This window comes from Oncorhynchus gorbuscha, linkage group LG18 (assembly GCF_021184085.1).
Source record: "Oncorhynchus gorbuscha isolate QuinsamMale2020 ecotype Even-year linkage group LG18, OgorEven_v1.0, whole genome shotgun sequence".
Classification (NCBI taxonomy): domain Eukaryota; kingdom Metazoa; phylum Chordata; class Actinopteri; order Salmoniformes; family Salmonidae; genus Oncorhynchus; species Oncorhynchus gorbuscha.
The window spans coordinates 82,458,524-82,581,860 of record NC_060190.1 but is presented as its reverse complement, the minus strand read 5'-3'; the positions used below and the strand labels follow the sequence as shown (position 1 = coordinate 82,581,860).

At 43.4% G+C, this 123,337-nt stretch overlaps 3 protein-coding genes across 10 annotated transcripts in view; 2 read left to right on the top strand and 1 right to left on the bottom strand.

The window, feature by feature from the left end:
- The first annotated feature begins 4,329 nt into the window (after positions 1 to 4,329).
- LOC124003520 (stabilin-1-like) lies at positions 4,330 to 78,152 on the top strand. 3 transcript variants are annotated; one of them, XM_046311836.1, is made up of 26 exons: positions 4,330 to 4,443; positions 4,564 to 4,611; positions 4,741 to 4,815; positions 4,943 to 5,089; positions 5,907 to 6,038; positions 8,506 to 8,565; positions 10,709 to 10,885; positions 10,986 to 11,063; positions 11,796 to 11,942; positions 20,120 to 20,176; positions 20,406 to 20,491; positions 21,483 to 21,560; positions 23,121 to 23,239; positions 32,651 to 32,905; positions 40,432 to 40,539; positions 41,258 to 41,451; positions 47,197 to 47,341; positions 59,524 to 59,657; positions 60,141 to 60,306; positions 64,418 to 64,524; positions 64,710 to 64,829; positions 65,322 to 65,474; positions 65,726 to 65,839; positions 66,119 to 66,271; positions 77,463 to 77,561; positions 78,013 to 78,152. In XM_046311836.1, the coding sequence occupies exons 1-26, from the start codon at positions 4,363 to 4,365 to the stop codon at positions 78,082 to 78,084; spliced, it is 3,105 nt and encodes a 1,034-aa protein (XP_046167792.1). In that variant the 5' UTR covers positions 4,330 to 4,362; the 3' UTR covers positions 78,085 to 78,152. The 3 variants fall into 3 exon arrangements, with proteins under 3 accessions (XP_046167792.1, XP_046167791.1, XP_046167793.1); XM_046311835.1 differs by having other exon boundaries at positions 10,983 to 11,063; XM_046311837.1 differs by lacking the exon at positions 21,483 to 21,560 and having other exon boundaries at positions 10,983 to 11,063.
- LOC124003521 lies at positions 78,090 to 79,886 on the top strand. Of its 5 annotated transcripts, XM_046311840.1 has the most exons (3): positions 78,180 to 78,208; positions 78,257 to 78,976; positions 79,009 to 79,886. In XM_046311840.1, exons 2-3 carry the CDS (start codon positions 78,280 to 78,282, stop codon positions 79,659 to 79,661), a joined length of 1,350 nt encoding a protein of 449 aa, XP_046167796.1. In that variant the 5' UTR covers positions 78,180 to 78,208; positions 78,257 to 78,279; the 3' UTR covers positions 79,662 to 79,886. The 5 variants fall into 5 exon arrangements, with proteins under 5 accessions (XP_046167798.1, XP_046167795.1, XP_046167797.1 ...); XM_046311842.1 differs by having other exon boundaries at positions 78,090 to 78,928; positions 79,153 to 79,886; XM_046311839.1 differs by having other exon boundaries at positions 78,090 to 78,928.
- Positions 79,887 to 119,893: 40,007 nt separating this feature from the next.
- The window catches only part of LOC124003333, a 17,596-nt gene continuing 14,152 nt past the window's right edge, over positions 119,894 to 123,337 (bottom strand). For both annotated transcript variants that reach the window (XM_046311491.1, XM_046311490.1), the window contains one exon: positions 119,894 to 122,413. In XM_046311491.1, coding sequence (XP_046167447.1) covers positions 121,447 to 122,355 — 909 coding nt within the window. In that variant the 5' untranslated portion in view covers positions 122,356 to 122,413 and the 3' untranslated portion in view covers positions 119,894 to 121,446. The remainder of the gene's footprint in view (positions 122,414 to 123,337) is intronic.

Here is a 123,337-nt window from a genome sequence, read left to right as displayed (position 1 = left end):
GTGACATACTGACCTGAGCGTGTTAAATACGTGACATACCACCACAGTGTTAAAATACGATATACTGACCAGCAGGGGCAAAATACGCGATACTACCGAGCAAGATGTTGGGGAAGATGCGATACACCGAGCAGTGTTAACACGCGACATAATTGACTACAGTGTGTTAAATACGGACATACTGACCAGTGTGCTAACACGTGATACTGACCAGCGTGTTAAATACGCGATACTGACCAGTGTTAAATACGTGACATACTGACCAGTGTGTTAAATCGTGACATACCGGGCAGTGTGTTAAATACGTGACATACTGACCAGTGTGTTAAATACGTGACATACTGACCAGTGTGTTAAATACGTGACATACTGACCAGTGTGTTAAATACGTGACATACTGACCAGTGTGTTAAATACGTGACATACTGAGCAGTGTGTTAAATACGTGACATACTGAGCAGTGTGTTAAATACGTGACATACTGACCAGTGTGTTAAATACGTGACATACTGACCAGTGTGTTAAATACGTGACATACTGACCAGTGTGTTAAATACGTGACATACTGACGTGACAGTGTGTTAAATACGTGACATACTGACCAGTGTGTTAAATACGTGACATACTGACCAGTGTGTTAAATACGTGACATACTGACCAGTGTGTTAAATACTGACATACTGAGCAGTGTGTTAAATACGTGACATACTGACCAGTGTGTTAAATACGTGACATACTGACCAGTGTGTTAAATACGTGACATACTGACCAGTGTGTTAAATACGTGACATACTGACCAGTGTTAAATACGTGACATACTGAGCAGTGTGTTAAATACGTGACATACTGACCAGTGTGTTAAATACGTGACATACTGACCAGTGTGTTAAATACGTGACATACTGACCAGTACCGAGCAGTGTTAACCAGTGACATACTGACCAGTGTGTTAAATGACGTGACATACTGACCAGTGTGTTAAATACGTGACATACTGACCAGTGTGTTAAATACGTGACATACTGACCAGTGTGTTAAATACGTGACATACTGACCAGTGTGTTAAATACGTGACATACTGACCAGTGTGTTAAATACGTGACATACTGACCAGTGTGTTAAATACGTGACATACTGACCAGTGTGTTAAATACGTGACATACTGACCAGTGTGTTAAATACGTGACATACTGACCAGTGTGTTAAATACGTGACATACTGACCAGTGTGTTAAATACGTGACATACTGACCAGTGTGTTAAATACGTGACATACTGACCAGTGTGTTAAATACGTGACATACTGAGCAGTGTGTTAAATACGTGACATACTGACCAGTGTGTTAAATACGTGACATACTGACCAGTGTGTTAAAATACATACTGAGCAGTGTTAAATACATACTGACCAGTGTGTTAAATACGTGACATACTGACCAGTGTGTTAAATACGTGACATACTGAGCAGTGTGTTAAATACGTGACATACTGACCAGTGTGTTAAATACGTGACATACTGACCAGTGTGTTACGTGACATACTGACCAGTGTTAAATACGTGACATACTGACCAGTGTGTTAACTGAGCAGTGTGACATACTGACCAGTGTGTTAAATACGTTAATACTGACCAGTGTGTTAAATACGTGACATACTGAGCAGTGTGTTAAATACGTGACCAGTGACCAGTGTGTTAAATACGTGACATACTGACCAGTGTGTTAAATACGTGACATACTGACCAGTGTGTTAAATACGTGACATACTGACCAGTGTGTTAAATACGTGACATACTGACCAGTGTGTTAAATACGTGACATACTGACCAGTGTGTTAAATACGTGACATACTGACCAGTGTGTTAAATACGTGACATACTGACCAGTGTGTTAAATACGTGACATACTGACCAGTGTGTTAAATACGTGACATACTGACCAGTGTGTTAAATACGTGACATACTGACCAGTGTGTTAAATACGTGACATACTGACCAGTGTGTTAAATACGTGACATACTGACCAGTGTGTTAAATACGTGACATACTGACCAGTGTGTTAAATACGTGACATACTGACCAGTGTGTTAAATACGTGACATACGTGACATACCAGTGTGTTAAATACGTGACATACTGACCAGTGTGTTAAATACGTGACATACTGACCAGTGTGTTAAATACGTGACATACTGACCAGTGTGTTAAATACGTGACATACTGACCAGTGTGTTAAATACGTGACATACTGACCAGTGTGACGTGACATACTGACCAGTGTGTTAAATACGTGACATACTGACCAGTGTGTTAAATACGTGACATACTGACCAGTGTGTTAAATACGTGACATACTGACCAGTGTGTTAAATACGTGACATACTGACCAGTGTGTTAAATACGTGACATACTGACCAGTGTGTTAAATACGTGACATACTGACCAGTGTGTTAAATACGTGACATACTGACCAGTGTGTTAAATACGTGACATAGACCAGTGTGTTAAATACGTGACATACTGACCAGTGTGTTAAATACGTGACATACTGACCAGTGTGTTAAATACGTGACATACTGACCAGTGTGTTAAATACGTGACATACTGACCAGTGTGTTAAATACGTGACATACTGACCAGTGTGTTAAAATACGTGACATACTGACCAGTGTGTTAAATACGTGACATACTGACCAGTGTGTTAAATACGTGACATACTGACCAGTGTGTTAAATACGTGACATACTGACCAGTGTGTTAAATACGTGACATACTGACCAGTGTGTTAAATACGTGACATACTGACCAGTGTGTTAAATACGTGACATACTGACCAGTGTGTTAAATATTGACATACTGACCAGTGTGTTAAATACGTGACATACTGACCAGTGTGTTAAATACGTGACATACTGACCAGTGTGTTAAATACGTGACATACTGTGTGTTAAATACGTGACATACTGACCAGTGTGTTTAATACTGACCAGTGTGTTAAATACGTGACATACTGACCAGTGTGTTAAATACGTGACATACTGACCAGTGTGTTAAATACGTGACATACTGACCAGTGTGTTAAATACGTGACATACTGACCAGTGTGTTAAAGACATACTGTGTTACATACTGACCAGTGTGTGACATACTGACCAGTGTGTTAAATACGTGACATACTGACCAGTGTGTTAAATACGTGACATACTGACCAGTGTGTTAAATACGTGACATACTGACCAGTGTGACGTGACATACTGACCAGTGTGTTAAATACGTGACATACTGACCAGTGTGTTAAATACGTGACATACTGACCAGTGTGTTAAATACGTGACATACTGACCAGTGTGTTAAATACGTGACATACTGACCAGTGTGTTAAATACGTGACATACTGACCAGTGTGTTAAATACGTGACATACTGACCAGTGTGTTAAATACGTGACATACTGACCAGTGTGACATTGACCAAATACGTGACATACTGACCAGTGTGTTAAATACGTGACATACTGAGCAGTGTGTTAAATACGTGACATACTGACCAGTGTGTTAAATACGTGACATACTGACCAGTGTGTTAAATACGTGAAATACGTGACATACAGTGTGTTAAATACGTGACATACTGACCAGTGTGTTAAATACGTGACATACTGACCAGTGTGTTAAATACGTGACATACTGACCAGTGTGTTAAATACGTGACATACTGACCAGTGTGTTAAACACGTGACATACTGACCAGTGTGTTAAATACGTGACATACTGAGCAGTGTGTTAAATACGTGACATACTGACCAGTGTGTTAAATACGTGACATACTGAGCAGTGTGTTAAATACGTGACATACTGACCCAGGTTTGACCCAGATCTGACCCAGGTCTGACCCAGGTTTGACCCAGATCTGACCCAGGTCTGAACCAGGTTTGACCCAGATCTGACCCAGGTTTGACCCAGATCTGACCAAGGTCTGACCCAGGTTTGACCCAGGTCTGACCCAGGTTTGACCCAGATCTGACCCAGGTCTGACCCAGGTTTGACCCAGATCTGACCCAGGTCTGACCCAGGTTTAACCCAGATGTGACACAGGTCTGACTCAGATTTGACTCAGATCTGACCCAGGTCTGACCCAGGCACATCCACAGGATCCGATAGTTAGGTACTACAGTATTACTGAGGCTGGTCTCAAATGGCACCCTATTCCCTATAGAACCTATAGGCCCTGGTCTAAAGTAGTGCACTATAAAGGGAATAGGGTGCCATTTGGGACACACTCCTGGTGTCATATACTCCAGAGGTGTAGACTCCGGTTATGTTTCCAGAACAACGGGGGCTGTGGAAAGTACGCCAGGTGTCGTTATATGGGCAACGGAGAGAGGAACTGCTCCTGCACTGGAGGACACATAGGAGATGGCTTTGACTGCCGGGGCAAGACCCGCACGGTGAGTCACTGGTGTGCGTGTGTGTGTGTGTGTGAGAGGTGTGTGTGTGTGTGCATGCGTGCGTGCGTGCGTGCGTGCGTGCGTGTGTCTATGAATTTATTTTCCCGTGGATATTTGCAGGAGATATTTCGCCAGTCAGAAGCTGCGTTGTACCGTCGGATAATAATGGTGAGTCTGTTGTTGTAGGGTGGTAATGACATTTCACCTCTCTATGTTATAAAATAAATGTTACCAAGACAAATAGGATTATTCACATTCCGCATATTTTTGATGAGGCTAATGCCTGTGGTTCTCCAGGTGTCTGATGTGAGGAGTCTGTACAGTGATGGGCCCTACACTACATTCATACCTCCTGCAAACAGCAACTTCTCAGTATGTCAAAAAAATATATATATTCTTGTTTCAATGTTCCTGTGTGTAGGACGGGTCTGCGTATAATGTGTGTGTGTGTGTGTGTGGGGGGGTCTCTGACCCACCCCTGTGTAAACTCTCTCTCCAGATAGAGGCATGGGAGTCACAGGGACGCAGCCCAGACTTGGCTAACTACCACATGGTGTCCTGTGAGACTCTGATGCTCTCTGACCTGAAGACCACCTCAAAGGCTGTGGCCGTCTCCGGACACCAGCTCACCTTCAGCCTCAAGGATGTGAGTCTCTAATGGCACCCTATTCCCTTCATAGTGAGCTACTTTTGCCCATTTCTGGCTCGTACAAGGCTTGCTTCTCGAAATACTGCTACTACAAGGCGTGCTTCTCCAAATAATGCTACTACAAGGCTTGCTTCTCCAAATAATGCTACTACAAGGCTTGCTTCTCCAAATAATGCTACTACAAGGCTTGCTTCTCCAAATACTACTACTACAAGACTTGCTTCTCCAAATACTGCTACTCGAAGGTTTACTTCTCCTTGGTTTACTACACAAGGGCCTACTTCTCCTTGGTTTACTTCGCCTTGGTTTAATTCTTCTAGGTTTACTTCTCCTAGGTTTACTACACAAGGGCCTACTTCTCCTAATCTTTCCATAGAAGGGTCATATTAGTTTATAGGCCAAACCGTTTTCGTGAGAAGACCGATTTTTGGGATATCGTCTGGTCTGACAAACAGGGCTTTCGTTCTGCCACTTTCCACCACAGATACAGAAGGCCGACAGGTCTCTAGCTTAAAAACTGACTGTTTTTTATGGCCATTTTTTATTACGTAAATGTTTTATTCTCTTTCGTGTTGGTCTATTAACTAACTTGATGTCACCAGGTCCAAAACTCCATCCCACCAAAATGGGATGATAATTCAGGTGGTCTTTTCAAACAGCTCTTACACTAAAAGGACATTAAAAATAATTTTCACAATTTCACAGTATTATTCCAACCTCATAGTGTGGAAATGTATATAAAACACAGGAAATCACTTTTTTTTTACTGTACTGGTCCTTTAACGAAGCTTCTCTCTATCTCCCCTTCTTTCAGGGCTCTGTGTACATTAATGATGACGCTAGGATAGTCTCCAGTGATTATGTGACAGCTGACGGTGTGATCCACTACATTGACAAGGTCCTCACCCCATATGACCTGAAGGATCAAAAGGCCATACCATCTAAGGTAGGCTACGGCTGCATGCCACTCAGCAGACACTTTGATCCAAAGCTACTTACAGACACATGGTGTGCATATATTTTCCATATGGGTGGCCTCAGCGGGAATCAAACCTATGATCCTGGCGTTGCAAGCTCCGTGCTCTACCAACTGATCAACAGAGAGATGGGCACCCTATTCCTATACTATATAGGGCTTAGGGTGTTGCCATTTGTGGACACAAGTCACAATTTACTCCCCAAATAGGTTTTATTCATTTTAAAATCACTCGTGAATAGGGGTTCAAATTTTCCTGAAAATCTACCAAGTTTAAATTCTGGGAATAATTCATATTTATCCCGAGAGTCCATGAAAATACAGCAAAAAGTCCTAGCGTTTAAAACCAAGATGGTCACTATGCCAGGGTCCTCCCAAAATGAGAGGCGCGTTGCGTCACCTTGTCTGCTTGGACTCGCCACTATGTAAATGTTTCAGAGCAAATTAAACTCATATTTAGTAATGAGTAACTATCTGTGAAACAGGACGTTCATAAATTCCCAATGTTCCTCAATTCATTCAGCGGGTTTTCTGGTCAGGCTTTTGTCAAATCATACAAAACTTTGGAACGGCAGCTACGGCAGTCAAAAGTCAAATGACAAAAGTTGCTAAACTTCCTCCTTCGACAAATGACAGAATATCACCTGTATTTGTCCAAATAGAGTCGATGGTTATACAGAAAGCTGATTAGCCCAAGACTACCGGGGAGATGAAGAGTGGAATTCTTTTAGTATCAAAGTATATATTTTTAAATTTGATTTTATTTCTACCTTTATTTAACTAGGCAAGTCAATTAAGAACAAATTCTTATTTTCAAAGACGGCCTAGGAACAGTGGGTTAACTGCCTGTTCAGGGGCAGAACGACAGATTTGTACCTTGGGGGTACAACTTGCAACCTTCCGGTTACTAGTCCAACACTCTAACCACTAGGCTACCCTAAAAAACATCCATATCTCCTGTCATAGCGTTTGTAGATCACACGTTCTCTACCTGAACTCTATATGGGCAGCAATACGAGACAGCACACAGAAGCGAGGTAAATGTTATAGAGGTATTCTGATGTCACATGTGCTCTGATAATGCAACCTATAGAACAGAGAATAAAGTTAGGACTTTTTCAGGACTCAGGATTTGGGGTTTCAGGGGGGTTGATACTGGATAGGATATTATCCTAGGCTTTAGGACAGAAGGAGACTGGATAGGATATTATCCTAGGCTTTAGGACAGAAGGAGACTGGATAGGATATTATCCTAGGCTTTAGGACAGAAGGAGACTGGATAGGATATTATCCTAGGCTTTAGGACAGAAGGAGACTGGATAGGATATTATCCTAGGCTTTAGGACAGAAGGAGACTGGATAGGATATTATCCTAGGCTTTAGGACAGAAGGAGACTGGATAGGATATTATCCTAGGCTTTAGGACAGAAGGAGACTGGATAGGATATTATCCTAGGCTTTAGGACAGAAGGAGACTGGATAGGATATTATCCTAGGCTTTAGGACAGAAGGAGACTGGATAGGATATTATCCTAGGCTTTAGGACAGAAGGAGACTGGATAGGATATTATCCTAGGCTTTAGGACAGAAGGAGACTGGATAGGATATTATCCTAGGCTTTAGGACAGAAGGAGACTGGATAGGATATTATCCTAGGCATTAGGACAGAAGGAGACTGGATAGGATATTATCCTAGGCTTTAGGACAGAAGGAGACTGGATAGGATATTATCCTAGGCTTTAGGACAGAAGGAGACTGGATAGGATATTATCCTAGGCTTTAGGACAGAAGGAGACTGGATAGGATATTATCCTAGGCTTTAGGACAGAAGGAGACTGGATAGGATATTATCCTAGGCTCTAGGACAGAAGGAGACTGGATAGGATATTATCCTAGGCTCTAAGACAGAAGGAGACTGGATAGGATATTATCCTAGGCTCTAGGACAGAAGGTGACTGGATAGGATAACAGCCTAGGCTCTAGGACAGGAGAAGATATACTTTTCCCTAATGACTCGGAATTGTCTGTGACATAGATGCCTACAATATGTAATGAATTGTGCATAGACCTATCACGGTTATCCATGTTAATCTATAGACCTATCATAGTTATCCATGTTAATCTATAGACCGATCACGGTTATCCATGTTAATCTATAGACCTATCACGGTTATCCATGTTAATCTATAGACCTATCACGGTTATCCATGTTAATCTATAGACCTATCACGGTTATCCATGTTAATCTATAGACCTATCACGGTTATCCATGTTAATCTATAGACCGATCACGGTTATCCATGTTAATCTATAGACCTATCACGGTTATCCATGTTAATCTATAGACCTATCACGGTTATCCATGTTAATCTATAGACCTATCACGGTTATCCATGTTATTGCCTACTTGTGACATATTTGTTTTCTTATATTTCAGCTTAATTTCACTGAAGCAGGTGAACTATATGGATACATGAAGTTCACCAAACTGGTGCAGGTAAACAATCTAATTTTATTGGTCACATGCACATGGTTAGCAGATGTTATTGGTCACATGCACATGGTTAGCAGATGTTATTGGTCACATGCACATGGTTAGCAGATGTTATTGGTCACATGCACATGGTTAGCAGATGTTATTGGTCACATGCACATGGTTAGCAGATGTTATTGGTCACATGCACATGGTTAGCAGATGTTAATGGTCACATGGTTAGCAGATGTTAATGGTCACATGCACATGGTTAGCAGATGTTATTGGTCACATGCACATGGTTAGCAGATGTTATTGGTCACATGCACATGGTTAGCAGATGTTATTGGTCACATGCACATGGTTAGCAGATGTTAATGGTCACATACACATGGTTAGCAGATGTTAATGGTCACATGGTTAGCAGATGTTATTGGTCACATGCACATGGTCAGCAGATGTTAATGGTCACATACACATGGTTAGCAGATGTTAATGGTCACATGGTTAGCAGATGTTAATGGTCACATGCACAAGGTTAGCAGATGTTAATGGTCACATGCACATGGTTAGCAGATGTTAATGGTCACATACACATGGTTAGCAGATGTTAATGGTCACATGCACATGGTTAGCAGATGTTAATGGTCACATACACATGGTTAGCAGATGTTAATGGTCACATACACATGGTTAGCAGATGTTAATGGTCACATACACATGGTTAGCAGATGTTAATGGTCACATACACATGGTTAGCAGATGTTAATGCGAGTGTAGCTAAATGCTTCATAAAAATATATGGATAGTTCCGACCGTGCAGTAATATCTAACAAGTAATTTAACAATTTCACAACAACTACCTTATACACACACAAGTGTAAAGGAATGAATAAGAATATGTACATAAAAATATATGGATGAGTGATGGCCGAACGGCAAGATGCAGTAGATGGTATAGAGTACAGTATATACATATGAGATGAGTAATGTAGGGTATGTAAACAAGATGCAGTAGATGGTATAGAGGACAGTATATACATATGAGATGAGTAATGTAGGGTATGTAAACAAGATGCAGTAGATGGTACAGAGTACAGTATATGCATATGAGATTAGTAATGTAGGGTATGTAAACATTATATAAAGTGACATTGTTTAAAGTGACTAGTGATACATTTATTGCATCCAATTATTAATTATTAAAGTGGCTAGAGATGTCAGTATGTTGGCAGCAGCCACTCAATGTTAGTGGTGACTGTTTAACAGTCTGATGGCCTTGAGATAGAAGCTGTTTTTCAGTCTGATTGCCTGGAGATAGAAGCTGTTTTTCAGTCTGATGGCCTGGAGATAGAAGCTGTTTAACAGTCTGATGGCCTTGAGATAGAAGCTGTTTTTCAGTCTCTCGGTCCCAGTTTTGATGCACCTGTACTGACCTCGCCTTCTGGATGATAGCGGGGTGAACAGGCAGTGGCTCGGGTGGTTGTTGTCCTTGATGATCTTTTTGGCCTTCCTGTAACATCGGGTGCTGTATGTGTTCTGGAGGGCAGGTAGTCTGCCCCCGGTGATGCATTGTGCAGACCTCACTACCCTCTGGAGAGCCTTACGGTTGTGGGCGAAGTAGTTGCCGTACCAGGCGGTGATACAGCCCGACCGGATGCTCTTGATTGTGCATCTGTAGAAGTTTGTGAGTGTTTTCAGTGACAAGATAAATTTCTTCAGCCTCCTGAGGTTGAAGAGGCGCTGTTGCGTCTTCTTCACCACGCTGTCTGTGTGGGTGGACCAGTTCAGTTTGTCCGTGCTTGGCAGTTGGTTTACTAATTCATGTATAAAGCTAATACACATTTACTACCGTATAAATAGCTTCAATCTCAAATACTTTTGTGGGGCAAATCCCAATTTGCACAAAGTCAAAATTTCACTTTGTCTCCCATTGAAGTAGCATATGGCATTCAGCCAATCATTGCACATTGTACAAATGGACCAGGGCTTTACACTCTTTGTTAGGGTCCACCTGATTGGCTGAACACAGTAAACTACACCTAGCATTGTGGTGGAAAATGGTCCTATTGGTCATTTTCACGCCTGCACTAATACATCTGAGACCAGATTGAGAGAGAGGAACAGGGCTTCATGCCCCTGACCATGTTGTTGTTATTATTTTTAGGATGCCAACATGCTGAACCTGGTCGAGAACTCCATCCACCAGCCCCTGACCATGTTGTGGCCATCTGACGCTGCTCTCAGCTCTCTGTCTGAAGAGAGACAACACTGGCTCTACAGTCTTGCCCACAGGGACAAACTCACAGCCATCATCAAAGCTCACATCATACGCAATATCAAGGTGAAGCTATGGGTGCATCACAAATGTTTTGATGACTTCTTGATGTTGTTTTGATTGTGATCTTGTATTGATTATAATGACGTTGATCTCTCTACAGAAGATGACCTTGACTTCGTTCACTACCTACCGGACGATGCACGGATCAACCTTCACCTTTAGCTGTAACAAGAAAGTCGTTGTGAGTAGCTACTTCATTTACATGACACCCCGCTCCCGATATAGGGCACTGCTTTTGACCAGAGCCCAAAGGGAATAGGGTCTAAAGTAGTGCACTATATAGGGAATAGGGTCTAAAGTAGTGCACTATAAAGGGAATAGGGTCTAAAGTAGTGCACTATAAAGGGAATAGGGGGCCATTTGGGAAATACCCCTTATTTATCCCCAAGGCACAATTATAGCTGAGAATGAAAGAAAAACAGTGAAGATACATGGTACACCATCTGCTCAGAATTACTGGGCCTACTGGGCCTTCTGGGTCTACTGGGCCTTCTGGGCCTACTGGGCCTACTGGGCCTTCTGGGCCTTCTGGGCCTACTGGGCCTTCTGGGCCTACTGGGCCTACTGGGCCTACTGAGCCTTCTGGGCCTACTGGGCCTACTGGGCCTTCTGGGCCTTCTGGGCCTACTGGGCCTACTGGGCCTACTGGGCCTTCTGGGCCTACTGGGCCTTCTGGGCCTACTGGGCCTACTGAGCCTTCTGGGCCTACTGGGCCTTCTGGGCCTACTGGGCCTTCTATATTCCTCTCTCCCCAATCTCCCATTTTCATCTAGCCTCAGCCTGGTTCTAGCTCTGTTTGTGCTTTCTTGCCACAGGTGTAACTGACTTTAGGAGTCTGGGACCAGGTTAGTTCTCATCTTGTCCTGTGATTATCTTATTACCTTTGTCATGTTTGTTTGTTTGTGTCTGTCAGGGGGACATGATGGTGAATGACAACATGGCGAGGGTCCTGGATCGTTTCATGATGTTTAACGGGGGCGTTGCGTACGGCATCGACCAGCTACTGGAACCTCCCGGTCTGGGTGCACACTGCGATGGACTGGAGGACAGGACTATATACGTAAGAGACTTTAATATCACCTTCATATATAGAGATGAGTCTTCAGTAAAGACTTAGTAAAGTAAAGTAACCCCCAATGGGGACAGTTCTTATAGCCTTTAGCAGTACCCTTATCCTACCCCTCCTCTGTTCCTCTGGTGATGTAGAGGTTAACCCAGACCCTGTAGCCCCCAGTTCCACTCCTATTCCCCAGGTGCTCTCATTTGTTGACTTCTGTAACCGTAAAAGCCTTGGTTTCATGCATGTTAACATCAGAAGCCTCCTCCCTAAGTTTGTCTTAGTCATTGCTTTCGCACACTCCGTCAACCCACATGTCCTAGCCATGTCTGAATCCTGGTTTAGGAAGGCCACCAAAAATTCTGAAATTTACATCCCTAACTATAATATTTTCCATCAAGATAGAAGGGGCGCAGTTGCAATCTACTGCAGAGACAGCCTGCAGAGTTCTGTCATGCTATCCAGGTCTGTGCCCAAACAGTTAGAAATTCTACTTTTAAAAATCCACCTTTCCAGAAATAAGTCTCTCACTGTTACTGCTTGCTATAGACGCCCCTCAGCCCCAGCTGTGCCCTGGACACCATATGTGAGTTGATTGCCCCCGTCTATTTTTAGAGTTCGTACTGTTAGGTGACCTAAACTGAGATATGCTTAACGCCGTCCTAAAATCTAAGCTAGATGCACTCAATCTCACACAAATTATCAAGGAGCCTACCAGGTACAGCCCTAAATCCGTAAACATGGGCACATTCATAGATATCATTCTGACCAACTTTGCCCTCTAAATACACATCTGCTGTCTTCAACCAGGATCTCAGCGATCACTGCCTCATTGCCTGCTTACGTAATAGGTCCGCGGTCAAAAGACCACCCCTCATCACTGTCAATCGCTCCCTAAAACACTTTTGCAAGCAGGCCTTTCTAATCGACCTGGCCCAGGTATCCTGGAAGGATATTGACCCCATCCCGTCAGTAGAGGATGCCTGGTTGTTCTTTAAAAGTGCTTTCCTCGCCATCTTAAATAAGCATGCCCCATTCAAAAAATGTAGAACTAAGAACAGATTTGACTGCCCTTGACCAGCACAAAAACATCCAGTGGTATACTGCATTAGCATTGAATAGCCCCCACGAAATGCAACTTTTCAGGGAAGTCAGGAACCAATATATGCAGTCAGTTAGGGAAACAAAGGCTAGCTTAGCTTTGAAACAGAAATATACATCCTGTAGCACAAACTCCAAAAAGTTTTGGGACACTGTAAAGTCCCGTCCTCCCAGCTGCCCACTGCACTGAGGCTAGGGAAACACTGTCACCACCGATGAATCTATGATATTTGAGAATTTCAAGAATAATTTTTCTACTGCTGGCCATGCTTTCCACCTGGCTACCCTACCCGGCCAACAGCTCTGCAGCGCCCCCCCCTGCTTCACCTTCACCCAAATCCAGATAGCTGATGTTCTGAAAGACCTACATTATTCTGGACCCCTACAAGTCAGCTGGGCTAGACAATCTGGACCCTTTCTTTCTAAAATGATCCACCGTAATTGTTGCTAGCCTGTTATACCTCTCTTTCGTATCATCTGAGATCCCTAAAGACTTGCCGTGGTCATCCCCCCCTTCAAATGGGGAGACACTCTAGACCCACATTGTTACAGACCAATATCCCATCCTGCCCTGCCTTTCTAAAGTCTTCAATAGCCAAGTTAACAGACAGATCACCGACCATTTCGAATCCCACCGTACCTTCTCCACTATGCAATCTGGTTTCAGAGTTGGTCATGGGTGCACGTGAGCCACGCTCAAGATCCTAAACTGAATACTTCCGGCGCCGACTGAGATGGCCGCCTCGCTTCGCGTTCCTAGGAAACTATGCAGTTTTTTGTTTTTTTACGTGTTATTTCTTACATTAGTACCCCAGGTCATCTTAGGTTTCATTACATACAGTCGAGAAGAACTACTGAATATAAGATCAGCGTCAACTCACCATCAGTACGACCAAGAATATGTTTTCCGCGACGCGGATCCTGTGTTCTGCCTTACAAACAGGACAACGGAATGGATCGCATGCAGCGACCCAAGGAAACGACTCCGAAAAAGAGGGAAACGCGGCGGTGTTCTGGTCAGACTCCGAAAAAGGGCACATCGCGCACCACTTCCCAGTATTCTTCTTGCCAATGTCCAGTCTCTCGACAACAAGGTTGATGAAATCCGAGCAAGGGTGGCATTCCAGAGGGACATCAGAGACTGCAACGTTCTCTGCTTTACGGAAACATGGCTTACTGGGAAGACGCTATCCAGGGCGGTGCAGCCAACGGGTTTCTCCACGCATCGCGCCGACAGAAACAAACATCTCTCTGGTAAGAAGAGTGGCGGGGGCGTATGCCTCATGACTAACGGGACATGGTGTGATGAAGGAAACATACAGGAACTCAAATCCTTCTGTTCACCTGATTTAGAATTCCTCACAATCAAATGTAGACCGCATTATCTTCCAAGAGAATTCTCTTCGATTATAATCACAGCCGTATATATCCCCCCCAAGCAGACACATCGATGGCTCTGAACGAACTTTATTTAACTCTTTGCAAACTGGAAAACATTTATCCGGAGGCTGCATTCATTGTAGCTGGGGATTTTAACAAAGCCAATCTGAAAACAAGACTCCCTAAATTTTATCAGCATATCGATTGCGCAACCAGGGGTGGTAAAACCTTGGATCATTGTTACTCTAACTTCCGCGACGCATATAAGGCCCTGCCCCGCCCCCCTTTCGGAAAAGCTGACCACGACTCCATTTTGCTGATCCCTGCCTACAGGCAGAAATTAAAACAAGAGGCTCCCACGCTGAGGTCTGTCCAACGCTGGTCAGACCAAGCTGACTACACTCCAAGACTGCTTCCATCACGTGGACTGGGACATGTTTTGTATTGCGTCAGATGGGAATATTGACGAATACGCTGATTCGGTGTGCGAGTTCATTAGAACGTGCGTCGAAGATGTCGTTCCCATAGCAACGATAAAAACATTCCCTAACCAGAAACCGTGGATTGATGGCAGCATTCGCGTGAAACTGAAAGCGCGAACCACTGCTTTTAATCAGGGCAAGGTGTCTGGCAACATGACTGAATACAAACAGTGCAGCTATTCCCTCCGCAAGGCTATTAAACAAGCTAAGCGTCAGTACAGAGACAAAGTGGAATCTCAATTCAATGGCTCAGACACAAGAGGCATGTGGCAGGGTCTACAGTCAATCACGGACTACAAGATGAAATCCAGCCCAGTCACGGACCAGGATGTCTTGCTCCCAGGCAGACTAAATAACTTTTTGCCCGCTTTGAGGACAATACAGTGCCACTGACATGGCCTGCAACGGAAACATGCGGTCTCTCCTTCACTGCAGCCGAGGTGAGTCAGACATTTAAACGTGTTAACCCTCGCAAGGCTGCAGGCCCAGACGGCATCCCCAGCCGCGCCCTCAGAGCATGCGCAGACCAGCTGGCCGGTGTGTTTACGGACATATTCAATCAATCCCTATACAAGTCTGCTGTTCCCACATGCTTCAAGAGGGCCACCATTGTTCCTGTTCCCAAGAAAGCTAAGGTAACTGAGCTAAACGACTACCGCCCCGTAGCACTCACTTCCGTCATCATGAAGTGCTTTGAGAGACTAGTCAAGGACCATATCACCTCCACCCTACCTGACACCCTAGACCCACTCCAATTTGCTTACCGCCCAAATAGGTCCACAGACGATGCAATCTCAACCACACTGCACACTGCCCTAACCCACCTGGACAAGAGGAATACCTATGTGAGAATGCTGTTCATCGACTACAGCTCGGCATTCAACACCATAGTACCCTCCAAGCTCGTCATCAAGCTCGAGACCCTGGGTCTCGACCCCGCCCTGTGCAACTGGGTACTGGACTTCCTGACGGGCCGCCCCCAGGTGGTGATGGTAGGCAACAACATCTCCTCCCCGCTGATCCTCAACACGGGGGCCCCACAAGGGTGCGTTCTGAGCCCTCTCCTGTACTCCCTGTTCACCCACGACTGCGTGGCCATGCACGCCTCCAACTCAATCATCAAGTTTGCGGACGACACAACAGTGGTAGGCTTGATTACCAACAACGACGAGACGGCCTACAGGGAGGAGGTGAGGGCCCTCGGAGTGTGGTGTCAGGAAAATAACCTCACACTCAACGTCAACAAAACTAAGGAGATGATTGTGGACTTCAGGAAACAGCAGAGGGAACACCCCCTATCCACATCGATGGAACAGTAGTGGAGAGGGTAGCTAGTTTTACGTTCCTCGGCATACACATCACAGACAAACTGAATTGGTCCACTCACACTGACAGCGTCGTGAAGAAGGCGCAGCAGCGCCTATTCAACCTCAGGAGGCTGAAGAAATTCGGCTTCTCACCAAAAGCACTCACAAACTTCTACAGATGCACAATCGAGAGCATCCTGGCGGGCTGTATCACCGCCTGGTACGGCAACTGCTCCGCCCTCAACCGTAAGGCTCTCCAGAGGGTAGTGAGGACTGCACAACGCATCACCGGGGGCAAACTACCTGCCCTCCAGGACACCTACACCACCCGTTGTTACAGGAAGGCCATAAAGATCATCAAGGACATCAACCACCCGAACCACTGCCTGTTCACCCCGCTATCATCCAGAAGGCGAGGTCAGTACAGGTGCATCAATGCTGGGACCGAGAGACTGAAAAACAGCTTCTATCTCAAGGCCATCAGACTGTTAAAAAGCCACCACTAACATTGAGTGGCTGCTGCCAACACACTGTCATTGACACTGATCCAACTCCAGCCATTTTAATAATGGGAATTGATGGGAAATGATGTAAATATATCACTAGCCACTTTAAACAATGCTACCTTATATAATGTTACTTACCCTACATTATTCATCTCATATGCATATGTATATACTGTACTCTACATCATCGACTGCATCCTTATGTAACACATGTATCACTAGCCACTTTAACTATGCCACTTTGTTTACTTTGTCTACACACTCATCTCATATGTATATACTGTACTCGATACCATCTACTGTATGCTGCTCTGTACCATCACTCATTCATATATCCTTATGTACATGTTCCTTATCCCCTTACACTGTGTATAAGACAGTAGTTTTGGAATTGTTAGTTAGATTACTTGTTGGTTATCACTGCATTGTCGGAACTAGAAGCACAAGCATTTCGCTACACTCGCATTAACATCTGCTAACCATGTGTATGTGACAAATAAAATTTGATTTGATTTTTGATTTGAAACGATATCATAACCGCCATTGAATAAAGATAGTACTGTGCAGCCGTCTTCATCTGGCCAAGGCTTTCACTGCAATCTTACTGGCAGACTCAACAGCCTTGGATTCTCAAATGACTGCTTCCCCTGGTTCACCAACTACTTCTCAGAAAGAGTTCAGTGTGTCAAATCGGAGGGCCTGTTGTCTGTTGCCTGTTGTCCGGACCTCTGGCAGTCTCTATGGGGATACCACATGGTTCAATTCTCGGGCTGACTCTTTTGTCTGTATCTAGCAATGATGTCGCTCTTGCTGCTGGTGATTCTCTGATCCACCTCTATGCAGACGACACAATTCTTTATACTTCTGGCCCTTCTTTGGACACTGTGTTAACAAACTTCCAAACGGGCTTCAATGTCATACAACACTCCTTTCGTGGTCTCCAACTGCTCTTAAATGCTAGTAAAACTAAATGCATGCTCTACACCCGCCCACCCAACTAGCATCCCTACTCTGGACGGTTCTGACTTAGAACATGTGGACAACCACAAATATCTAGGTATCTGGTTAGACTGTAAACTCTCCTTCCAGACTCACATTAAGCATCTCCAATCCAAAATTAAATCTAGAATTGGCTTCCTATTTCACAGGAAAGCCTCTTTCACTCATGCTGCGAAAAATACCCTCGTAAAGCTGACTATCCTACTGATCCTTGACTTTGGCGATGTCATTTAAAAAATAGTCTCCAACACTCAACTCAGCAAATTGGATGTAGTCTATCGCAGTATCATTGTTTTGTCACCAAAGCCCCATATACTACCCACCACTGCGACCTGTACGCTCTCGTTGGCTGGCCCTCGCTACATATTCGTCGACAAACCAACTGGCTCCAGGTCATCTACAAGTCTTTGATAGGTAAAGCCCCGCCTTATCTCAGCCCACTGGTCACCATAGCAACACCCATCCGTAGCACACTCTAATGCAAGTATATTTCACTGGTCATCCCCAAAGCCAACACCTGCTTTGGCTGCCTTTCCTTCCAATTCTCTGCTGCCAAAGACTGGAACGAATTGCAAGAATCACTGAAGCTGGAGACTTATATCTCCCTCACTAACGTTAAGCAACAGCTGTCAGAGCAGATTACCGATCACTGCACCTGTACATAGCCCATCTGTAAATAGCCCACCCAACTACCTCATCCCCATATTGTTTATTTTATTTTTTGCTCTTTTGCACCCCAGTATCTCTAACTGCACATCATCATCTGCACTTCTATCGCTCCAGTGTTAATGCTAAATTGTAATTATCTTCGCCTCTAGGTCCTATTTATTGCCTTACCTCCCTACTCTTCTACATTTGCACACACTATACATAGATCTTCCTATTGTGTTATTGACTGTACGTTTGTTTATCCCATGTGTAACTCTGTGTTGTTGTTTTTGTCGCACTGCTTTGCTTTATCTTGGCCAGGTCGCAGTTGTAAATGAGAACTTGTTCTCAACTGGCCTACCTGGTTAAATAAAGGTTAAAACAATATTATAATGATAATACATTACAATACATTTCCAAAAGATTTCACAACATATTAAGTGTGTTCCATCAGGCCCATACTCCACTACCACATATCTACTACACAAAATCCATGTGTACGTGTGTGTATAGTGCGTATGTTATCATGCGGAATAGCGGAATGACTTTAGCTTCCCTCCAGGCCTGAGGGCACACACTCTGGTAGGCTAATTTTCAATCAATTTTGTTAGACCTCAGTGGTTTGCTGATAGACAACAATAATATTTCACCTCTTCTCTTCCACACGGACTTCAAAATTACAATACTTGTCTTTCATAATTTGGTCAGATATACCTGGATGTGTAGTAACAGCGTTAGTTGCTGGCATGTCATGCCTAAATTAGCTAATCTTGCCAATGAAACTATCAGTGGGTTTTGTGATGAATGAGCCATTTGATTCAATGAACGATGGAGATGAGTTTACCTTGTTGCCCAAAATTTTATTAAAGGTGCTTGAAAGATTTTTACTTTCATTCTTTATGTAATTTATCTTTGTTTCATTGTGTCGTTTTTCTTCTTTTTATTCAGCTTAGTCACGTGATTTTTCATTTTGCAATATGTTTGCCAATCGGTTGTGCAGCAAGCTTATTTGCCATTCCTTTTGCCTCATCCCTCTCAACCATACCATTTTTCAATTCCTCATCAGTCCACAGGGATTTAACAGTTTCTCCAGCCATTTTCTTAATGGGAGCATGCTTATTATTAAATAGAATAAGCAATTTCATAAATGTGTCAAGTGCAGCGTCTGTTTTTAAAACTTTTATTTCACCTTTATTTAACCAGGTAGGCTAGTTGAGAACAAGTTCTCATTTACAAATGCGACCTGGCCAAGATAAAGCAAAGCAGTGTGACACAGACAACAACACATAGTTACAGATGGAATAAACAAACATACAGTCAAAAATGCAGTAGAAAAAAAGTATATATACAGTGTGTGCAAATGAGGTAAGATTAAGGGAGTTAAGGCAATAAATAGGCCATAGTGGTGAAGTATTTACAATATAGTAATTAAACACTGGAATGGTAGATGTGCAGAATAGGAATGTGCAAGTAGAGATACTGGGGTGCAAAGGAGCAAAATAAATAAATAAATACAGTATGGGGTTGAGGTAGTTGGAAGGGCTATTTACAGATGGGCTATGTTCAGGTGCAGTGATCTGTGAGCTGCTCTGACAGCTGGTGCTTAAAGCTAATGAGGGAGATATGAGTCTCCAGCTTCAGTGATTTTTGCAGTTCGTTCCAGTCGAGTCGCCATGGACCAACAAATATTCTTTACATCAACAACATGGGAATCACTACAAAACGTATTGTATGACGTACTGTATGTGTGTTGTTAGAGTCGATGTGGTAGCTGCTTGGGTCCCCGACCCTGTCCCCACGGAACTGAAGATACGGTGAGCTCACACACACACACACACGCACACGCACACGCACACGCACACGCACACGCACACGCACACACACACGCACACGCACACGCACACGCACACGCACACGCACACGCACACGCACACGCACACGCACACGCACACACACACACACACACACACACACACACACACACACACACACACACACACACACACACACACAAACCATAAGACCATTTCCTGCCTTTCACAGGGCAAGACTGAGATCTGCAGCTTCATCAACCCCTACTCTATGCTCTACCCTCGACAACACAGTGTGATGTATAACCACGACTTCAGGTAGGGAGACTCCACAGTGATGCACAACCATGACTTCAGGTAGGGAGACACCACAGTGATGTTTAACCATGACTTCAGGTAGGGAGACTCCACAGTGATGTTTAACCATGACTTCAGGTATGGAGACTCCACAGTGATGTTTAACCATGACTTCAGGGAGGGAGACTCCACAGGGATGTTTGACTACAAAGTCAGGTAGGGAGACTCCACAGTGATGTTTAACCACTACTTCAGGGAGGGAGACTCCACAGGGATGTTTGACCACCACTTCAGGTCGGGAGACTCCACAGTGATGCATACATCAAATCAAATCAAATGTATTTATATAGCCCTTCGTACATCAGCTGATATCTCAAAGTGCTGTACAGAAACCCAGCCTAAAACCCCAAACAGCAAGGAAAGCAGGTGTAGAAGCACGGTGGCTAGGAAAAACTCCCTAGAAAGGCCAAAACCTAGGAAGAAACCTAGAGAGGAACCAGGCTATGTGGGGTAGCCAGTCCTCTTCTGGCTGTGCCGGGTGGAGATTATAACAGAACATGGCCAAGATGTTCAAATGTTCATAAATGACCAGCATGGTCGTATAATAATAAGGCAGAACAGTTGAAACTGGAGCAGCAGCACGGTCAGGTGGACTGGGGACAGCAAGGAGTCATCATGTCAGGTAGTCCTGGGGCATGGTCCTAGGGCTCAGGTCCTCCGAGAGAGAGAAAGAAAGAAAGAGAGAATTAGAGAGAGCATATGTGGGGTGGCCAGTCCTCTTCTGGCTGTGCCGGGTGGAGATTATAACAGAACATGGCCAAGATGTTCAAATGTTCATAAATAACCATGACTTCAGGTAGGGAGACTGCACAGTGATGTTTGACCACCACTTCAGTTAGGGAGACTCCACAGTGATGTATGACCACGACTTCAGGTAGGGAGACTCCAAAGTGAAGTTTGAAAACCACTTCAGGTGGGGATACTCCACAGTAATCGATAACCATGACTTCAGGTGGGGAGTATCCACAGTGATGTCTGACCACGACTTCAGGTCCGGAGACTCCACAGCGATGTTTGACCACGACGTCAGGTAGGGAGACTCCACAGTGATTTTTGACCACCGCCTCAGATAGGGAGACTCCATAGTGATGTTTGAACACCGCCTCAGATAGGGAGACTCCATAGTGATGTTTGACCACCGCCTCAGATAGGGAGACTCCATAGTGATGTTTGACCACCGCCTCAGATAGGGAGACTCCATAGTGATGTTTGACCACCGCCTCAGATAGGGAGACTCCATAGTGATGTTTGACCACCGCCTCAGATAGGGAGACTCCATAGTGATGTTTGACCACCGCCTCAGATAGGTAGACTCCATAGTGATGTTTGACCACCGCCTCAGATAGGGAAACTCCATAGTGATGTTTGACCACCGCCTCAGATAGGGAAACTCCATAGTGATGTTTGACCACCGCCTCAGATAGGGAAACTCCATAGTGATGTTTGACCACCGCCTCAGATAGGGAGACTCCATAGTGATGTTTGACCACCGCCTCAGATAGGTAGACTCCATAGTGATGTTTGACCACCGCCTCAGATAGGGAGACTCCATAGTGATGTTTGACCACCGCCTCAGATAGGTAGACTCCATAGTGATGTTTGACCACCGCCTCAGATAGGGAGACTCCACAGTGATGTTTGACCACCGCCTCAGATAGGGAGACTCCATAGTGATGTTTGACCACCGCCTCAGATAGGGAGACTCCATAGTGATGTTTGACCACCGCCTCAGATAGGGAGACTCCACAGTGATGTTTGACCACCGCCTCAGATAGGGAGACTCCATAGTGATGTTTGACCAACGCCTCAGATAGGGAGACTCCATAGTGATGTTTGACCACCGCCTCAGATAGGGAGACTCCATAGTGATGTTTGACCACCACCTCAGATAGGGAGACTCCATAGTGATGTTTGACCACCGCCTCAGATAGGTAGACTCCATAGTGATGTTTGACCACCGCCTCAGATAGGGAGACTCCATAGTGATGTTTGACCACCACCTCAGATAGGGAGACTCCATAGTGATGTTTGACCACCACCTCAGATAGGGAGACTCCACAGTGATGTTTGACCACCGCCTCAGATAGGGAGACTCCACAGTGATGTTTGACCACCGCCTCAGATAGGGAGACTCCATAGTGATGTTTGACCACCGCCTCAGATAGGGAGACTCCATAGTGATGTTTGACCACCGCCTCAGATAGGGAGACTCCATAGTGATGTTTGACCACCGCCTCAGATAGGGAGACTCCATAGTGATGTTTGACCACCACCTCAGATAGGGAGACTCCATAGTGATGTTTGACCACCACCTCAGATAGGGAGACTCCACAGTGATGTTTGACCACCGCCTCAGATAGGGAGACTCCACAGTGATGTTTGACCACCGCCTCAGATAGGGAGACTCCATAGTGATGTTTGACCACCGCCTCAGATAGGGAGACTCCATAGTGATGTTTGACCACCGCCTCAGATAGGGAGACTCCATAGTGATGTTTGACCACCGCCTCAGATAGGGAGACTCTGCAGTGATGCATAACCATGACTTCAGGTAGGGAGTATTATTGTTCTTCATCCTCTTCTTCTACAGCCTCCATCCCTCTATGACGAGGCACCACATGGGCCAAAGGATGGGCTGTAAGAGGATGTGTAAGAGTCAAGCCTGGGTCATGAGCTGCTGTAAGAACCACTATGGAAGAGATTGCCAAGGTGAGCCTTCCCACTGCCTCAGATAGTGATATACATAACATGATATACAGTGTCCTCAGATAGTAGACATGATATACAGTGTCCTCAGATAATAGACATGATATACAGTGTCCTCAGATAGTAGACATGATATACAGTGTCCTCAGATAATAGACATGATATACAGTGTCCTCAGATAGTGATATACATAACATGATATACAGTGTCCTCAGATAGTGATATACATAACATGATATACAGTGTCCTCAGATAGTAGACATGATATACAGTGTCCTCAGATAGTGATATACATAACATGATATACAGTGTCCTCAGATAGTAGACATGATATACAGTGTCCTCAGATAGTAGACATGATATACAGTGTCCTCAGATAGTAGACATGATATACAGTGTCCTCAGATAGTAGACATGATATACAGTGTCCTCAGATAGTAGACATGATATACAGTGTCCTCAGATAGTAGACATGATATACAGTGTCCTCAGATAGTGATATACATAACATGATATACAGTGTCCTCAGATAGTAGACATGATATACAGTGTCCTCAGATAATAGACATGATATACAGTGTCCTCAGATAGTGATATACATAACATGATATACAGTGTCCTCAGATAGTGATATACATAACATGATATACAGTGTCCTCAGATAGTGATATACATAACATGATATACAGTGTCCTCAGATAATAGACATGATATACAGTGTCCTCAGATAGTGATATACATAACATGATATACAGTGTCCTCAGATAGTAGACATGATATACAGTGTCCTCAGATAATAGACATGATATACAGTGTCCTCAGATAGTGATATACATAACATGATATACAGTGTCCTCAGATAGTAGACATGATATACAGTGTCCTCAGATAGTAGACATGATATACAGTGTCCTCAGATAGTGATATACATAACATGATATACAGTGTCCTCAGATAGTGATATACATAACATGATATACAGTGTCCTCAGATAATAGACATGATATACAGTGTCCTCAGATAGTGATATACATAACATGATATACAGTGTCCTCAGATAGTAGACATGATATACAGTGTCCTCAGATAGTGATATACATAACATGATATACAGTGTCCTCAGATAGTAGACATGATATACAGTGTCCTCAGATAATAGACATGATATACAGTGTCCTCAGATAGTGATATACATAACATGATATACAGTGTCCTCAGATAGTAGACATGATATACAGTGTCCTCAGATAGTAGACGTGATATACAGTGTCCTCAGATAGTAGACATGATATACAGTGTCCTCAGATAGTAGACATGATATACAGTGTCCTCAGATAGTAGACATGATATTCTGTAGCTCAGTTGGTAGAGCATGGCGCTTGTAACGCCAGGGTAGTGGGTTCGATCCCCGGGACCACCCATACGTAGAATGTATGCACACATGACTGTAAGTCGCTTTGGATAAAAGCGTCTGCTAAATGGCATATTTATTTTATTTTATTTACAGTGTCCTCAGATAGTAGACATGATATACAGTGTCCTCGGATAGTAGACATGATATACAGTGTCCTCAGATAGTAGACATGATATACAGTGTCCTCAGATAGTGATATACATAACATGATATACAGTGTCCTCAGATAGTAGACATGATATACAGTGTCCTCAGATAGTAGACATGATATACAGTGTCCTCAGATAGTGATATACATAACATGATATACAGTGTCCTCAGATAGTGATATACATAACATGATATACAGTGTCCTCAGATAGTAGACATGATATACAGTGTCCTCAGATAGTGATATACATAACATGATATACAGTGTCCTCAGATAGTGATATACATAACATGATATACAGTGTCCTCAGATAGTGATATACATAACATGATATACAGTGTCCTCAGATAGTAGACATGATATACAGTGTCCTCGGATAGTGATATACATAACATGATATACAGTGTCCTCAGATAATAGACATGATATACAGTGTCCTCAGATAGTGATATACATAACATGATATACAGTGTCCTCAGATAGTGATATACATAACATGATATACAGTGTCCTCAGATAGTGATATACATAACATGATATACAGTGTCCTCAGATAGTAGACATGATATACAGTGTCCTCGGATAGTGATATACATAACATGATATACAGTGTCCTCAGATAGTAGACATGATATACAGTGTCCTCAGATAGTGATATACATAACATGATATACAGTGTCCTCAGATAGTAGACATGATATACAGTGTCCTCAGATAGTGATATACATAACATGATATACAGTGTCCTCAGATAGTGATATACATAACATGATATACAGTGTCCTCAGATAGTAGACATGATATACAGTGTCCTCGGATAATAGACATGATATACAGTGTCCTCAGATAGTGATATACATAACATGATATACAGTGTCCTCAGATAGTGATATACAGTGTCCTCAGATAGTAGACATGATATACAGTGTCCTCAGATAGTGATATACATAACATGATATACAGTGTCCTCAGATAGTAGACATGATATACAGTGTCCTCAGATAGTGATATACATAACATGATATACAGTGTCCTCAGATAATAGACATGATATACAGTGTCCTCGGATAGTAGACATGATATACAGTGTCCTCAGATAGTAGACATGATATACAGTGTCCTCAGATAGTAGACATGATATACAGTGTCCTCAGATAGTGATATACATAACATGATATACAGTGTCCTCAGATAGTGATATACATAACATGATATACAGTGTCCTCAGATAGTAGACATGATATACAGTGTCCTCAGATAGTGATATACATAACATGATATACAGTGTCCTCAGATAGTGATATACATAACATGATATACAGTGTCCTCAGATAGTAGACATGATATACAGTGTCCTCAGATAGTAGACATGATATACAGTGTCCTCAGATAGTAGACATGATATACAGTGTCCTCAGATAGTAGACATGATATACAGTGTCCTCAGATAGTGATATACATAACATGATATACAGTGTCCTCGGATAGTAGACATGATATACAGTGTCCTCAGATAGTAGACATGATATACAGTGTCCTCGGATAGTAGACATGATATACAGTGTCCTCAGATAGTGATATACATAACATGATATACAGTGTCCTCAGATAGTAGACATGATATACAGTGTCCTCAGATAGTGATATACATAACATGATATACAGTGTCCTCAGATAGTGATATACATAACATGATATACAGTGTCCTCAGATAGTAGACATGATATACAGTGTCCTCGGATAGTGATATACATAACATGATATACAGTGTCCTCAGATAGTGATATACATAACATGATATACAGTGTCCTCAGATAGTAGACATGATATACAGTGTCCTCAGATAGTAGACATGATATACAGTGTCCTCAGATAGTAGACATGATATACAGTGTCCTCAGATAGTAGACATGATATACAGTGTCCTCAGATAGTAGACATGATATACAGTGTCCTCAGATAGTGATATACATAACATGATATACAGTGTCCTCAGATAGTAGACATGATATACAGTGTCCTCGGATAGTAGACATGATATACAGTGTCCTCGGATAGTAGACATGATATACAGTGTCCTCAGATAGTGATATACATAACATGATATACAGTGTCCTCAGATAGTAGACGTGATATACAGTGTCCTCAGATACATTAAGGTGTTTAGAAACATATTCTATTCTTATCCACAATAAAAGTGACTCCAAAATGACATAAAACATTATTACAAATAAACAGTTCACCCGATATGGATGAAAATCCCTTCATATCTAAACTTTGAGTACAGAGCCAAAGGAAGAACAACTCATTTGACTGTCCCAGTCATTCTTATATCGTATGGATCCCAAATGGCATAGGGCCCTAGTCAAAAGCACTTTATAGGGAATAGGGTGCCATTTGGGATGCAGACATCTACAGTATATGTGTACTTCAGGGGTGTCAAACTCATTCCTCAGAGGGCCAAGTGTTTGCGGCTTTTTCCTTTCAATTAAGACCTAGACAACCAGGCGAGGGGAGTTCCTTACTAATTAGTGACCTAGACAACCAGGTGTGGGGAGTTCCTTACTAATTAGTGACCTAGACAACCAGGTGTGGGGAGTTCCTTACTGAGACCCAGACAACCAGGTGAGGAGAGTTCATTACTAATTAGTGACCTAGACAACCAGGTGTGGGGAGTTCCTTACTGAGACCCAGACAACCAGGTGAGGGGAGTTCCTTACTGAGACAACCAGGTGAGGGGAGTTCCTTACTAAGACCCAGACAACCAGGTGAGGGGAGTTCCTTACTGAGACAACCAGGTGAGGGGAGTTCCTTACTAAGACCCAGACAACCAGGTGAGGGAGTTCCTTACTAAGACCCAGACAACCAGGTGAGGGGAGTTCCTTACTGAGACCTAGACAACCAGGTGAGGGGAGTTCCTTACTGAGACCTAGACAACCAGGTGAGGGGAGTTCCTTACTTAATTAGTGACCTAGACAACCAGGTGTGGGGAGTTCCTTACTGAGACCTAGACAACCAGGTGAAGGGAGTTCATTACTAATTACTGACCTATACAACCAAGTGAGGTGGAGTTACTTACTGCGACCTAGACAACCAGGTGAGGGGAGTTACTTACTGAAACCTAGACAACCAGGTGAGGGGAGTTCCTTACTGAGACCTAGACAACCAGGTGAGGGGAGTTCCTTACTTAATTAGTGACCTAGACAACCAGGTGTGGGGAGTTCCTTACTGAGACCCAGACAACCAGGTGAGGGGAGTTCCTTACTGAGACAACCAGGTGAGGGGATTTCCTTACTGAGACAACCAGGTGAGAGGAGTTCCTTACTAAGACCAAGACAACCAGGTGAGGGGAGTTCCTTACTAAGAACCAGACAACCAGGTGAGGGGAGTTCCTCACTGAGACCTAGACAACCAGGTGAGGGGAGTTCCTTACTGAGACAACCAGGTGAGGGGAGTTCCTTACTGAGACAACCAGGTGAGAGGAGTTCCTTACTAAGACCCAGACAACCAGGTGAGGGGAGTTCCTTACTAAGAACCAGACAACCAGGTGAGGGGAGTTCCTCTCTGAGAACTAGACAACCAGGTGAGGGGAGTTCATTACTAATTAGTGACCTAGACAACCAGGTGTGGGCAGTTACTTACTGAGACCTAGACAACCAGGTGAGGGGAGTTACTTACTGAGACCTAGACAACCAGGTGAGGGGAGTTCCTTACTGAGACCTAGACAACCAGGTGAGGAGAATTCCTTACTGAGACCTAGACAACCAGGTGAGGGGAGTTCCTTACTGAGACCTAGACAACCAGGTGAGGGGAGTTACTTACTGAGACCTAGACAACCAGGTGAGGGGAGTTCCTTACTGAGACCTAGACAACCAAGTGAGGGGAGTTCCTTACTAATTAGTTACCTAGACAACCAGGTGAGGGGAGTTACTTACTGAGACCCAGACAACCAGGTGAGGGGAGTTCATTACTAATTAGAGACCTAGACAACCAGGTGAGGGGAGTTCCTTACTGAGACCTAGACAACCAAGTGAGGGGAGTTACTTACTGAGACCTAGACAACCAGGTGAGGGGAGTTCCTTACTAATTAGTGACCTAGACAACCAGGTGAGGGGAGTTCCTTACTGAGACAACCAGGTGAGGGGAGTTCCATACTGAGACAACCAGGTGAGGGGAGTTCCTTACTAATTAGTGACCTAGACAACCAGGTGAGGGGAGTTCCTTACTGAGACCTAGACAACCAGGTGTGGGGAGTTCCTTCCTAATTAGTGACCTCGACAACCAGATGACGGGAGTTACTTACTAATTAGTGACCTAGACAACCAGGTGAGGGGAGTTACTTACTGAGACCTAGACAACCAGGTGAGGGGAGTTACTTACTGAGACCTAGACAACCAGGTGAGGGGAGTTACTTACTGAGACCTAGACAACCAGGTGAGGGGAGTTCCTTACTGAGACCCAGACAACCAGGTGAGTGGAGTTCATTACTAATTAGTTACCTTGACAACCAGGTGAGGGGAGTTCCTTACTAAGACCCAGACAACCAGGTGAGGGGAGTTCCTTACTAAGACCCAGACAACCAGGCGAGGGGAGTTCCTTACTGAGACCTAGACAACCAGGTGAGGGGAGTTACTTACTGAGACCTAGACAACCAGGTGAGGGGAGTTCCTTACTGAGACCTAGTCAACCAGGTGAGGGGAATTCCTTACTATGACCCAGACAACCAGGTGAGTGGAGTGCCTTACTAAGACCCAGACAACCAGGTGAGGGGAGTTCCTTACTGAGACCTAGACAACCAGGTGAGGGGAGTTCCTTACTGAGACCTAGACAACCAGGTGAGGGGAGTTCCTTACTGAGACCTAGTCAACCAGGTGAGGGGAATTCCTTACTACGACCCAGACAACCAGGTGAGTGGAGTGCCTTACTAAGACCCAGACAAACAGGTGAGGGGAGTTACTTACTGAGACCTAGACAATCAGGTGAGGGGAGTTACTTACTGAGACCTAGACAACCAGGTGAGGGGAGTTACTTACTGAGACCTAGACAACCAGGTGAGGGGAGTTCCTTACTGAGACCCAGACAACCAGGTGAGGGGAGTTCATTACTAATTGGTGACCTTCATGAATTATTAAGGGAGAAGCGAAAACCCGCATCAACTCTGCCCTACATGGAATTACTTTGATATGTGCTGTATATTCATGCTAACAGTAAATACGTTTTTCTTTAAAATATAATTTTTTTGAAGAATGTTTGATGATTTGGAAAGTATTCACACTTGACTTTTTCCACATTTTGTGACATTACAGCCTTATTCTAAAATGAATTAAATAATTTTCCCCCCACATCAATCTACACAGAACACCCCATAATGACAAAGCAAAAACAGGCTTTTGGAAATTTTTGCAAATGTATAAAACAAAAATTACTGAAATGTTACAGTTATGTAAGTATTCAGACCTTTTACTCAGTACTTTGTTGAAACATCTTTGGCAGTCGATTACAGCCTCTAGTCTTCTTCGGTATAACGCCAGCACACCTGTATTTGGGGAGATTCTCTCATTCTTCTCTGCGAGCCTCTCAAGCTCTGTCAGGTTGGAGGGGAAAGTCACTGTATAGCTATTTTCAGGTCTCCATTTTCAGGTCTCTCCAGAGATGTTTGATCGGGTTCAAGTCCGCCTGGACAACTCAAGGACATTGAGACTTGTCCCGAAGCCACTCCTGCGTTGTCTTGGCTGTGTGCTTAGGGTCGTTGTCCTGTTTGAAGCTGAACCTTCGCCCCAGTCTGAGGTCCCAGTCTGGAGCAGGTTTTCATCAAGGATCTCTCTGTACTTTGCTCTAATCATCTTTCCCTCGATCCAGACTAGTCTCCCAGTCTCTGCCGCTGAATAACATCCCCACAGCATGATGCTTCCACCACCATGCTTCACCGTAGGGATGGTGACAGGTTTCCTCCCGATCTGACGCTTGCCATTCAGGCCAAAGAGTTAAATCTTGGTTTCATCACACCAGAGAATCTTGTTTTTCATGGTCTGAGAGGCTTTAGGTGCCTTTTGGCAAATTCCAAGCGTGCTGTCATGTGCCTTTTACTGAGGAGTGGCTTCCAATCTGGCCACTGCAGAGATGGTTGTCCTTCTGGAAGGTTCTCCCATCTCGACAGAGGAACTCTGGGGCTCTGTCAGTAACCATTAGGTTCTTGGTCACCTCCCTGACCAAGGCCCTTCTCCACCGATTGCTCAGTTTGGTCTGATGGCCAACTCTAGGAAGAGTCTTGGTGGTTCCAAACTTCTTCCATTTAAGAATGATGGAGGCCACTATGTTCTTGGGGACCTTCAATGCTGCAGAATGATGGAGGCCACTATGTTCTAGGGGAACTTCGATGCTGCACAAAGGTTTTGCTTCTTGGCACGATCCTGTCTCATAGTTGGACAGACAATTCCTTCGACCTCATGGCTTGTTTTTTTTGCTCTGACATGCACTGTCAACTGTGGGACCTTATATAGACAGATGTGTGCCTTTCCAAATCACGTCCAATCAACTAAAGTTACCACAGGTGCACTCAAATTAAGTTGTCGAAAGAGCTCAAGGATGATCAATGGAAACAGGATCTACTTGAGCTCATTTCGAGTCTCATAGCAAAGGTGCTGAATACTTATGTAAATAAGGTATTTCCGGTTTTAATTTGTAATACATTTGCATTTGCAATTTTAGAATAAGGCTAAACAAAATGTGAAAAAAATGTCAAGGTGTATGAATGCACTGTCCATGTCTGTTGGTTTACAGTTGTGTACAACCTTGTTGTCATAGTAATTATAACAACACTCAGAGCTTTACTTTGAAAAGGGGGAACTTCAAAGTGATATGTTCCAATGTGTTTCAGTGTAAACTCACTTCATCTACTACCAATGTGTTTCAGTGTAAACTCACTTCATCCACTACCAATGTGTTTCAGTGTAAACTCACTTCATCCACTACTAATGTGTTTCAGTGTAAACTCACTTCATCCACTACCAATGTGTTTCAGTGTAAACTCACTTCATCCACTACCAATGTGTTTCAGTGTAAACTCACTTCATCCACTACCAATGTGTTTCAGTGTAAACTCACTTCATCTACTACCAATGTGTTTCAGTGTAAACTCACTTCATCCACTACCAATGTGTTTCAGTGTAAACTCACTTCATCCACTACCAATGTGTTTCAGTGTAAACTCACTTCATCCATTAGCAATGTGTTTCAGTGTAAACTCACTTCATCCACTACCAATGTGTTTCAGTGTAAACTCACTTCATCCACTACCAATGTGTTTCAGTGTAAACTCACTTCATCCACTACCAATGTGTTTCAGTGTAAACTCACTTCATCCATTAGCAATGTGTTTCAGTGTAAACTCACTTCATCCACTACCAATGTGTTTCAGTGTAAACTCACTTCATCCACTACCAATGTGTTTCAGTGTAAACTCACTTCATCCACTACCAATGTGTTTCAGTGTAAACTCACTTCATCCACTACCAATGTGTTTCAGTGTAAACTCACTTCATCCACTACCAATGTGTTTCAGTGTAAACTCACTTCATCCACTACCAATGTGTTTCAGTGTAAACTCACTTCATCCATTAGCAATGTGTTTAAGTGTAAACTCACTTCATCCACTACCAATGTGTTTCAGTGTAAACTCACTTCATCCATTAGCAATGTGTTTCAGTGTAAACTCACTTCATCCACTACCAATGTGTTTCAGTGTAAACTCACTTCATCCACTACCAATGTGTTTCAGTGTAAACTCACTTCATCCACTACCAATGTGTTTCAGTGTAAACTCACTTCATCCACTACTAATGTGTTTCAGTATGTTCTGGTGGGTTGGAGTCTCCCTGTGGAGATCACGGGGACTGTGATGATGGCCGTCTGGGGTCTGGACGCTGCCGGTGCCACAATGGCTTCAAAGGAATAGCCTGTGAGCTGTGTGAACTTAAACACTACGGAGCCAATTGTACAGCGTGTAACTGCACAAACCAGGGCCAGTGTGAGGAGGGGATGGAAGGAGATGGGAGCTGCTCCTGTACTGAGGGCTGGACTGGAGACCGCTGCCACCTTAAAATAGGTGAACATTGATTCAGCTATTATGGAACTACACTATTACATTCAAAAGCATTCCTTATCCATGATACTTCAATGGGTGACTATCCAGACCTGTACTGGGTGTAAGGAATGTTTTGGGGGATGTTCAAGTCCCTCCGTCAAGTACCTGATAATAATAACAATCATTACAATAATAACTACAAAAATAATAACTATAAACATGCATAAAAACAACTATAATACTAATAATAACCATAATAATATGTCATCACAACAAATATAATACCAACAATAACTATAATAATACATAGAATATTAATAACAATAAATAATAACAATAAGTAATAACAATAATAATAACTATAACACATATAATAACTACGAAGGGCTATGTAAATACATTTGATTTGATTTGAACTATGATAGTTCATAATAATACACATATTATAATAATAATATTACCTAGACTAATATATATATATAATAACTATAACAGTAATAATAACTATTATAATACATATTATAACTATAACAGTAATAATAACTATAATAATACATATAACGACTATAATAATACATAATAATAACTATAGCAGTAATAATAACTATAATAATGCATATTATAACTATAATAATACATTATAATAACTATAATAGTAATAATAACTATAATAGTAATAATAGCTATAATAATACATATAACGACTATAATAATACATAATAATAACTATAATAGTTATAATAGCTATAATAATACATAGTATAACTATAATAGTAATAATAGCTATAATAATACATAATAATAACTATAATAGTAATAATAACTATAATAATACATAATAATAACTATAATAGTAATAATAACTATAATAGTAATAATAACTATAATAGTAATAATAGCTATAATAATACATAATAATAACTATGATAGCAATAATAGCTATAATAATACATATAACGACTATAATAACACATAGTATAACTATAATAGTAATAATAACTATAATAATACATAATAATAACTATAATAGTAATAATAACTATAATAGTAATAATAACTATAATAGTAATAATAACTATAATAATACATAATAATAACTATAATAGTAATAATAACTATAATAATACATATTATAACTATAATAATACATAGTATAACTATAATAGTAATATATATTTTTTTTATTTTTTTTATTTTTTCACCTTTATTTAACCAGGTAGGCTAGTTGAGAACATGTTCTCATTTGCAACTGCGACCTGGCCAAGATAAAGCATAGCAGTGTGAACAGACAACATAATAATAACTATAATAGTAATAATAACTATAATAATACATAATAACTATAATAATACATAATAACTATAATAATACAAAATAATAACTATAATAGTAATAATAACTATAATAATACATAATAATAACTATAATAATACATAATAACTATAATAATACATAATAATAACTATAATAATACATAATAATAACTATAATAATACATAATAATAACTATAATAGTAATAATAACTATAATAATACATAATAATAACTATAATAGTAATAATAACTATAATAATACATAATAATAACTATAATAATACATAATAACTATAATAATACATAATAATAACTATAATAGTAATAATAACTATAATAATACACAATAATAACTATAACAGTCATAATAACTATAATAGTAATAATAACTATAATAGCAATAATAACTATAATAGTAATAATAACTATAATAGTAATAATAACTATGATAATACACAATAATAACTATAATAGTAATAATAACTATAATAATAATAATAACTATAATAATACACAATAATAACTATAATAGTAATAATAACTATAATAGTAATAATAACTATAACAGTAATAATAACTATAATAGTAATAATAACTATAATAATACACAACAATAACTATAATAGTAATAATAACTATAATAGTAATAATAACTATAATAATACTTAATAATAACTATAATAGTAATAATAACTATAATAGTAATAATAACTATAATAGTAATAATAACTATAATAATACACAATAATAACTATAATAGTAATAATAACTATAATAGTAATAATAACTATAATAATACATAATAATAACTATAATAGTAATAATAACTATAATAATACATATTATAACTATAATAATACATAGTATAACTATAATAGTAATATTTTTTATTTTTTTATTTTTATCTTTATTTCACCTTTATTTAACCAGGTAGGCTAGTTGAGAACATGTTCTCATTTGCAACTGCGACCTGGCCAAGATAAAGCATAGCAGTGTGAACAGACAACATAATAATAACTATAATAGTAATAATAACTATAATAATACATAATAACTCTAATAATACATAATAACTATAATAATACATAATAATAACTATAATAGTAATAATAACTATAATAATACATAATAATAACTATAATAATACATAATAATAACTATAATAATACATAATAATAACTATAATAGTAATAATAACTATAATAATACATAATAATAACTGTAATAGTCATAATAACTATAATAATACATAATAATAACTATAATAGTAATAATAACTATAATAATACACAATAATAACTATAATAGTAATAATAACTATAATAGTAATAATAACTATAATAGTAATAATAACTATAATAATACACAATAATAACTATAATAGTAATAATAACTATAATAATAATAATAACTATAATAGTAATAATAACTATAATAGTAATAATAACTATAATAGTAATAATACCTATAATAGTAATAATAACTATAATAATACACAATAATAACTATAATAGTAATAATAACTATAATAGTAATAATAACTATAATAATACACAATAATAACTATAATAGTAATAATAACTATAATAGTAATAATAACTATAATAATACATAATAATAACTATAATAGTAATAATAACTATAATAATACATATTATAACTATAATAATACTTAGTATAACTATAATAGTAATATTTATTTATTTATTTTTTTTTATCTTTATTTCACCTTTATTTAACCAGGTAGGCTAGTTGAGAACATGTTCTCATTTGCAACTGCGACCTGGCCAAGATAAAGCATAGCAGTGTGAACAGACAACCTAATAATAACTATAATAGTAATAATAACTATAATAATACATAATGACTATAATAATACATAATAACTATAATAATACATAATAATAACTATAATAGTAATAATAACTATAATAATACATAATAATAACTATAATAATACATAATAACTATAATAATACATAATAATAACTATAATAATACATAATAATAACTATAATAATACATAATAATAACTATAATAGTAATAATAACTATAATAATACATAATAATAACTGTAATAGTAATAATAACTATAATAATACATAATAATAACTATAATAATACATAATAACTATAATAATACATAATAATAACTATAATAGTAATAATAACTATAATAATACATATTATAACTATAATAGTAATAATAACTATAATAGTAATAATAACTATAATAATACACAATAATAACTATAATAGTAATAATAACTATAATAATAATAACAACTATAATAATACACAATAATAACTATAATAGTAATAATAACTATAATAATAATAATAACTATAATAATACACAATAATAACTATAATAGTAATAATAACTATAATAATAATAATAACTATAATCATAATAATAACTATAATAATACACAATAATAACTATAATAGTAATAATAACTATAATAGCAATAATAACTATAATAGTAATAATAACTATAATAGTAATAATAACTATAATAATAATAATAACTATAATAGTAATAATAACTATAATAGTAATAATAACTATAATAGTAATAATAACTATAATAATAATAATAACTATAATAATACACAATAATAACTATAATAGTAATAATAACTATAATAGTAATAATAACTATAATAGTAATAATAACTATAATAGTAATAATAACTATAATAGTAATAATAACTATAATAATACACAACAATAACTATAATAGTAATAATAACTATAATAGTAATAATAACTATAATAATACACAATAATACCTATAATAGTAATAATAACTATAATAGTAATAATAACTATAATAGTAATAATACACAATAATAACTATAATAGTAATAATAACTATAATAGTAATAATAACTATAATAATACATAATAATAACTATAATAGTAATAATAACTATAATAATACATATTATAACTATAATAATACATAGTATAACTATAATAGTAATATTTTTTTATTTTTTTATTTTTATCTTTATTTCACCTTTATTTAACCAGGTAGGCTAGTTGAGAACATGTTCTCATTTGCAACTGCGACCTGGCCAAGATAAAGCATAGCAGTGTGAACAGACAACATAATAATAACTATAATAGTAATAATAACTATAATAATACATAATAACTATAATAATACATAATAACTATAATAATACATAATAATAACTATAATAGTAATAATAACTATAATAATACATAATAATAACTATAATAATACATAATAACTATAATAATACATAATAATAACTATAATCGTAATAATAACTATAATAATGCATAATAATAACTATAATAGTAATAATAACTATAATAATACATAATAATAACTATAATAATACATAATAACTATAATAATACATAATAACTATAATAATACATAATAATAACTATAATAGTAATAATAACTATAATAATACACAATAATAACTATAATAGTAATAATAACTATAATAGTAATAATAACTATAATAGTAATAATAACTATAATAGTAATAATAACTATAATAATACACAATAATAACTATAATAGTAATAATAACTATAATAATACACAATAATAACTATAATAGTAATAATAACTATAACAGTAATAATAACTATAATAGTAATAATAACTATAATAATACACAATAATAACTATAATAGTAATAATAACTATAATAACCCATATAACGACTATAATAATACATAATAATAACTATAATAGTAATAATAACTATAATAGTAATAATAACTATAATAGTAATAATAGCTATAATAATACATAATAATAACTATAAAAGTAATAATAACTATAATAATACATATTATAACTATAATAGTAATAATAGCTATAATAATACATAATAACTATAATAGTAATAATAACTATAATAATACATAATAACTATAATAATACATAATAACTATAATAGTAATAATAGCTATAATAATACATATAACGACTATAATAATACATAATAATAACTATAATAGTAATAATAACTATAATAATACATATTATAACTATAATAGTAATAATAGCTATAATAACACATAATAATAACTATAATAGTAATAATAACTATAATAGTAATAATAACTATAATAATACACAATAATAACTATAATAGTAATAATAACTATAATAATACATAATAATAACTATAATAGTAATAATAACTATAATAATACATATTATAACTATAATAGTAATAATAACTATAATAGTAATAATAACTATAAAAACACATAATAATAACTATAATAATACATATTATAACTATAATAGTAATAATAGCTATAATAATACATAATAACTATAATAGTAATAATAACTATAATAATACATAATAACTATAATAATACATAATAACTATAATAGTAATAATAGCTATAATAATACATATAACGACTATAATAATACATAATAATAACTATAATAGTAATAATAACTATAATAATACATATTATAACTATAATAGTAATAATAGCTATAATAACACATAATAATAACTATAATAGTAATAATAACTATAATAGTAATAATAACTATAATAATACACAATAATAACTATAATAGTAATAATAACTATAATAATACATAATAATAACTATAATAGTAATAATAACTATAATAATACATATTATAACTATAATAGTAATAATAACTATAATAGTAATAATAACTATAAAAACACATAATAATAACTATAATAATACATATAACGACTATAATAATACATAATAACAACTATAACAGTAATAGTAACTATAATAATACATATAACGACTATAATAATACATAATAATAACTATAATAGTAATAATAACTATAATAGTAATAATAACTATAATAGTAATAATAGCTATAATGGTAATAATAACTATAATAATACATAATAATAACTATAATAGTAATAATAACTATAATAATACATATAATGACTATAATAGTAATAATAACTATAATAATACATAATAATGACTATAATAATACATATTATAATATAATAGTAATAATAACTATAATAATACATAATAATAACTATAATAATACATATAACGACTATAATAATACATTTTATAACTATAATAGTAATAATAGCTATAATAGTAATAATAACTATAATAATACATAATAATAACTATAATAGTAATAATAACTATAATAGTAATAATAACTATAATAGTAATAATAACTATAATAATACATAATAATAACTATAATAGTAATAATAACTATAATAATACATATAACGACTATAATAATACATAATAATAACTATGATAGTAATAATAACTATAATAACACATATAACGACTATAATAATAACAAACTATAATAATAGTAACAACTATAATAATAACATCTATAATAATAATAACAACTATAATAATAACAACTATAATAATAACAACTATAATAACAATAACAAACTATAATAACAACAACTATAATAACAATAACAACTATCATAACAATAACAAACTATAATAATAACAATAACAACTATAATAACAATAACTAACTATAATAATAGTAACTATAATAATAATAACAACTATAATAATAACAACTATAATAATAATAACAAACTATAATAATAACAACTATAATAACAATAATAACAACTATAATAACAATCACAACTATAATAACAATAACAAACTATAACAATAACAATAACAAACTATAATAACAATAACAAACTATAATAACAATAATAACAACTATAACAGCTATAATAACAATAACAACAACTATAACAACTATAATAACAATAACAACAATAACAAACTATAATAACAATAATAACAATTATAATAACAATAACAAACTATAATAATAATAATAACAACTATAACAGCTATAATAACAATAATAACAATAACAAACTATAATAACAATAATAACAACTATAATAACAATAACACACTATAATAACAATAATAACTATAACAACCATAATAACTATAATAACAATAACAACTATAATAACAATAATAACAACTGTAATAACAATAACAAACTATAATAACAATAATAACTATAACAACTATAATAACTATAATAACAATAACAAACTATAATAACAATAATAACAACTATAATAACAATAACAAACTATAATAATAATAAAGTGGACATAAAGTTGTATTGTATGTGTGGGCCCGTGTGTGATAACTTTGTCTACTGTTGTGTCCAATCAGAGAAGAAGCTGGTGTGTTCTCCAGAGTGCCATAGCAACGCTGTGTGTCAGGCCGGCAACATCTGTCTCTGTCAGTCACAGTATGTGGGGGACGGCTTGAACTGCACCGGTGGGTTGGAATCATTATTTAACTCATTTATTACCCACAATCCAGTTAGCTAATAGATTAACCCAAAGTATTCATTCTAAATCCACACTCTTGGGGTAGTGCGTCATGAGTAGGGGCCCAGAGTTTTTCCAGATCATGTGACCTGACCAGGGAAAACTCTTTGGCCCTAAACATTTAGCGAGTCTTGGGATGCGTCCCAAATGGTACCCTATTTCCGATATTGTGCACTTATTTTGAGTAGTGCACAATATAGGGAACAGGGTGATATTTTACATGAAGACCCAATGTAGTTTGTTAGTCACTACGGAAACTGTGTGCACTAATTAGGTAATAGGGTGCCATTTGAGAAATCTCCTCCAGCACCTGGTCTGTTATATTATTAATGATCTCTGTCTCCTCCAGCTCCTGGTCTGTTATATTATTAATGATCTCTGTCTCCTCCAGCACCTGGTCTGTTATATTATTCTCTGTGTCTCCTCCAGCTCCTGGTCTGTTATATTATTCTCTGTGTCTCCTCCAGCTCCTGGTCTGTTATATTATTAATGATCTCTGTCTCCTCCAGCTCCTGGTCTGTTATATGATTCTCTCTGTCTCCTCCAGCTCCTGGTCTGTTATATTATTAATGATCTCAGTCTCCTCCAGCTCCTGGTCTGTTATATTATTCCCTGTGTCTCCTCCAGCTCCTGGTCTGTTATATGATTCTCTCTGTCTCCTCCAGCTCCTGATCTGTGTGCGGAGTACAACGGGGGCTGCCACCAGCATGCAGCCTGTCTCCAGACAGACCTGCAGGTCAACTGTACATGCCTGTCTGGCTACGAGGGTGACGGCTCTGTCTGCTCACCTATCAACAGGTGTGTCACAGAGACCAATGGAGGATGCAGTGACTTCGCTACTTGCCTGTTCACAGGGCCTGTGAGTTGTGGCTTCATATTCATGTTTTTCTGGCGCTTTCTCAATTGTCTTTCCTTCCTGTTGAATGCAGAACGAGGGAGCGCTCGGTTTGTTGTTTTGTAAAGTTATGAAAGTCTCTGAAAAAGTGTTCAGGTGAAAAAGTTTGGTTAGTAGCTAGCTACCGTTTGAGTTTGGATCCTGTGACGTGGTTGGCATCAGTTGCTGGGACTGCTACTATCGGTCCAGTGATCCTGACGGCCAAGGCCAGGTCTGTGGGGCTGTTTGGTGTAGAAGCGAGCCTAGCTGCTAGCTAGTTGCCTATCAAGCTAGAAGGGTTTCATTGAGGGCTTGAACGCAGCCCGTGACACGGTTAGCCATGCTGTTTGCTGCTTCTTCCATCTTCCCTCTGACATGATCTGTCTGGAACTGAGAGGAGTAACAGTATAACCTGTCCTGTCTGGAACTGAGAGGAGTAACAGTATAACCTGTCTGGAACTGAGAGGAGTAACAGTATAACCTGTCCTGTCTGGAACTGAGAGGAGTAACAGTATAACCTGTCTGGAACTGAGAGGAATAACAGTATAACCTGTCCTGTCTGGAACTGAGAGGAGTAACAGTATAACCTGTCCTGTCTGGAACTGAGAGGAGTAACAGTATAACCAGTCTGGAACTGAGAGGAGTAACAGTATAACCTGTCTGGAACTGAGAGGAGTAACAGTATAACCTGTCCTGTCTGGAACTGAGAGGAGTAACAGTATAACCTGTCCTGTCTGGAACTGAGAGGAGTAACAGTATAACCTGTCTAGAACTGAGAGGAGGAACAGTATAACCTGTCCTGTCTGGAACTGAGAGGAGGAACAGTATAACCTGTCCTGTCTGGAACTGAGAGGAGTAACAGTATAACCTGTCCTGTCTGGAACTGAGAGGAGTAACAGTATAACCTGTCTGGAACTGAGAGGAGTAACAGTATAACCTGTCCGGAACTGAGAGGAGTAACAGTATAACCTGTCTGGAACTGAGAGGAGTAACAGTATAACCTGTCCTGTCTGGAACTGAGAGGAGTAACAGTATAACCTGTCTGGAACTGAGAGGAGTAACAGTATAACCTGTCTGGAACTGAGAGGAGTAACAGTATAACCTGTCCGGAACTGAGAGGAGTAACAGTATAACCTGTCTGGAACTGAGAGGAGTAACAGTATAACCTGTCCTGTCTGGAACTGAGAGGAGTAACAGTATAACATGTCCTGTCTGAAACTGAGAGGAGGAACAGTATAACCTGTCCTGTCTGGAACTGAGAGGAGTAACAGTATAACCTGTCTGGAACTGAGAGGAGTAACAGTATAACCTGTCCTGTCTGGAACTGAGAGGAGTAACAGTATAACCTGTCCTGTCTGGAACTGAGAGGAGTAACAGTATAACCTGTCTGGAACTGAGAGGAGTAACAGTATAACCTGTCCTGTCTGGAACTGAGAGGAGTAACAGTATAACCTGTCCTGTCTGGAACTGAGAGGCGTAACAGTATAACCTGTCCTGTCTGGAACTGAGAGGAGTAACAGTATAACCTGTCCTGTCTGGAACTGAGAGGAGTAACAGTATAACCTGTCTGGAACTGAGAGGAGTAACAGTACAACCTGTCTGGAACTGAGAGGAGTAACAGTATAACCTGTCCTGTCTGGAACTGAGAGGAGTAACAGTTTAACCTGTCCTGTCTGGAACTGAGAGGAGTAACAGTATAACCTGTCCTGTCTGGAACTGAGAGGAGTAACAGTATAACCTGTCTGGACCTGAGAGGAGTAACAGTATAACCTGTCTGGAACTGAGAGGAGTAACAGTATAACCTGTCCTGTCTGGAACTGAGAGGAGTAACAGTATAACCTGTCTGGAACTGAGATGAGGAACAGTATAACCTGTCTGGAACTGAGAGGAGTAACAGTATAACCTGTCCTGTCTGGAACTGAGAGGAGTAACAGTATAACCTGTCTGGAACTGAGATGAGGAACAGTATAACCTGTCCTGTCTGGAACTGAGAGGAGTAACAGTATAACCTGTCTGGAACTGAGAGGAGGAACAGTATAACCTGTCCTGTCTGGAACTGAGAGGAGTAACAGTATAACCTGTCCTGTCTGGAACTGAGTGGAGTAACAGTATAACCTGTCCTGTCTGGAACTGAGAGGAGTAACAGTATAACCTGTCTGGAACTGAGAGGAGTAACAGTATAACCTGTCCTGTCTGGAACTGAGAGGAGTAACAGTATAACCTGTCCTGTCTGGAACTGAGAGCAGTAACAGTATAACCTGTCCTGTCTGGAACTGGGAGGAGTAATAGTATATCCTGTCTGGAATTGAGAGGAGTAACAGTATAACCTGTCTGGAACTGAGAGGAGTAACAGTATAACCTGTCCTGTCTGGAACTGAGAGGAGTAACAGTATAACCTGTCTGGAACTGAGAGGAGTAACAGTACAACCTGTCTGGAACTGAGAGGAGTAACAGTATAACCTGTCCTGTCTGGAACTGAGAGGAGTAACAGTATAACCTGTCCTGTCTGGAACTGAGAGGAGTAACAGTATAACCTGTCCTGTCTGGAACTGAGAGGAGGAACAGTATAACCTGTCCTGTCTGGAACTGAGAGGAGGAACAGTATAACCTGTCCTGTCTGGAACTGAGAGGAGTAACAGTATAACCTGTCTGGAACTGAGAGGAGGAACAGTATAACCTGTAAAACCCAGGAGTACCGTTGATGACAGTGGTGTCTTTCTATCACAGTTCTTCTAAACAAATAAAATAGTTCTAAAAGTTGTTACAACAAGAAAATAAATACAAATGTTTTGTCCAATTACTGGTGGAGTCAACTAATAAAATAATGGACGACCTGACCAGAGAGGTCCAGGAAGAACAGTTTGCAGTTCAGCTCGGTGAGGTGAACCTGGTGAAACAGGAGAACGGCAAGTCATTGAGAGAGGTCATCAGTTCTGTGTGTGAATCCATTATAACAATGACTGAGGAATCAGATTATCTCCAGGGATAATCAAGACGGAACAATATGGTTATGGATGAAATTTTAGAATCTCCACGAGACCTTGACGGAGTCTGAGGACAAAGTGAGGAAAATGAACTGAGAAATTGAAGATGGACCACAGGAAGATTGAGGTAGAGCGCACCTACAGGATTGGAAAACCCACCACCGGCCCGGGTGACAGGCCCAGGCCGACAGTGATCAGATGCCTGAGGTTCAAGGACAAGGTAGTTGGTCTGGAAAGAGCCAAGATCTTGAGAGGAACATTTATCTTCCTCAACGAGGACTATCCTGAAGCTGTGTGCCAGAAGAGGAAAGAACTGATCCCAGCCATGAAAGCTGCCAGAGCGCGTGGGGAAATTGCATACATCCCCTACGACAGACTCATTGTCCATCCTCCCTCCGAAAAGGGATGAGAGAGCCAAGTCTATGGGTTTGTAGCTTCAACCCCACAGCACACACACACACACACACACACACACACACACACACACACACACACACACACACACACACACACACACACACACACACACACACACACACACACACACACACACACACACACACACACACTGATCAATGGACTGCTGAATGTGTGTTTTTCCTCTTGCTTTGTTTTCACTTTTCCTTGTGTCTATCTCTAATCAGAGATTATGACTGAAAATAGCCCATATTAATATATGTAGTCTTAGAAATAATGTTCATGAAATCAATAACTAGAAAGACCAATTCAACTCCATCTTTCATCCAATCAGATTCATCACAAAACCATTTAATGTTTCCAATTATTTGATTGATTACTTCATTGGCAAAGCGGGAAAATGTAGGCAGGAAATGCCACACACGAACAGTGAGCCATCGTGCATAAAAAAAAACGAAAGTTAGAATTTTGTAAAGTTAGTGGGAGAGGTGGAGAAATTATTGTTATCGAGCAATAATGACAAACCTGGCTTTGACAAATTAGATGGAAAGCTACTGAGGATGGTAGCTGACTCTATAGCCACTAATATCTGTCATATCTTTAATCTGAGCCTAGAGGAAGGTGTTTGTCCTCAGACCTGGAGGGAAGCCAAAGCCATTCCGATACCCAAAAGTGATAAAGCAGCCTTTACTGGTTCTAACAGCAGACCTATCAGCTTGCTGCCAGCTCTTAGGAAACTGTTGGAAAGAAATGTGTTTGACCAAATACAATGCTATTTCTCTGTAAACAAATGAATAACAGACTTTCAGCATGCTTATAGAGAAGGGCACACAACATGTACTGCACTGACACAAATGACTGATGGTTGATTGAGAAATTGATAATAAGAAGATTGTGGGAGATGTACTGTTACATTTCAGTGCAGCCTTTGATATTATTGACCATAACCTGTTGAGAAAAAACTAAGAGCATTGTATGTGATACAAATCATTCCCTAAGCTCTAGCCCTCCGCTGAATCTGGTAATGAATGGTGTGGCTGTTGAACAAGTTGAGGAAACTAAATTACTTAGATTGTAAACTGTCATGGTCAAAACATTTTTTTTTCTTTAACCTTTATTTAACCAGGAAGGGCTCATTGAGATTTGAAATCTCTTTTTCAAGAGCGTCCTGGCCAAGATAGGCAGCCCCAAGTCATTACACAATTACAGACAGACAACATGAAAAACCATGAAAAAGTAATCTAGTAAAAACCATAGAATTCACAAGAGTTTAACAAAATCAAAAACAGCAAATTAAAAACATTGACAGATCAGGGAATCAGCCTCAAAATCCTTCATCGGTGATTTAAAAACACCAATCGGGACAAGTTCTTCCAGTTTAAAAGTATTTTGTAAGGTGTTCCAAGACGATGGAGCAGAGGACATAAAAGCCCTTTTACCAAATTCAGTTTGGACATTTGGAACAGTTAGCAGGATGAAGTCATAGATTCAATGGTTGTAAAGATTATCTTATCTTGATTATTGTCCAGTCATATGGTCAAGTCCTGCTCTAGTTTTATCTTATCTTGATTATTGTCCAGTCATATGGTCAAGTTCTGCTAAGAAAGACTGCAGCTGGCCCAGAACAGAGCGACACGTCTTGCACTTCATTGTAATCAGAGGACTAATATAAATATTATGCATACCATTATGCATACCAGTCTCTCATTGGCTAAGAGTTGAAGACTGACTGTGACACTTCTTGTCTTTATAAGAACATTTAATGTGTTGGAAATTCCAAATTATTTGCATAGTCAATTTACTCACAACTCTGACAGACACACTTACCCCACCAGACATGCCACCAGGGGTCTTTTCACAGTCCCCAAATCCAGAATAAATTCAAGAAAGCGTACAGTATTACAAAGAGCTATTTTTACATGAAAATCCCATCATATTGCTCAAATAAACAGCAAACCTGGTTTCAAAAAACAGATAAAGCAACACCTCACGGCACAACGCCTCTCCCCTATTGGACCTAGATAGTGTGTGTGTATGTATTGATAACGTAATGTAGGCTATGTGAGATGCTTTTAAATGTATATGTAGTTCTGTCCTTGAGCTGTTCTTGTCTATTAATGTTCTGTGTTATGTCATGTTGTGTGTTGGATCCCAGGAAGATTCGCTGCAGTTCATAAAACCCCTAAAACCTGATTCCTTGCGTCCTATCCCCTCACTTCTTTCTCAAAATGCGTTGGAGGAGAAAGTCCAAGGTTGGTCTCCTCCGGTACATTTTGAGATGTAGTTATCCTTGTTTTTAGTAATACCCTGATGTGTTTTATCCTATCAGAATGAGCGTCAGTGCGAGTGTCTTGATGGGTACGTGGGGAACGGGCTCCAGTGTCTGGAGAAGGTGGTTCCACCCGTCGACCGCTGTCTGGAAGAGAACGGAGGATGTCACCCCCAGGCCACGTGCAAGGACCTGCACTACCACAGTAAGAACTGACCTAAGACCTGCACTACCACAGTAAGAACTGACCTAAGACCTGCACTACCACACTAAGAACTGACCTAAGACCTGCACTACCACAGTAAGAACTGACCTAAGACCTGCACTACCACAGTAAGAACTGACCTAAGACCTGCACTACCACACTAAGAACTGACCTAAGACCTGCACTACCACACTAAGAACTGACCTAAGACCTGTTTTTCATGGTTCGGGCCCCTTAGTTCCAGTGAAGGGAAATCTTAACACAACAGCATACAATGACATTCAAGAGGATTCTGTGCTTCCAACTTTGTGGCAACAGTTTGGGGACGGCCCTTTCCTGTTTCAGCAGGACAATGCCATTGTGCACAAAGCAAGGTCCATACAGAAATGGTTTGTTGAGACCCGAGAGGAAAAACTTGACTGACCTGCACAGAGACCTGACCTCAAGCTGAATGCGAGCCAGGCCTAATCGCCCAACATCAGTGCCCGACCTCACTAATGCTCGTGGCTAAATGGAAGCAAGTCCCCGCAGCAATGTTCCAACATCTAGTGGAAAGCCTTCCCAGAAGAGTGGAGGCTGTTATAGCAGCAATGTTCCAACATCTAGTGGAAATCCTTCCCAGAAGAGTGGAGTACGTGACCATCTCCATGATTTTTGGAATGAGATGTTGGACAAGCAGGTGTCCACATACTTTTGGCCATGTAGTGTATATACAGTTGAAGTCGGAAGTTTACATACACTTAGGTTGGAGTCACTAAAACTTGTTTTTCAACCACTCCACAAATGTCTTGGTAACAAACTATAGTTTTGGCAAGTCGGTTAGGACATCTACTTTGTGCAGGACACAAGTCATTTTTCCATCAATTGTTTACAGACAGATTATTTCACTTACAATTCACTGTATCACAATTCCAGTGGGTCAGAAGTGTACATACACTAAGTTGACTGTACCTTTAAACAGCTTGGAAAATTCCAGAAAATTATGTCATGGCTTTAGAAGCTTCTGATTAGCTAATTGACCTCATTTGAGTCAATTGGAGGTGTACCTGTGGATGTATTTCAAGGACTACCTTCAAACTTAGTGCCTCTTCGCTTGACATCATGGGAAAATCAAAAGAAATCAGCCAAGACCTCAGAAGACAATTGTAGACCTCCACAAGTCTGGTTCATCCTTGGGAACAATTTCCAAATACCTGAAGGTACCACGTTCATCTGTACAAACAACAGTACGCAAGTATAAACACCATGGAACCAGGCAGCCGTCATACCGCTCAAGAAGGAGACTCGTTCTGTCTCCTAGAGATGAACGTACTTTGGTGCAAAAAGTGTAAATCAATCCCAGAACAACAGCAAATGACATTGTGAAGATGCTGGAGGAAACAGGTACAAAAGTATCTATATACACAGTAAAATGAGTCCTATATCGACATAACCTGAAAGGCCGCTCAGCAAGAAAGAAGCCACTGCTCCAAAGCCGCCATAAAAAAGCCAGACTACGGTTTGAAACTGCACATGGGGACAAAGATTGTACTTGGTCTGATGAAACAATAATAGAACTGTTTGGCCATATTGACCATCGTTATGTTAGGAGGAAAAAGAGGGAGGCTTGCAAGCCGAAGAACACCATCCCAACCGTGAAGCACGGGGGTGGCAGCATCATGTTGTGGGGGTGCTTATCTGCAGGAGGGACTGGTGCACTTCACAAAATAGATGGTATCATGAGGGAAGAAAAATGGTGTGGATATATTGAAGAAACATCTCAAGACATCAATCAGAAAGTTAAAGCTTGGTCGCAAATAGACAATGACCCCAAGCATACTTCCAAAGTTGTGGCAAAATGGCTTAAGGACAACAGAGTCAAGGTATTGGAGTGGCCATCACAAAGCCCTGACCTCAATCCCATAGAAAATTTGTGGGCAGAACTGAAAAAGCGTATGAGAGCAAGGAGGCCTACAAAGATCACTCAGTTACAACAGCTCTGTCAGGAGGAATGGGCCAAAATTCGCCCAAAATATTGTGGGAAGCTTGTGGAAGGCTCCTCGAGACGTTTGACCCAAGTTAAACAATTTAAAGGCAATGCTACCAAATACTAATTGGGGTATGTAAACTTCTGACCCACTGGGAATGTGACATTTCACATTCTTAAAATAAAGTGGTTATCATTACTGACCTAAAACAGGAGTTTTTACTAGGATTAAATGTCAGGAATTGTGAAAAACTGAGTTTAAATGTATGTAGTTTAAATGTGTTTGTAAACTTCCGACTTCAACTGTATACACACACACACAGTACAAGTTTGGACGCACCTACTCATTCAAGCATTTTTCTTTATTTTTTACAATGTTATACATTGTACAATAATAGTGAATACATCACATCTATGAAATAACACATATGGAATCATGTAGTAACCAAAAGTGTTAAATATAAATATTTTTTATTTTAAATTTGAGATTCTTCAAAGTAGCCACCCTTTGCCTTGATGACAGCTTTGCACACTCTCAACCAGCTTGGTAATCTCTCAACCAGCTTCATGGGGTAGTCACCGGGAATACATTTCAATTAACAGGTGTGCCTTGTTAAAAGTTCATTTGTGGAATTTCTTTCCTTCTTAATGCATTTGAGCCAATCAGTTGTGTTGTGACAAAGTAGGGGTGGCATACAGAAGATGGTCTTTTAGCAATTAGGGCTAAGTCCATATCATGGAAAGAACAGCTCAAATAAGCACAGAAAAACGACAGTACATCATTACTTTAAGACATGAAGGTCAGTCAATCCGGAAAACGTAAAGAACTTTGAAAGTTTCTTCAAGTGCAGTCGCAAAAACCATCAAGCGTTATGATGAAACTGGCTCCCATGAGGACCACCACAGGAAAGGAAGACCCAGAGTTACCTCTGCTGCAGAGGATAAGTTCATTAGAGTTACCAGCCTCAGACTGCAGCCCAAATAAATGCTTCAGAATTCAAGTAACAGACACATCTCAACATCAACTGTTCAGAAGAGACTGTGTGAATCAGGCCTTCATGGTCGAATTGCTGCAAAGAAACCACTACTAAAGGACATCAATAAAAATAAGAGACTGTGTGAATCAGGCCTTCATGGTCGAATTGCTGCAAAGAAACCACTACTAAAAGGATACCAATAAAAATAAGAGACTGTGTGAATCAGGCCTTCATGGTCGAATTGCTGCAAATAAACCACTACTAAAAGGATACCAATAAAAATAAGAGACTGTGTGAATCAGGCCTTCATGGTCAAATTGCTGCAAATAAACCACTACTAAAAGGATACCAATAAAAATAAGAGACTGTGTGAATCAGGCCTTCATGGTCGAATTGCTGCAAAGAAACCACTACTAAAAGGATACCAATAAAAATAAGAGACTGTGTGAATCAGGCCTTCATGGTCGAATTGCTGCAAATAAACCACTACTAAAAGGATACCAATAAAAATAAGAGACTGTGTGAATCAGGCCTTCATGGTCGAATTGCTGCAAAGAAACCACTACTAAAAGGATACCAATAAAAATAAGAGACTGTGTGAATCAGGCCTTCATGGTCGAATTGCTGCAAAGAAACCACTACTAAAAGGATACCAATAAAAATAAGAGACTGTGTGAATCAGGCCTTCATGGTCAAATTGCTGCAAAGAAACCACTACTAAAAGGACACCAATAAAAATAAGAGACTGTGTGAATCAGGCCTTCATGGTCGAATTGCTGCAAATAAACCACTACTAAAAGGATACCAATAAAAATAAGAGACTGTGTGAATCAGGCCTTCATGGTCGAATTGCTGCAAATAAACCACTACTAAAAGGATACCAATAAAAATAAGAGACTGTGTGAATCAGGCCTTCATGGTCGAATTGCTGCAAAGAAACCACTACTAAAAGGATACCAATAAAAATAAGAGACTGTGTGAATCAGGCCTTCATGGTCAAATTGCTGCAAAGAAACCACTACTAAAAGGACACCAATAAAAATAAGAGACTGTGTGAATCAGGCCTTCATGGTCGAATTGCTGCAAATAAACCACTACTAAAAGGATACCAATAAAAATAAGAGACTGTGTGAATCAGGCCTTCATGGTCGAATTGCTGCAAATAAACCACTACTAAAAGGATACCAATAAAAATAAGAGACTGTGTGAATCAGGCCTTCATGGTCGAATTGCTGCAAAGAAACCACTACTAAAAGGATACCAATAAAAATAAGAGACTGTGTGAATCAGGCCTTCATGGTCAAATTGCTGCAAAGAAACCACTACTAAAAGGACACCAATAAAAATAAGAGACTGTGTGAATCAGGCCTTCATGGTCGAATTGCTGCAAATAAACCACTACTAAAAGGATACCAATAAAAATAAGAGACTGTGTGAATCAGGCCTTCATGGTCGAATTGCTGCAAATAAACCACTACTAAAAGGATACCAATAAAAATAAGAGACTGTGTGAATCAGGCCTTCATGGTCGAATTGCTGCAAATAAACCACTACTAAAAGGATACCAATAAAAATAAGAGACTGTGTGAATCAGGCCTTCATGGTCGAATTGCTGCAAATAAACCACTACTAAAAGGATACCAATAAAAATAAGAGACTGTGTGAATCAGGCCTTCATGGTCGAATTGCTGCAAATAAACCACTACTAAAAGGATACCAATAAAAATAAGAGACTGTGTGAATCAGGCCTTCATGGTCGAATTGCTGCAAAGAAACCACTACTAAAAGGATACCAATAAGAAGAAGAGACTGTGTGAATCAGGCCTTCATGGTCGAATTGCTGCAAAGAAACCACTACTAAAAGGATACCAATAAGAAGAAGAGACTGTGTGAATCAGGCCTTCATGGTCGAATTGCTGCAAAGAAACCACTACTAAAAGGATACCAATAAGAAGAAGAGACTGTGTGAATCAGGCCTTCATGGTCGAATTGCTGCAAAGAAACCACTACTAAAAGGATACCAATAAGAAGAAGAGACTGTGTGAATCAGGCCTTCATGGTCGAATTGCTGCAAAGAAACCACTACTAAAAGGATACCAATAAGAAGAAGAGACTGTGTGAATCAGGCCTTCATGGTCGAATTGCTGCAAATAAACCACTACTAAAAGGATACCAATAAAAATAAGAGACTGTGTGAATCAGGCCTTCATGGTCGAATTGCTGCAAATAAACCACTACTAAAAGGATACCAATAAAAATAAGAGACTGTGTGAATCAGGCCTTCATGGTCGAATTGCTGCAAATAAACCACTACTAAAAGGATACCAATAAAAATAAGAGACTGTGTGAATCAGGCCTTCATGGTCGAATTGCTGCAAAGAAACCACTACTAAAAGGATACCAATAAGAAGAAGAGACTGTGTGAATCAGGCCTTCATGGTCGAATTGCTGCAAAGAAACCACTACTAAAAGGATACCAATAAGAAGAAGAGACTGTGTGAATCAGGCCTTCATGGTCGAATTGCTGCAAAGAAACCACTACTAAAAGGATACCAATAAAAATAAGAGACTGTGTGAATCAGGCCTTCATGGTCGAATTGCTGCAAAGAAACCACTACTAAAAGGATACCAATAAAAATAAGAGACTGTGTGAATCAGGCCTTCATGGTCGAATTGCTGCAAATAAACCACTACTAAAAGGATACCAATAAAAATAAGAGACTGTGTGAATCAGGCCTTCATGGTCGAATTGCTGCAAAGAAACCACTACTAAAAGGATACCAATAAAAATAAGAGACTGTGTGAATCAGGCCTTCATGGTCAAATTGCTGCAAATAAACCACTACTAAAAGGATACCAATAAAAATAAGAGACTGTGTGAATCAGGCCTTCATGGTCGAATTGCTGCAAAGAAACCACTACTAAAAGGATACCAATAAGAAGAAGAGACTGTGTGAATCAGGCCTTCATGGTCGAATTGCTGCAAAGAAACCACTACTAAAAGGATACCAATAAGAAGAAGAGACTGTGTGAATCAGGCCTTCATGGTCGAATTGCTGCAAAGAAACCACTACTAAAAGGATACCAATAAAAATAAGAGACTGTGTGAATCAGGCCTTCATGGTCGAATTGCTGCAAAGAAACCACTACTAAAAGGATACCAATAAAAATAAGAGACTGTGTGAATCAGGCCTTCATGGTCGAATTGCTGCAAATAAACCACTACTAAAAGGATACCAATAAAAATAAGAGACTGTGTGAATCAGGCCTTCATGGTCGAATTGCTGCAAAGAAACCACTACTGAAAGGATACCAATAAAAATAAGAGACTGTGTGAATCAGGCCTTCATGGTCGAATTGCTGCAAAGAAACCACTACTAAAAGGATACCAATAAAAATAAGAGACTGTGTGAATCAGGCCTTCATGGTCGAATTGCTGCAAAGAAACCACTACTAAAAGGATACCAATAAAAATAAGAGACTGTGTGAATCAGGCCTTCATGGTCGAATTGCTGCAAAGAAACCACTACTAAAAGGATACCAATAAAAATAAGAGACTGTGTGAATCAGGCCTTCATGGTCGAATTGCTGCAAAGAAACCACTACTAAAAGGATACCAATAAAAATAAGAGACTGTGTGAATCAGGCCTTCATGGTCAAATTGCTGCAAAGAAACCACTACTAAAAGGACACCAATAAAAATAAGAGACTGTGTGAATCAGGCCTTCATGGTCGAATTGCTGCAAATAAACCACTACTAAAAGGATACCAATAAAAATAAGAGACTGTGTGAATCAGGCCTTCATGGTCGAATTGCTGCAAATAAACCACTACTAAAAGGATACCAATAAAAATAAGAGACTGTGTGAATCAGGCCTTCATGGTCGAATTGCTGCAAAGAAACCACTACTAAAAGGATACCAATAAAAATAAGAGACTGTGTGAATCAGGCCTTCATGGTCGAATTGCTGCAAAGAAACCACTACTAAAAGGATACCAATAAGAAGAAGAGACTGTGTGAATCAGGCCTTCATGGTCGAATTGCTGCAAAGAAACCACTACTAAAAGGATACCAATAAAAATAAGAGACTGTGTGAATCAGGCCTTCATGGTCGAATTGCTGCAAATAAACCACTACTAAAAGGATACCAATAAAAATAAGAGACTGTGTGAATCAGGCCTTCATGGTCGAATTGCTGCAAATAAACCACTACTAAAAGGATACCAATAAAAATAAGAGACTGTGTGAATCAGGCCTTCATGGTCGAATTGCTGCAAATAAACCACTACTAAAAGGATACCAATAAAAATAAGAGACTGTGTGAATCAGGCCTTCATGGTCGAATTGCTGCAAAGAAACCACTACTAAAAGGATACCAATAAGAAGAAGAGACTGTGTGAATCAGGCCTTCATGGTCGAATTGCTGCAAAGAAACCACTACTAAAAGGATACCAATAAGAAGAAGAGACTGTGTGAATCAGGCCTTCATGGTCGAATTGCTGCAAAGAAACCACTACTAAAAGGATACCAATAAAAATAAGAGACTGTGTGAATCAGGCCTTCATGGTCGAATTGCTGCAAAGAAACCACTACTAAAAGGATACCAATAAAAATAAGAGACTGTGTGAATCAGGCCTTCATGGTCGAATTGCTGCAAATAAACCACTACTAAAAGGATACCAATAAAAATAAGAGACTGTGTGAATCAGGCCTTCATGGTCGAATTGCTGCAAAGAAACCACTACTAAAAGGATACCAATAAAAATAAGAGACTGTGTGAATCAGGCCTTCATGGTCAAATTGCTGCAAATAAACCACTACTAAAAGGATACCAATAAAAATAAGAGACTGTGTGAATCAGGCCTTCATGGTCGAATTGCTGCAAAGAAACCACTACTAAAAGGATACCAATAAGAAGAAGAGACTGTGTGAATCAGGCCTTCATGGTCGAATTGCTGCAAAGAAACCACTACTAAAAGGATACCAATAAGAAGAAGAGACTGTGTGAATCAGGCCTTCATGGTCGAATTGCTGCAAAGAAACCACTACTAAAAGGATACCAATAAAAATAAGAGACTGTGTGAATCAGGCCTTCATGGTCGAATTGCTGCAAAGAAACCACTACTAAAAGGATACCAATAAAAATAAGAGACTGTGTGAATCAGGCCTTCATGGTCGAATTGCTGCAAATAAACCACTACTAAAAGGATACCAATAAAAATAAGAGACTGTGTGAATCAGGCCTTCATGGTCGAATTGCTGCAAAGAAACCACTACTGAAAGGATACCAATAAAAATAAGAGACTGTGTGAATCAGGCCTTCATGGTCGAATTGCTGCAAAGAAACCACTACTAAAAGGATACCAATAAAAATAAGAGACTGTGTGAATCAGGCCTTCATGGTCGAATTGCTGCAAAGAAACCACTACTAAAAGGATACCAATAAAAATAAGAGACTGTGTGAATCAGGCCTTCATGGTCGAATTGCTGCAAAGAAACCACTACTAAAAGGATACCAATAAAAATAAGAGACTGTGTGAATCAGGCCTTCATGGTCAAATTGCTGCAAAGAAACCACTACTAAAAGGACACCAATAAAAATAAGAGACTGTGTGAATCAGGCCTTCATGGTCGAATTGCTGCAAAGAAACCACTACTAAAAGGATACCAATAACAAGAAGAGACTGTGTGAATCAGGCCTTCATGGTCGAATTGCTGCAAAGAAACCACTACTAAAAGGATACCAATAAAAATAAGAGACTGTGTGAATCAGGCCTTCATGGTCGAATTGCTGCAAAGAAACCACTACTAAAAGGATACCAATAAAAATAAGAGACTGTGTGAATCAGGCCTTCATGGTCGAATTGCTGCAAAGAAACCACTACTAAAAGGATACCAATAAAAATAAGAGACTGTGTGAATCAGGCCTTCATGGTCGAATTGCTGCAAAGAAACCACTACTAAAAGGATACCAATAAGAAGAAGAGACTGTGTGAATCAGGCCTTCATGGTCGAATTGCTGCAAAGAAACCACTACTAAAAGGATACCAATAAAAATAAGAGACTGTGTGAATCAGGCCTTCATGGTCGAATTGCTGCAAAGAAACCACTACTAAAAGGATACCAATAAGAAGAAGAGACTGTGTGAATCAGGCCTTCATGGTCGAATTGCTGCAAAGAAACCACTACTAAAAGGATACCAATAAAAATAAGAGACTTGGTTGAACAAGAAACACGAGCAGTGGACATTAGACCGGTGGAAATCTGTCCTTTGGTCTGATGAGTCCAAATGTGAGATTTTTGATTCCAACAGCCATGCCTTTGTGAGACGCAGAGTAGGTCAATTGATGATCTCTGCATGTGTGGTTCCCACTGTGAAGCATGGAAGAGGTGGTGTGATGGTGTGGAGGTGATGGTGTGGAGGTGCTTAACCAACAGTGTAGACCTTACAGTGAAATGCTTACTGACCAGCCCTTAACCAACAGTGTAGACCTTACTGTGAAATGCTGACTGACCAGCCCTTAACCAACAGTGTAGACCTTACAGTGAAATGCTTACTGACCAGCCCTTAACCAACAGTGTAGACCTTACTGTGAAATGCTTACTGACCAGCCCTTAACCAACAGTGTAGACCTTACTGTGAAATGCTGACTGACAAGCCCTTAACCAACAGTGTAGACCTTACCGTGAAATGCTGACTGACAAGCCCTTAACCAACAGTGTAGACCTTACTGTGAAATGCTGACTGACAAGCCCTTAACCAACAGTGTAGACCTTACCGTGAAATGCTGACTTACAAGCCCTTAACCAACAGTGTAGACCTTACTGTGAAATGCTGACTGACAAGCCCTTAACCAACAGTGTAGACCTTACTGTGAAATGCTTACTGACCAGCCCTTAACCAACAGTGTAGACCTTACTGTGAAATGCTTACTGACCAGCCCTTAACCAACAGTGTAGACCTTACTGTGAAATGCTTACTGACAAGCCCTTAACCAACAGTGTAGACCTTACAGTGAAATGCTTACTGACCAGCCCTTAACCAACAGTGTAGACCTTACCGTGAAATGCTTACTGACCAGCCCTTAACCAACAGTGTAGACCTTACTGTGAAATGCTGACTGACAAGCCCTTAACCAACAGTGTAGACCTTACCGTGAAATGCTGACTGACAAGCCCTTAACCAACAGTGTAGACCTTACTGTGAAATGCTGACTGACAAGCCCTTAACCAACAGTGTAGACCTTACCGTGAAATGCTGACTTACAAGCCCTTAACCAACAGTGTAGACCTTACTGTGAAATGCTGACTGACAAGCCCTTAACCAACAGTGTAGACCTTACTGTGAAATGCTTACTGACAAGCCCTTAACCAACAGTGTAGACCTTACTGTGAAATGCTTACTGACCAGCCCTTAACCAACAGTGTAGACCTTACTGTGAAATGCTGACTTTCAGCTGTAGAACTTTTTGAGGATCTGGGGACCCATGCCAAATCTTTTCAGTCTCCTGAGGGGGAAAAGGTTTTGTCGTGCCATCTTCACGCTTGTCAAGGTGTGTGATAGATCGTTGCTGATGTGGACACCAAGGAACTTGCTCCACTACAGCCCCGTTGATGTTAATGGGGGCTAGTTCGGCCGCCCTTTTCCTGTAGTCCACAATCAGCCTTTTTGTCTTGCTCACGTTGAGGGAGAAGTTGTCCTGGCACCACACTGCCAGTTCTCTGACCTCCTCCCTATAGGATGTCTCATTGTTGTCAGTGATCAGGCCTACCACCGTTGTGTCGTCAGCGAACTTAATGATGGTGCTGGAGTCGTGTTTGGCCACGCAGTCGTGGGTGAACAGGGAGTACAGGAGGGGACTGAGTACGCATCCCAGAGGGGCACCAGTGTTGAGGATAAGTGTGGCAGACGTGTTGTTGCCTATCCTTAGCATCTGGGGGCGGCCCGTCAGGAAGTCCAGGACAACACATTCCTGTAGTGTAGCATCTGCGTCATCTGACCACTTCCATATTGAGCGAGTCACTGGTACTTCCTGCTTTAGTTTTTGCTTGTAAGCAGGAATCAGGAGGATCGAGTTAAGGTCAGATGACCAGGTTATTTATACATATTAAAGGAGAAGAGGACCAGAGGAGGAGAAGAGGACTCAGCAAGATGACGTAGATGCAATACAGCAGTAGTAGTTCAATGTCAACAACAACTAAGAGCATTGAAGCGTGAGGCCAAACTTCTCTGAAGTTTTGGTCCAGTAGTTACTGCGTCGTATCAACGTGACGCTAACACCTGCACACGCGCAGATACTCTGTGTGACTGCGTGTTTAATCATCATAACACCAACCCCTCTTTTAAGCTACTGCTACTCTCTGTTTATCATATATGCATAAGTGACTGTAACTATACATTCATGTACATACTACCTCAATTGGCCCGACCAACCAGTGCTCCTGCACAATGCTATCCGGGCTATCTGCATTGTGTCCCACCCGCCAACCCCTCTTTTTACGCTTCTGCTACTCTCTGTTCATCATTTATGCATAGTCACTTTAACCATATCTACATACTACCTCAATCAGCCTGACTAACCGGTGTCTGTATGTAGCCTCGCTACTTTTATAGCCTCGCTACTGTCATAGCCTCGCTACTGTTATAGCCTCGATACTGTCATAGCCTCGCTACTGTCATAGCCTCGCTACTGTACATAGCCTCGCTACTGTACATAGCCTCGCTACTGTCATAGCCTCGCTACTGTCATAGCCTCGCTACTGTACATAGCCTCGATACTGTCATAGCCTCGCTACTGTCATAGCCTCGCTACTGTACATAGCCTCGCTACTGTCATAGCCTCGCTACTGTACATAGCCTCGCTACTGTACATAGCCCCGCTACTGTCATAGCCTCGCTACTGTCATAGCCTCGCTACTGTACATAGCCTCACTACTGTATAAAGCCTCTTTACTGTATAAAGCCTCTCTACTGTATAAAGCCTGTCTTTTTACTGTTGATTTATTTCTTTACCTACCTATTGTTCACCTAATACCCTTTTTGTACTATTGGTTAGAGCCTGTAAGTAAGCATTTCACTGTAAGGTCTACTACACCTGTTGTATTCAGCGCATGTGACAAATCAACTTTGGTTTGATTTGATCTGCGGTGCTGCTCATGGCAACATCATTTAGCAGATTCTACCTTTAAAGTGATTTCCATCTTTATTAAGAGACCGTTTGTTCCTTTGTGTCGTCAGGTAACACTGCCGGAGTGTTCCACCTGCGTTCCAGTGCAGGGAAGTACCAGCTGAACTACACAGATGCTGAGCTAGCCTGTCAAGCTGAGGGGGCTACGCTCGCCACCTTCTCTCAGATGGCTGATGCACAACAGGTCAGAGGTCATCCTTTAAAAGGAAAATCTGGGATTTGAAACAACAAAGCAGTCATCCTGACACTTTTCATCAAAAGCTATATATCATTACTTTAAAAAGTCCACACATTGATGTGCCTCATTTTAACTCAGCAAAATGATACTCTTGATTTAAAGTGTTACCAACTATTTGGTCAGTGGCAGTAGTTTGAAGTTGAACCAGGACATCATTAACTCTCAGCTACATGATACCGGTGATTGAAAGTGATAGTTCACTATTTAGAAGTTTTACAGTGGCAGTGTCCCAATTCTCCCTCCGTGCACTTGCACACTCCTGGTCAGTGGAAACACCCAGGCTCCAGCCAATGCTTTTAAAATCGGTGACGACCAGGAAGTGTACAAGTGCAGTTTTTAAGAGAAGGGCAGAGAATCGGGATGCAACCAGTAACTGTCTGATTGACACTCCACCACTGATGTTGCAGTTCATGTTGTGTCTTTCTCTAGCTGGGAATGCACCGATGTGTTGCTGGATGGATACAGGGGAAGAAAGTGGGCTATCCAACCAGGTTTCCCTCTGTCAATTGTGGTGACAACCATGTTGGTATAGTGCTATACAAAGACCCCGTGGACCCCAGCAGCAAATACGACACCTACTGTTACAGACTGTCAGGTAATACCATCAGCCAGGGTTGGGCTCCACTTACTGTTACAGACTGTCAGGTAATATCATCAGCCAGGGTTGGGCTCCACTTACAGACTGTCAGGTAATACCATCAGCCAGGGTTGGGCTCCACTTACAGACTGTCAGGTAACACCATCAGCCAGGGTTGGGCTCCACTTATAGACTGTCAGGTAACACCATCAGCCAGGGTTGGGCTCCACTTACAGACTGTCAGGTAATACCATCAGCCAGGGTTGGCACCATCAGCCAGGGTTGGGCTCCACTTACAGACTGTCAGGTAATACCATCAGCCAGGGTTGGGCTCCACTTACAGACTGTCAGGTAATACCATCAGCCAGGGTTGGGCTCCACTTACAGACTGTCAGGTAATACCATCAGCCAGGGTTGGGCTCCACTTACAGACTGTCAGGTAACACCATCAGCCAGGGTTGGGCTCCACTTACAGACTGTCAGGTAATACCATCAGCCAGGGTTGGGCTCCACTTACAGACTGTCAGGTAACACCATCAGCCAGGGTTGGGCTCCACTTACTGTTACAGACTGTCAGGTAACACCATCAGCCAGGGTTGGGCTCCACTTACAGACTGTCAGGTAATACCATCAGCCAGGGTTGGACTCCACTTACAGACTGTCAAGTAATACCATCAGCCAGGGTTGGGCTCCACTTACAGACTGTCAGGTAATACCATCAGCCAGGGTTGGGCTCCACTTACAGACTGTCAGGTAATACCATCAGCCAGGGTTGGGCTCCACTTACAGACTGTCAGGTAACACCATCAGCCAGGGTTGGGCTCCACTTACAGACTGTCAGGTAATACCATCAGCCAGGGTTGGGCTCCACTTACAGACTGTCAGGTAACACCATCAGCCAGGGTTGGGCTCCACTTACTGTTACAGACTTCATTTAAATTCCAGAAATTTCAGGAAGTACTGTACACTGAAATTCCAATTCTCCTCAATTCCAATCAATGTGTCATAAAGCATCTCAGAGTAGGATTGCTGATCTATGATCAGGTCTCCCTATATCCATATAATGAAATTATGATTAGAAAAGAAATACAGATCCTAGATCAGGTTTATGAATATAGGCCTACCAGCCATACTGTCTCCATTCTATCTTCATTTCATATCAGTCTTTCAACAACATTTAGATGTGTCCTGTAGTACTGTATATTACAACCCGTCTGTCTCTCTGTAGATGTGTCCTGTAGTACTGTATATTACAACCCGTCTGTCTCTCTGTAGATGTGTTCTGTAGTACTGTATATTACAACCCGTCTGTCTCTCTGTAGATGTGTCCTGTAGTACTGTATATTACAACCCGTCTGTCTCTCTGTAGATGTGTCCTGTAGTACTGTATATTACAACCCGTCTGTCTCTCTGTAGATGTGTCCTGTAGTACTGTATATTACAACCCGTCTGTCTCTCTGTAGATGTGTTCTGTAGTACTGTATATTACAACCCGTCTGTCTCTCTGTAGATGTGTTCTGTAGTACTGTATATTACAACCCGTCTGTCTCTCTGTAGATGTGTACTGTATATTACAACCCGTCTGTCTCTCTGTAGATGTGTCCTGTAGTACTGTATATTACAACCCGTCTGTCTCTCTGTAGATGTGTTCTGTAGTACTGTATATTACAACCCGTCTGTCTCTCTGTAGATGTGTCCTGTATATTACAACCCGTCTGTCTCTCTGTAGATGTGTTCTGTAGTACTGTATATTACAACCCGTCTGTCTCTCTGTAGATGTGTTCTGTAGTACTGTATATTACAACCCGTCTGTCTCTCTGTAGATGTGTCCTGTAGTACTGTATATTACAACCCGTCTGTCTCTCTGTAGATGTGTCCTGTAGTACTGTATATTACAACCCGTCTGTCTCTCTGTAGATGTGTCCTGTAGTACTGTATATTACAACCCGTCTGTCTCTCTGTAGATGTGTTCTGTAGTACTGTATATTACAACCCGTCTGTCTCTCTGTAGATGTGTACTGTATATTACAACCCGTCTGTCTCTCTGTAGATGTGTCCTGTAGTACTGTATATTACAACCCGTCTGTCTCTCTGTAGATGTGTTCTGTAGTACTGTATATTACAACCCGTCTGTCTCTCTGTAGATGTGTCCTGTATATTACAACCCGTCTGTCTCCCTGTAGATGTGTCCTGTAGTACTGTATATTACAACCCGTCTGTCTCTCTGTAGATGTGTCCTGTATATTACAACCTGTCTGTCTCCCTGTAGATGTGTCCTGTAGTACTGTATATTACAACCCGTCTGTCTCTCTGTAGATGTGTCCTGTATATTACAACCTGTCTGTCTCCCTGTAGATGTGTCCTGTATATTACAACCTGTCTGTCTCCCTGTAGATGTGTCCTGTAGTACTGTATATTACAACCCGTCTGTCTCCCTGTAGATGTGTCCTGTAGTACTGTATATTACAACCCGTCTGTCTCCCTGTAGATGTGTCCTGTAGTACTGTATATTACAACCCGTCTGTCTCTCTGTAGATGTGTACTGTATATTACAACCCGTCTGTCTCCCTGTAGATGTGTCCTGTAGTACTGTATATTACAACCCGTCTGTCTCCCTGTAGATGTGTCCTGTAGTACTGTATATTACAACCCGTCTGTCTCCCTGTAGATGTGTCCTGTAGTACTGTATATTACAACCCGTCTGTCTCCCTGTAGATGTGTCCTGTATATTACAACCCGTCTGTCTCCCTGTAGATGTGTACTGTGTATTACAACCCGTCTGTCTCTCTGTAGATGTGTCCTGTATATTACAACCCGTCTGTCTCCCTGTAGATGTGTCCTGTATATTACAACCCGTCTGCCTCCCTGTAGATGTGTACTGTATATTACAACCCGTCTGTCTCTCTGTAGATGTGTCCTGTAGTACTGTATATTACAACCCGTCTGTCTCTCTGTAGATGTGTACTGTGTATTACAACCCGTCTGTCTCCCTGTAGATATGTCCTGTAGTACTGTATATTACAACCCGTCTGTCTCCCTGTAGATGTGTCCTGTAGTACTGTATATTACAACCCGTCTGTCTCCCTGTAGATGTGTCCTGTAGTACTGTATATTACAACCCGTCTGTCTCTCTGTAGATGTGTACTGTATATTACATCCCGTCTGTCTCTCTGTAGATGTGTCCTGTAGTACTGTATATTACAACCCGTCTGTCTCCCTGTAGATGTGTACTGTATATTACAACCCGTCTGTCTCTCTGTAGATGTGTACTGTATATTACAACCCGTCTGTCTCTCTGTAGATGTGTCCTGTGTATTACAACCCGTCTGTCTCTCTGTAGATGTGTACTGTGTATTACAACCCGTCTGTCTCCCTGTAGATGTGTCCTGTAGTACTGTATATTACAACCCGTCTGTCTCCCTGTAGATGTGTCCTGTATATTACAACCCGTCTGTCTCTCTGTAGATGTGTACTGTATATTACAACCCGTCTGTCTCTCTGTAGATGTGTACTGTGTATTACAACCCGTCTGTCTCTCTGTAGATGTGTCCTGTAGTACTGTATATTACAACCCGTCTGTCTCTCTGTAGATGTGTACTGTATATTACAACCCGTCTGTCTGTCTGTAGATGTGTCCTGTAGTACTGTATATTACAACCCGTCTGTCTCCCTGTAGATGTGTACTGTATATTACAACCTGTCTGTCTCTCTGTAGATGTGTACTGTATATTACAACCCGTCTGTCTCTCTGTAGATGTGTACTGTATATTACAACCCGTCTGTCTCTCTGTAGATGTGTACTGTATATTACAAGCCGTCTGTCTCTCTGTAGATGTGTCCTGTAGTACTGTATATTTCAACCCGTCTGTCTCCCTGTAGATGTGTCCTGTAGTACTGTATATTACAACCCGTCTGTCTCTCTGTAGATGTGTACTGTGTATTACAACCAGTCTGTCTCCCTGTAGATGTGTCCTGTAGTACTGTATATTACAACCCGTCTGTCTCTCTGTAGATGTGTACTGTGTATTACAACCAGTCTGTCTCTCTGTAGATGTGTACTGTGTATTACAACCAGTCTGTCTCTCTGTAGATGTGTACTGTGTATTACAACCAGTCTGTCTCTCTGTAGATGTGTCCTGTGTGTGTGGAAGTGGGTACGTGGGTAACGGCGACTTCTGTAACGGAGACCTGGCCAGTGTTGTGGCTACCAACTTAAACTACTCTGTATTCTACAATGTAAGTTTGTTGTTGTTTCATTCAGGACTAATCCTAAATTAACATCCTCACATGCAACTCAGTCTTAATTGTATTAATTCAAATTAAAGTACATTTGCAAACATTTACGAGCGATATGGATCTCAAGTTTTTTTTTTTTTGAGTGCAAATATTGAACAACATTACATTTTCTCTCCTGGTTGTAGATATTGTTGAAGTATGCAGGCTCGTCTACAGAGGGAGAAGTTCTGTTGGACTTTCTGTCCAGCAGTTCATCCTATGCCACTCTGTTTGTGCCCCTCAACGCTGGGTTCTCTGAGAACGAGGTGATTTTATGTCTGAAATCATGAAACCCCCCCCCAAAAAAATACATTTTTACTTTCTTTTTCCTGTGAATTCATATATTTTTTGTCATTTAAAAAGGGATACCTAAATTACAAAATGCCATATTGGTTTCTTTACCCAGTGAGAAGTCTGTGTACAAACTATGACAGTAATCCATGCTTTGGTTGAGGTTCCCTGGCACGGTTTTCAAATGCTAACGTTTTAGCATTTGTGGCACAAATCCCATTCAAGTCATTTTTTGCACATCATGTCCAAATCACCTATGTGACTTGTGAGCTTCAAAATCACTGATATATTGATGATTTGGACATTATATCGGTCCCATGACTTGAATGGGATTTGTTCTCATTGGGTAAAGAAACCAATATGTCATTTTGTAATTTAGCTGAACTATCCCTTTTTCTAAATGTTTATATGATGATGTATAATTTTGTCTTAGTCATTTGATGTATAGTTTTCTTGACTGTATGTAGACGTTATCAGACCGGGATGTGGAGTACCATATCTCCACTAACAACAGCATTACGTTCTATGAGGACCTGAAACACGATGGAGTCATCCCTTCCAGACTGGGATATAACCTCTCAGTGGTCATTTCCCCCAGCAACATCACACAGCAGAACCAGGTGAGTGGACCGGTCTGTTACAAATGTCCAGGAGCTGGTTGTGCAATTGTGGACCGGTCTAAACAAGTCTTTACTCCTTAACATGTTACTAATAACTTGCAAATTAAAAATAAAATAAAATAGTAATAATAAACAAAACAATTAAGTGTATAATATCATACATTTCTTAAAGCAACAATTAATTTCATGGATGTTTTGTTTTGGATGAAGTGATTCTTGATTTTGTGTTTGTGCCGGTTGTTTCTCCACAGGAGCCCCAGACGTTCAAGCTAGTGAACCGGAGGCTAGTGTTGACCTGGGACATCCCAGCCTACAATGGAATTATCCATGTCATAGAGGGCCCACTCAGAGCCCCGCCACTACCAGTGAGTTAGTTTAAGCAGTTGAGTGAAGTTGTACCCTAGATGCTGATCTTGGATCAGTTTGACATTTTCCCCCACTAATGGTTAAGGTTGGGGAAGGTGATCCTAGATCTGTAACTAGGGAAAACTTCAGACCATTATAACAATACTAATTCATTGCAAATTCCACCCTATTTCAGAGCCACACAAGGAGTCTCTGGTCAACAGTAGCACACTGCATTATGGGAGAATAGAGTGGCTTTGTCCCTTCTTGTAATTCTATTTCTATGATTATCATTCCAGGTGCACCATGCCCAGTCATCAGGCCACGCCCATGGGGGCGGGACTGTGGCCACCTCCATCCTGGTCACCTGTCTGATAGTCTGCGTCATCGCTGGCCTCACCTATTACGTCTTCAAACACAAGAATGACGCCTTCCGCTTCCACTACTTCAAGGTAACAAGTCCTTCCAACACCACTATAGACCAGGCCCATTGGGCCCACAGGGCTCTGATCAACTCTACTATAGACCAGGCCATTGGGCCCACAGGGCTCTTATCAACTCTACTATAGACCAGGCCCATTGGGCCCACAGGGCTTTGATCAATACTACTATAGACCAGGCCCATTGGGCCCACAGGGCTCTGATCAACACTACTATAGACCAGCCCCATTGGGCCCACAGGGCTTTGATCAACACTACTATAGACCAGGCCCATTGGGCCCACAGGGCTCTGATCAACACTACTATAGACCAGCCCCATTGGGCCCACAGGGCTTTGATCAACACTACTATAGACCAGGCCCATTGGGCCCACAGGGCTCTGATCAACACTACTATAGACCAGGCCCATTGGGCCCACAGGGCTCTGATCAACTCTACTATAGACCAGCCCCATTGGGCCCACAGGGCTCTGATCAACACTACTATAGACCAGCCCCATTGGGCCCACAGGGCTTTGATCAACACTACTATAGACCAGGCCCATTGGGCCCACAGGGCTCTGATCAACTCTACTATAGACCAGCCCCATTGGGCCCACAGGGCTCTGATCAACACTACTATAGACCAGGCCCATTGGGCCCACAGGGCTCTGATCAACTCTACTATAGACCAGGCCCATTGGGCCCACAGGGCTCTGATCAACACTACTATAGACCAGGCCCATTGGGCCCACAGGGCTCTGATCAACTCTACTATAGACCAGGCCCATTGGGCCCACAGGGCTCTGATCAACACTACTATAGACCAGCCCCATTGGGCCCACAGGGCTCTGATCAACACTACTATAGACCAGGCCCATTGGGCCCACAGGGCTCTGATCAACACTACTATAGACCAGCCCCATTGGGCCCACAGGGCTCTGATCAACACTACTATAGACCAGCCCCATTGGGCCCACAGGGCTCTGATCAACTCTACTATAGACCAGGCCCATTGGGCCCACAGGGCTCTGATCAACACTACTATAGACCAGGCCCATTGGGCCCACAGGGCTCTGATCAACTCTACTATAGACCAGGCCCATTGGGCCCACAGGGCTCTGATCAACACTACTATAGACCAGCCCCATTGGGCCCACAGGGCTCTGATCAACACTACTATAGACCAGGCCCATTGGGCCCACAGGGCTTTGATCAACACTACTATAGACCAGGCCCACAGGGCTCTGATCAACACTACTATAGACCAGGCCCATTGGGCCCACAGGGCTCTGATCAACACTACTATAGACCAGGCCCATTGGGCCCACAGGGCTCTGATCAACACTACTATAGACCAGGCCCATTGGGCCCACAGGGCTCTGATCAACACTACTATAGACCAGGCCCATTGGGCCCACAGGGCTCTGCTCAACTCTACTATAGACCAGGCCCATTGGGCCCACAGGGCTCTGATCAACACTACTATAGACCAGGCCCATTGGGCCCACAGGGCTCTGATCAACACTACTATAGACCAGGCCCATTGGGCCCACAGGGCTCTGATCAACACTACTATAGACCAGGCCCATTGGGCCCACAGGGCTCTGATCAACACTACTATAGACCAGGCCCATTGGGCTCACAGGGCTCTGATCAACACTACTATAGACCAGGCCCATTGGGCCCACAGGGCTCTGATCAACTCTACTATAGACCAGGCCCATTGGGCCCACAGGGCTCTGATCAACTCTACTATAGACCAGGCCCATTGGGCCCACAGGGCTCTGATCAACTCTACTATAGACCAGGCCCATTGGGCCCACAGGGCTCTGATCAACACTACTATAGACAAGGCCCATTGGGCCCACAGGGCTCTGATCAACTCTACTATAGACCAGGCCCACAGGGCTCTGATCAACACTACTATAGACCAGGCCCATTGGGCCCACAGGGCTCTGATCAACTCTACTATAGACCAGGCCATTGGGCCCACAGGGCTCTGATCAACTCTACTATAGACCAGGCCCATTGGGCCCACAGGGCTCTGATCAACTCTACTATAGACCAGGCCCATTGGGCCCACAGGGCTCTGATCAACTCTACTATAGACCAGGCCCATTGGGCCCACAGGGCTCTGATCAACTCTACTATAGACCAGGCCCATTGGGCCCACAGGGCTCTGATCAACTCTACTATAGACCAGCCCCATTGGGCCCACAGGGCTTTGATCAACACTACTATAGACCAGGCCCACAGGGCTCTGATCAACACTACTATAGACCAGGCCCATTGGGCCCACAGGGCTCTGATCAACACTACTATAGACCAGGCCCATTGGGCCCACAGGGCTCTGATCAACACTACTATAGACCAGGCCCACAGGGCTCTGATCAACTCTACTATACACCAGCCCCATTGGGCCCACAGGGCTCTGATCAACACTACTATAGACCAGGCCCATTGGGCCCACAGGGCTCTGATCAACTCTACTATAGACCAGGCCCATTGGGCCCACAGGGCTCTGATCAACTCTACTATAGACCAGGCCCATTGGGCCCACAGGGCTCTGATCAACTCTACTATAGACCAGGCCCATTGGGCCCACAGGGCTCTGATCAACACTACTATAGACAAGGCCCATTGGGCCCACAGGGCTCTGATCAACTCTACTATAGACCAGGCCCACAGGGCTCTGATCAACACTACTATAGACCAGGCCCATTGGGCCCACAGGGCTCTGATCAACTCTACTATAGACCAGGCCCATTGGGCCCACAGGGCTCTGATCAACTCTACTATAGACCAGGCCCATTGGGCCCACAGGGCTCTGATCAACTCTACTATAGACCAGGCCCATTGGGCCCACAGGGCTCTGATCAACTCTACTATAGACCAGGCCCATTGGGCCCACAGGGCTCTGATCAACTCTACTATAGACCAGGCCCATTGGGCCCACAGGGCTCTGATCAACTCTACTATAGACCAGCCCCATTGGGCCCACAGGGCTCTGATCAACACTACTATAGACCAGGCCCATTGGGCCCACAGGGCTCTGATCAACACTACTATAGACCAGGCCCATTGGGCCCACAGGGCTCTGATCAACTCTACTATAGACCAGGCCCACAGGGCTCTGATCAACACTACTATAGACCAGGCCCATTGGGCCCACAGGGCTCTGATCAACACTACTATAGACCAGGCCCATTGGGCCCACAGGGCTCTGATCAACACTACTATAGACCAGGCCCATTGGGCCCACAGGGCTCTGATCAACACTACTATAGACCAGGCCCATTGGGCCCACAGGGCTCTGATCAACACTACTATAGACCAGGCCCATTGGGCCCACAGGGCTTTGATCAACACTACTATAGACCAGGCCCACAGGGCTCTGATCAACACTACTATAGACCAGGCCCATTGGGCCCACAGGGCTCTGATCAACACTACTATAGACCAGGCCCATTGGGCCCACAGGGCTCTGATCAACACTACTATAGACCAGGCCCACAGGGCTCTGATCAACACTACTATAGACCAGGCCCACAGGGCTCTGATCAACTCTACTATAGACCAGGCCCATTGGGCCCACAGGGCTCTGATCAACACTACTATAGACCAGCCCCATTGGGCCCACAGGGCTCTGATCAACACTACTATAGACCAGGCCCATTGGGCCCACAGGGCTTTGATCAACACTACTATAGACCAGGCCCACAGGGCTCTGATCAACACTACTATAGACCAGGCCCATTGGGCCCACAGGGCTCTGATCAACACTACTATAGACCAGGCCCATTGGGCCCACAGGGCTCTGATCAACACTACTATAGACCAGGCCCATTGGGCCCACAGGGCTCTGATCAACACTACTATAGACCAGGCCCATTGGGCCCACAGGGCTCTGCTCAACTCTACTATAGACCAGGCCCATTGGGCCCACAGGGCTCTGATCAACACTACTATAGACCAGGCCCATTGGGCCCACAGGGCTCTGATCAACACTACTATAGACCAGGCCCATTGGGCCCACAGGGCTCTGATCAACACTACTATAGACCAGGCCCATTGGGCCCACAGGGCTCTGATCAACACTACTATAGACCAGGCCCATTGGGCTCACAGGGCTCTGATCAACACTACTATAGACCAGGCCCATTGGGCCCACAGGGCTCTGATCAACACTACTATAGACCAGGCCCATTGGGCCCACAGGGCTCTGATCAACACTACTATAGACCAGGCCCATTGGGCCTACAGGGCTCTGATCAACACTACTATAGACCAGGCCCATTGGGCCCACAGGGCTCTGATCAACACTACTATAGACCAGGCCCATTGGGCCCACAGGGCTCTGATCAACACTACTATAGACCAGGCCCATTGGGCCCACAGGGCTCTGATCAACACTACTATAGACCAGGCCCACAGGGCTCTGATCAACACTACTATAGACCAGGCCCACAGGGCTCTGATCAACACTACTATAGACCAGGCCCACAGGGCTCTGATCAACACTACTATAGACCAGGCCCACAGGGCTCTGATCAACACTACTATAGACCAGGCCCACAGGGCTCTGATCAACACTACTATAGACCAGGCCCACATGGCTCTGATCAACACTACTATAGACCAGGCCCACAGGGCTCTGATCAACACTACTATAGACCAGGCCCATTGGGCCCACAGGGCTCTGATCAACACTACTATAGACCAGGCCCATTGGGCCCACAGGGCTCTGATCAACACTACTATAGACCAGGCCCACAGGGCTCTGATCAACACTACTATAGACCAGGCCCACAGGGCTCTGATCAACACTACTATAGACCAGGCCCACAGGGCTCTGATCAACTCTACTATAGACCAGGCCCACAGGGCTCTGATCAACACTACTATAGACCAGGCCCACAGGGCTCTGATCAACACTACTATAGACCAGGCCCACAGGGCTCTGATCAACACTACTATAGACCAGGCCCACAGGGCTCTGATCAACACTACTATAGACCAGGCCCACAGGGCTCTGATCAACTCTACTATAGACCAGGCCCATTGGGCCCACAGGGCTCTGATCAACACTACTATAGACCAGGCCCACAGGGCTCTGATCAACACTACTATAGACCAGGCCCATTGGGCCCACAGGGCTCTGATCAACACTACTATAGACCAGGCCCATTGGGCCCACAGGGCTCTGATCAACACTACTATAGACCAGGCCCATTGGGCCCACAGGGCTCTGATCAACACTACTATAGACCAGGCCCACAGGGCTCTGATCAACTCTACTATAGACCAGCCCCACAGGGCTCTGATCAACACTACTATAGACCAGCCCCACAGGGCTCTGATCAACACTACTATAGACCAGGCCCACAGGGCTCTGATCAACACTACTATAGACCAGGCCCATTGGGCCCACAGGGCTCTGATCAACACTACTATAGACCAGGCCCATTGGGCCCACAGGGCTCTGATCAACTCTACTATAGACCAGGCCCATTGGGCCCACAGGGCTCTGATCAACACTACTATAGACCAGGCCCATTGGGCCCACAGGGCTCTGATCAACACCACTATAGACCAGGCCCTTTGGGCCCACAGGGCTCTGATCAACACTACTATAGACCAGGCCCATTGGGCCCACAGGGCTCTGATCAACACCACTATAGACCAGGCCCTTTGGGCCCACAGGGCTCTGATCAACACCACTATAGACCAGTACTACTACTGTTATTCAATAGCACAGCTTTCAAGTTTGCATTCTCCATTAGTCCACATAATACTTTATTCATTTAGTTTTCCTCAATTTGAAAAAAAACGAACTAACTTTTTTCAGCGGTTGAAAACGTATAAATGTAAAATAATGGGCTGAAGTTGGTTTACGTTTTGACCAGTCACTCAGAGGACTTTCACTGTATTCTCCGCATTGTGTTTTAGTTGTATTGTATTTTACATTTGTGCGACTTGTCCACCAGCGTGTCACGTTTTGTGTTGTTTTTTTTGTGGACACCAGGAAAGGGTCAGGAAAGGGTCAGCTGCTGCTGTTGCAAAAAAAAAAGCTCATGGGGTTTTTAACAAACACATTTTACACATTTGACATTCACCGAATAACAATAGCCAGAAATCCAGTCTGTCTATGCCAACACTCTTTGTCAAGCTAAACCATTTTTGTTGCCCTGACAAGGAGTAGCAAGGAGGTATGGAGGGGGAAACTGAAAACTAGCTGTCATTGGCAGAGATGTTTGTAACTCTTTCTAATTGGTCTATTAACTCATATATACAGTAAATGATGTCACCATGGAAGGCCAAAATTCCATCCCACCAAAACAGGCTGACATTTCCGTTTTCAAATAGCTTACAATTAAACAGGCATTATCATCATTTTCACAATTTCGAAGTATTTTTCCAACCTCACCGTTGTTTATTAGGTACACCAGCCCATTCACGAAAATGTATTGCTCCTACAGACAGTGAGTCTCGTGGCCGTGGCTTGTTATATAAAGCAGGCAGACAGGCATCAAGACATTCAGTTACTGTTCGGTTGAATGTTAGGTCACTCGTTTAGTCCATTCTAAGTGAATTTGAGAGTGGTATGATTGTCGGTGCCAGGCGCGTCGGATCCAGTATCTCCGAACAGCCAGCCTCCTGGGTTTTTCACGTAGGACAGGTTTACAGAGAATGGTGAGACAAACCAAACATCCAGTCAGCGGCAGTCCTGTTGGGTGAAAACAGCTCGTTGAGAGGGGTCTACGAAGAATGCCAAGAATCATGCAAGCTAACAGAAGGGCCACAAACAGACAAATAATGGAACAGTGCAACAGTGGTGAGCAGAACAGCCTCTCAGAACACACAGCTCATCGGTCCTTGTCATGGATGGGCTACTGCAGCAGACGACCACACTGGGTTCCTATCAGATAAAGACAAGAAGAACCAGCTCCAGTGGGCACACGATCACCAACACTGGACAAATGAGGAGTGGAAAAACATTGCCTGTAACATGACAGCGAGTTCAGTTTACTTGAGCGGTCTGCGCAGTCCACAAACCTCAACCTTACAGAGCATCTTTGGGATGAGATGGAAAGGGCTGGTCACAGCATGAATATACCGCCGACCAATCTGCAGCAACTGCAAAATGCCATTGCGTCAGCATGGACCAGCATCCCTTTGGAACGCTTATGACACCTTGTAGAATACCCCAAATAATTCAGGCTGTTCTGGAGGCAAATGAGGGTCCAACCCAAAACTAGATGGGTGTACCTAATAAACAGTCTGGTGTGTATACGAAACACAGGGGAATCACATTTTTAACTGTACTGTGCCTTTAAGTGTGACTGGGGACTCCTCTGAGCCGGGTTTCTCTAGATTTCTTCCTGGCCACTGTGCTCTCACTTCTGCTTGCTCTTTGGGATCGAGGCCAGGTTACTGTAGAGCACTTTGTGACAAATGCTGATGTAAAAACCCACTGGACACAAACTGGAAGTCATCAACTGTTGTGACACTATTTAGGCCCATATAACATTAGGGAAGTCAACTGTTATGACACTATTTAGGCCCATATAACATTAGGGAAGTCATCAAATGTTATGACACTATTTAGGCCCATATAACATTAGGGAAGTCAACTGTTATGACACTATTTAGGCCCATATAACATTAGGGAAGTCAACTGTTATGGCACTATTTAGGCCCATATAACATTAGGGAAGTCATCAACTGTTGTGACACTATTTAGGCCCATATAACATTAGGGAAGTGATCAACTGTTGTGACACTATTTAGGCCCATATAACAGTCCTATTCGTCAAGTTGAATTTTTGGTTAAGTTGGAGACGTGAATCCAACATATCAATTATTCATTTGGATTTTGGATTGTGTTTGGTTGCGTGAGTTTGTTTTTACAGGGACAGTGCACATTAACGTTTCAGTAAAAGTGCCGGTTTAGCCAGCTGGCTAATTTTCAACCGCAGTCCCTGGGCAGGTTATTAAAAACTATTCCAATAACAATACACACCAATATATTTTTTTGATATTTGGATGTGTTGACAACTAAACACAATTCAATATCACTTTTGAAATACAGTAAATAGCCTGTTAACTTGTGGAAGTTAAGAAATTATGTTGGATTCACGTCCAATAGGATTCAGCCAGTGGCTCAGATGAAACTGTCCAAGCGTTAGATGCATCTCCTTTAAATAGTTGATATTTGGTTGCGTTGACAACCAAACGCAAATCAATATTGATTTTGTAATACAGTAAAATATTCTAACATTAGACTCTCTTACAAACTAATGTAACACTATTTATTTATTCCAACTTAAAATTAATATTCATGGCCATTTTGTGGTTACTGTAACTATAAATGTCTTATGTAATTATATATTTTTTAAAAATATATTTTTTAACATAATTGAACCCTTTATTTAACTAGGCGAGTCAGTAGAAAGCGTGCATGTTCAAGATGGCGTGTAAAGGTTTGCAGGTCTGTGGAGAGCTTCACTATTGCTGTAATAAATCTGTGCAGAATCTGGAACAGCGCTGATCACTTTTAATGGAATCTCAACTCCAATCCGGGTCATGTGGTTCTGCTATTAGATGGAGCACAGTGATAATAGATTGAGGCATGGATTGAATCAGATCGAGCGGTAACTAGCATCCGCATAGCAGATGTTTTGGCGGTGTTGGAGGTTTAACTGCGATATGAGCCGACATATCGGCTGGCGGCTGCTCGTCCCCAACCATTCCCTTTCCTTGTCCCTGAGCCATTAGAAAGGCTACCACATTAGAAATAAAGGCTACCACGTTAGAAATAAAGGCTACCACGTTAGAAATAAAGGCTACCACGTTAGAAATAAAGGCTACCACGTTAGAAATAAAGGCTACCACATTAGAAATAAAGGCTACCACATTAGAAATAAAGGCTACCACATTAGAAATAAAGGCTACCACATTAGAAATAAAGGCTACCACGTTAGAAATAAAGGCTACCACGTTAGAAATAAAGGCTACCACGTTAGAAATAACAGCTACCACATTAGAAACAAAGGCTACCACGTTAGAAATAAAGGTCACCACGTTGGAAATAAAGGCTACCATGTTAGAAATAAAGGCTACCACGTTAGAAATAACAGCTACCATGTTAGAAATAAAGGCTACCACGTTAGAAATAACGGCTAGGCTACCACGTTAGAAATAAAGACTACCACGTTGGAAATAAAGGCTACCTCGTTGGAAATAAAGGCTACCACGTTACAAATAAAGGCAACCACGTTAGAAATAAAGGCTACCACGTTGGAAATAAAGGCTACCACGTTGGAAATAAAGGCTACCATGTTAGAAATAAAGGCTACCTCGTTAGAAATAATGGCTATGCTACCACGTTGGAAATAAAGGCTAGGCTACCACGTTGGAAATAAAGGCTTCCACATTAGAAATAAAGGCTACCACGTTAGAAATAAAGACTACCACGTTGGAAATAAAGGCTACCTCGTTGGAAATAAAGGCTACCACGTTACAAATAAAGGCAACCACGTTAGAAATAAAGGCTACCACATTGGAAATAAAGGCTACCACGTTGGAAATAAAGGCTACCATGTTAGAAATAAAGGCTACCTCGTTATTTCTGCCTGTGCAGACAAAATGGAGTCGTGGTCAAGAAGAAAGGGGGCGGGGCAGGAAGTGGTCGCGAAGTTAGAGTGTGATCCAAGGTTTTACCACCCCTGGTTGTGCAATCAGATAATAATGGCTATGCTACCACGTTGGAAATAAAGGCTTCCACATTAGAAATAAAGGCTACCACATTAGAAATAAAGGCTACCACATTAGAAATAAAGGCTACCACGTTAGAAATAAAGGCTACCACGTTAGAAATAAAGGCTACCACGTTAGAAATAAAGGCTACCACATTAGAAATAAAGGCTACCACGTTGGAAATAAAGGCTACCACATTAGAAATAAAGGCTACCACATTAGAAATAAAGGCTACCACGTTACAAATAAAGGCTACCACGTTGGAAATAAAGACTCATGCAAAACCAGTGATGTTAAGCTAATGCATGTTTTCATGTTCATTTAGATTTGTGCCTATCAGTCTAATTCGAGTGTTGGAACTTTGACCTTGGCTGGATTATAGTGGGCGTGGTTTCGTTGCATCCAATGGCAGTGGTAAGGCAACGAGCCGCTCGTGGATTTGACAGTGCTAACGTAGTTCCGCCTCCAACAATGCTAAGTGGATGTCAATCTGATTGAATCTAGTTGTTGTATAAATACAAAATATCTGATATTATATCCCTATTTGAACTTTGTTGTGATTTTAAATGGTTGAAAACGCAATGAGACCACATTTACGTATGTGGTCCTTCTGTAGCTCAGTTGGTAGAGCATGGCGCTTGTAACGCCAGGGTAGTGGGTTCGATCCCCGGGACCACCCATACGTAGAATGTATGCACACATGACTGTAAGTCGCTTTGGATAAAAGCGTCTGCTAAATGGCATATATTATTATTATTATTATTATATATTAGATGACAACTAAACCAAATATCTGACATTGTTTTTTCCATTGGAATATGGTTGTGCTTTTAGATGGTTGAAAGCAGTGGTAGCATCCCGAATGGTACAGAGGTCTAAAGCATAGCAACTGGCCGTGATCGGGAGTCCCATAGGGGGGGGTATTTGGCTCATCGTGCTCTAGCAACTCCTTGTGGCGGGCCGGGGGCCTCGGTCGTCAGTTGAACAGTGTTTCCTCTGACACATTGGTGCGGCTGGCTTCTGGGGTAAGTGGGCGGGTGTTAAGAAGTGCGGTTTGGCGGGTCATGTTCCGGAGAACACATGACTTGACCTTCGCCTCCCGAGCCAGTTGGGGACTTGCCTTTTTCTCCCCCATAATGGGGGAGAAAAAGGGGGTAAAAAATAAAGAATTAAAAAATAAATGAAAGCACAATGATAAATCAAATGTATTTATATAGCCCTTCTTACATCAGCTGATATCTCAAAGTGCTGTACAGAAACCCAGTCTAAATCTCCAAACAGCAAGCAATGCAGGTGTAGAAGCACCTGTAAAAGCACACATTGAGAATTTGCCTGTCTCTGAGTGGGTGAATCAAGGTCACCCACATTTCCACGTTGAAATGACACGGTATGCCCAGATAAAGTTTTTTTTTTCTAAAAACAGATTTGATTGACTGACATGTCTTGTCTCCCATGGTGACAGAATGAAGAGGGGGATAAGCCTGCTCTGGTGTCTATTCCCAACCCGCTCTACAGCGGTTACAGGGCCTTCAACCAACCCTTTGGTATCAATGAACAATGTGTAAGTCTCAATAATGATGGTTTATATCTCAATAATGTTACTGATCAATGTACAAGTGTCAATGTTATATGGCAATAACACAACTGATCAATATGTAAGGCCAGGATCCAATCTGATCCCGCCTGTCAACAACACTATATTTAAAGGTAATTACTGATTGAGGCACGTAGTGTGGATGCAGTCTGTGAAATGTGGGAACATTGCCTTTAAAAGCCGCGTTGTCAACAACCCAAAATCAGATTGAATGTTGACCTAAGTCAATTTTATATCTCAGTTTTTATCTCAAACACGCTTTATTTTAACCTCATTGGATTTACTCTTAAATCCAAACTTCTGCCTTCTGTGCTCTTGAGCCAAAAGGGGTCCCCTGAGTGGACAGAAATACTGTTCAGAAATAACCTCAGGAGTAATCATCTAGCCTAATGGTTTAACCTTTTCTTTCCCTGTCTAGGAAGAGGCAGAACCAGCAGCAGCAGAACCAGCAGAACCAGAAGAACCAGTTCCTCGACTACTGGATTTATGAGAACTCTAACAACATTATGTGGGCTCTAAGAAAGGGCTGGAGTGAATTGACTTTCTGCATTTGAACAGACTATGCTGGGAATGTGTAAATAAAATATGACCTAGGCCTATATTTTCCAAAGACAATGGCTGGGATTCAATCTGTAGAATGCTATCTGTGCTGTTTAAAGGAGATGGCTGGGATTCAATCTGTAGAATGCTATCTGTGCTGTTTAAAGGAGATGGCTGGGATTCAATCTGCAGAATGCTATCTGTGCTGTTTAAAGGAGATGGCTGGGATTCAATCTGTAGAATGCTATCTGTGCTGTTTAAAGGAGATGGCTGGGATTCAATCTGTAGAATGTTATCTGTGCTGTTTAAAGGAGATGGCTGGGATTCAATCTGTAGAATGCTATCTGTGCTGTTTAAAGGAGATGGCTGGGATTCAATCTGTAGAATGTTATCTGTGCTGTTTAAAGGAGATGGCTGGGATTCAATCTGTAGAATGCTATCTGTGCTGTTTAAAGGAGATGGCTGGGATTCAATCTGTAGAATGTTATCTGTGCTGTTTAAAGGAGATGGCTGGGATTCAATCTGTAGAATGCTATCTGTGCTGTTTAAAGGAGATGGCTGGGATTCAATCTGTAGAATGTTATCTGTGCTGTTTAAAGGAGATGGCTGGGATTCAATCTGTAGAATGCTATCTGTGCTGTTTAAAGGAGATGGCTGGGATTCAATCTGTAGAATGTTATCTGTGCTGTTTAAAGGAGATGGCTGGGATTCAATCTGTAGAATGCTATCTGTGCTGTTTAAAGGAGATGGCTGGGATTCAATCTGTAGAATGCTATCTGTGCTGTTTAAAGGAGATGGCTGGGATTCAATCTGTAGAATGCTATCTGTGCTGTTTAAAGGAGATGGCTGGGATTCAATCTGCTGTTTAAAGGAGATGGCTGGGATTCAATCTGTAGAATGCTATCTGTGCTGTTTAAAGGAGATGGCTGGGATTCAATCTGTAGAATGCTATCTGTGCTGTTTAAAGGAGATGGCTGGGATTCAATCTGCAGAATGCTATCTGTGCTGTTTAAAGGAGATGGCTGGGATTCAATCTGTAGAATGTTATCTGTGCTGTTTAAAGGAGATGGCTGGGATTCAATCTGTAGAATGTTATCTGTGCTGTTTAAAGGAGATGGCTGGGATTCAATCTGTAGAATGTTATCTGTGCTGTTTAAAGGAGATGGCTGGGATTCAATCTGTAGAATGTTATCTGTGCTGTTTAAAGGAGATGGCTGGGATTCAATCTGTAGAATGTTATCTGTGCTGTTTAAAGGAGATGGCTGGGATTCAATCTGTAGAATGTTATCTGTGCTGTTTAAAGGAGATTGCTGGGATTCAATCTGTAGAATGTTATCTGTGCTGTTTAAAGGAGATGGCTGGGATTCAATCTGTAGAATGTTATCTGTGCTGTTTAAAGGAGATGGCTGGGATTCAATCTGTAGAATGTTATCTGTGCTTTCTTTTTGTAGCGGCGATGGCATTACTGGCAACACTATTAGAATTGACCTTAAAATATCAAACTTGTTAAAACGAGGCCTCCTTTAAAAAGGCGCATTGCCAGCAGTCCTATGCGTTATTCTAACTACATGCTTTGAATTGAATCTCGGCCTAAACTCGGCAGTCGGTCTGTTTCCCCAAAACAATGTTAAGGGTCTAGGATTAGGCTGTTCAGAACTGGGTTGAAGACTCGACCCTCCACACAGAAACAACACTGATGCAAAACGCCAGGCATGTTTATATGACACTGTATTAAAATATTCCTTCTATGCATCCCTTGTATAGATTATTGGTCATTATTTGATGGTATAAATTATGTTACTACAACAATAACCATTTATACATATGAACTTTTTTTAGATTTAAGATGTATTATACAACACATACCAGATTATTTTTTTCCAAATATGTTAATCTAGTTCCACCCCCCCCACCCCCAGCGCTCTGCTCCTCAGAGGGAGCTCCACCCCCCCAACCCCAGCGCTCTGCTCCTTGGGAGCTCCATGCCCCACCCCCGGGACTCTGCTCTCACAAAGCAGTGCACCCATCCCCCCCAGAATAGAGGGAAGAGAAGGAGAGAGGGAGATGAGCCGAGCTGCAGTGTTGGCTGGTGCAGCATGAACAGAGAGAAGGGAATGAGAGGGGGAGCCAAGCTGCAGTGTTGGCTGGTGCAGCATGGACAGAGAGAAGGGAATGAGAGGGGGAGCCGAGCTGCAGTGTTGGCTGGTGCAGCATGGACAGAGAGAAGGGAATGAGAGGGGGAGCCGAGCTGCAGTGTTGGCTGGTGCAGCATGGACAGAGAGAAGGGAATGAGAGGGGGAGCCGAGCTGCAGTGTTGGCTGGTGCAGCATGGACAGAGAGAAGGGAATGAGAGGGGGAGCCGAGCTGCAGTGTTGGCTGGAGCAGCATGGACAGAGAGAAGGGAATGAGAGGGGGAGCCGAGCTGCAGTGTTGGCTGGTGCAGCATGGACAGAGAGAAGGGAATGAGAGGGGGAGCCGAGCTGCAGTGTTGGCTGGTGCAGCATGGACAGAGAGAAGGGAATGAGAGGGGGAGCCGAGCTGCAGTGTTGGCTGGTGCAGCATGGAAATGGTTCAATATGAATGGACAAAGCATCACCTTAGTCATCCCAGCAGATTGACCTTTGTCAGATGGCTGCTGGGATGACGAACAAGATTGACAGTGGAAACTGATCTTTAAAAAAAAAACTGTAACCCAAACAGATTTGTCAAAATCAATATATTTATTCAATCTAACACTGAAGCGATCGAAATGTAAAGATATTTTCCATTGAGCTGACACACTACATGACCAAAAGTGTGTGGAAACCTGCTCGTCAAACATCTCATTGCAAAAATCATGGGTATTAATATGGAGTTTGTCCCCCTTTGCAAAAATCATGGGCATTAATATGGAGTTTGTCCCCCTTTGCTGCTATAACAGCCTCCACTCTTCTGGGAAGGCTTTCCACTAGATGTTGGAACATTGCTGCTATAACAGCCTCCACTCTTCTGGGAAGGCTTTCCACTAGATGTTGGAACATTGCTGCTATAACAGCCTCCACTCTTCAGGGAAGGCTTTCCACTAGATGTTGGAACATTGCTGCTATAACAGCCTCCACTCTTCAGGGAAGGCTTTCCACTAGATGTTGGAACATTGCTGCGATAACAGCCTCCACTCTTCAGGGAAGGCTTTCTACTAGATGTTGGAACATTGCTGAAGGGACTTGGTTCCATTCGGCCACAAGAGTATTAGTAAGGTCGGGGACTGATGTTGGGTGATGAGCCCCGGCTCGCAGTAAGCCTTCCAATTCATCGCAAAGGTTTTCGATGGGGTTGAGGTCAGTCAAGTTCTTCCACACTGATCTTGACAAACCATTTCTGTATGCACCTCGCTTTGTGCACGGGGGCATTGTCAGGCTGAAACAGGAAAGGGCCTTCCCTAAACTTCCGCCACAAAGTTGGAAGCACAGAATCATCTAGAATGTCATTGTATGCTGTAGTGTTAAGATTTCCCTTCACTGGAATTAAGGGGTCTAGCCCGAACCATGAAAAACAACCCCAGACCATTATTCCTCCTCCACCAAACTTTACAGTTGACACTACACATTGGGGCAAGTAGCATTCTCATGGCATCTGCCAATCCCAGATCCATCCATTGGACTGTCAGATGGTGAAGCATGATTAATCACTCCAAAGACTGCGTTTCCACTGCTCCAGAGACCAATGGCGGTGAGCTTTACACCACTCCAGCAGACGCTTGGCATGGCGCATGGTGACCTTAGACTCGTGTGCGTCTACTCGGCCATGGAAACCCATTTCATGAAGCCCCCGACGAACAGTTCTTGTGCTGAAGTTGCATCCAGAGGCAGTTGGGAACTCGGTAGTGAGTGTTGCAAACTAGCACAGACAACTTTTACGCGCCATGCGCTTCAGCACTCGTGTTCTGTGAGCTTGTGGCCTACCACTTCGCGGCTGAGCCGTTGTTGCTCCTAGACGTTTTCACTTCAAAAACAGCACTTAAATTTGACCTACCTATGATGGTGGTACGTTGAAAATCTATGAGCTCTTTAAGGCCATTCTACTGTTAATGTTTGTCTATGGAGATTGTGTGGCTGCGTGCTCGATTTTATACACCTGTCAGCAATAGGTGTGGCTGTAATAGCCAAATCCACGAATTTGAAGATGTGTCCACATACTATGTATATATAGTGTATTTTCTACAGATGGTCATACTACCAACAAACGATCTATTGTTAAGAAACTGCTTGCTAGGGATAGAAAAAGGGTTTAGTTTAGGTTTAGAATAATGCTTTAGTTTAGGTTTAGAATAAGGCTTTAGTTTAGGTTTAGAATAAGGCTTTAGTTTAGGTTTAGAATAAGGCTTTAGTTTAGGTTTAGAGTAATGCTTTAGTTTAGATTTAGAATAAGGCTTTAGTTTAGGTTTAGAATAAGGCTTTAGTTTAGATTTAGAAAAAGGGTTTAGTTTAGGTTTAGAATAAGGCTTTAGTTTAGGTTTAGAATAAGGCTTTAGTTTAGGTTTAGAATAAGGCTTTAGTTTAGGTTTAGAATAAGGCTTTAGTTTAGGTTTAGAATAAGGCTTTAGTTTAGGTTTAGAATAAGGCTTTAGTTTAGGTTTAGAGTAATGCTTTAGTTTAGATTTAGAATAAGGCTTTAGTTTAGGTTTAGAGTAAGGCTTTAGTTTAGGTTTAGAGTAAGGCTTTAGTTTAGGTTTAGAATAAGGCTTTAGTTTAGGTTTAGAATAAGGCTTTAGTTTAGGTTTAGAATAAGGCTTTAGTTTAGGTTTAGAATAAGGCTTTAGTTTAGGTTTAGAATAAGGCTTTAGTTTAGGTTTAGAATAAGGCTTTAGTTTAGGTTTAGAATAAGGCTTTAGTTTAGGTTTAGAATAAGGCTTTAGTTTAGGTTTAGAATAAGGCTTTAGTTTAGGTTTAGAATAAGGCTTTAGTTTAGGTTTAGAATAAGGCTTTAGTTTAGGTTTAGAATAAGGCTTTAGTTTAGGTTTAGAATAAGGCTTTAGGTTTTAGGTTTAGGAATAAGGCTTTAGTTTAGGTTTAGAATAAGGCTTTAGTTTAGGTTTAGAGTAATGCTTTAGTTTAGGTTTAGAATAAGGCTTTAGTTTAGGTTTAGAATAAGGCTTTAGTTTAGGTTTAGAATAAGGCTTTAGTTTAGGTTTAGAATAAGGCTTTAGTTTAGGTTTAGAATAAGGCTTTAGTTTAGGTTTAGAATAAGGCTTTAGTTTAGGTTTAGAATAAGGCTTTAGTTTAGGTTTAGAATAAGGCTTTAGTTTAGGTTTAGAATAAGGCTTTAGTTTAGGTTTAGAATAAGGCTTTAGTTTAGGTTTAGAATAAGGCTTTAGTTTAGGTTTAGAATAAGGCTTTAGTTTAGGTTTAAAATAAGGCTTTAGTTTAGGTTTAGAATAAGGCTTTAGTTTAGGTTTAGAATAAGGCTTTAGTTTAGGTTTAAAATAAGGCTTTAGTTTAGGTTTAGAATAAGGGTTTAGTTTAGGTTTAGAATAAGGCTTTAGTTTAGGTTTAGAGTAATGCTTTAGTTTAGGTTTAGAATAAGGCTTTAGTTTAGGTTTAGAGTAAGGCTTTAGTTTAGGTTTAGAATAAGGCTTTAGTTTAGGTTTAGAGTAATGCTTTAGTTTAGATTTAGAATAAGGCTTTAGTTTAGGTTTAGAGTAAGGCTTTAGTTTAGATTTAGAATAAGGCTTTAGTTTAGGTTTAGAGTAATGCTTTAGTTTAGGTTTAGAGTAAGGCTTTAGTTTAGATTTAGAATAAGGCTTTAGTTTAGGTTTAGAGTAATGCTTTAGTTTAGGTTTAGAGTAAGGCTTTAGTTTAGATTTAGAATAAGGCTTTAGTTTAGGTTTAGAGTAATGCTTTAGTTTAGGTTTAGAATAAGGCTTTAGTTTAGGTTTAGAGTAATGCTTTAGTTTAGATTTAGAATAAGGCTTTAGTTTAGGTTTAGAGTGATGACATTTATTCACTTCTCAGCTGTTTTATTTGATGTTTGTATTGAATGTTTCATTACAATATTTAAAGCTTATACTAGCATTTACATTTACATTTACATTTAAGTCATTTAGCAGACGCTCTTATCCAGAGCGACTTACAAATTGGTGCATTCACCTTATGACATCCAGTGGGACAGTCACTTAACAATAGTGCATCTAAAACTTAGGGGGGTGGGGTGAGAGGGATTACTTAACCTATCCTAGGTATTCCTTAAAGAGGTGGGGTTTCAGGTGTCTCCGGAAGGTGGTGATTGACTCCGCTGTCCTGGCGTCGTGAGGGAGTTTGTTCCACCATTGGGGGGCCAGGGCAGCGAACAGTTTTGACTGGGCTGAGCGGGAGCTGTACTTCCTCAGTGGTAGGGAGGCGAGCAGGCCAGAGGTGGATGAACGCAGTGCCCTTGTTTGGGTGTAGGGCCTGATCAGAGCCTGGAGGTACTGAGGTGCCGTTCCCCTCACAGCTCCGTAGGCAAGCACCATGGTCTTGTAGCGGATGCGAGCTTCAACTGGAAGCCAGTGGAGAGAACGGAGGAGCGGGGTGACGTGAGAGAACTTGGGAAGGTTGAACACCAGACGGGCTGCGGCGTTCTGGATGAGTTGAAGGGGTTTAATGGCACAGGCAGGGAGCCCAGCCAACAGCGAGTTGCAGTAATCCAGACGGGAGATGACAAGTGCCTGGATTAGGACCTGCGCCGCTTCCTGTGTGAGGCAGGGTCGTACTCTGCGGATGTTGTAGAGCATGAACCTACAGGAACGGGCCACCGCCTTGATGTTAGTTGAGAACGACAGGGTGTTGTCCAGGATCACGCCAAGGTTCTTGGCGCTCTGGGAGGAGGACACAATGGAGTTGTCAACCGTGATGGCGAGATCATGGAACGGGCAGTCCTTCCCCGGGAGGAAGAGCAGCTCCGTCTTGCCGAGGTTCAGCTTGAGGTGGTGATCCGTCATCCACACTGATATGTCTGCCAGACATGCAGAGATGCGATTCGCCACCTGGTCATCAGAAGGGGGAAAGGAGAAGATTAATTGTGTGTCGTCTGCATAGCAATGATAAGAGAGACCATGTGAGGTTATGACAGAGCCAAGTGACTTGGTGTATAGCGAGAATAGGAGAGGGCCAAGAACAGAGCCCTGGGGGACACCAGTGGTGAGAGCGCGTGGTGAGGAGACAGATTCTCGCCACGCCACCTGGTAGGAGCGACCTGTCAGGTAGGACGCAATCCAAGCGTGGGCCGCGCCGGAGATGCCCAACTCGGAGAGGGTGGAGAGGAGGATCTGATGGTTCACAGTATCGAAGGCAGCCGATAGATCTAGAAGGATGAGAGCAGAGGAGAGAGAGTTAGCTTTAGCAGTGCGGAGCACCTCCGTGATACAGAGGAGAGCAGTCTCAGTTGAATGACTAGTCTTGAAACCTGACTGATTTGGATCAAGAAGGTCATTCAGAGAGAGATAGCGGGAGAGCTGGCCAAGGACGGCACGTTCAAGAGTTTTGGAGAGAAAAGAAAGAAGGGATACTGGTCTGTAATTGTTGACATCGGAGGGATCGAGTGTAGGTTTTTTCAGAAGGGGTGCAACTCTCGCTCTCTTGAAGACGGAAGGGACGTAGCCAACGGTCAGGGATGAGTTGATAAGCGAGGTGAGGTAAGGGAGAAGGTCTCCGGAAATGGTCTGGAGAAGAGAGGAGGGGATAGGGTCAAGCAGGCAGGTTGTTGGGCGGCCGGCCGTCACAAGACGCGAGATTTCATCTGGAGAGAGAGGGGAGAAAGAGGTCAGAGCACAGGGTAGGGCAGTGTGAGCAGAACCAGCGGTGTCGTTTGACTTAGCAAACGAGGATCGGATGTCGTCGACCTTCTTTTCAAAATGGTTGACGAAGTCATCTGCAGAGAGGAGGAGGGGGGGGAGGGGCGGAGGATTCAGGAGGGAGGAGAAGGTGGCAAAGAGCTTCCTAGGGTTAGAGGCAGATGCTTGGAATTTTAGCGTGGTAGAAAGTGGCTTTAGCAGCAGAGACAGAGGAGGAAAATGTAGAGAGGAGGGAGTGAAAGGATGCCAGGTCCGCAGGGAGGCGAGTTTTCCTCCATTTCCGCTCGGCTGCCCGGAGCCCTGTTCTGTGAGCTCGCAATGAGTCATCGAGCCACGGAGCGGGAGGGGAGGACCGAGCCGGCCTGGAGGATAGGGGACATAGAGAGTCAAGGGATGCAGAGAGGGAGGAGAGGAGGGTTGAGGAGGCAGAATCAGGAGATAGGTGGGAGAAGGTTTGAGCGGAGGGAAGAGATGATAGGATGGAAGAGGAGAGAGTAGCGGGGGAGAGAGAGCGAAGGTTGGGACGGCGCGATACCATCCGAGTAGGGGCAGTGTGGGAGGTGTTGGATGAGAGCGAGAGGGAAAAGGATACAAGGCAGTGGTCGGAGACTTGGAGGGGAGTTGCAATGAGGTTAGTGGAAGAACAGCATCTAGTAAAGATGAGGTCGAGCGTATTGCCTGCCTTGTGAGTAGGGGGGAAGGTGAGAGGGTGAGGTCAAAAGAGGAGAGGAGTGGAAAGAAGGAGGCAGAGAGGAAAGAGTCAAAGGTAGACGTGGGGAGGTTAAAGTCGCCCAGAACTGTGAGAGGTGAGCCGTCCTCAGGAAAGGAGCTTATCAAGGCATCAAGCTCATTGATGAACTCTCCGAGGGAACCTGGAGGGCGATAAATGATAAGGATGTTAAGCTTGAAAGGGCTAGTAACTGTGACAGCATGGAATTCAAAGGAGGCGATAGACAGATGGGTAAGGGGAGAAAGAGAGAATGACCACTTGGGAGAGATGAGGATCCCGGTGCCACCACCCCGCTGACCAGACGCTCTCGGGGTGTGCGAGAACACGTGGGCGGACGAAGAGAGAGCAGTAGGAGTAGCAGTGTTGTCTGTGGTGATCCATGTTTCCGTCAGTGCCAAGAAGTCGAGGGACTGGAGGGAGGCATAGGCTGAGATGAACTCTGCCTTGTTGACCGCAGATTGGCAGTTCCAGAGGCTACCGGAGACCTGGAACTCCACGTGGGTCGTGCGCGCTGGGACCACCAGAGTAGGGTGGCCGCGGCCACGCGGTGAGGAGCGTTTGTATGGTCTGTGCAGAGAGGAGAGAACAGGGATAAACAGACACATAGTTGACAGGCTACAGAAGAGGCTACGCTAATGCAAAGGAGATTGGAATGACAAGTGGACTACACGTCTCGAATGTTCAGAAAGTTAAGCTACGTAGCAAGAATCTTATTGACTAAAATGATTAAAATGATACAGTACTGCTGAAGTAGGCCAGCTGGCAGTGGGTGCGTTGTTGACACTACACTAATCAAGTCGTTCCGTTGAGTGTAATAGTTTCTGCAGTGTTGCTATTCGGGGGCTAGCAGGCTAGCTAGCAGTGTTGTTTACGTTACGTTGCGTTAAAAGAACGACAATAGATGGCTAGCGAACCTAGAAAATCGCTCTAGACTACACAATTATCTTTGATACAAAGACGGCTATGTAGCTAGCTAAGTAGCTAGCTACGATCAAACAAATCAAACCGTTGTACTGTAATGAAATGAAGTGAAAATGTGATACTACCTGTGAGTGCGACCGGGTAGTTGAGTTCTATACAGAAGACGTTGGCTAGCGTTGGCTAGCTGTTGGCTAGCTAGCAGAGTCACCTCTACAGTTGTTTAAGTATGCCTAGCTCTCTGTGTGTGTGTGTGAGAGAGAGAGAGAGAGAGAGAGAGAGAGAGAGAGAGAGAGAGAGAGAGAGAGAGAGAGAGAGAGAGAGAGAGAGAGAGAGAGAGAGAGAGAGAGAGAGAGAGAGAGAGAGAGAGAGAGAGAGAGAGAGAGAGAGAGAGAGAGAGAGAGAGAGAGAGAGAGAGAGAGAGAGAGAGAGAGAGAGAGAGAGAGAGAGAGAGAGAGAGAGAGAGAGAGAGAGAGAGAGAGAGAGAGAGAGAGAGAGAGAGAGAGAGAGAGAGAGAGAGAGAGAGAGAGAGAAAACAGGCATGAGAATATTTTAGGTGGTAATTGGCCATACCCCTCATTAAGTCCTGACCCAGGAACGGTGCTTACTAAAACCCATAATTAAAGTATAGTCAAAAGAACTGAATAGCATACTCTGAGTTGTCCTTATGTTAGGCCCTGACATGGCAATGCCATATGGCTGTGGGCTACACTCGTTCATTTAACAGAAAAGATATGCTTAGAATTCTGTGGCATTTCTTATTATTTGATAGTATGAAGAATACAGTTTAACATAGCTTAATAACATAGAAAGTTTTCTCCAAACGATTTCAAAAGGAGGCACTTTCGGCTGTTCTGTGTTGAGGGGTTAACAAAGAAACTGGGCCTCCAATATGCTTAATTTATAGTTATTTATGTAACTTTAGTTGTGATACAAAACGTTGGCCTATATGTTTTGATTTTTAATACTGCATGATGGGACTCAAATTATGATTTTTTTAAAGTCGCACTACACTACACTGGATGTGGTGCAAACTGGTAAACACGAGGCCCGAGGCCATTTATTGTAGCCGAGGACTAAATCAAATTTGAGGAAAACGCTACTGAAGTTCTATCAACACATTGACTGTCGTACTCACTTAGGAAAAACAGATCACTGCTACTCACCTTCTCGACAAGGCTCTCCCTCGCCCTCCTTTCGGCAAATCAGATCACGACTCTATTTTGCTCCTCCCTTCCTATAGGCAGAAACTCGAACAGGAAGCACCCTTGCTAAGATCTATTCAATGCTGGTTTGACCAATCAGAATCCATGCTTTAAGATTGTCTTGATCACGTTGACTGTGATATATTCCGGGTTGCCTCTGAGAATTACATTGACGTAAACACTGACACGGTGACTGAGTTCATCAGGAAGTGTATAGGGGATGTTGTTCCCACTGTGACTATTAAAACCTAACCAAACCAAAAACCGTGGATAGATGGCATTATTCACGCAAAACTGAAAGCAGGAACCAAAGCATTTAACCATGGCACGGTGACTGAGAATATGATTGATTACAGACAGTGTTATTCCCTCCGTAAGAAAATCAAACAGGAAAAATGTCAGTACAGAGACAAAGTGGAGTCGCAATTCAACGGCTCAGACATGAGACGTGTGTCAGGAACTCCAGACAAACACGGATTACAAAGGAGAAAACACCCACGTTGCGGACACCCACGTCTTGCTCCTGGACAAGCTAAACACCTTCTTCACCCGCTTTGAGGATAACACAGTGCCACCGACGCGGTCCACTCCCGAGGACGGTGGGATCTCGTTCTCCGTGGCCGAAGTGAGTAAGACATTTAAGAGTGTTAACCCTCGCAGGGCTGCAGGCAGAGACAGCATCCCTAGCAGCGTCCTCAGAGCATGCGCAGACGAGCTGGCTGGTGTGTTTATGGACATATTCAATCGTTCCCTATCCCAGTCTGCTGTCCCCACTTACTTCAAGATGGCCACCATTGCTCCTGTACCCAAGAAAGCTAAGGCAACTGAACTAAATAACTAATCGCCCCATAGCACTCACTTCTGTCATCATGAAGTGCTTGAGAGGCTAGTTAAGGATCATATCACCTCCACCTTACCTGACACCCTAGACCCACTTCAAATGTGCATACTGCCCCAATAGCTCCACAGATGACGCTATCGCCATTGCACTGCACACTGCCATCTGGACTAGAGGAATACCTATGTAAGAATGTTGTTCATCGACTACTTAAAACATATATATGTATTTAACCTTTATTCAACTAGGCAAGTCAGCTAAGAACAAATGATTTTACAATTACGGTCTACCCCGGCCACAACCTCCCCTACCCCGGCCACAACCTCCCCTACCCCGGCCACAACCTCCCTTAACCCGGCCACAACCTCCCCTACCCCGGCCACAACCTCCCCTAACCCGGCCACAACCTCCCCTAACCTGGCCACAACCTCCCCTAACCCGGCCACAACCTCCCCTACCCCGGCCACAACCTCCCCTTGGGTCTGGGTCTGCAAAGAGTCTGAATACTTATGTAAATGTGATTTCATTTATTTTTAATACAATTGCAAATATGTCTAAAAATCTGTTTTTGTTTTGTCATTATGGGGTATTGTGATGTCATTATGGGGTATTGTGATGTCATTATGGGGTATTGTGATGTCATTATGGGGTATTGTGATGTCATTATGGGGTATTGTGATGTCATTATGGGGTATTGTGATGTCATTATGGGGTATTGTAGATAAGGGGGAAAAACCGTTTAATCCATTTTAGAATAAGGCTGTAACAAAAAACATGGACACAGTCAAGGGGTCTTAATACTTCTTGAATGCACTGCACACACACACTCTCTCTCTCAGGACTGACATTGCTCGTCCTAATATTCATACATATTTCTTAATTCCATTCTTTTAGATGTGTGTATTGTTGTGAATTGTTAGATATTACTGTGGGAGCTAGGAACACTTGAGTTTCACTACACCTGCAATCACATCTGCTAAAAACGTGCGTGTGACCAATCACATCTGCTAAGTGTGTGTGTGTGTGTGTGTGTGTGTGTGTGTGTGTGTGTGTGTGTGTGTGTGTGTGTGTGTGTGTGTGTGTGTGTGTGTGTGTGTGTGTGTGTGTGTGTGTGTGTGTGTGTGTGTGTGTGTGTGTGTGTGTGTGTGTGTGTGTGTGTGTGTGACCAATCACATATGCTAATTGTATGTGTGTGACCAATAACACTTCATTTGGATTTGAAAGGCTCTGATTCGTTTCTTATTCAAGCTGCACAGACTTCATCAGGCTCCCATTCACAATTTGACGAGCACTTGATAAAATCCTCACCAGGCCTCGAATTTCCCAGCGGTGTCCCCCTTGTGTGGCCGTAGTGTCCTCTAAAAAAATATATGACTTTTGCGGCCAAAGTTGCCGTTGTGCCCTTGGGCTGAATATAATAATTATAATTCCCTTCTCCCGGCTGCTCCGAAGCACCTCAGCACTCAGATGGCTCTCTCAGATACTTCAACTCTTATTAGCCAACACCAGTCATTGTTTCAGCATGACAATGCCCCCGTGCACAAAGCGAGGTCCATACAGAAATGGTTTGTCGAGATCGGTATGGAAGAACTTGACTGGCCTGTACAGAGCACTCACCTCAACTCCATGAAACACCTTTGGAATGAATTGGAACGCCGACTGCGTGCAAGGCCTAATCGCCCAACATCAGTGCCCGATCTCACTAATGCTCTTGTGGCTGAATGGAAGCAAGTCCCTGCAGCAATGTTCCAACATCTAGTGGAAAGCCTTCCCAGAAGAGTGGAGGCTGTTATAGCAGCAATGTTCCAACATCTAGTGGAAAGCCTTCCCAGAAGACTCCCAGAAGAGTGGAGGCTGTTATAGCAGCAATGTTCCAACATCTAGTGGAAAGCCTTCCCAGAAGAGACTGTTATAGCAGCAATGTTCCAACATCTGTTATAGCAGCAATGTTCCAACATCTAGTGGAAAGCCTGGAGGCCCAGAAGAAAGCCTTGGAGGCTGTTATAGCAGCAATGTTCCAACATCTAGTGGAAAGTCTTCCCAGAAGAGTGGAGGCTGTTCCAACATCTAGTGGAAAGCCTTCCCAGAAGACTGGAGGCTGTTATCAGCAATGTTCCATCTAGTGGAAAGCCTTCCCAGAAGACTGGAGGCTGTTATAGCAGCAATGTTCCAACATCTAGTGGAAAGCCTTCCCAGAAGACTGGAGGCTGTTATAGCAGCAATGTTCCAACATCTAGTGGAAAGCCTTCCCAGAAGAGTGGAGGCTGTTATAGCAGCAATGTTCCAACATCTAGTGGAAAGCCTTCCAGAAGAGTGGAGGCTGTTATAGCAGCAAGAGTGGAAAGCCTTCCCAGAAGAGTGGAGGCTGTTATAGCAGCAATGTTCCAAACAAAGAGTATCTAGTGGAACTTTGTCTCCCCTCTGCAGCCTTCAAGAACCAGAAGACTGGAGGCTGTTATAGCAGCAATGTTCCAACACAGTGGAAATAAGCACCCCAGAAACTAGTGGAAAGTCTTCCCAGAAGAGTGGAGGCTGTTATAGCATCAGCCTTCCCAAGAGTGGGGGACCAATTCCATATTAGGCTGGGGTTATACCTGGGGTTTATTAATACCCATGATTTTGGAATGAGATGTTCGACGAGCAGGTGTCCACATGCTATTGATCGTGTGTGACAAACTGTCATTTTGTGAGCCAAATCTCCAACTTGGGACCATTTTAACAGTAGATTACAACACCAACGGACAAAGAGTATGTCGCCACAGCAACAAGAATAACAGCTGCCAACATCTCAGACATGTTGACACATTTACAACACCGCGGTATTCCGAGCACCAGAGCAAGACAGAAACGCAAATAAATAACTTTGTCTCCCCTCTGCATTTAAGCAGCCCTTTCACAGCTCATTCTGACCGGGCCAAAGAAATTACAAGAACGATAGGCATGTTTATAGCCGCAGATATGCGTCCACCATTCTCGCTGGTTGAGAAGATGTCAGAAAGTGCCAGAACTTCATGAAACCGAGTCACATCATGAACTCTACCCATTTCAGCAAACAGGAAGTACCCCGCTCTATATAAGCACCCATTTCAGCAAACAGGAAGTACCCGCTCTATATAAGCAAGCTAAAGCCAAACTTGGCAATGATTTTGCCAATGCACCCTGCGTTGCATTTCAGACAGATGGACCTTCAGGGAGAACTCTCTCTCTACAGAGAGATACTTAAGCTAGACTACTTAACAGTGAAAGGCCATCACCCCAGAGGGAAATGTGACTTATCGCGCTACAGACGCAAAAGGGCACGGATTATTATGGATAGCCATTAGCACTCTCCCTGGGGTTTATTATGGATAGCCGTTAGCACTCTCCCTGGGGTTTATTATGGATAGCCATTAGCACTCTCCCTGGGGTTTATTATGGATAGCCATTAGCACTCTCCCTGGGGTTTATTATGGATCCATATTAGCACTCTCCCTGGGGTTTATTATGGATACCCATATTAGCACTCTCCCTGGGGTTTATTATGGATAGCCATTAGCACTCTCCCTGGGGTTTATTATGGATAGCCATTAGCACTCTCCCTGGGGTTTATTATGGATAGCCATTAGCACTCTCCCTGGGGTTTATTATGGGGTTTATTATGGCCATTAGCACTCTCCCCCTGGGGTTTATTATGGATAGCCTGGGGTTTATTATGGATCCATATTAGCACTCTCCCTGGGGTTTATTATGGATACATATTAGCACATATTAGCACTCTCCCTGGGGTTTATTATGGATAGCCATTAGCACTCTCCCTGGGGTTTATTATGGATAGCCATTAGCACTCTTCCTGGTTTTTTTTATGGATACCCATTAGCACTCGCTCTGGGGTTTATTATGGATCCATATTAGCACTCTCCCTGGGGTTTATTATGGATCCATATTAGCACTCTCCCTGGGGTTTATTATGGATACCCATTAGCACTCTCCCTGGGGTTTATTATGGATACCCATTAGCACTCTCCCTGGGGTTTATTATGGATCCATATTAGCACTCTCCCTGGGGTTTATTATGGATACCCATTAGCACTCTCCCTGGGGTTTATTATGGACCCATATTAGCACTCTCCCTGGGGTTTATTATGGATACCCATTAGCACTCTCCCTGGGGTTTATTATGGATAGCACTCTCCCCCATTAGCACTCTCCCTGGGGTTTATTATGGATACCCATTAGCACTCTCCCTGGGGTTTATTATGGATCCATATTAGCACTCTCCCTGGGGTTTATTATGGATACCCATTAGCACTCTCCCTGGGGTTTATTATGGGATACCCATTAGCACTCTCCCCATATTAGCACTCTCCCTGGGGTTTATTATGGATCCATATTAGCACTCTCCCTGGGGTTTATTATGGATAGCACTCTCCCTGGGGTTTATTATGGCACACTCTCCCTGGGGTTTATTATGGATCCCATATTAGCACTCTCCCTGGGGTTTATTATGGATCCATATTAGCACTCTCCCTGGGGTTTATTATGGGACTCTCCTGGGGTTTATTATGGATATTAGCACTCTCCCTGGGGTTTATTATGGATCCATACCCATTAGCACTCTCCCTGGGGTTTATTATGGATATTAGCACTCTCCTGGGGTTTATTATGGATCCATATTAGCACTCTCCCTGGGGTTTATTATGGACCCATATTAGCACTCTCCTGGGGTTTATTATGGATAACCATTAGCACTCTCCCTGGGGTTTATTATGGATCCATATTAGCACTCTCCCTGGGGTTTATTATGGATCCCCATATTAGCACTCTCCCTGGGGTTTATTATGGATACCCATTAGCATCCATATTAGCACTCTCCCTGGGGTTTATTATTATTATGGATGGAACCATTAGCACTCTCCCTGGGGTTTATTATGGATAGCACTCTCCCTGGGGTTTATTATGGATACCCATTAGCACTCTCCCTGGGGTTTATTATGGATAACCATTAGATCCTGGGGTTTATTATGGCATTAGCTCTCCCTGGGGTTTATTATGGACCCATATTAGCACTCTCCCTGGGGTTTATTATGGATACCCATTAGCACTCTCCCTGGGGTTTATTATGGATCCATATTAGCACTCTCCCTGGGGTTTATTATGGATCCATATTAGCATCCTGGGGTTTATTATGGATACCCATTAGCACTCTCCCTGGGGTTTATTATGGATAACCATTAGCACTCTCCCTGGGGTTTATTATGGATCCATATTAGCACTCTCCCTGGGGTTTATTATGGATCCATATTAGCACTCTCCCTGGGGTTTATTATGGATACCCATTAGCACTCTCCCTGGGGTTTATTATGGATCCATATTAGCACTCTCCCCTGGGGTTTATTATGGATAGCACCCTGGGGTTTATTATGGCACACTCCCTGGGGTTTATTATGGATCCATATTAGCACTCTCCCTGGGGTTTATTATGGATACCCATTAGCACTCTCCCTGGGGTTTATTATGGATCCATATTAGCACTCTCCCTGGGGTTTATTATGGATACCCATTAGCACTCTCCCTGGGGTTTATTATGGATCCATATTAGCACTCTCCCTGGGGTTTATTATGGATAGCACTCCCATTAGCACTCTCCCTGGGGTTTATTATGGATCCATATTAGCACTCTCTGGGGTTTATTATGGATCCCATTAGGGGTTTATTATGGATCCCATATTAGCACTCTCCCTGGGGTTTATTATGGATCCATACACTCTCCTGGGGTTTATTAGCAGCACTCCCTGGGGTTTATTATGGATCCATATTAGCACTCTCCCTGGGGTTTATTATGGATCCATATTAGCACTCTCCCTGGGGTTTATCCATATTAGCATGGATCCACTCTCCCTGGGGTTTATTAGCACTCTCCCTGGGGTTTATTATGGATAACCATTAGCACTCTCCCTGGGGTTTATTATGGATACATATTAGCACTCTCCCTGGGTTTATTATGGATCCATTAGCACTCTCCCTGGGGTTTATTATGGACCCTCCCTGGGGTTTATTATGGATACCCATTAGCACATTAGCACTCTCCTGGGGTTTATTATGGATAGCACTCTCCCATTAGCACACTCCCTGGGGTTTATTATGGATCCATATTAGCACTCTCCCTGGGGTTTATTATGGATACTCTCCCTGGGTTTATTATGGATACCCATTAGCACTCCCTGGGGTTTATTATGGATATTAGCACTCTCCCTGGGGTTTATTATGGATACCCATTAGCACTCTCCCTGGGGTTTATTATGGATCCACTCTCTCCCTGGGGTTTATTATGGCACTCTCCCTGGGGTTTATTATGGATCCATATTAGCACTCTCCCTGGGGTTTATTATGGATCCATATTAGCACTCTCCCTGGGGTTTATTATGGATAGCACTCTCCCTGGGGTTTATTATGGCACTCTCCCTGGGGTTTATTATGGACCCATATTAGCACTCTCCCTGGGGTTTATTATGGATCCATATTAGCACTCTCCCTGGGGTTTATTATGGATCCATTAGCACTCTCCCTGGGGTTTATTATGGATCCATATTAGCACCCATTCTCCCTGGGGTTTATTATGGACCCATATTAGCACTCTCCCTGGGGTTTATTATGGGTTTATTATGGTTTATTATGGATCCATTAGCACTCTCCCTGGGGGGTTTACTTATGGATAACCATTAGCACTCTCCCTGGGGTTTATTATGGATCCATATTAGCACTCTCCCTGGGGTTTATTATGGATCCATATTAGCACTCTCCCTGGGGTTTATTATGGATAACCATTAGCACTCTCCCTGGGGTTTATTATGGATAACCATTAGCACTCTCCCTGGGGTTTATTATGGATCCATATTAGCACTCTCCCTGGGGTTTATTATGGATAACCATTAGCACTCTCCCTGGGGTTTATTATGGATACCCATTAGCACTCTCCCTGGGGTTTATTATGGATACCCATTAGCACTCTCCCTGGGGTTTATTATGGATAACCATTAGCACTCTCCCTGGGGTTTATTATGGATCCATATTAGCACTCTCATACTCCCTGGATACCCATTAGGGGTTTATTATGGATCCATATTAGCACTCTCCCTGGGGTTTATTATGGATAACCATTAGCACTCTCCCTGGGGTTTATTATGGATACCCATTAGCACTCTCCCTGGGGTTTATTATGGATAGCCATTAGCACTCTCCCTGGGGTTTATTATGGATAGCCATTAGCACTCTCCCTGGGGTTTATTATGGATCCATATTAGCACTCTCCCTGGGGTTTATTATGGATGCATATCCTCTCACAAATACATGTCGTGAGGAAGTCAATCTCTCCTCCACTTTGAGCCAGGATAGATTAACATGCACACTAGTCATGTCAGCCCTCTGTGTACCTCGAAGGGCCAGCCATACAGCCCTGTTCTGAACCAGCCGTGCAGCCCTGTTCTGAACCAGCCGTGCTGCCCTGTTCTGAACCAGCCGTGCTGCCCTGTTCTGAACCAGCCGTGCTGCCCTGTTCTGAACCAGCCGTGCTGCCCTGTTCTGAACCAGCCGTGCTGCCCTGTTCTGAACCAGCCGACACACGACTGAACAGTAATCCAGGTGTGACAGAACTAGAGCCTGTAGGACCTGCCTTATTGATAGTGTTGTTATGAAGGTAGAAACTAGGGCCTGTAGGACCTGCCTTGTTGATAGTGTTGTTATGAAGGTAGAAACTAGAGCCTGTAGGACCTGCCTTGTTGATAGTGCTGTTAAGAAGGTAGAGCAGCGCTTTATTATGGACAGACTTCTCCCCATCTTAGCCACTGTTCTATCAATATGTTTTGACCGTTTACAATCCAGGGTTCCTCTAAGCAGTTTAGTCACCACAAGGGTTTAGTGAATCATTTGGCTAATACAATGCTTTTAGTTTTTGAAATATTTAGGCCTAACTTATTCCTTGTAACCCATGGCAGGGGGTGTAAAGCCACAACACATGCATTTTTCCAGCACCAGACTATGACCAATAATGTCAAAAGCCGAACTGAAGTCTAACAAAACAGCCCCTTCAATATTTATATCATCAATTTGTCTCATACTGTCAGATCCCGGTGGCTTGTCATTGTTGCCAGACCAAAAAATAAAATAACATATTCCGCACTCACTTTACAGAATTCAAGATTGGAATACTTGTCTTTCATTTTGGTCAGATATACTTGGATGTGTAGTGGCAGTGTTTGTTGCTGGCATGTCATGCTTAAATTTGCTAATCTTGCCAATGTAATGTAGTTGGCAATATCAGTCACTTTTGTGATGAGCCATCTGATTCAATGCATGATGGAGCCGAGTTTGCCTTTGATGTGACTATGCTTAATCTGGTGATTTACTTATTTTAATCAACTATCAACTAGAACCCTAGCCCTTTTGAATATTCAGTACTACACAATTTATTTAATCATTTATTTATTAACGAACTAAATTACAACACACTTACATGACATAAGTCCCTAGTGGACTGACACGATATGACATCTTGGAAAGTGGGTGGGGAATGGAAAGTGGGTGGGGAAGATAAAGAGAGCGAGGGACAAAGTGTCAACTTTTTGTTCATACATTTGGAAGCTACACTCAGAAATATGAATACTTAGCACCCTAACCACCACTCATTCAGATTAGAAATGCAATACATATTTACTCGTAGATGTCTTTCTCTGTTGTCTATCTGTTGAATTCAATGGCTCCTATGGTGAAGTTGTTGTAAGACCCTGGTTTGTCCACCAGAGGTTGCAATGTCCTTTGTAGTTGTAGAACTTCTCTGGTCTTTTCCATTAAAATAGATACTGCAGACGTTTGTATCAGAGTCTATAGACAAAGTTCCAGGACAACTTTTTACATGCACAGCTGTAGACTGGGAATGTTTCTGGTCTCCTAGGTGAGGTTTTCTTCCGTAGAGAGTTTTTGAAATCTGACACAGCGGTTGCATTAAGGAGAAGTGTATCTATATTTCCATGCATAACACTTGTATCTTTTATCAATCTTTATTATGAGTATTCCTGTAATTTGACGTGGCTCTCTGCACTTTCACGGGATGTTTGTTTGAGACCATGCATTTCTGATCATATCACACCAATTTCAAATGAGGTTTTTGGACATAAAGATTAACTTTATCGAACAAAACACAACATGAAACTAACATGAAGTCCTGTGAGTGCCATCTGATGAAGAGGTTAGTGATTAAGGTTAGTGATTAATTTAATCGCCATTTCTGATTTTTGTGAGCCCTCTCCTTGGCTGGAAAATGGCTGTATGGTTTTCTTTGACTAGGTGTTGACGTAACATAATCGTTTGGTGTGCTTTCGCCGTGAAGCCCATTTGAAATCGGACACTGTGGCTGGATTTACTAATCTTTTATTAATCTTTAAAATGGTGTAAAATACTTGTATGTTTGACAAATTTTAATTATGGGATTTCTGTTGTTTTGAATTTCACTGGCTGATGGCGAGGTGGGACGCCACCGTCCCACATATCCCTGCGAACTGCCTAGTTAAATAAAGGTTAAATATTTTTTAAAGTCCCCCCCTGGACCATTCTTAACATTTGGACGTCAGAAATTAATGTTCCAATCTTTGACATTGGTGTTACCATCATTGGCGTTACCATGGTCGTCATTTCCGGTCACAACATGCAGACTTGTTTACGTGTTGCTGTGCGTTTCGTTGCCAACCTATTTTGCTACCTGACAACTTCACGTTTTTTCTTTTTAATTACCGCTAATATTTTTTTCGTTTCTCAACTTTTTTTCATTCAACTTTTTCACTCCGGATGTCTGGACGTGGTTCGTCAGGACCACCAACAGCCGTAGTAACATTAACATGATGCCTTCTAATTGCAGTCGCTGTACTCATAATATACAGGAGAACGATCGCCTTACGGCGGGGATAGCTGTGCTGCAAGCCCAGCTTCAGACGCAATCGTTAGGCACGGGTAATTTAACTCTAGGAAAGGATGAAACAGCGTCTGCCATCAATGAGTACAGATAGTAGGATAAATCCCCTCGCACGGTCCCCGCAGCCGGACAACTTTCTCATGGCTTCTGGATGGAAATGCTGTAGGAATGCTCAACCGGTGTCGCTCATTCAGCTGACAGAAACTTTCAACCGGTTTTCCCCATTAAGCAGCGAGTCGGAGTGGCTTAAGCCTGATGAATTTACTGTGTTAAATGAGGCTTCTCCTCCTGGCTACACTAGTGACCATATCCCCCGTGCATCCCGCAAAATGCGGAGGTGTTGCTAACATTTATGATAGCAAATTTCAATTTACAAAAAAAAGACGTTTTCGTCTTTTGAGCTTCTAGTCATGAAATCTATGCAGACTACTCAATCACTTTTTATAGCTACTGTTTACAGGCCTCCTGGGCCATATACAGCGTTCCTCATTGAGTTCCCTGAATTCCTATCGGACCTTGTAGTCATAGCAGATAATATTCTAATCTTTGGTGATTTTAATATTCACATGGAAAAATCCACAGACCCACTCCAAAAGGATTTTGGAGCCATCCAACATGTCTCTGGACCTACTCACTGTCACACTCTGGACCTAGTTTTGTCCCATGAAATAAATGTTGTGGATCTTAATGTTTTTCCTCATAATCCTGGACTATCGGACCACCATTTTATTATGTTTGCAATCGCAACAAATAATCTGCTCAGACCCCAACCAAGGAGCATCAAAAGTCGTGCTATAAATTCTCAGACAACACAAAGATTCCTTGATGCCCTTCCAGACTCCCTCTGCCTGCCCAAGGAAGTTAGAGTACAAAAATCAGTTACCCACCTAACTGAGGAGGAACTCAATTTCACCTGCAATACCCTAGATGCAGTTGCACCCCTAAAAACATTTGTCATAAGAAACTAGCTCCCTGGTATACAGAAGATATCCGAGCTCTGGAGCAAGCTTCCAGAAAATTGGAACGGAAATGGCGCCACACAAAACTGGAAGTCTTCCGACTAGCTTGGAGAGACAGTACCGTGCAGTACCGAAGAGCCCTCACTGCTGCCCCACCAAACAGGACGTCTTCTGACTAGCTTGGAGAGACAGTACCGTGCAGTACCGAAGAGCCCGCACTGCTGCTACACCAAACAGGAAGTCTTCCGACTAGCTTGGAGAGACAGTACCGTGCAGTACCGAAGAGCCCTCACTGCTGCTCCACCAAACAGGAAGTCTTCTGACTAGCTTGGAGAGACAGTACCGTATCGAAGAGCCCTCACTGCTGCTACACCAAACAGGAAGTCTTCCGACTAGCTTGGAGAGACAGTACCGTGCAGTACCGAAGAGCCCTCACTGCTGCTCCACCAAACAGGAAGTCTTCTGACTAGCTTGGAGAGACCCTCACTGCTGCTCCACCAAACAGGAAGTCTTCTGACTAGCTTGGTGAGACAGTACCGTGCAGTACCGAAGAGCCCTCACTGCTGCTACACCAAACAGGAAGTCTTCTGACTAGCTTGGAGAGACAGTACCGTATTGAAGAGCCCTCACTGCAGCTACACCAAACAGGAAGTCTTCTGACTAGCTTGGAGAGACAGTACCGTATTGAAGAGCCCTCACTGCTGCTCCACCAAACAGGAAGTCTTCTGACTAGCTTGGAGAGACAGTACCGTGCAGTACCGAAGAGCCCTTACTGCTGCTCCACCAAACAGGAAGTCTTCCTACTAGCTTGGAAAGGCAGTACCGTGCAGTACCGAAGAGCACTTACTGCTGCTCGATCATCCTATTTCTCCAACTTAATTGAGGAAAATGAGAACAATCTGAAATGTATTTTTGATACTGTCGCAAAGCTAACTAAAAAGCAGCATTCCCCAAGAGAGGATGGCTTTCACTTCAGCAGTAATAAATTCATGAACGTCTTTGAGGAAAAGATCATGATCATTGGAAAGCAAATTACGGACTCCTCTTTAAATCTGCGTATTCCTCCAAAGCTCAGTTGTCCTGAGTCTGCACAACTCTGCCAGGACCTAGGATCAAGAGAGACACAAGTGTTTTAGTACTATATCTCTTGACAAAATGATGAAAATAATCATGGCCTCTAAACCTTCAAGCTGCATACTGGACCCTATTCCAACTAAACTACTGAAAAAGCTGCTTCCTGAGCTTGGCCCTCCTATGTTGAACATAATAAACGGCTCTCTATCCACCGGATGTGTACCAAACTCACTAAAAGTGGCAGTAATAAAGCCTCTCTTGAAAAAGCCAAACCTTGACCCAGAAAATATTTGTAAAAACGTTTTTTTTTTTTTTTTTAATCTAACCTTCCATTCCTCTCAGTGTTTTAGAAAAAGCTGTTGCGCAGCAACTAACTGCCCTCCTGAAGACAAACAATGTATATGAAATGCTTCAGTCTGGTTTTAGACCCCATCATAGCACTGAGACTGCACTTGAGAAGGTGGTAAATGACCTTTTAATGGCGTCAGACCGAGGCTCTGCACCTGTCCTCGTGCTCCTAGACCTTAGTGCTGCTTTTGATACCATCGATCACCACATTCTTTTGGAGGGACTGGAAACCAAAATTAGATTGGAAACCCAAATTGGTCTACAAGGACAAGTTTTGGCCTGGTTTAGATCTTATCTATTGGAAAGATATCAGTTTGTCTCTGTGAATGGTTTGTCCTCTGACAAATCAACGGAGTTCCTCAACGTTCCGTTTTAGGACCACTATTGTTTTCACTATAGTGAAACTATTTTTCACTATACCTCTTGGGGATGTCAGTCGAAAACAATGTTAACTTTCACTGCTATGCGGATGACGCACAGCTGTACATTTCAATGCAACATGGTGAAGCCCGAAAATTGCCCTCGCTAGAAGCCTGTGTTTCAGACATAAGGAAGTTGATGGCTGCAAACTTTCTACTTTTCAACTTGGACAAAACAGAGATGCTTGTTTTAGGTCCCAAGAAACAAAGAGATCTTCTGTTGAATCTGACAATTAATCTTGATGGTTGTACATTCATCTCAAATAAAACTGAAGGACCTCGGCGTTACTCTGGACCCTAATCTCTCTTTTGATGAACATATCAAGACTGTTTCAAGGACAGCTTTTTTTCCATCTACGTAAACATTGCAAAAATCAGAAACTTTCTGTCCAAAAATGATGCAGAAAAATGAATCCATGCTTTGTCACTTCTAGGTTAGACTACTGCAATGCTTTACTTTCCGGCTGCCCGGATAAAGCACTAAATAAACTTCAGTTAGTGCTAAATACGGCTGCTAGAATCCTGACTAGAACCTAAAAATTTGATCATATTACTCCAGTGCTAGCCTCCCTACACTGGCTTCCTTGTCAAGGCAAGGGCTGATTTCAAGGTTTTACTGCTAACCTACAAAGCATTACATGGGCTTGCTCCTACCTATCTTTCTGATTTGGTCCTGCCATACATACCTCCATGTACGCTAAGGTCACAAGACGCAGGCCTCCTAATTGTCCCTAGAATTTCTAAGCAAACAGCTGGAGGCAGGGCTTTCTCCTATAGAGCTCCATTTTTATGGAATGGTCTGCCTACCTACCTTGTGAGAGACGCAGACTCTGTCTCAACCTATAAGTCTTTACTGAAGACACATCTCTTCAGTGGGTCATATGATTGAGTGTTGTCTGGCCCAGGAGTGTGAAGGTGAACGGAAAGGCTCTGGAGCAACGAACCGCCCTTGCTGTCTCTGCCTGGCCGGTTCCCCTCTCTCCACTGGGATTCTCTGCCTCTAACCCTATTACAGGGGCTGAGTCACTGGCTTACTGGTGCTCTTTCATGCCGTCCCTAGGAGGGGTGCGTCGGGTTGAGTCACTGACGTGATCCTCCTCTCTGGGTTGCCCCCCCCCCCCCCCTTGGGTTGTGCCGTGGCGGAGATCTTTGTGGGCTATACTCGGCCTTGTCTCAGGATGGTAAGTTGGTGGTTGAAGATATCCCTCTAGTGGTGTGGGGGCTGTGCTTTGGCAAAGTGGGTGGGGTTATACCCTTCCTGTTTGGCCCTGTCCGGGTGTATCATCGGATGGGGCCCCAGTGTCTCCTGACCCCTCCTGTCTCAGCCTCCAGTATTTATGCTGCAGTGGTTTGTGTGTCGGGGGGCTAGGGTCAGTTTGTTATATTGAATTTAGGTATGCTCTCTAATTCTCTTGCTTGCTGCTTGGGGTTTTAGGCTGGGTTTCTGTACAGCACTTTGAGATATCAGCTGATGTAAGAAGGGCTATATAAATACACTTGATTTGATTTTGACTTTTGACGTTAGAGTATTTTTTAGGCAGGCCAAACTCTCTAGACAAAGCATTCCTTTGGTGGATACTGAAAGGCAGAGAGGGAAAGATCCCTCTCAATTTACGACCAGCTGTTAAGTCATAAAACCAGCCCAACTGCCCCCTCTCGTCTCCTGTGGGCTGTTATCTGTCCACCATGTTCCAAGCTGATCTGGCACCTTTGATCCTCACCAAGGAGAGTCCAATTTCATTTAGGAACAGCGCTCTCCACCATTTAGGAACAGCGCTCTCCACCATGTAGGAACAGCGCTCTCCACCATGTAGGAACAGCGCTGAAGGAACAGCGCTCCACCATGTAGGAACAGCGCTCTCCACCATGTAGGAACAGCGCTCTCCACCATGTAGGAACAGCGCTTTCCACCATGTAGGAACAGCGCACTCCACCATGTAGGAACAGCGCTCTCCACCATGTAGGAACAGCGCTCTCCACCATGTGAACAGAACAGCTCTCCACCATGTAGGAACAGCGCTCTCCACCATGTAGGAACAGCGCTCTCCACCATGTAGGAACAGCGCTCTCCACATGAAGGAACAGCTCTCCACCTAGGAACAGCTTCCACCATGTAGGAACAGCGCTCTCCAACATGTAGGAACAGTGCTCTCCACCTAGGAACAGCGCTCTCCACCATGTCCACCATTTAGGAACAAACAGCACTCTCCACCAGCGCTCTCCACCATGTAGGAACAGAACAGCGCTCTCCACCATTTGAACAGGAACAGCGCTCTCCACCATTTAGGAACAGCGCTCCACCATTTGAACAGGAATTTAGAACAGCGCTCTCCACCATGTAGGAACAGCGCTCTCCACCATTTAGGAACAACAGAACGCTCTCCACCATGTAGGAACAGCGCTCTCCACCATGTAGGAACAGCTCTCCACCTAGGAACAGCGCTCTCCACAGCGCTCTCCACCATGTAGGAACAGCGCTCTCCACCATGTTAGGAACAGGAACAGCGCTCTCCACCATGTAGGAACAGCGCTCTCCAACATGAAGGAACAGCGCTCTCCACCATTTAGGAACAGCGCTCTCCACCATTTAGGAACAGCGCTCTCCACCATTTAGGAACACCGCTCTCCAACATGAAGGAACAGTGCTCTCCACCAGCGCTCTCCACCATGTAGGAACAGCGCTCCACCATGTAGGAACAGCGCTTTCCACCATGTAGGAACAGCGCTCTCCGCCATGTAGGAACAGCGCTCTCCAACATGACAGGAACAGCGCTCTCCAACATGTCGAAACAGCGCTCTCCACCAGCGCTCTCCACCATGTAGGAACAGCGCTCTGCTCTCCACCATGTAGGAACAGCGCTCTCCACCACCATGTAGGAACAGCGCTCTCCACCTCTCCACCATGTAGGAACAGCGCTCTCCACCTCCACCATGTAGGAACAGCGCTCTCCACCATGTAGGAACAGCTCTCTCCACCATGTAGGAACAGCGCTCTCCACCATGTAGGAACAGCGCTCTCCACCATGTAGGAACAGCGCTCTCCAACATGAAGGAACAGCGCTCTCCAACATGAAGGAACAACAGCGCTCTCCAACATGAAGGAACAGCGCTCTCCAACATGAAGGAACAGCGCTCTCCAACATGAAGGAACAGCGCTCTCCAACATGAAGGAACAGTGCTCTCCACCATTTAGGAACAGCGCTCTCCAACATGAAGTAAAAGCGCTCTCCACCAGAACAGCGCTCTCCACCATGTAGGAACAGCGCTCTCCACCATGTAGGAACAGCGCTCTAGGAACCACCATGTCGGAACAGCGCTCTCCACCATGTCGGAACAGCGCTCTCCACCATGTCGGAACAGCGCTCTCCACCATGTCGGAACAGCGCTCTCCACCATGTAGGAACAGGAACAGCGCTCTCCACCATGTCGGAACAGCGCTCTCCACCATGTAGGAACAGCGCTCTCCACCATGTCTGAACAGCGCTCTCCACCATGTAGGAACAGCGCTCTCCACCATGTAGGAACAGCGCTCTCCACCATTTAGGAACAGCGCTCTCCACCATTTAGGAACACCGCTCTCCACCATTTAGGAACAGCGCTCTCCACCATGAAGGAACAGCGCTCTCCAACATGAAGGAACAGCGCTCTCCAACATGAACAGCTCTCCAACATGAAGGAACAGCATTTAGGAACAGCGCTAGGAACAGCGCTCCAACATGAAGGAAAAGCGCTCTCCACCAGCGCTCTCCACCATGTAGGAACAGCGCTCTCCACCATGTAGGAACAGCGCACTCCAACATGTAGGAACAGTGCTCTCCACCATTGAGGAACAGCGCACTCCACCTCCACCATGTCGAAACAGCGCTCTCCACCATGAGGAACAGCGCTCTCCACCATGTCATTGAGGAACAGCGCTCTCCACCATGTGAGGAACAGCGCTCTCCACCATGTAGGAACAGCGCTCTCATGAAGGAACAGCGCTCTCCACCAGGAACGCTCTCCACCATGTAGGAACAGCGCTCTCCACCATGTAGGAACAGCGCTCTCCACCATGTAGGAACAGCGCTAGGAACAGCGCTCCACCATGTAGGAACAGCGCTCTCCACCATGTAGGAACAACAGCGCTCTCCACCATGTAGGAACAGCTCTCCACCATGTAGGAACAGCGCTCTCCACCATGTAGGAACAGCGCTCTCCACCTAGGAACACCATGTAGGAACAGCGCTCTCCACCTCTCCACCATGTAGGAACAGCGCTCTCCACCAGGAACAGCGCTCTCCACCATGTCTCCACCATGTAGGAACAACAGCGCTCTCCACCATGTAGGAACAGCGCTCTCCACCATGTAGGAACAGCGCTCTCCACCATGTAGGAACAGGAACAGCGCTCTCCACCATGTAGGAACAGCGCTCTCCACCATGTAGGAACAGAACAGCGCTCTCCACCATGTAGGAACAGCGCTCTCCACATTTAGGAACAACAGGAACAGCGCTCTCCACCATGTAGGAACAGCGCTCTCCACCAGCGCTCTCCACCATGTAGGAACAGCGCTCTCCACCATGTAGGAACAGCGCTCTCCAACATAGGAACAGCGCTCTCCAACATGTAGGAACAGCGCTCTCCACCATGAAGGAACAGCGCTCTCCACCATTTAGGAACAGCGCTCTCCACCATTGAGGAACAGCGCTCTCCACCATTTAGGAACAGCGCTCTCCACCATGAAGGAACAGCGCTCTCCACCGCTCTCCACATGAAGGAACAGCGCTCTCCACCATGTAGGAACAGCGCTCTCCACCATGTAGGAACAGCGCTCTCCACCATGTAGGAACAGTGCTCTCCACCATGCTCTACACCATTTAGGAACTCTCCACCATTTAGGAACAGCGCTCCACCATGTAGGAACAGCTCTCCACCATTTAGGAACAGCTCCACCATGTAGGAACAGCGCTCTCCACCATGTAGGAACAGCGCTCTCCAACATGAAGGAACAGCGCTCCACCTAGGAACAGCGCTTTCCACCATTTAGGAACGCTCTCCACCATGAAGGAACAGCCACCATGCGCTTCCAACAGCTCTCCACCACTCTCCACCAGCGCTCTCCACCATGTAGGAACAGCGCTCTGCACCATGTAGGAACAGCGCATCTGCACCATGTAGGAACAGCGCTCTCCACCATGTAGGAACAGCGCTCTCCACCATGTAGGAACAGCGCTCTCCAACATGTCTCCAACAGGAACAGCGCTCTCCAACATGAAGGAACAGCGCTCTCCAGCACACATGAAGGAACAGCGCTCTCCAGCATTAGGAACAGCGCACTCCACCATTGTAGGAACAGCGCTCTCCACCATGAACAGGAACAGCGCACTCCACCATTGAGGAACAGCGCACTCCACCATTGAGGAACAGCTCTCCACCATTGAGGAACAGCGCACTCCACCATGTAGGAACAGCGCTCTCCACCATTGAGGAACAGCGCTCTCCACCATGAGGAACAGCGCACTCCACCATGAAGGAACAGCGCTCTCCACCATTTAGGAACAGCGCTCTCCACCATTTAGGAACAGCGCTCTCCACCATGAGGAACAGGAACAGGCGCTCCACCATTCCACTCCACCATTAGGAACAGCGCTCTCCACCATGTAGGAACAGCGCTCTCCAACATGAAGGAAAAGCGCTCTCCACCAGCGCTCTCCACCATTGAGGAACAGCGCACTCCACCATGTAGGAACAGCGCTCTCCACCATGTAGGAACAGCGCTCTCCAACATGAAGGAACAGCGCTCTCCACCATTTAGGAACAGCGCTCTCCACCATTTAGGAACAGCGCTCTCCACCATTTAGGAACACCGCTCTCCAACATGAAGGAACACCGCTCTCCAACATGAAGGAACAGCGCTCTCCACATGTAGGAACAGCGGAACAGCGCTCTCCACCATGTAGGAACAGCGCTCTCCACCATGTAGGAACAGCGCTCTCCACCATGTAGGAACAGCGCTCTCCACCAACATGAAGGAACAGCGCTCTCCACCATGTCGAGGAACAGCACTCTCCACCATGCGAACAGCGCACTCCACCATTTAGGAACAGCGCTCTCCACCATGCTCTCCACCAGGAACAGCGCTCTCCACCATTGAGGAACAGCGTAGGAACAGCGCTCTCCACCATGTAGGAACAGCGCTCTCCACCATGTAGGAACAGCGCTCTCCACCATGTAGGAACAGCTCTCCGCCTCCACCATGTAGGAACAGCGCTCTCCACCATGCTCTCCACCAGGAACAGCGCTCTCCACCATGTAGGAACAGCGCTCTCCACCATAGGAACAGCGCTCTCCACCAGGAACAGCGCTCTCCACCATGTAGGAACAGCGCTCTCCACCATGTCCACCATGGAACAGCGCTCTCCACCATGTAGGAACAGCGCTCTCCACCATGTAGGAACAGCGCTCTCCAACATGAAGGAACAGCGCTCTCCAACATGAAGTAGGAAAGCGCTCTCCACCACCATGTAGGAACAGCGCTCTCCACCATGTAGGAACAACGCTCTCCACCATTTAGGAACAGCGCTCCACCATGTCCACCATGTAGGAACAGCGCTCCACCATGAGGAACAGCGCTCCACCATGAAGGAACAGCGCTCTCCACCATGTCATGGAGGAACAGCGCTCTCCACCATGGAGGAACAGCGCTCTCCACCATGGAGGAACAGCGCACTCCACCATCCACCATGGAGGAACAGCGCTCTCCACCATGAGGAACAGCGCTCTCCACCATGTCCACCATTTGAGGAACAGCGCTCTCCACCATGTAGGAACAGCGCTCTCCACCATGTAGGAACAGCGCTCTCCACCATTTAGGAACAGCGCTCTCCACCATTTAGGAACAGTGCTCTCCACCATTTAGGAACACCGCAGCGCTCCACCATTTAGGAACAGCGCTCTCCAACATGAAGGAACAGCTCTCCACCAGCGGAACAGCGCTCTCCACCATGTAGGAACAGCGCTCTCCACCATGTAGGAACAGCGCTCTCCACCATGTAGGAACAGCGCTCTCCACCATGTAGGAACAGCGCTTTCCACCATGTAGGAACAGCGCTCTCCACCATGTAGGAACATCCACCATTAGGAACAGCGCTCTCCAACATGAAGGAACAGCGCTCTCCACCTGCGCTCTCCACCATGTTCGAAACAGCACTCTCCACCAGCGCTCTGCACCATGTAGGAACAGCGCTCTGCACCATGTAGGAACAGCGCTCTGCACCATGTAGGAACAGCGCTCTCCACAGGAACAGCGCTCTCCACCATGTAGGAACAGCGCTCTCCAACATGTAGGAACAGCGCTCTCCAACATGTAGGAACAGCGCTCTCCACCATGTAGGAACAGCGCTCTCCCATGTAGGAACAGCGCATGCATTTAGGAACAGCGCTCCAACATGAAGGAAAAGCGCTCTCCACCAGCGCTCTCCACCATGAGGAACAGCGCACTCCACCATTGAGGAACAGCGCACTCCACCATTGAGGAACAGCGCACTCCACCATTGAGGAACAGCGCACTCCACCATTGAGGAACAGCGCACTCCACCATTGAGGAACAGCGCACTCCACCATTGAGGAACAGCGCACTCCACCATTGAGGAACAGCGCACTCCACCATTGAGGAACAGCGCACTCCACCATTGAGGAACAGCGCACTCCACCATTGAGGAACAGCGCACTCCACCATTGAGGAACAGCGCACTCCACCATTGAGGAACAGCGCACTCCACCATGAGGAACAGCGCTCTCCACCTGAGGAACAGCGCTCTCCACTGAGGAACCGCTCTCCACCATGAAGGAACAGCGCTCTCCACCGCTCCACCATGTAGGAACAGCGCTCTCCACCAGAACGCTCTCCACCATGTAGGAACAGGCTCTCCAACAGAACGCTCTCCATCATGTAGGAACAGCGCTCTCCACCAGCGCTCTCCACCATGTAGGAACAGCGCTCTCCATCATGTAGGAACAGCGCACTCATGTAGGAACACCATGTAGGAACAGCGCTCTCCAACATGAAGGAACAGCGCTCTCCAACATGAAGGAACAGCGCTCTCCAACATGAAGGAACAGCGCTCTCCACCAGCGCTCTCCACCATTGAGGAACAGCGCACTCCACCATGTAGGAACAGCGCTCTCCAACATGAAGGAACAGCGCTCTCCAACATGAAGGAACAGCGCTCTCCAACATGAAGGAACAGCGCTCTCCACCAGCGCTCTCCACCATGTAGCAATAGAACGCTCTCCACCATGTAGGAACAGCAATAGAACGCTCTCCACCATGTAGGAACAGCGCTCTCCACCATGTCCACCAGGAACAGCGCTCTCCACCATGTAGACCAGGAACAGCGCTCTCCACCATAGGAACCAGTAGGAACAGAACAGCGCTCCACCATGTAGGAACAGAACGCTCTCCACCATGAAGGAACAGCGCTCTCCACCATGTAGGAACAGCGCTCTCCACCATGTAGGAACAGCGCTCTCCACCATGTAGGAACAGCGCTCCACCTCCACCATGTAGGAACAGCGCTCTCCACCATGTAGGAACAGCGCTCCACCATGTAGGAACAGCGCTCTCCACCTCCACCATGTAGGAACAGCGCAGTGCTCCACCATGTAGGAACAGCGCTCTCCACCATTTAGGAACAGCTCTCCACCATTTAGGCTCTCCACCATTTAGGAACAGCGCTCTCCACCATTTAGGAACACCGCTCTCCAACATGAAGGAACAGTGCTCTCCACCAGCATGTAGGAACTCTCCACCATGTAGGAACAGCGCTCCACCTCCACCATGTAGGAACAGCGCATTTAGGAACAGCGCTCTCCAACATGAAGGAACAGCGCGCTCTCCACCATGTCGAAACAGCACTCTTCACCAGCGCTGCACCATGTAGGAACACCATGTAGGAACAGCGCTCTCCACCATGTAGGAACAGCGCTCTCCACCATGTAGGAACAGCGCTCTCCACCATGTAGGAACAGCGCTCTCCCACCAGCGCTCTCCACCATGTAGGAACAGCGCTCTCCACCATGTAGGAACAGCGCTCTCCACCATTTAGGAACAGCGCATTTAGGAAAAGCGCTCTCCACCATTTAGGAACAGCGCTCCACCTCCACCATTTAGGAACACCGCTCTCCAACATGAAGGAACAGTGCTCTCCACCAGCGCTCTCCACCATGTAGGAACAGCGCTCTCCACCATGTCGGAACAGCGCTCTCCAACATGAAGGAACAGCGCTCTCCAACATGTCGAAACAGCACTCTTGAGGAACAGCGCTCTCAGCGCTCTCCACCATGTAGGAACAGCGCTCTGCACCATGTAGGAACAGCGCTCTGCACCATGTAGGAACAGCGCTCTCCACCATGCACTCCAGGAACAGCGCTCTCCACCATGTAGGAACAGCGCTCTCCACCATGAGGAACAGCGCTCTCCACCATGAGGAACAGCGCTCTCCACCATGAGGAACAGCGCTCTCCACCATGAGGAACAGCGCTCTCCACCATTGAGGAACAGCGCTCTCCACCATGAGGAACAGCGCACTCCACCATGAGGAACAGCGCACTCCACCATTGAGCAGCGCACTCCACCATGAGGAACAGCGCACTCCACCATTGAGGAACAGCGCATTGAGGAACAGCGCACTCCACCATGTAGGAACAGCGCACTCCACCTCCACCATGTAGGAACAGGAACAGCGCTCTCCAACATGAAGGAACAGCGCTCTCCAACATGAAGGAACAGCGCTCCACTCCAACATCCATCAGGAACAGCGCTCTCCAGCACTCCACCATTTCATGTAGGAACAGCGCACTCCACCATGTAGGAACAGCGCACTCCAACATGAAGGAACAGCGCTCTCCACCATCCACCATTAGGAACAGCGCACTCCACCATGTATGTAGGAACAGCGCACTCCTCCACAACATGAAGGAACAGCGCTCTCCAACATGAAGGAACAGCTCTCCACCAGCTCTCCAACATGAAGGAACAGCGCTCCTCCAACATGAAGGAACAGCGCTCTCCACCATGTCCAACATCCACCAAGGAACAGCGCTCCACCTAGGAACCAGCATTTAGGAACAGCGCTCTCCAACATGAAGGAACAGCGCTCTCCAACATGAACAGTCCACCAAAGCGCTCTCCACCAGCGCTCCACCTCCACCATGCTCTCCACCGGAACAGCGCTCTCCACCATGTCGGAACAGCGCTCTCCACCATGTCGGAACAGCGCTCTCCACCATGTCGAACAGCGCTCTCCACCATGTAGGAACAGCGCTCTCCACCATGTAGGAACAGCGCTCTCCACCATGTCGGAACAGCGCTCCACCATTTCTCCACCATGTCGGAACAGCGCTCTCCACCATGTCGGAACAGCGCTCTCCACCATGTCGGAACAGCGCTCCACCTCCAACCATGTCGGAACAGCGCTCCACCTCCAGCGCTCTCCACCATGTCGGAACAGCGCTCTCCAACATGTAGGAACAGCGCTCTCCACCATGTAGGAACAGTGCTCTCCACCATGTAGGAACAGTGCTCTCCACCATTTAGGAACAGCGCTCTCCACCATTTAGGAACAGTGCTCTCCACCATTTAGGAACACCGCTCTCCAACATGTAGGAACAGCGCTCTCCACCATTTAGGAACACCGCGCTCTCCAACATGAAGGAACAGCGCTCTCCACCATGTTCTCTCCACCAGCGCTCTCCACCATGTAGGAACAGCGCTGCACCTCCACCATGTAGGAACAGCGCTCTCCACCATGTAGGAACAGCGCTCTCCACCATGTAGGAACAGCGCTCTCCACCATGTAGGAACAGCGCTTTCCACCATGTAGGAACAGCGCTCTCCACCATTTAGGAACAGCGCTCTCCACCATTTAGGAACAGCGCTCTCCAACATGAAGGAACAGCGCTCTCCACCTGCGCTCTCCACCATGTTCGAGGAACAGCACTCTCCACCAGAGGAACAGCGCACCATGTAGGAACAGCGCTCTCCAACATGTAGGAACAGCGCTCTCCAACATGTAGGAACAGCGCTCTCCAACATGTAGGAACAGCGCTCCACCTCCAACATGTAGGAACAGCGCTCCACCTCCAACATGAAGGAACAGCGCTCTCCAGCATGAGGAACAGCGCTCTCCACCATGAGGAACAGCGCACTCCAACATGAAGGAACAGCGCACTCCACCATTGAGGAACAGCGCACTCCACCATTGAGGAACAGCGCTCCACCTCCACCATTGAGGAACAGCGCACTCCACCATTGAGGAACAGCGCACTCCACCATTGAGGAACAGCGCACTCCACCATTGAGGAACAGCGCACTCCACCATTGAGGAACAGCGCACTCCACCATTGAGGAACAGCGCACTCCACCATTGAGGAACAGCGCACTCCACCATTGAGGAACAGCGCACTCCACCATTGAGGAACAGCGCACTCCACCATTGAGGAACAGCGCACTCCACCATTGAGGAACAGCGCACTCCACCATTGAGGAACAGCGCACTCCACCATTGAGGAACAGCGCACTCCACCATTGAGGAACAGCGCACTCCACCATTGAGGAACAGAACAGCGCACTCCACCATTGAGGAACAGCGCACTCCACCATTGAGGAACAGCGCACTCCACCATTGAGGAACAGCGCACTCCACCCATTGAGGAACAGCGCACTCCACCATTGAGGAACAGCGCACTCCACCATTGAGGAACAGCGCACTCCACCATGGAGGAACAGCGCACTCCACCATGGAGGAACAGCGCAGCGCTCCACCATGGAGGAACAGCGCACTCCACCATGGAGGAACAGCGCTCCATCCACCATGGAGGAACAGCGCACTCCACCATGGAGGAACAGCGCACTCCACCATGGAGGAACAGCGCACTCCACCATGTAGGAACAGCGAACAGCGAACTCTCCAACATGAAGGAACAGCGCTCTCCAACATTTAGGAACAGCGCTCTCCACCAGCGCTCTCCACCATGTAGGAACAGCGCTCTCCACCATGTAGGAACAGCGCTCTCCACCATGTAGAACAGCGCTCTCCCAGCGCTCTCCACCATGTAGACCAGCGCTCTCCACCATGTAGGACCAGCGCTCTCCACCATGTAGCGCTCTCCACCATGTAGGACCAGCGCTCTCCACCATGTAGACCAGCGCTCTCCACCATGTAGGAACAGCGCTCTCCACCATTTAGGAACAGCGCTCTCCACCATGTAGGAACAGCGCTCTCCACCGAACAGCGCTCTCCACCAGGAACAGCGCTCTCCACCATGTAGGAACAGCGCTCTCCACCATGTAGGAACAGCGCTCTCCACCAGCGCTCTCCACCAGCGCTCTCCACCATGTAGGAACAGCGCTCTCCACCATGTAGGAACAGCGCTCTCCACCATGTAGGAACAGCGCTCTCCACCATTAGGAACAGCGCTCTCCACCATGTAGGAACAGGAACAGCGCTCTCCACCATGTCCACCAGGAACAACAGCAGCGCTCTCCACCATGTAGGAACAGGAACAGCGCTCTCCACCATGTAGGAACAGCTCTCCACCAGTGCTCTCCACCATTTAGGAACAGCGCTCTCCACCATTTAGGACCAGCGCTCTCCCACCGTGTAGGAACACCAGCGCTCTCCACCGTGTAGGAACACCAGCGCTCTCCACCGTGAACAGCGACCAGCGCTCTCCACCGTGTAGGAACAGCTCTCCAGCGCTCTCCACCGTGTAGACCAGCGCTCTCCACCGTGTAGGAACAGCGCTCTGTAGGAACAGCGCTCTCCACCGTGTAGGAACAGCGCTCTCCACCGTGTAGGAACAGCGCTCTCCACCGTGTGTCCAGGAACAGCGCTCTCCACCGTGTAGAACAGCGCTCTCCACCGGAACAGCGCTCTCCACCTAGGAACAGCGCTCTCCACCGTGCTCTCCACCGTGAACAGCGCTCTCCACCGTGTAGGAACAGCGCTCTCCACCGTGTAGGAACAGCGCTCTCCACCGTGTAGGAACAGCGCTCTCCACCGTGTAGGAACAGCGCTCTCCACCGTGTAGGAACAGCGCTCTCCACCGTGTAGGAACAGCGCTAGGAACAGCGCTCCACCGTGTAGGAACAGCGCTCTCACACCGCTCTCCACCGTGTAGGAACAGCGCTCTCCACGTGTAGGAACAGCGTGTAGGAACAGCGCTCTCCACCGTGTAGGAACAGCGCTCTCCACCGTGTAGGAACAGCGCTCTCCACCAGCACTCTCCAACATGTAGGAACAGCGCCCCCCACAATGTAGGAACAGCGTTCTCCACCATGGAGATTTATTTATCTGCTAGGCCACACCGCCTCATACTGTTAGCACCAACTCTGGTTCATAGGCATAGGATTTCCGCATACAATAGCTGTAGGATCAGCTGAGGCATTCAGGGCAGTAAGAGGGACATAAATTAGGTTACTTACATTGTCTTCCAACGCCCCCTTCCAACAGCTCGAGCATCTACTTTTAAAGATACATTTTATCAGAAATAAGTCCCTCACTGTTGCTGCTTGTTATAGACCCCCAGCTGTGCCCAGGACACCATATGTGAATTGATTGCTGCCCCCCACCCCATCTATCTTCAGAGCTCGTGCTGTTAGGTGACCTAAACTGGGATATGCTTAACACCCCGGTCGTCCTTCAATCTAAGCTATATGCCCTCAATCTGCCACAAATTATCAAGGAACCTACCAGGTACAACACAAATCCGTACACCCGTGGCACACTCATAGATATTATCCTAACCAACTTGTCCTCCAAATACACCTCTCGTCTTCAACCAGGATCTCAGAGATAAATGACTCATTGCCTGAGTCCGTTATGGGTCCGCGGTTAAACGCTCAACCCTCTTCACTGTCAAACGCTCCCTAAAACACTTTTGCGAGCAGGTCTTTCTATAATCGACCTGTCCCGGGTATCCTGGAAGGATCAAATCAAATTGTCTGTCACATACACATGGTTAGCAGATGTTAATGCGAGTGTAGCGAAATGCTTGTGCTTCTAGTTCCGACCATGCAGTAATATCTAACAAGTAACCTAACAATTTCACAACTACCTTATACACACAAGTGTAAAGGAATGAATAAGAATATGTACATATAAATATATGAATGAGCAATGACCGAATGGCATTGGCAAGATGCAGTAGATGGTATAGAGTACAGTATATACATATGAGATGGGTAATGTAGGGTATATAAACATTATATAAAGTGGCACTGTTTAAAGTGGCTAGTGACATTTATTACATCAATTTTTCATTATTAAAGTGGTTAGAGATGAGTCAGTATGTTGGCAGCAGCCACTCAATGTTAGTGATGGCTGTTTAACAGTCTGATGGCCTTGAGATGGAGACTGGAAAACATCTTGGTCCCCGCTTTGATGGATCTGTACTGACCTCGTCTTCTGGATGATAGCGGGGTGAACAGGCAGCAGCTCGGGTGGTTGTTGTCCTTGATGATCCTTTTGGCCTTCCTGTGACATCAGGTGGTGTAGCTATTAACCTCATCCCATCCGTGAAGGATGCCTGGTTGTTCTATAAAAAAAGTGCTTTCCTCACCATCGTAAGCATGCCCCTTTCAAAAAATGTAGAGCTAAGAACAGATGATATAGCCCTTGATTCACTAGACTTGACTGCTCCCTGACCAGTGGAAAAACACCCTGTGGCATACAGCACTAGCATCGAATAGTCCTCGCGATATGAAACTTTTCAAGGAAGTCAGGAACCAGTACACACAGTCAGTTAGGAAAGCAAAGGCTAGCTTTTTCAAAACAGAAATGTGCATCCTGCAGCACTAATTCCAAAAGGTTTTGGGACACTGTAAAGTCCATGGAGAATAAGAGTACCTCACAGATACCCACTGCTCTGAGAATAAGAAACACTGTCACCACTGAAAAATCCACGATAATCGAGAATTTCAATAAGCATTTTTCTATGGCTGGCCATGCTTTCCACCAGGCTACCCCAACAGCTCTGTACCCCCCCACAGCAACTGGGCCAAGCCCCCCCCCCCCCCCCCCCCAGCTTCTGCTTCACCCAAATCCAGACAGCTGATGTTCAGAAAGAGCTGCAAAACCTGGACCCGTACAAATCAGCCGGGCTAGACAATCTGCACCCTCTCTTCCTAAAATTATACGCCGCCACTGTTGCAACCCCTATTGCTAGCCTGTTCAACCTCTCTTTTGTATCGTCCGAGATTCCTAAAGTTTGGAAAGCTGCTGCGGTAATCCCCCTCTTCAAAAGTGGGAGGCACGCTAGACCCAAACTGTTATAGATCTATATCCATTCTTCCCTGCCTTTCTAAACTCTTCGAAAGCCAAGTTAACAAAACAGATCACCAACCATTTCGAATCCCACCGTACCTTCTCCGCTATGCAATCTGCTTTTCGAGCTGGTCATGGGTGCACCTCAGACCCGCTCAAGGTCCTACACGATATCATAACCGCCATCGATAAAAGACATTATTGTGCAGCTGAGTTCATCGACCTGGCCAAGGCTTTCGACTCTGTCAATCACCATATTCTTATCGGCAGACTCAGTAGCCTCGGTTTTTCTAATGACTGCCTCGCCTGGTTCACCAACTACTTCTCAGATAGAGTTCAGTGTGAAATCAGAGGGCTTGTTGTCCAGACCTCTGGCAGTCTCTATGGGGGTGCCACAGGGTTCAATTCTCAGGCCGACTCTTTTCTCTGTATAAATCAATGACGTCACTCTTGCTGCTGGTGATTCTTTGATCCACCTCTACGCAGATGACATCATTTTGTAATACATCTGGCCCTTCTTTGGACAGTGTTAACAAACAACACTCCTTCCGTGGCCTCCAACTGCTAGACTGTAAACTCTCCTTCCAGACTCACATTAAGCATCTCCACGCTCCAGCAGATGTATTTCACTGGTCATCCCCAAAGCAAACACCTGCTTTGGCCACCTCTCCTTCCAGTTCTCTGCTGCCAATGACTGGAACGAATTGCAAAAATCACTGAAGCTGGAGACTCATATCTCCCTCACTAATGTTAAGCATCAGCTGTCAGAGCGGTTTACCAATTGCTGCAGCTGTACACAGCACATCTGTAAATAGCCCATCCAACCAACCACCTACCTACCTCATCCCCATATTTGTTTTTCTACTCTTTTTCAAACCAGTATTTCTACTTGCACATCCATCGCTCCAAGTGTAAATTGCTAAATTGTAATTACTTCGCCACTATTAGCCTATTTATTGCCTTAACTCATTTGCACACACACTGTATACAGACTTTTCTGTTGTGTTATTGACTGTATGTGTGTTTAACCCATGTGTAACTCTGTGTCGCACTGCTTTATCTTGGCCAGGTCGCAGTTGTAAATGAGAACTTATCTCAACTGGCCTACCTGGTTAAATAAAATAGAAAGGAATATAGTTAAAGTTAATATAAATGGTACAGGAGTTGACACCACTGTTGGTTCCATTGGACAGGGCAAACTAAATCAAGTGCAGCTCCGGTATTTGACATATGATATACTTGACCAAGGAAGTCTGAAAGGAAGTCAAGTATTGATGGTACGTCCACACCCTCGGAGAAGTAGACTCCACACCTCGGAGAAGTAGACTCCACACCCTCGGAGAAGTAGACTCCACACCCTCGGAGAAGTAGACTCCACACCCTCGGAGAAGTAGACTCCACACCCTCGGAGAAGTAGACTCCACACCCTCGGAGAAGTAGACTCCACACCCTCGGAGAAGTAGACTCCACACCCTCGGAAAATTTAGACTCCACACCCTCAGTTTTGAGAAGTAGACCAACTGCACAATCGGAGAATCTGGGAGACACACCTCGGAGAAGTAGACTCCACACCCTCGGAGAAGTAGACTCCACACCCTCGGAGAAGTAGACTCCACACCCTCGGAGAAGTAGACTCCACACGAGTGCAAAGCAAATAACCTCGAAGCAAAATGGCCATTCTGGAGAGGGCTGCAGACTCCACACCCTCGGAGAAGTAGACTCCACACCCTCGGGTATCTCATTCAAATGCCTTTTTAGATTCATTTTATTGAGCAATTTCTGTATAAAATTTAATCCACACACACACTGTACAGTTTTGTTCAGCAAATTTCAACCAACTGCAACAAATCGGACACATCTGGGAGACACACGGTTGGTACAGAAACTGCAGCACTGTGTCATGACAAGAGTACTTATCTATACAAGACACATAGTAACGCAAATAACACAACATATCATACATACATACAAATGGCCATTCTGCGTACATACAAATTGCAGGGCTGCAAACTATGCAGGATCGCCATTTTGAGTAGATAATTACGTTCTTGCGTTGCATACTTGCATGAGGTATAAATTAGGCTTTAAAGATCCCGTGAAAAAATGTATTTGCTGCAAATAAGTGTTGTATAAAACCCATGACCTATTGTACATACATACATACATACATACATACATACATACATACATACCCTGGTTCAAAATAACATGGCAACTTCATTTAGTCATTTTATATCAGTACACTGAAATTAAGATTGGATGGAAACACAAAAAACACATTTTACAGCCATAGTAATCTGCTGTCCTTTTCTCGAAGAACGCCTTTGGCAATCGCAATGACTGGTTGTTTCCTGGCCTGAACGCAACCACTCAGTAACATTTACAATATTTTCAACATATGGCAACAAAGGATCAACTTACGGCCCTGATTTTTGGGCCACAACATGATTCAAAACATTTGAACACTTCACTTTCCCTAACATTAAACCCGACCTAACAAAAACCTTAAACTTAACCCATTCCTTAATTTGACTGTACTTTTGTTCTGCAAATTCTGGGATGGTGAAAATGTTAAATTAAATCCAGATGAAGACGCAGCAAGCCAATACAAATAAAACACTAAAGAGTTGCTAAAACAGAATTATGGATGTTTCACAAATAGCACCCTATTCAGTCCATTACATTTGATCAGAACCTGGGACCCGGGTCAAAAGTAGTGCATTATAAAGGGAAAAAGGTGCCATTTGGGACAGGACCCCTGAAGTAGGCTACCCTTGATGGACTGTGCCACTACAATACAACATGTTCAAACCAAACTTAAAATAAGTAATGAAAACAACATGTCTGAAACCATTCAACTAAACTAATGATGAAAGATGGATCACAAAACACTTTGTGGCAACTTCTTCACAAATGGCCAGATTTAGCTGGTTCCCAGTTAGCACCGATGCAAAGTTAGCATCCGATCTAAAACGAATATCTGTTCCATGTTTCCAATTTTCAAAAGTCTGGAATAATTCTGCAATCCAGGTTCAATAAAATACTTCAAAGATGAAGAGGATGGTTGATGATGCTATTAAATGCTTTGCCCAGAGAAAATACAATTAAATATATATTTTAAAAAAGCCACTACAAAAATACTATTTATTTTAGTTAAAAAGAATAAGGCCATTTTAAACTTAGTCCTGCAATGGAATTGCTACGATTCAAGTGCTTACATTCAGAAAACACAGAATAAATCTGAGGCCGTCAAAGTTTAAACTCAATGAAACAGTCTAGACTACACAAAAGCAGATAAGAATGGCAATCAAATGAGACAACAGGAAGAGCTAAACCAAGAGAAGTCTTGCACATTCATTTCAGGTGACCAAAAATCAGCAAACTGTCGTGTAGGCTAGACCAAATAGGGTAAACATTTTATTTGATTTTTGTTCTTGCAAGAAAAGTGGTCCGACAGTGACACCGTTTACCAAATCTCAAGGTTTACCTCAAGGTACAAAACAGAAGCTCGTAAAAAAATCAACTAAAAATGTGCCCCATTCTGCACTGTAAGGTCTATGGAGTGTCTTTCAAGCACCACCTTGTGTAACTTCTGCGTCAGTCCTGTTGACACGTTAGATCCATGGCATCATCCCGTCGTTGCACAATACAAGAAACATACTTTACTGTAGTCAGACGATGCCGACGTAATGTTCCCCTTCTGGCTCCAACAGTAAAAGTCAAACCTCAGCGTGCTCAGTCAAGCCGTGTTGCAAAATGAACGCTAGGCCTAAACCAAGAAGTCACTGGAGATCTCACGCTGGTATTCTGCTACAGTTTCATATAGCGGTCGTATCTCTATCACAGGGGACAGATTCACCTGCAGGATCCTCTGGGCCTTCCTCCTCAGTTCCTCCACTGTGATGCAGTCGTCCACTTTGACCACCTTCCACCGCAGGCTGTTCTCATCCAGACGACACTGCTCCTGATTGTTCATCACCCACAGAGACTGGTCGTCCCTCCAGGACCGTCTGTGGTTTGACACGTCAATCTTGTAGTTGTAAACTCCTCGGCCGTTTTGATACATCACTGGGGCGGAGTCTCCGATAAGGGCCCCGTTCCATTCCGGACAGGAGGGATGATACCTTTGACCGACCAATGCCATTGCCTTTGGTGTTCTACCCATGTTCTGCAACGGTATCCCTGAAAGTTGAGAGTGAATCTGTAGTCTTGCGGTGTGGCCTCTCGTCAAACCTGTAATGTTTGTTAGTTTCAGACATTGGTGTATCAGTGGAGGTTCAATAGTCATAACCGGAGGTCGGGAAAAGACAGATCCTTTGTGAGATTCTGATGCACTAGTAGTCCACGATGCGTACTTGTTAGACTCCTTCTTCTTCCTTCCCCTCTTCTTGCCTGTCCTTGAGCCCTTGCTAGTCGTGTCTGTACAGCACATCTCTTCTGGTAGTGTTCTGGCTGTACAGGATCTATATCCATAAACATCTTTGCTTCGTAGCACTGTGGGCTTGTGGCCTTCTTCTTTAAGCCCTTGGAGAAAGGTTACTAGTTCCTCGGTGTCCGAGAGATCCTTTGACATGGGGTTGAGGATCTGTAATGTCTCTAAAAGGACAGTCTGTCCAGCCGAGGCGATTCTGGACCAGGAGTTGACGGCCTTCTCCACAATCGGGTCTGTGTAATTCATGACATCTGCCTTGAGGTAAAATGTTTGAGAGCTCCCGAAGTCTGTCTTGCTTTTCACCCTGTTGAGAGAATTGAGAGTAGCAGTTTCCAAGAAAAAAATAATAATTGAGAAGACAAAGTAAAAACGAATGCATGCTTACTGCTGTAGGCTGGAAAGGGTACCTAAAGGGGATCACTTCTATGGGTTGGGACTGAATTCAAGCACTTATTTCAATTGTAAAAGAAGAAACAATGTGACTATCTGCACAAACATGTACGAAAGCTAAACATAAGCAGACTTGGCTTTCCAAGCCATAAATAACTTAATTGTTTAGCTAGTAGGGATGGGCACAAGTACTCAGTCAAGGTTTGTATTCAGTTACCAATGAGTACTTAACATTCTCAAATGCAACCAATTAGCAAGTTGATATAACATTTCAGGGATTGACACAAAGGGTTGCCTTTTTGCCTGAGCAAAGTAAACTGAGCAGTCATGCAAGTTGAGCATGCGCTGAGGTTGCCCTATTGGACAGGTGAAACAAAGACAAATAGAGGTGGGGGGGGGGCGAAAACAACAAAGTGCAAAGAATTACAGTAGCCTAAAGCTGATCTTTCTGGTTCCCCAGTATTGTAAGTGAAAGACCGACAATGTATGGCAGTTGAGCAAGTTGAGCTTGCTCCGATTTTTTTTCTTCCATAGAGTCAACCAAAATACCAAGAATCCGGTTCCTCCTCTGAAAGGAAGGCAATATTGTATATGGCATTTCTGCATGTAAATAGCTAATCATAATAATTTACGGGCAAGTGATCATAATCTTCAGGCAAGTGAAAAATACTCCCGACTTGCCAGACAAAAAAAACAATGTGTTAAGTTAATATATATTTTATATTTGACATTCTTCTAAGTAGCCACCCTTTACATTGATATCTTTGCACACTTGACATTCTCAACCAGATACATGAGGTAGTCACCTGGAATGCATTTAGATTGGCAGGTGTGCCTT

What these genes read in the sequence shown, in the direction of transcription:
- LOC124003520 (XM_046311835.1), top strand. Translation starts at nt 4,363, where the DNA reads ATGGGCAACGGAGAGAGGAACTGCTCCTGCACTGGAGGACACATAGGA. An exon ending in AGTTCACCAAACTGGTGCAG is followed by an intron (nt 8,566 to 10,708) that starts GTAAACAATCTA and finishes TATTATTTTTAG; the next exon opens with GATGCCAACATGCTGAACCT. An exon ending in ACATCATACGCAATATCAAG is followed by an intron (nt 10,886 to 10,982) that starts GTGAAGCTATGG and finishes ATCTCTCTACAG; the next exon opens with AAGATGACCTTGACTTCGTT.
- LOC124003521 (XM_046311838.1), top strand. Translation starts at nt 78,232, where the DNA reads ATGCTATCTGTGCTGTTTAAAGGAGATGGCTGGGATTCAATCTGTAGA. An exon ending in ATCTGTGCTGTTTAAAGGAG is followed by an intron (nt 78,977 to 79,008) that starts ATGGCTGGGATT and finishes TGTTTAAAGGAG; the next exon opens with ATGGCTGGGATTCAATCTGT.